Here is a 144179-nt window from a genome sequence, read left to right as displayed (position 1 = left end):
AGCGTCCCCCAGCACTCACCTGGAGGGAGCAGCTGAACAAGAGGAGGAGGTGGTTCAGCCCTACTGCTTTTTCCATTCTTCAGCCTTTTAGCTGAGCTGTTCTCAAAAAAGTACCAATTACTGCCACTTGTAGCAATGGCCTTGATGATGGGGAGAGCTGTCAGCTGGGAAGTGGACTGACACAACCAGTTCATTTCACATAGGTCAGCAAACAGCCATCAGATTAAAATGATTTTTGTTCGCTATCGACCTGGGCTCGATTGGAACCAGTGACCCGGAGATGAAAGGCTCAGAAAGAAGGGTTTCTATTTTGTGTATGGTCACACATCACTTCTGTCTCCACCTCACTCATTTTCTTGTCCAAAACTCTTTCTTTTCTTTTTCTTTTCTCCACCCCAAAAATTATAAATCCATCCTCTACTCTTTTAATTGCAATGCACCATATGGGGGTCTGTTGAGGTTTTGTTAAGGCTTCAGTAATCTATTAGTCATTCTCTCCTTTGTGTTACAAAAGATCTATCCTTCAAGAGGCATGTATTGATTTCAGCATTTCTACAGCTTGTTTGAGTTTGGAGGGCACTTTGTGAAGTAAAGCAGAGCCTGGTTTGAAATCAACAATGATAGCAAAATAGCATTAGCAGTATCAGGAACGATCTTACAGGGAATTCAACATGCAAACTATACAAGGAAAAGTTAAATGAATGGGAAAGGAGACACACTGGTAGCCCAGATCTGCTTCTTTTGGGGGAGTAAAGTAATGTTCTCTTGGGTCTGAAATTTCTCTATCCATTTTTAAAACATGGGCAACTCTGTAATTCTGTCTTATCATACACTTCTGTCTTATTTTTGTTCCCTAGCCTCTCCCTACACCATATAAATTGTCTCTAGCCTTTTCTTGTACATTAGAAAAAAGAACACGAACTGGGAAGTGAATATGCTTAATAATTTTTTTAGTGCTAATATATTGTTCCAGACCTTCTCCATTTATCCTTTGTTTGAGAGAGCTTCCTTGTCCTCTATGCTTATGTTTAAGTCCCACTGTAATAACAGGACTCTCAACATTCTCCTGAATGAGGATCTTTGTTGCTTATGTATTTCACACAATGCTCACAAACCTTAAGTTTCTTTTTAGTACATGGATAGTGGTTTTTTTTTTTCCTATAACAGGGACAAAACAGAGATATAAATGGGACTTGAGTAAAATTTTAGAGCTTATAAAAATGATACCAATAAACATGTGTGACTCTGTAATGGCTCTCCTTACCATGATCATGACATTAACACCCATTTTTTAAGTATGGCAAAGAATATCTACATAAAAGTGCTACATTCTTTCTTCTCCTAAATGAATAGTGCAAATATGGTAGCCCACTACTTAAATCAATGTAATTTTCAGGCATTCAGAACAAGGCATTTTCCTAGGACCATATTCCCCTGTAAAAATCATTATCTGTGAAAAACTATTCATTTTGATTAAACCTGTAATCCGTTCCCTAAAACACTGGTTATTATCATCCTTGCTACAGTTAAGCAGTATCATCATCATCCTCACCACCATCATTATCATATGAATCGCTGGTAATAACTGATTTTGTTGGGATAATTGCTTCTTTGTCGTGTCTGCTGTTGCATTTCCAGCACATGGGTGATGGTTGAAGACCAAGAATGGGCACTAGTTAATTCCTCCAGACACTTGCATTTAACCCACAGAAGTCTGCAAGCACCAGCCCTTACTCTGAACCTTTCACCACTGACAAGCTGGCGCTGGCTAGCACTGGTCTTTGGGTCTTCAGAGGGAGAATTCTTGCTCTTTTTTGAGAGTGAGTCCTTGTCATTCAGGCGGTAATACTGAAAACACGGACCCCAGAAAAATAGTCCTGGAATGCATCTTTGGAGGTCATCAAGTCCATAGCACTGCACCAAGACAGGATCAGCTCCACCTATGTGATACATCTCACTTCTTGAGTGATATTTTCTCATTGCTTCTTTAAGACCTTCAGTGACACAGATCCTGAAATCTTTCCCAATGACCCAGTCAGGTGCTTCACTGTCATGACTGTTGGAAAGTTTTCCTAATGTCTGAATGAGCTCCTGGCTTGTGGATAAGTAGAGCAGGTTATTATCTTCTTCTTTATTGGCAGCTTTTCAGGTATTTGAAGACTCTTATCCTGGTGTCCCTCAGATTTTTCCGAATGTGGCCATCCCAAGTTGTTCAGCCTTCTCTCATCTTCTTTGGGCTTCCTCCAGTTTCCACGCATCTTGCTTCAACAATAGTCAAATTTGCACAGAGCACCAATGGTGAGATAAGTACAGGACTGTCATACACTGACAATACCTGCTGTAAAGTCAATATGTATTTATAACATATAAGATATATTACAATATTACATATATTTATGAAAATAGGTAGAATATATTCTTATGTTTATATAAGCCAAATTAAAAGAGCAGTGACATAATTCATTAAGAGCATACAACAACTGCAATCTGGCACAGTTCCAGCAAGGGGCTGGCACCTATGGCTTTACCAATTGTTTTTCTTAGGAAGAACACTATTCCGTCCTTGGAAAACTGCTAGGCTAAATCATGTTGCCTCTTTCCCTGGAGAACTCACTTCCAGCATTGGAAGATTTTGTCCCCGGTTTTTATCTAACTAGTATGAATTATAGAAACAGGACTGTTTCTTATGAATTGTACAGTAATATTTTTTGCTGAGAGGTCTCAGGCAATGGACTTTTGAGTGTTTTTTGCCCATCTCTCATGAACACAAAGTATACGAAATACATTATTTTATGGTGTGATGGCTGTGTGATACTCTGCTTGTTCAGTGAGATAGGTGGACCCATGACAGCTCCAGGCTGGACGCTGTAGCTAGAGGGATGCTGAGCCTTTGCTAAGTCCTGCTGAGAGATGCAGGAGAAACCACCTTGGATGCATGCAGCACTAACAGAGCAGCATGGCTGCCAGAACAAAGTTTCTTTGGTTTTGACTAGGGTGGAAAGAGTTTGTGCTTGCCTGGAGTGTGGGCAGAGTGAGCTTGTGTCAGCCTACAATGCTTTTTGCAGCCAAACCCTAAGACAGTGATGCAGAGTCTAGGTATTTCTTTAATATGTTCTGATTCATTTAAAAAACTCTGGCCCCTGGAGCTTTTCTGAAATACCAGTTGTTTCCCAGCCTGAGCACAGCACACCATCGGCTATCCAAGGAGCTGGTTGATGGAACAATCTTCTTTTTAGAGTGCATTCAGTTAAAAGTTAGATGTTTAAGGAACCTCGTGACTGACACAAGTCTCTGATCCAGAAAGCCTGATAGCTCCCACACTGAGAAAATCTCCAGACTCTGTATCACTTCTTCTCCAACCAGTAGCTGGTTTGCAAGACCACAAAATCTGGTACTGTTCAACAGAGTACTGATGCCTAAATAGAATGGGTCCACAAATAGGACCCTGTAATGCTACAGAAATACGAACAACAGCAGAAGAGGCAATACACAACACAACTAATGATGGAGTAGTTAAAGTTTGGAAAAGTGTTTATTGCTAGATGTTGTGCAATTCTCTGACAATGTTACACATATCAACAAAGTCTCTTTATTACTGTGTTTAGTTCCTTTGCTGGCTTATTTTTAGGCACAGTTTCTGTCTACAAGATATTTCTGGGTAAACCAGGGATTGCATGGTATGTGGACCAAAGCAAATTGTGTGAATGCTGGTAAATGGAAATTGCAGAGTTTTGTTCAGCTGTCTTGATTATCTGCTGCTAAAGGAAGTTCACTGTCTCTGGCTGCAGTATTAGGAATAGAAAATTACGCAATAATGAGAAAAATAATAATATAGCAGCAATAATACCACTTTTGCTCTTTCCTCATTGATTTGCAGGCATAGTTGGCTCCAGCCCTTTGTATAATACTATGTTGGGTTGCAGTTATTTGCTATAAGAGGCGTTAGTGCCGGACAATGTGGTGACTCTTCTTAAAATCTAATAGTTTCCCCTCTAAGGGCAGTAGTTTTATTTAAAATTTGGCAACGACTGCGTCTACAGCATCTTGGCTCCTATATCACCTAATCCGTACTTTGGCATTGTTTCCATGAAGCTCAGACTCAGGGACTTGGCACCAGAACCCAACATGTTTCTCCTCTCACTTTCTCCCACTGCTCTCCACCAGCTAAACTGGAACAAGAAATAATGACATCCTACATGTTCCAAGTGAGGGGGGGAAAAAGTGGCCTATGGTAGGACTGACAGGCCTTCTGCTGTGTAGAGACGAATTCTCACTGAGGCAAATATTTGGCTTGCAAGTAAATATTGAAATCCTGTTTAAAAAACTCATGACTTTAAGGTATATGGGTGAAAATCAGAAATATTTATTCTGTTTTCTTTTTGTTGTTGTTGTGTTCTGACTTGTGTGTAGGGGAGAATATTTCTCCCAGGAACACTGTTTCTTCAGTGTGGAGTAAAAAGCACTTTTACCTAATAGGTGACTCAAGATGCCTGGATTTCTCTCTCTGTTTAAGAAATAGCTAACACCACGTGCACTCTGATGATTGTTTCACACAGAACTATCCAGGGAAGCCAAGCCTACCTGTAGATTTACTTGGGGGTGAGAAGAAGGAGCAGCAGTACCCTAAACCAGCTGTAGGCTCTCTCTCCCTCACACCTTTGTGCATTCAAGGGGTTCTCAATGCCCATCAGCCCAAGCAGAATGGTGCCTCTGGCCAGCTGTCAGGCCATTGCTCACATGCGGTATGACTACAGCATACTGAGACAGTCCTGCTGGTGACTGCACACCTACCATGTGCCACACACATCTTTATTTCTGCCTGGGATTTCTTGAACTGGTTTTGATGCCTCCTCTGCATGCTCTTGCCAATGTGATGTAGTCATGAGAATGCAGTGGTGAGGACTGCAGCTTTGGACTGGGGCTGCATCAGCAGTTACCGACATGTTGGTATATAACTCCTTTCCTTCTTGGAAAGAGGACAGCTTTGCACAGGCTAACAAAGGGTTTGTTTGTGATTTCTTAGCTTTCCTTTAGGGAGTCTATAACAGTGTTTATACGCTAAAAATGCAGTACATTTTTGTATATTCTCTGGGTAGAACTGATATTTTACAGTAACTGTACACTTATTATAGGACAACAAAGCATTGGCAAAATATTGAAAGCAGCAGTCAGAAATAAGAAAGTGTACTGAAAAAGATAAAATTGAGAACAAAGGATATAATAAGGGATGAAATGCAGAGAATTATAAGGGAAAGCCAAAGTTGGGTAAATCCTTATCTGGAGTAGCTGAAGACAATGAACAAGAATTTTTTAACTACAGTAGGAAAAAAAGAAATCTTGATGATGGGATATAAATATTACCAGATGGAGACTACAAAAAAAGATTCCCTGGATGTAGAAAAATAAGTATTCTACAGCTATTTTTTTTTCCATTTCTTGGTGTACTTCTGTTTTATGAAGATTATAGAAGCTCCTTTCAGACACTTGGGTAACTGGAAGGAAAGCAAGACAACATCTTTCAGTGATAATAATTTATAAACCATCAGGGCTCAGTAACTTCAACCCAGAAGTTCAGAAACCGTTGGCTGAGGAAATCTTCAGCTTGTTGACATTAATTTTCAATTCATCTCAGAGTACTGAGGCTATTCCACCTGTACAGAGTGCAAATGGCCTGCTAAAATTCAAAGAGGGCAAGTAGGATGACCCAAGTAATGGTGGCCCAATTAGCCTACTATTTATTTGGGAGGAAATAATGCTTAGACTGATATAGATTTTAATGAAGAATTAGAAGATGGAAATATCTTTGGATTAATAACACCAAAGGAAGCTGATCTGGTCAAATAGCTGCCAATTCCTTCTTCAATGAGATTCAAAAAGTTCAACTTTTAAAGGTAACTACAGAGATACAATATATTCCACACAACATTCATGCTATGGAACATTAATTAAGACTACAGTTCTTTAAAATATCACTAGATCATGTGACAAATATATAGATATTGGCCTGTGTTGAAGAGAAGTTGTCCTTGAGTAACTACCTTTCAATGAGGTTGTTCCTATTGTGCTTGACAGCAGCCAGATGCAAGTCTCATCCTGCTCATCTTGGAGTAAAAACAAAAGCCCTGCTAAATATACATTTAAATACAAAGATTAGTGGAATGGTTGAGGACACAGAAGTCATACGGAACAATATGATCGTGTGTCAGACAAACATGATGTGTTTAAAACTGCAAAATGGTGCACACTGCGGAGAAAAGAAGGTGAACCACTCCTTGAGAAAGTGGAGTTGCCTCCTGGAATATAGTTATTTTAAAGAGGGTTGGCACTCACAGTGGACAAGCTGCCTGAGCATGACTATGGCAAAGGAGTCAAAGCAGTCCTTGGGTGCCTGTGCAGGATTAGCAAGTGAGAGTAGGCAATCCCCACTTAACAGCAAAGGAAGGCCAAGAAAGTGGCTGCCAGTGAACACTCTAAGGAATTCAACCAGTTTATATTGTCCAAAAAATGACATAAAGACACAAAGACTGCAAAGAAATCCACATACTTTCACAAAACAAAAATACCAGTTTAGGAAGGCTCTTTTACTCCAGTAGAGCCAAATCAGGCAAAAACGAACATTGAAGCCAGGTCCACTCAAATGAGAAACGAGGCATATGTTTTTGAAGAGTGAAAGTCATTAAAATACTGACACAAACCTCTATAGGAGGTAGCAGTTTCTCATTTTTTGTTTCACCTTGTTAGGACAGGATGGGTGATCTGTTTTAATCAAGTACAGGTAATTAGGCTCAATAAGGGAATAACTGGGAAAAATGTGATGGCATATGGTATGCAGAAAGTCAGAGCAGATGATCTAACACCATCCCTGTGGTCTTTGACTCTGTGAGATTATGAAATCTGTCTGATCAAATTTAGTGCTAGCGAAGTGCTGACCTCCAAATCCAGGCTTGGCCCAGGAGAGTCTTTAATGTCTTTGGACCCAGGCAGATCAGCCTCCTGTTACTGCAGGCTTCACAAGCGTATCCTGGAAATTCTTTGAACTCATTGAACATTGAACTTGGACAAGTTTACAGTATCAACAAATTGTGAGCGGGACAGCGGGGAAGCTGAAGAAGCTGGTAGGCAGCAGGAGGTGTTTGCCACTCAGCAGTTACTGTATGCAGAGACAGTGGTAGGGCCAAATCTATAAATCAGCAAAATCCATAAAAGGAGTGTTACTGATTTAAGCTGGCTTAGGATGAGGCAGAACCAGGGTCATGATGTTTCCACTTATTTATATAGGAACAATTCAAATCCAGAGGAAGTAATACAGTGTTTAATATAAATACTATAAGCATGCTGCACAGGAAAGTTGATGGTGCATTCGTTCTCACTCAGTGGCTATTACATCTGAAAGTTCCTCTCTGAGATGTCAGGCTCTTCAATATCTAGTATATCATAAACTCACAGGTTGCAAAGTCAGCTTTGCTGTTACCTGTGAAACAGTTCCCAGTCTCTAACTAGTAAAAAGGTGGGGGAAAAAAATAGAGAAAAACTAAAGAATATTTAGCATCTGACCTAGGTGGCACAAACCGTCAAGCCCAGACTGACACTCACGCACTTATCCGACTCCCCTTGATGCCAAAGAGCAAATTGCCCTATGGCCAGGGCTGGCAACAGGACTGTTACTTCTTCCATCCTCCTGACACTCCCGCATGCAATCTAGTGTTAAGTCAAGTTGCCCTTGCCAGGACTTGCAAGCAGTGCTGTTTTCTCCTCCATTTTTCATCCCACGAATATATTAAAACTAATCAAAGCCATGTCCTTTACCAGGCACTATGTGTCTGCGCAGAAAAAAAAAAGAATGAGTTAAAGGTAGGGCATTGGACACTATGTTGAATTTCCTGTCTTTTGTGGTCAGCCTGTCTTACAACACCCAGACATTATTTCCAGGCTGTAGCGGAGACTGATATAGATTTGTATTTATTAATGATTTTAGTGTATGTGAGGGCTAGTCACTTTTGTGTGCAGGTTTTTTTTTTTTCCATGTTCTGTTGTTCTTGCTGCCGCAAACACTTGTGCCTGGAGAAAAAAAGAATTAAAATGGGGGAGAAAAATAGATCGGCCTCTATCAATTGGCCTGTTCAGCAAAGAAGGAATAGATTTTACTCTAATCTGTACCATTAGCATAACAAGAGAAATGCTGGAGCAGTTGTTAATAACAGCAAAGAGGTTGTTTAAGTCAAGCATGTGTTTCAGCTCCACGGGCTGATTAATCTTGTCACCATTTTTTTTTTTTTTGTTCAGAAAACTTTTCACTGGAGGCAGAGGGGAAGGGAGGGGGAGGAAAAAAAAGCCAAAAAAAAGAGGCAGCAGAATAGCCACGTCCCCGCCTTCAAACCTGTCTCTGTGTCTACCCTTACTTCTGCCTGGATTAGTCGACATAAAGCTGTTTTCTACAGCCAGGCCCTCAATGGCAAGTTAAATTCAGACAGATTGTGAGGAGTGGAGAACATGGGCCTGAGAAAAGGGACCCGGCTCCCACCCTGACCCCGCTTTGTTCCCCCGCCGTGGTCACCTGCCACCCCGCACAAAGGCCCGCGCCGCCGCCGCGCCGCCCTGACCCGGCCTGGCCCCATTGGCTGCCGCCCCGCTGTTGCCGGGGAAGGAAGGCCGGGGAAGGCCGGGAAGAGGCTGGGGAAGGCTGGGGAAGGCCAGAGGAGGCTGGAGGGGGCCAGGAAGGGCAGGGAAGGCTGGGGGATCGGATCCCAGCAAACCCAGCCACCCAGCCGGCCCAGCCGGGCACTGGTGCAGGGTGGCTGGGCGGAGGCCGCGAGCTGGTGCCTTGCGGGCAATGGGGAGGAGGTCGCTTGTGGCCGTGAGGCCTGTGGCAAGCGCGCTGCTGCCGAGGTCGGGTGGCCCATCTTCCCTGGCGTGTGATCTCCTCCTCCAGTAACCTCTTCCCGATCTAAGTACAGGCCTCTCCTGCCTCTACTTTGCTTTATTTTATTCTCTGTTTCACACAGTGGGAGCTGTAGCTGCTTGGCTAAATTAAAAAAATAAAACCAGTGAGAGCAGCCTCCGCCTCATGCTGGCTATCAAAACCTACCTGCACACAGCAGAAGTTTTTTTCTACTCTGCAAATGGATCTGCTGACAATAATGCTGGAGGGAGGAGAAGAGACAACAGATCCTAGCCTAAATACCCTACTCGCCCATAATAACAGAATTTTGTCCATACTTGTTCCTGCTGCTGAAACAAACAGGGAAAAAATATTGCTGCCTCCTTGCAGTATTTCCTGATTCAGGAAAACATTTATACACGTGCTTGTCTGTAAACGTGCCAGTGCTGCTTTTCATTCAGGGAAGCGACTGGCAGTCCTGAAGTTAGCTCTGGTTTATAAGGCTGGCGAGGCCTGGGACCTGTGTTGGCATCAGAGGGACCGGGTGCCCCCACCGCCTCTCGCAGGAGTGGCTCACTGCCTTCAGCCAGACCACGAGCAGAGAGGAGTCAAAACGAAGAGTAACAGAGTCCTTATGATTGGCCTGAAAGAGGAAAAAAATCCAGTGAGGCTTGTTGAAGTGATGTTATGTCATTAATGTGCAAATCTCTTTCTGCCAAAAGCAATGGATGTGTGCCTCCTTACATCACACCTGGGGTTTGCTTATTTTACTGAAGATCTCAGGAAGGTCATAGTGCCCTTCACAGTAGGTCTCACCTTGGTTCACCTTGTTACAGGAAATAATAAACACACAGCTCCTCCTGCAAAAAAGCTGTCAGTAAATGATCCTGTATCCTACTGGAAACAGCAAAGGATATGGTGGTGCCCCAGGGAACTACAGACTAGAAACGGTGGTTGGTTCATGGCAGTTGAGCTTCCAGAGCCAACCTGGGAAGAATGTGTAGCTTGAAATCTGTTATTCAGAACATTTGTATATTGTGATCCTGCTTAATGATTCTGTCACGAGTCGTGTTATCTGGCTGCTAGGATAATTTTATTGCTTTCCATCAATGGAGAGTAAGTGTTTTATAAAAAAGTGGTTCACACATAGTTTGTACCTATGGATTCCTTCTCATGCATACACTCTCTTCCTTCTTTTTTTTAAATAAATGATTAATTTCTCTACGCAAATCCACCTGTGCAGATTTTGCAGCAGTTGTGGAGACCAGATGCTGTAAGTACAGAGGTCCAGCTCCAGGTACTCTGTTTGCTTCCCCAAGGTCATCCTGTCTTAGCAATAGAAAAACTGTGAGTGAGTCACCCAGCCATGGTTTTCCTTCTGTTATCTGTTGCCTCTGGAAAAAGGATTTCAGAGTGCAAAGAGGAACTCAATCTTGGATTCAGCAGTGTATTTTTAATGGTCTTAACCAACAGCAGCTCAGCAGATCTGTTATCTAACATCACACCTGGCTTAGCCTGTAAAGTGCCCTATTCCTCCTAGCCTTCTACGTGCACAGAGAGAATGTAAAATAGTTTTAAATCAGACTTCCTCATTTAAATTTATAACAACACTGAAAATGGACTTTAAATAACTAGCAAGAGTGTGAAGGCAAGACAAGCTGGTGCCAAAGACAGTAATACATCTGTACAGTACTTGTTCTTTATGTTCCCTCCGTGCTGGTACTACAGTCAGCATTATTAGAGCAGGTAGAGTAAAAACACCATTGAAATAACATGAGTCCCCACTTAAAATAGGAATTGCAGAGATACAAAATAACACAATTTCCCCCTTCCTCAGAAACCCTCTCCCCTGGAAAATGTAATGTAGGTCATGCAAGATGTAATACAAATGAGGCTAACAGGGGTACAGTAACCAAATGTAGTCTTGTAAATGCTGCCCTGATATTTGTTTCGTCACCGTATGCTGTATAGCATGGCCTGACAGTTCCTCAGGACTGGGCAGAAGGAGAGATGAGGATTGGGGTGGGGGACTTACTTCTAAAAAACTTCTTCACAAGTTCCATGGTTGTTCTTCCCCTCTTGTCTCTCCAATATTTTGGTCTGTTCTAAGAGGGATTCAAAAAATCAGCTAATTATAATTGTTTCCAGAGTCAGCCACTTTGCTTTAACTCTTACAAAACAGTGAAAGTATCTCTGAGGGGATTTAGGTATGAATCCATTCATAATAAGTAGCCTGAAATCAATGAAAAGGTAAAAGAAAGAGGAAAAAAAGGAAATAAAAGATGTATGAATGCATTTGGGGACATAAAAACTCGCTCACATCCTATATATTTTAGGGAGAGATATTTGCAATTCTTATACAGATATAGAAATTACCATAAATACAGCTGTAAGTGATAACTATATTATTCTGAAGTCCACATTGTTACAAATGGTCTGGAGGGACACATACACGTGAGAGATGTGATGTCTATTTTGATTGCATCGATTATCTCAGTGAAGATTTATGTGAACAGAATTTACTTAAAAATCCAGGTCCTTAAGAACCTTGCCATCTTTTAAGTGGGTTTTGGTCAGAAGGTACATAAGGGCAATAACTTTACAGAACTGTAGACATGCTTTTACTAGTAACATCTGTTGTGCTTTCTTTCTCCTTGCCCCATAGTGGGCTATTCTGAGTTGACACCAAGGATATTGTCGTGAGTTAAAAGTGGCTCTCTGGAGACCGAACCGTTCTGTGCTTACAGTCCCTTACTCTAAAAGTTCCCAGGAGAAGCACTTGACACACTAACTGTTTGACAGAAGGACAAGGCAAGATGACAGCTTGGGACGCCTATGTCCATCAGAAGTCTCAGTCTGTATCCCACTAGCAGAGGGTATTTAAAGATCAGACACATAAATAATAGCATTCACACACATTTGCTTACAATGCTTAATAGCCGTATCAGGAATCAGGAGAAAAAACAATGTGTCCTTTATAGTATTTTTAAAGGAGTTAAAACTGCTAGTTAGGACATTTTTTGCTTTTTCTTTTTTCATTTGTTTGTTTTTAATCTTCAGGTTTACTTAACACCAAATTGTTATTATTTTAAAAACAAAAAAACACCCAACAACAACAACAGCAAAAAATCTGTTTCGCTTTCCCATCCATTGCAAGTCCTGAAAGTTTTCCTTCCAAAAATGGTCCAGCCTGTTTCTTTTTATTTTAATGGTTTGATGCATAGGAAAAGGGTTAACTGCATAACTCAATCACACAATATCTTAGATTACAGATAGCCTGCAAGAAAAGGTTTTGCAGCGTGGTAATAACTACCACTGCATCGTGGGAACAGGCTGCGGCAGACAATGATGGAATTGACAATGGTGCATACAAAGGCCACCTTTGGGAGAAACCATATCTCACAGCATGCTGGGAAAAGTGAGGAATAGTAGCAGATGCTGTCAGGACTATAAGCAACAGATGCCTCCTGGCCAGCGTTCAGCCAGTACAACCAGATCACACCATTCATAAGCAGGGAACATTTTTTTTTTTCCCTCTCTTTGTAGGAGGGAGGTAGCAAATACAAATATTGCAGAGGAATTAAAAACAGCAGATGGTGGCAGCAGGATTTGATGAGATCAGGGTCAGGTACGGGTATACATTTGGTAGTGGCATTAATCATCCTTTCCCTTTGGGAACTGAAAGTTCAGGCCACTAACACAGCATTAAATTGACCACCTTCAGGTTATGTTTTCCTTACCCAGTCACCCTCAATACCCCCTTGTCATCCTCCCCCCACTTCAACAGCATGGCCGCATAGCTCTCCCGCGCAAGGCTCTGGTAGATTTAAGAGAGTTTAAAAGAACATATGTTCAATATTTGGTTAATTCAATTTGTGCTTAAATCATTAATAAGCCAGCCAATCCCGAACAGGAAACGGGAAAAGCCTCCTACTAAACCCGCTGCATTCTCTCTCTCTCTCTTGTGCCAAGCTGGTTGTTTTCACCTACAAATGCTTTCTGTTTATTATCAGCTCGAATATATTTGGTCACCTTTCATCTCCCATCTATTGCTTGAGACAGTCAGCTTATAGCTCCTGTCGTAAGAGCTCCAAAGGAAATGAGGAGGTAAATAATACAGCTCCCTTGGAAAAACAAAGTTGGAAGTGTAAATGAGCTTTCTTGCATGTGTTGCTCAGTGCGCTGGGTTCAATATAGTCAGATCATTAAAGGAATGTAAATGAACAGTTTGTTTCAGAAAGTGACATACATGCCTTCTCAGAAGCTTGCTTCAGATTTTAGTTTTATTTTAAGAGTGGTTTGAACTCGTTACAGGTCTCTGTGTGAAGACTTGTCAAATCTCTGAGATAATTTTTCAAAAACAAAATTTATTTTCTCCCAGTCATTGCTCTATTACTGGATTGTTGAGTAAACAGGATGATGATGAAGGTGTAATCATTCTCCTCCTAGAGTTGTGGGCTTATTTGGCAATTAGGAGAACACAGTCCAGTAATTAGATGATCTGCATTCTAGCATTGTCTGTGATGCTGGTTTCCTCACCTTAGGTAGGTGATATTTTTTCCATTCCTCGGTTTTCTCTGTTATGAAATAGAGATTTTCATTATACCTGCATCAAAGGAGAAGTGTGGATGCTTAAACAAATTATTCTTCATTTGCCCCGTGAGTTTGTGGAGTCTGAAAAACATGCCCAGTAGGCATGTTGTGTCAGATGCCAAAGCTTGACAGTTTGGCGGTTGTAATCTGAAACTTTGACACGTAAAATGTAGGTTCTGAAATTCAAGGTGCAGGAGAGGTGAGAGCTGACTTCCCTTTATTGAATTTCTTTTTTGAAACTCTGGTCCCAGGCTTGTGCGGAGTGTTCTGGGAAGACACCCAGTATTGCCCCAGCACCCTGACTTTCCAGGCCAGTGGACCTTCCTGGCCACCTAAAGCACTGACTGTCTAGAGACATAACAGGGAACCTGGCAACCAGTTGTGGGTCAAATCAAGTCCTCCAATCAAACAACCAGATTTTACTTTATATGATTTTGCAGATATTTGCTACACAGATGATAGACTTCTACATCCTCATTAGAGGTTTTTCTTTTAATCCTTACTCTAAAATTCATCCTAATTATCAGTGAGTTAGGATTTGGAGCATATTGTATCCATATGCTGGGGATAAACTGGAGATTAGGGATTTAATTTATTAATCTGCCTGTTGCATAAATACGCTGGGATGAGCAAGAATCAAGAAGACGTTCTGTGTGCAGCAGGGGAAGAAAATATTTCCAGTCTCCTCTGCATAAGTTTTCCTTCTCCCAGATTGCTATCTTCAGCATCATCAGATTAATTCGCCTCAGTGTCTATGGCTTGATCTTTCTCCTACTAAAGCCAGGTGACTCATCACTACTGAAATGGTAAGAAGACTGGGCTTTCATTATTCAGTACGGTCTCCTGTTGTAATTATTTAACAGAAATGGGGGAAATTTCTGTCTTCAACAGGAGATTGAACTGGAGATAGATGTTACTTCCTACTTACTTTTGCACACAGAGTACATGAAAAAGGAATTCTCTCCATTGAAAGGCAGCGGGTGTAAAATGAATGAAAGAGCATGATTCCTTCTGCTAAGTTGTTTCACAGAGCTCTGAGCCAGATGGGACAACTAGATAATTTAGTTCGACCTCTTTATCAGAACTGGTTACATTTTTCCCAGTTACCCCTCTCTCAAGCCTGGTTGAATGCATGCTTGCCTAAAGCACAGCTTGTTCTCGGCTGGTGCACATGTGATTATCTAATGAAACTCGGCTTTGGGACATTAGTAATTAAAATAAAGAAAAAGCAGTAGACAACTGTATGGATAGAAATATTAACTGCATGAATGCTGTTCAATCTTCGATGATGAATGACAAGGCTCTTCTGGACATTAATGTTCAAGGTACCTACAGTTAGAAAACTGAGAACTTTATGAGGCATTTTATTATTCTTTTGAAGGCTTTGGCATTGCCCACTGTATTTACTATATTGGCAAAGTTATGACATATGACAAATATTTACTCTGTTACTGCTGTGATATCCTACTCGACTGAGAAGGTATGGCAGACCTCTACTTGATCTTGTTGGAAAAAATGTTTGTATCAAGATCTGGGCAAGCACTCAATTTACAACCACCAGCAGCTAAATGCCTACAGAGTAGCATAATCAAAGAGAGTGCTTTTACTAGATATGGTTCCTCTGATTGAAAAGAATCAAGCAACCATATTGGCTCTGGCTTCTTTGAAGTCTTGAAAAGCACATGATTTTGTTGTATAAAGTGCCAGATTGAAGGTGATTTTTTGTGGAGTCCAAACCAGACCTTTATTTTCCAGAGGTCTGGCTAACAAACTAAACTGGCCCCTGAACCAGACACTACAGAGACCTCTAAATATGAATTTGAATAATGATGTTTTGGAATCCATGTTTAGTTATGGAGCCAGATATTCAGAAATGGGAAAAAAATATCCCTGAAATGGAGTAATCCTGAACTTTGAGGTACTGAAAACTTACAAACAGGATTATAGATTTGTTTTCCTGAAATACCTTTGATTGTAATAAAGTGACACACTTAAATATGTTGACTGAATGATCCTATTCCATGCAACCTTTTGATAGTAAGACAGACAGTTATGTATTAAGTACAAGCTACCTGATCCTTAAAAAGACATGGGTATCTAGAGTTAGCTCCTCAAAGATCTGGCCTGACTTTAAGAATCCTGACCTTCCTTTTAACTTACATGGGGGCTACCAAAATCTTTTTAGTGCTTCTGCAGATCAGACCTTTGATTGAAATTCCAACAGCTGGCTGGAGCTCTGACCTCCCACACCTGCCTTGAGGGATCAGCAAGATCCATTCATTTAATTTCCAAATTGTAAAGAAAAAGGCTTATTTGAGAATGTATTTTTTTTATTAATAGGCAATTGTGTGTGGTGAATGCAGTTCTCTTTCATTGATCTTGCGATAAAGTCTGAAATCCCTGTGATCACTGGTGAGAGCAAAAATTAAAAAATGGATCTTTTGAAGCCTAATCAAACTCCTATATTTGTTGTCCTGCTAGATTTGGGATAAATCTTTCCACCCAATAGGAAGTTATTTTGTTTTAACTTTCTGTTTCAAGGAGCCAATCATCAAACTTCCCCCAGTGCCCGCAAGTTCAGCTGTCATTAGTCCTTTCTTCTGAGATGACTAATTTCCATCACTTCATGTCATCCATGAATGGGAAAGTAATCAGCACCATTTAGAGAGAAAAACCACTTGAGCTGCAGGATCCTTTTCTCTCTGTCGGCTGATTGTGATTTCATATCTTTTATGTAAAGCAGACTTTCAGAGCTGTTACCTATTTAAGGAATTTTTCAATTAACATTTTTTTTCTTCAAGAGTGACCAGGGCCTTTCGATTCCACCACAAAGGATTGGCTTACTTTTCATATAACACTGTGCTCAGCTCAGTTCCTTCATCCTGAAGGTCTTTTATTTGGCAGTGATAATTTAGTTTAAACCCTCACCAATCAATAGCTGATCAATGCACAGCAGGAGAGGTTTTCTATTGAAAACCCATTACACTTCAAGAGACTAAAAATTTCTCATTTGAACAAAAAGTGCTCCAACCTTATTCAAAACCCGTCTAATTGGCTCTTGGTTAAAAACAAAAATAAGTCTGAAAGGGAAGAAAGTTCTGTATGAACATTAAGGAGAGACTGAGGTTAAGGGCTGGTCCTGAAAGGTAATGAGAACCTTTAGTTTTCAAAGAGCTCAGTCTTTCAGGACGTGCCAAGGTTGGGCTCTAACGTTAAAGTGCATTTTATGAAGAAGGTCATATTTATTTGTAAATGTTTGCGTTACGGTTGATTTTCCTTGAGTGTGAAGTATATTATTTCCAAAAAATAAATCCTTCAAAATGCATAGTTTTGCTGCCTTCACAAGATGGTGTAAAATCAAATCCTAAACAGCATGCGTAAACCATTATTTACCCATATGGTCGTTGGTTGTTCTCCTAACCACAGGATATCATGATCACGGCGTGTAAATATTGTAAAGCTGGCCTCAGCACTGATCGTGATATAGAGGCTCGTGCTTTTCTGCAGAATGATTCTCAGCTTTCACATGCGCTGTGAGCCTAATCTGATGCAGCTGATGTCATGGGGAGCTTTGTCATTGATTTCTGCGTCATTGCTTCTCTGTCCAGACAGGATTGCAGGACCACAGTGATATGGTCGCATGACCACTTCTAGGGCTGCTCCGTGAAACGCCTGTTGCAAACTCCTGTTTTGGCAGGTGCTGGATGGGTCCTGGTCTGACTTCCTGCAGCTTTGTCTCCATCTCACTTCTGGTCCTTCTTCTGCTTCTCTCCTCTGTCTCAAGCAGATGAGGTGAGAGAGAGCCATCTCCCCCACAGCTGTATGGGCTCTTGGTGAAGAAAATAGCTGTATCCAAGCAGTAGTGGCTGCCTGGTGGCCTCAGAAGCAGCAGAAGCACCACGAGTGCATCTGTGCAGGTACAGCCCCAAGGAAGTCTTCTACTGAGTGCCACCTCTCTGAGCCATACAAGGGATTCCTTATTTTCCTGTCCCCCCAAGCCATGAGCCTGTCCCTCCTTACCTCCCTGGGGAAGAAGTGACAATCGCAGGCTTCTCTGAAAGGGGGAAAATTGTACCTGTCTATGTGACCTGCAGGGAAAAGAGAACACTTTGACCACTCATCCTTAACCCTGCTGAGCAGCAGATGCTCAGGCTCTTGGTTTGCTTTGTACAACCAGATTGACCCAGAGCCCCCCTGAGTGCTGGTAACCTCTTTGGCCACTCCTGGTGCAGGTCTCCTGATGGGTCAGTGAAAAGAGCTCTCCTCTCAGCTTCCTACCTGCCCACCACCACCCATCCTACCTGCTAGCGCTTTGCCTGGCCTTTGCCCTGCTACCTCTGTTGCCAGAGGTGAAATCCAGCCCCGTGCAGAGGGTACAGCCTGGTGGTCCCTGTGCCACTTAATTCCTCCTTAGTCCCCATGTACAGGGGTGGCACTCCATTAGCCTCACAGGTCTTTGTCCTGGCCTTCTACACCAAGTTGTCTTGATTTTTCTGTCCCATACCACTTAGACATCAGCAGATGAAACAGCTTCCTGGGTGCCTGTGATTTAATAAGTGAGAGAATACACACAGTGACACAGACACCTGGTTAATGACTCATCTCCCTCACAGCACCTCAACTTCCTAATCCGTGGTTGTTTCAAACAGCAGAGAAAGAAAGCATGGCCACATTGGAGCTGGTACGTGGCGTTTGCATGAAGGTGGAGTTGAAAAAGTTACCCTTAGAAAACCATTGTTCTAATTCTTATTCTAGATGGTTTTATTTTCAAAGCTTTTTGATGGTTTGAACTACAGTATGCTTTGTCCCAACCAGGACATTTTTACACAGAAGACATTAAAAAAATAAATCTTCATGAGTGTTACCAATTTCACTTTGGCTAATAAAATATAAGATAAAGGGAGCTAAGGCACTCTGCAGCATTAAAAATACTCCAGGAAGGTGAAAACATTTAGGCTGCTTTTATTTCAGTTCATTTCAATTAGCTTCTGCTCTCTGAAGGTTTTCTGTAGTTTTTGCAGTAGACATTTTCTCTGTCTACTGAAGATCGCCTACCAAGATCACCTGTGTCGCAATCCCTCAATGTTTTAGTGAGGGGGCTACCCCTGCAAAGGGACTCTAAACTTAAATGAACCTTTAAATGGGAGTGGATGCAATGACCAGAACATTTCCTGTAGGTTTTTTTTTTTCTCACTGAAATCTGTGTAGGTGGTTCTTTTTTAAAGAAATGAGCACAGAATGAATTGTTAGAGTAAAAATGCGATGTGGTGTGTCTTCACCGGAGAAACCCCAGCTCCCCTGTATGGTACAGCACACAGCTGTGCTCCACGGACGCAAGCAGGTTTCTGGCTGTCCTATTTCCCCTCCTCAGCATTGTTTGGGGTTTTTTGTCAGACCCCCTTCCTCTAAAGCCGCTTCCCCTGGGACAGGGGCTCTTGGCTGCCTTTGAGAGGTGACTGGTCCTGCTGCCAGCCCCAGCTCTGCAGCCCCACAGCATCTTCCCACACAGCCCCGTGCCTGCTGCCCACAGTCAGCACTGCTGCTGGAGGGAAGTTATGGCAGGAATGGCTACTTGAATGTAACAGAAAGTGACCCAAACTCCAAAAAGACAGAAAAAGCAACTTCTTATTCATTAAGGATGTGCTTCTCTGCCGCTTCACTAAGGGGAAGTTATACAAGTAATTGCGTGGCCGTAAATGGGTGGCTTGGGTGAGAAGGAATGACTTACATGGGAGGATTTGCAGGGACCAAACCTCAGTTCTAATCCCGGTTGTACTGGGATCCAGTCCACGATGATACTATGCCAGTACTTAATTTGGTTTGAATTTAATTAACAATGGACATCAAATATTTCTGCTGCTCTAAATTCAAATGAATTTTGTGAACACAAACAGAGCTACCCTCTCCAATATTGTCAATAAGTAATTTTTCTGAAATGATTTCTTAGGGACTTCTTTGCCCCTCTGCACTCGTTTTAGTGAGGATCAGTCCTGTTCCCAGTGGCAGAAGTTTACCTGTTGCTGATGTGACAGGTGAGGCCCTGTAGATCCCATTATGGAAAGGCTCTTCTAATCCACGTCCTCTGAAGCTACCGATAAGCCCTAGCTGTGATACCCACATCAGACTCACCACCCAGACCTGAACCTCCTTAGTGCTGCGGTGCAGTTCAGACTGTCCCCCCAGTTTGGCCTGATCCAGAGATGGACTTAGGCTCCTCAGTGTGGAGTTAATACCCCAGCTTTCATACCAGAAACTTCTTCTTGAGAAGCAGCCCTTAAACGTCATCAGGCAGACAGCAAGTAAAACAAGGAAACATGGGAAATCTCAGAAGGGATCCTGTTTTCAGACTTCCAGATCCGCCTGCAGATCCTCTTGGAGGATATGGATCAGAATAACAGTGGTATAATAATAACAGCAGCAAAATAATTCGGGTATGATGCCTACTTTTCAGTAACATAGTCAGGAAATCGCACTGTAACGCTGGCTCTTGAGCAGCTTTTGCGGGAAGTGAGGCTTCCCAGGCTGTCGTTTTAGTACTCTTGCTCTTCCATGCCACTTCCCTGCGCATTAGCCAAGATTTATTTTGTAGGTAGATGTTTTGCTTTCTTTTACAGAAGAATTGAGTGCCCTCATTTCTTCCTTACAGTTTTCTGATTTAGCAGCAGTCTGGTAAAGCCACTGACACTTCCAGGAATGTAGTCTTCCATATTAATCTAAAATGGTGATTATCAACTTTGTACTTGGTTTTCTATACACTGAAAAAATTGCCAAGGGATTAATCTAAGCATCTCCAATGACCGTTGAAAAATAGGTAAACAAGCATAAGGAAGAGCATTTATTTTGACAAGACAAAGTTTTGGCACCTTTACCCATGCTCCCTGATCCCTAACACCAGGCACTGGCTTCAGCAGGCTCCTGGGACAAGGTAGTATTCAAGAGGGTGAACTCAAAGCCGTCTTACTTTAGCCCTGAGTAGTTAAAATCCAAAAAGGTGCATTGTGCTAGTAGTCCGTTCATAACCCCTGCCTCTCTAATGATAGCCATTTCTCCTTATTGAACCCTTTCTACTCCTTTTCTTCTCTGTTCTTCTCTCCTCCTTTTAAGGCTCCTTTGAGCGAGTGCTGTGTCTCTTGTTTTCCTTTTCCTTTGCCTGCTTCCTCCCTCTTATTTGTTTAAACCATTCCCTTGTTCATCTGCTCTCATTTTCTTTCTGCCTCTAACCCCCCCGTTCAGTGTTATTCTCTGTTGTTTTTTGCTGTGTGGGTGTGAGCACATTCTCCTGCCTTATCAGCTCTCTGGCCCTTTCTCTACAACATCTGAGTGGATGCTGGAATGATCTTTAGCCAGAATCTCCCTAGGGGTCTCAGTCCCAGGCTCCAGAGCTTCTGAAATGAGATGGAAAAAGAGAGACACCCTGGCAGCAGCTTGTCCCTAATGGCCAGATGGCCAGCACTCACATTAATACAATATCAGGCATTGCTGTAGTTCTGCCTTGGAAACTGCTTGCCTGTGCTGGCATCTTCTCACACTCCTCTGACAGCCATGCCAGTCCCAGCACCCTCTTGGGAAAAGAAATGGAAATGACCACATAAATACTTTGAATTCAAGTCACCGTGCAGCAAGAATCATCTAATATTTTCATGTGTGAATGTTTATGTTATCCCCTCCCCCTGCACACTCCCCCCTCCGTCCCCCTCCACTTCCATTATACATTGTCCTTTCCTGTATGTTTTGCTGATATTGAATTCAGCTCCCTTGCAGCCTGGGACTGATGTTTTTGAATTTACCCTAGCTTTCATGTGTACATCCTTTCACACTGTGCTTTGTCGGGTGGGAGACCAGAAAGCAATTGCACATGTCAGGACTGGAAGCAGCCAACTATCTACAAAGGAACAATCAGTTGTTAATGTTTGGCTATGGTTAGATGGAGGAACAAGCAGGCAGTGCCTTTTTTTTCCCTTTTTTTTCCGTGACCTTGTAATACCGTGGGGCTTTGCTTTGTGTCATGCCATTCCCAGAAAAATACGGATGTGAACCAGAACATTTTGTGGCCGATGGCAGGATCAGAGGAGGCAGAGGTGGAAAAAAGCTGTCGAGTGCATCTTGTGCTCACAACCCCTCTTCCTTCTCTCACCAGGAGTGAATAATGCAGCCTACCTCCGTTGCCAGAGCTGCCCGCCTTGGTCTAGCTTCCCCAAAATTGTGCTGACCACGGTGCAGCGTGAGCAAGGGCTGCCTGCAGGGTTCTTCTTCCTGGTCTCCAACAGGGTATGATGCGGTTCAGCTTTGGCTGTTGTGAGCTCAGACTTGGCCTGCTGTCGAGAAAGACCTGTTTGGTGTCACTTGAATGTTCAAGCTGCAGTTGCTCACCTGCCTGTCTGCGTGCAGCGAGCTCCAGCCCGGGTGCCAAAGGAGAGGAGTCACCTGCCTGCGCAGGAACATTGTCCCCTCCTGTGCATCCCAGAACTTCCCGCGCTCACATGTCGGGACGGGTGGGCAGCCCGAGCATGTAGGAGCACCTAAAATCTCAGTGCCACATCAAAACATAAGCCACTGAGCAGAAAGGTGAAATGCGAGGCACATTTTTGTCCTTTCAGAGGGACTGTGCAGAGAGTCCCTCACTCCTGTTGGTAAGGGATGTTCTTGCCCCGGTCCTGCTGGGACGGCTCAGGTGGATATTCCCTTGCTGGTGGGAATAGGGGCACCACCCAGTGCTGTGCATGCAGCTTTGCTTGCTTTTTAACCTCTGCTTGTTGCTTGCTTCTCTGTCTCCCTTACAGCTTTCTAATCTTTCCTGGTTTTCTTTTACTTAGAGTGGAAAGGGGAGGGAGACTTAATCCTGTACTGCTTCCTTTTTTTTCGGTAGGCTAACCCCTGCTTGTTTAGGATCTGACCCTGTTGCTATTGAAGTAAATCCCAAAACTCCCATCAAGTTCATTGAAAACAAGAGTAGGCTCTTAAACCATTACTACTATTAATTATGCTACGATGATGCTAATTGCTACTGCTATGACTACTGTGTCTACTGCAACTATTACAAGTATTGTTGGTACTGCTGTTACAATGAATACTATGATTTATTATCTATTTCTTTTTTCTTTGGACCACTTTGTAGAGGCTGGGAGCAACATATGCATCTTAAAGGATTTCCAATTTCTGTCTGAAAAGACAGAAATTATTTTGGTGGGAACCTTTAGCCAGGAAATTGCCTCTTACGCTGAAAGAAGCAACAGCATTTAGTTGAGTTTACATCGAGGAAGTGAACAATGGCTGGAGTTAAAAAAGAAGGAGACTGAAACAAATAGAGCTTGGCAGATCTGGCTCAGCTTTGTCGGAGCCATTTACGAGGCTCTCAAGCAGCTTGGACGCTGCAGGTCTAACCAGACAGTGCTACCTTTAGACTTGGGGAGACATAATGAGAGGGGAGAACAGGTGGCCCGGCCCTTTATGCACAGAGGGTTGGTAAATATTTGTCGGCAAACAGGGTTGGCATTAGTGCACAAGTCTGGGTGGGGGTTCATTAAACACAGTTTCTGCTTCAGATCATTAATTCACTTTAATTATGTGTCCACTGGTCAGCGCGGGTTGGGGGGACGTGGCGAGATGAATGGGATGCCGGGAGGTGAGGGGCGCATGCGGGGATGCCCCGTGCGCGGCTGCCGGAAGGGCACCCTCCACGCACCCAGCCCACGTGCCCCCTCTCCTCCCTCTTCCTCTCACCCGAGCAGTAACGAATTTTGCACAGGACATTTCCTCTGGGATTAAATAATGCCTGGCTGGGGTTAATAGCACTTGGCTGTGCTTCATGTCAGCAGCTCCACCTAGCTGGTCATTAATCCGTGGCCTCAGGGGAAGTCCTGTACTTCAATTATCGTTGGATTTATGAGATTAGATCTAGTCTGTACCACTCAACAGTTAATTTCCTCGTTTGAATGTTTAAAGTTGCGTGAGTGATGGGGAAAAATTTTATGCTCTTAATATAAAAATTTCTCATCTCCTTTATGTAAACTGTGTCATGGGCCTTTCTTTGATTGGGGCAGCACTCCTGAAAAGACAGCAGGTACTGAGGGAATCAGTAAGTGCAGGAAGGTTAAGGTCTGTGTTAGAAACAGAAATTGCACTAACCATGGCTGTCACGTTAGAGTTAGTGCAATGGGCTGACAGTGAATTCCACTTAAACACCAATCAATATTAATGGCAATGGAGAGAGCAGTTTCTGGCCCGAGCGGTGTGTGAAGTAGTTCTCATGAGCATATTTATTAGGACATAAGTATGCAGTGTGGGATCCTCTTCTTCTCATCTAATCTGGTTATATTGTCCAAGACAGCAAAATATATAGATAATAAAAGCATGTGCTGATATATCACTAACTTGAACAGCTAATATACAACTTAATTTTCCTCTGTGGTGGGAGGTAATCTTGATTCATGTGTTATCATTTCTACCTCTGGTTTGCTGAGTTTGAATGTCTTCATTTCATGTTTTTTTCCAGGTATAAGACAGGTGTGTCTTAATCCGTAATGCTAACGTATGTACACCCTTGCATATGCGTATCCTGAAACCACTTGACTCTTTCTTCTCTCCACGCTGGCTTTTCCCTTCGCATTTTATGCCTGACGATTAAAAGCGGCATAGCTGCCCACTTTTCCTTCCTCCCTGCTACCGCGCGCTGACGAGGTTGCTGCTGCTCCCCTTTCCGACCCTGGATGTCGGTGGGCAGGGGTAGGAGATGCTCCCCGGGCTGGGGTGCCATGCACCACTGACCCCTGATTTTCCCGAGAAAGAGGAGGGAAGCTCACTGATTTCCTTCAACTTCTGATGTCTTTTCAGGCAAAAGTGAAGTAGCTATGGGTGTTTTGTGAGAAGGAATACAATATAGGCCTAATGTTTTTTCAAAAGCCTAACTAAAGACAGAGATATCCCCATTGCAAATCATAACTAGCGACTTCTGTCCAAAGACTGGATCATGTTAAGCCTAAATCCACAGCGGGGTAGGGTTGAGAAATTGAGACTGGCACATGGCTTTAAAAGTGGAGGCTGCAGTGCAGGGCTCCCTTTGGTGTTGCCTCTCCTTCTAGCCCTCAAAGCCTTCATCCCTCGCAGGGTGGTGGCCTCCTCTGGGAGGAGCAATGGAGGTATTGCCTCTCTTCTCAGCCGTTCCCAGCCTCTTCCCCAGGGCACTCCTTCCCTGGATGGGCTGGGACATGGGATCGAGTCCTGTGGGACAGGGGAAGGGACCGAGCTGGGTTTCCCACTTTCTAGGGGGGTGTCTCAGCCCAAGTACACCACATCAGAAGGCCAGCGGGGCTGCTGACACTTGTCCTCTGGTTGTGTTTAAAGGGTAAAAGGGTCCTGTTCAGTCCTTGGACGTAAAGAATCGAGGCATTAGCCTTCAGAAGGGGAGTCAGGGCGGTAGGTAAGCAAGTGTTTTGTACAGTCCGCAGTAGGGTGGTCAGAGATTTAAGACACACTTGTGTTTCCCCAGTTTTCCACTAGCTGCTCTATAAGGCTGCCATGGCATAAAATGTTTTTGATACCAGTGGGCAAAGAGCGTGCAAAGTGCCTGGAGCGCAGTGAGGTTCTGCGCTCCCTCCTTCTTTGTGTGGGTGATGCCAAGAGTCCCAGGGCAGCGGAAATCTCACCGGGGCCGAGATCAAAGAAGGAGAAATGAATGGGCAGGAGGACTGGCCACCTATCCTTTTATCAATATTAAAAACGTCGGTTGAAAAATAGCAGCAGGTAACCCACAGGCATCGTGGGGTCTCAGCAATGATGATATCAAGCCCAGTCTCCCATCTCTGATGCTGCTGCTGTTAGGGACTTGGATTCATTAGAGGAAGGTTTATTAGAGCCCTCAAAATAGTTACAAAATAAGTAATTCAGGCAATGTCAGTCATTGTCTGAATTACACCGAAAGCACACAAGTCTGTATCTGACGTATATGTATACGTAAAATGATTCTGTCTGCTGTAACCAGATGTCCCCATTATCCATGTAAAGGATAGAGGACATCGTGAATTTTTCATGCAGAGTGATTTCCATTTAAGTGCTCATCTGGATAACATTGATCTGTAGTCCCCTGGTCATGCGATTATTCTTTCATAGACACAAACAGTTTTGATTCTTCCAAGGGGAAATACATTTTTTTTTTTTCCTCCGCACTGGCATAATGAATAGGACTCAGAAATAAAAAGAAAGGTTGAATGGAGCAGGAAGCCTGCGTGTGACCTAACAAAGAGAAGAGTTTTATAGAAGCTTTCTAAAAAATGCAAAACATTGACCAGAAGTATCCTTTAGGAAAATGATACATTTGATTATTATGGCCGTAACAATGAGCTTTAGTTACAGGAGTGGTAAATTGAGTATCTCACTGGGGACAAGGCTGCAGATTAGACTTCAACTTGGAAATGATATACATTCAAGTAAGCTGAATTTGATCCCAGCCTGACTGTGTAATGGGGGGAGGGGGGCAGGGAGAGCAAGAGGAAAAAGAGAGAGAGAGATTATAGGGTGTGTGGACCATATAATGCCTGTGTCTGAATCTGATCCACTTGAGGAACCAGCAGAATGATATGGTGGGGGCCCACCTTGTCCCTTTCATCTTAAAAATCAGAGAAAGGAACTGTTTGCATCAAAATTTGTCCTCTATTAGAGGTTTATTTTGTCATAATCCCCCTCAAAGCCGGGCAAGGATGAGCAAACATCTACCTACATGTAATTCACCTGCATACCCAAACACATGGCAAACCTCAGGAGAGCTGCTAATGTGTGCAGAAAGGTGACAGGACGTGGTGAGGGAGAAGTTCTTTACTGTCTTGCTTGGAAGAGGGGTTGAGGAGAGCAAAAAACCACCAGTCATCTTCCCCCAGGCCATTTTTTCTGGGTAGAGATGACAAATACCCATTTCAGCTTATGACTGTGGCCCATATCCTGTGCGATGAGATGCTGCTGAGCAAGGAAGAACAGCATCTGTGAGAAGCGTCCCGCGCCCTGAGCCTCTCTCGGATGTTAGTCACTGTTCCCGGCACCAGTTCCCCTGTGTCCGAGCACTTTCCCGAGCACACGCCGCAAGGCTCTGCCTGCTCTCTTGCCACAGCAGAGCCAACGCCGGGAGGTGGAGGGCTCTGCAGTAAGATTTAAGCCTGTAGCACCCACCCACAGAGAGAAGGGCGCAGTGTGTTTAGTCTCTCACTCTTTTGCACAAACATTCCCTGAAATCAGCGGGTTTGCTCACTTCCACAAATTTTTCACTTTTGCTGAGGATGTTGTTCCAACAAGCCCCTGGGTACCAGGTAGCGAGAGGGCCGAGGCAGTAAGACGTCCCTCTCTCTTCCCCCACCCCCTTTCTTTTTTTTTGGAAGCCACCAAATTTTACACAATCTGTTCAACTCATCTCCAGAGGTAAAAGACAGAAACAGTTGCCTGTTATGTGGGGCTCAGTGATCAGCGGTATCAATGCAGTCCCTTCATTTGCCTCCTGGCTCCGGCTTCCTGATCGGTATGGCCGTTGGCGCAGACAATGCCAGCAGAGCAGATGCAGAACTACAAACCACTGAAGGATGAAAGAGAAAGAGAAAAGTCTGTTTATTGCAGCCAGCTCTAAAGGGGGGCCGGGGGGGGCGGGGGGGGGAAATGACCCAAACTCCATCCAATTAAATTTTCTAATTAAACTGAGGACACACGCATTCTCTCCCTCTCGCGTTCCCTTTCTGCACACACGCGCACGCTCACGCACGCGCGCACCCCGGTGCTTTCGGAGCAGGGGTCCTGCCGTGGCGCTCATCCTCCCGGTTCCTAGCGGGGCACGTTGTAACAAAGAGCGAGGAGCCTGGTCAGGCTGCAGAAATGATAATGACATTTTTTTTAACGGAGAGACTTCGCCGCTCCAGCAACAGCACTTAAGGGAAGAACAACTGATAGAAAACTAGAAGAAGCAGTAAGGAAAAGAAGAAACCGTGGGAAATAGGCCAACCCCCCCCCCGCTTTATTTGCAGGATTGTAAAATTAAACAAACTCTCTGGAAGACTTAAACACTCCCTGTGCTGATGCAGTGTTTTGTTACTTCTCCAGTGCTGACTAGAAATGTGTGTGGAGAAATACTGATGTGACTAGCTGGAAGTCCTTGGGCATGCCGCTGGCCCTCGCTGCTCGCCACTTTGGCCCTGCCATTGGGAGGGGATGGCTGGGGTGACACACTGCTGGAGCCAGCCTCTGCTTACACCAGCAGAGTCTGCAGCACAACTTTGGTAAATGAGGCTTGGAGATGGCTAGGTCTTGCTAGAGCATTGAGGAACCCCCATTCCCCCTGAGCATCTCCTTCGAAACAGAAAAATAGTTGGGTGTGCTCCTTAAGGGAAATGCACAAGGTCAGACAACTTAGAAAAAAGGGAGCTGTAACGATATACTTGGCAGTAAATACATCCAAGCTAAGCATGAGTCCCTCTGGTAGTTCAGCTGTGCTTTGAAACTGGCAAAAATTGTCTTGAATTGAGACTTAAAAAAATATCATAGCCAAAACACACTATATGATCTCAGACATCATTTGCCAGCCTGAACAACAAGCATCTGTCGATGAGCGTCTTGCAACTTATCACCATAAACATGCGGCATGCTGCTCAGAACAGAGACTTGAATTTTACAGGGTGATACTGAAACACCAAGTATAAATGATAATCCAAATTAAAGTATGTCCAGCATGCTGAGAATAACAGAGGGCAGGGCAAGGACACTGCAAACAGCTCACGGTAACACCCAAAGCTACAATTAAGGTAATCCCCTGGTCACCTCCACCTCTTTCCTGCGGGAGGTCCCAGGGGCTTCAAGTTGACCTATCCCTGCGGTTGAGCCAGGAGGCACCAAGGGTGGTGTCTGCAGCAGGGGGCTGAAACCTGGTGGGATGTTTTCACCACAGCTGGTGTTGCTGGTGCAGTGGAAAGGATGATCTAATGTTTACAGAAGGTTTGGGCTGGGATGAAGGTTAACTGGCAGGAGTTCACACAAGATGAAACAGAAGGAATGATAGGTTACAGACAACAGCCAGAGGTCTTGGATACAATTATATCACTCCCACCAATTACGGTGTATAAGAAGTTATTATTTATGAATCAGGCTAAAAAGGTGTCACTGGGTACCAGGCTGCCTCTTGAATTCCCATGTAGCCTCTGTGCTGAAGAGCCCACTTGGGCTTGGTGATGGTGCTTGTGTGTTCACCCAGGACTTTGTCACCTTCAGGTGAGACAAGCTGGGCTGGGGTTTGGGCACCTCGATCTCTCTGATGGAAAGGCTGGTCCAGGGTGGTGAGCTCCTGTCTCCGTGATTTGCTTTCCTGCCTCAGCTCTCCTTTCTCACAGGCTCTGCGCAGGTCTCCGGGGTTCAGTATTGGCACAGCCTAGTAAAACACTGAGCCCAGTCTGAGCACGTTTTTTCTGGGTAGCTGACCCAAGTGAGTTAATGTGGTTTTGCGGACTTTTGGTTTTGTTCTAACGAACAGAGCGCTCGAGGTAAACAGTTCTCAGTTTAGTATTTTCTAAATCAAAATAGATAAAACCACAAGCTTTCAGGTTGCGGTCAGCTCTGTGTACAGGATTGACACAACAAAAAAGTAGAACTGAGGAATCACCATCAGCAAGCCCTCATTTATATGACTGCACATAGGTGACCAGAAGTGAAACTGATATAAACTCAGCATCCACTCAGCGTATGAGGACTGAAGGCACGTTAGAGCTCTCTCGTGTCAGACACGTCAGTTTGTTGGGAGAATTGTCCTACCTCTCAGGACATAGTCCTGCAAAGGCTGCTGAGATCCTACCTTTTCAGTAAGTCACCACACACTTTTGCAGGCCAAGACAATGTTCTGCCATATTAATCTGTGAGAGAGTGACTTAGATTAGAAAAGTAGTTTTTGCTGACTGCCACCAGTGTAAAGAGGCAGATCAGAGGAGAAACTAACAGTTGACCCAGTTTTCAAACCAGGGCCAACCTTAGGTGCCAAATCACTGTGTCTGAACATTCAAATGAGGACACTGGTCCCTAGGTACCTCTTTTACTAATCTAAAAGACACTTGAGGAATGTGCTGCAGGGTCAGGGTGCTGAGCTTCATTGTCGAGATTTGAAAATGGGGCATTTCATCCCAGGAAGAAGGAAGAGGAAGAAAGAGCAGAAGAAGAAAGGAGCTCTGGTTGCTATCCACTCCAGCCTTGGAGCATCACTCGCAGCAGCCAGGCAGTCTCTCCTGGGCAGAGCCTGAAGCAGAGAGCCGGGGCTCACATTTTGTGGGGGGAAAGGCCTGGGAGCTGGGGACAGGGCTGGGTAAAAGGGGTAGCAGGAGGGATCAGGCTGGGCTTGGGTGGTATGACAACCTGCCCACGGAGGAAGCAGAGCCAGAGTTGTTTGGGTTTAATAGAAGAATTGTTTAAGAGCTCTCTTGGCATTTGAATGGGCTGTGGCTTAATTCCCACCAAGCCATCTCCAGCACCCCTTTGGTCCTTAAAATCTGCTGCTCATATTCCTGACTCAGCTGACCAGTCCCAAGCAAACACGATCTGTGGCACTGACATCTATGTAGACACACTGTGCCTGCACCACAGTTAGACAAGGGAGCTATTTTCTGAAACGGATGATGTTTTTCTTTAAATTTCTAAATATAAATGACTTCTTTCTACTTAAGGTGACGAAATGCCTCTTGTTAGCTGAGTTGATCCATGGTCTACATGGTCCCGTAGACAGCCTCTGGCCTTCCTTTTTTTCTGCATTCTTTCCGACAAATAGGAAAATACATACTTACTTTGTTTAATTTAGCTATTTTCTGGTTCCCACTGACAGTGGGACCCCTGGATGCTTCTCTTCAGTGCTGCACTTCATGACAGCTGTATCCATAGAAAGGAACTCGTGTTCCTCATCAAGGAAGGGCACTTGTTGCTCTCACCTTTCTAAGGAGTTTGAAGTTATTTATATTTGAGGTGTTACCTGTAAGGTACCTAAGGGGTGAGACATGACTAGTTCCATATGATATGAATAGTACCACATAGATCAGTAGACAGAAAGATATACAGAAGGATAACCTATAACCAGATTACAAAAAATACCTGGCACCCCCTATTCTCAGAAAAATAATTTCGTTTTGTGAAAAGGAGCAATGGTTTGATATTGCAAGATAATTACCTTCCTTAGGAGTAGAAGTTATACAGCATGTAGTAGGGTTTGATCCTGTGCAAGTTTTTCTTGACTTGATCCTAACCTTTTTGCTGCCATGACGTTAAAGCTGTATTTGTTATACTTGACCAGATCAAAAGTAGTAACACACATGTGCTTTTTGTGAAAAAACTAGTACCATCAATTTTCAGAGGAAGACAAATACCTCGTGATGTGCCTCACTATATTTCAGGTCAATGCGAAAAGAAATTTCACTTTCAAAGCAGAACTTTTACATCAGATTTCTCTGTGGAAAGTGGAAGGTGCTGATATGTTCCTCACTCCTGCTTCCTCCTTTGCCAAGAGGTACACCGGACAGATGAGGTCTGGCTCTGGGCTCTGCTCTGCTGTTTTTAATTCAGAGTGGGAGAGATCCAAGTACTGCACACCAGAAAATATTTCTTTTACATATTTCCAGCACAAAATGCATAATAAAGCCAACTGCCCAGCCCCAAACCACTCAGCAAACATGCAAACACCTCCCGCTGCTGAGCCCCACAGAAGACCCAAACGTGCGGGTACATCCACAGGCAGCAGCATCCCAGGAGGAGGCATGAGGGGGGACACCCCTGCCTGGCAGCATGACCCAGGTCGGGACACCAGCACTGACCCAGCGCTGATCAGTGCTGGCGAGGGCCATGATTACCTTACGCTGGAAAGGTGGACTTGCCTTCCAACTCCTGGCACCAAGCTGTCTTGGCACCAGCTGTGAGGATGGGTGACGGATGTGGTGGGGATGACAGGCTCCCTCTCTGGAAGAGGTCAGAGTGGTCTCCTTATGGCTCACGTCTCTAAGACTGGCTCCATAGGATGCCAAGTTTTCATCACACTGATGTGACTTTCTCTATAGCAAAAGCAGAGCAAAAATACAGGGTGGTGATCCTTCTGCCAGGTGGAAACTTTAGGTGATGGGATATAAACCCACATGCAGACAGACTGCATCTTCATGTCCTCTGACACTTTCCTAAATTCAGTCAAGGACTCAAGTACTGAAAATCTGCCTTCTAGGCTCTAGCTTTGTTGGGTGCAGGATGGAGAGAGTATGTTGGACTATTTACAATTTTTTTTGTAACTTTTAAAACCCTCAAGCTCCATTAGATGGGATCTTCAAAGGTTCTAAAAGGAAATGAGGTGTTGACTTTCCACCTTCAGCTCCTTTGAAAGCTCCCACCTGGATTCATTTAAATGTAATAATGGGTAAAACAATTAATTAGAAAGGTGTCTTTTTTCAGTGAGGTCAAGAGCGGCACAGGAGGGCAGTCTGAAATTCTGGACAGGGAAGAAGAGCCCAGCAGAAAGTAAACCTATTGGAGCATTTGAGAGGGACAGTGTCTTCAGGAAATAAATCAGACATTTCCAGGTGATACTTAGCCATGTAATACCTTTCTTGCGTCTTAGAAAATTCCTAGCAAACCTTCTGCCCTGCTGCCTAGAGCGAATCTAAAACTAAGCTGATCGAAAGATAATGCTGTTTAGCTTTTTGGATTAATTTTTTTCCAACTGAAATGTCTGTGCTTGCCTTCTATTGGTCTTCTGAGAAGTCTGCTCCTGGTGGGATGCTGAAGGGAGCTGTAGACACCTGCATGCTCACTCTTTTGGAGTGGAGCGCAGTTCAGTAAGATGCAGACCAGACAGGTCTGGAGAAGGAATCTGGCTGAGCCTCTGCTTGGGTTCTTTGATGTCTAATAATGACTGAGAGACTCCAGACAGCAGGGTTGCTCTCTATCAGACCTTAAGAGGGACTGTTTTCTCACAAAGTCTTTCACGAAGCTTGTGAGAAGGTGATGTACAAAATATCTCTATCCCTCTGCCAAAATTCGTTGAAGTTGTCATATGGACTCAAAGGTTGTTAAACAAAAAGTTGACATAAAAACACAAACAGACAATAGTTGAACAAAAAGGTAACTTCAGGTATAAAACCTGCAGTGCAGGATTACGTTTGCTTTTCCTGTAGCGGTTAATACTGTACTTTTGCTTCACAATACCCTTCCTGTGACTAGATACCTTTTCTGCATGACACATTAGCTGCAGAGATGACATCCAAGAAGGTATTTGAAGAAGCAGAGCATGGAGACAAGAAAGGTGAAAAATCTTTTTGCAGAAGGAGTTGCTCTCACATCTGTGTCTGTGTCCCCCACCACGGTGGAGATTACAAGTAAACAGGAGCCATTCATTTGCTAACCAAATTTTGATCTGTCTCTGGATCCCAGTCGGCAACTCGGCCCCACCAAGCCCCCGAAACACTGTTTGCATTGTTTACCGTACGTGGTACCAGGGAAAAGCTGGTGTTACTGTTATTTAGCACCAGTACTCTCCAGGCTGCCAAAATCCTTGTGCCAAAAAGAAAGGTCATTTGAACCCCAGTGTCTGACAAAACAAGCTCAAACTGTCTACTGTGGGAACATGCTTTCTCTTGGGCTGATCCCATTCTGCAGCCAGAATGGGTAACGGCAAGCTCTTTGCCTCCTGCTGTTTTTGGAGGTGAGTCCTAAAATCCCAATGAATCATTTTTTTTGTTTTGTGACGCCTTTTATTTTTTAATAGACGCTCTGCCTTTTGTTAATGACAAAGGAATGGCTCCTTCTGTCTCTCTGACTAGCTGTTGCAGCCGCAGGCGGCGTGTGTCTCGTGGCTGATGGAGTGGTGGTGGTGTGTGCACCAGGGCTGTGCTGGCCCAGCCTGGTGAGCAGAAGATGCTGATTTTGAACGGCTCTCTTTTTCTCCAAATGTCTGCATCAGTTTTATATAGCCTGCATTGCTGGTGAGACATTTATGTGCCGCACTGTGGGAGTCACAGCCCACAGAAGTCTGACCCCAACTAGCTGCATGGTTCTCCATCTAAGTCTCTGTGGCTGGGTTAAAATGATTGATCATGGGGAATAAAGGTTAGGCTCCTAAATCCATATTTTTCAGGTGCTGAGCGCTTACATCTCCCATTACTTGGAGCAGACACTGGGGCTATTCAGTGGCGCTGGGAAATCAAAGCCTTTCTTAGGTAGGTCAGGTTGGATGGGGCAACCTGATCTAGTTGAAACTGTCCCTGCTCATTGCAAGGGGGTTGGACTAGGTGACCTTAAAATGTCCCTTTCAACCCAAAGATTCTGTGATTAGGTAACCACAGGATCACTTAGCGGTGGGCAGGAAGATGAGGAACTTGCTTTATTTCTGCCGGTGGTCTCAGGGAACAAGCTGTATTTTGGAGAAGGAAGGGAGCCCTCTCTTGCAAGCACATCCGTGTATAGCAGCCTGTTCCTGAATGACTGTAAAGCTGGTACATGCAGGTGGCACAGCGTCTTGCAGAGTTTGCCATTTCCTGCAGGACCAGGCTTGGCCTGGCTGAGGGAGGCACTGTCCAGAGATCTGGCAAGGCCGAGGGGCTGCGGAGTCTCTCCTGCAAGGCATCCATGGCCGACCCACGCCCAGCCCAAGCGCATTCGGCAGCCAGAGGCAGGTCGGGTGAGTGGCACCCATAGAACCCTCTGTCTCCAAGGAGACAAGAAATTCAGATGAGGTAGTATGTGAAGACACTCCTGATGGGAACTGTGCTTCTGGGGAGTAATTTTGGGCAATTCCCAAGGCTGGGAATTATTTCCCAGTGAGTGGCAAAGATCTGTTTTTGAGGCAGTGCTCCCAAATGCCAAAGTTTAGGAAGGTTTTCACTCTGCTGGATGCAAACTCCCTCCTTTCCAAGCACAGGTGGCTGGGAAGCACCTCACATCACCCAGCAAGCCTTAAAGTATCACGTTGCTCCTTTGGTGTGAACAAGGAATCCACAATTAGGGCTTCAGTGATGACACTCTCTGTTTACTAATGTGCATTTTAATGGTTTCTGAACTAGTGTCTGTTTATCTCTGTCGTGCAACGTCTAAGTCGTAAAAGATGCAATAATCCTAATAAGAGAATAAGGGTATTGACCTAGTGGTCTAAACACAAGTTTGTTTTATCTCTGTACTCTGGGGCTGTAGATATAAATCTAGGCAAAACTGATACTGCCTTCCACCACTCTGAAACTGATGAAGCAAACAGTTTGCTATGCAGAAGTGGCTTGTGCATGCAGTCCATGATGTTTCTTATAAAAATAGGGGTTTGCTTGGAAGGACTCTGAATAAATTTCCTTTTCTTCGAAACAAGCTCATCTGCTGCATTCACTTTGACTTCAGCTCCTTAGCTTTCTTGATACGCAATGTGCAATGTGGTGCATGAATTTTCAAGTCTCACAGGATGTCTGTGCTGTATAAATGTAAATACATTTCAGAACAGCACTGCAGTTCTTTCAAAGATATGAACAGCACCTGCTATTTCCATGTCTGTATTGGCCTTATTGGGACATACAGTGACACCTTCACATACCTGCATTAACCTTCGTGTGAAAACTGAAACCCATGTTGCCAGCCATGATGACCGAATTCTTCTGATCCCTGACTCTGGGGTGGATCAACGTTATTTACCTTGTTCTTGCAGCTTGGGCAGGGTTAGCAATATTCAGGATTAGGTCAATATTCAAGTCAGAAATCTTCATCAAAGTCAAGGATAAACTACAGATGTCCTCAGCTTCCTGCTCGAGGATTAACGAGGAAAGCCAAGGGCCTTCTTCAGTAAGCCAGTTCTGTAAGTGCCAGCCCAGCACTATCAACCAACCACCAAAGCATTGGTGCTGTAGCAGCTTATTTGCAATATAACACAGCTGAGTATGGGCACACTGTTTCGTGACCTCAAGGGGAGTTCTGCATGTAGATGAAGAGTAGTGAATGGTGCCTTGCTTTGATATGGAACAAAACAGTAAATTGTTCCGGTGTAAGTAGCAACAGATCTATACTGTGATGGATCCTCACATGGGATGCGTTCTTGAAGAACAGCTGAACATCAGCTAAGAGGAAGCTCCCATCGTGGAATGTAGGAAACAGCTTTCACAGGTGAGTGCAGTGACCAGAGATGTCAAAGGAAAAAACAAGACAGGAGAAAATCTTGTTCTGAGTGCCTGGCTGCTCTCTGTACCTGTCCTTGTAAAACAAAGGTGCTCACAGTGCACAAGGGCAGAGAATAAATGAACAAACAAGATGGTGCCCTGCATTTCAAGAGTCTCTTTGCAAATACCTCTGATCTGCTGAGGGAAATATTAGGTATACTCCAGCTTTGCCTTCCCTTCCAGGAGGAATGCAATAACACTAGCAAGGAAATGTATCTGCAGCTCACAAACAGCCGAGCATACCCAAGGCTGTCAGCACAAAGACTTCTGCGGCAAAGCCTAGTTTGCAGCCATCGGTGCCTGTTCATAATTGCCAAACCCTGGTGCAGCGCTTTCCCTGCCTGTTGGGAGTGTGCGTGTTGTGTTCAGATTTGGCCTAGAGCCCAGAGCAGTCTGGGTTTTGTTTTCCTTTTGCATGAACATGGAGAAGATTTTCCAGTAGGATGGGTGGCTTAGTAGATAATGCACTGGCCTTTCAGAGTTGGGAATGTGGTCTGGGTTCAGCCTGAGGTCTCAAGCAAAATGATATTACCGGTCTAGGCAATTCAGGGTCTTTTTTGTACGATTGTTTGTATGCTGTAAAATTGTCTCTGATTTGACCCACACAGGTTTACTGTATTTGGAGCACAATGCTAGCAAGGGCATGGTGTTATATCAGCCCTAGCTCCCTCCAGTGAACATGATGGTCCTGCCACTGGCCTGCCATTCCCAGTTCTGGTGGAACAAAGAGATGCCTATTATGTCTGCCGAACAGTCATAGTTTATTGGCTTAAATATTTCCCCAGTTAGGTGGGCCTCACTCTGCTCCCGTGGGCTTGCTGGGTTTTGCTGTTAGCTACAGTAGGAATAAGACTGTATCCCACTATTTCACCAGGAGACAACATGAGCTGTGGATCCCAGGGCAGTCTGAGCAGCATCCTCAGGGCTCAAGGCTGTAAGTTTGCCCTGAACTCAGCGTGGCCAGTTTTTTTAAATTTAAATTTTAATTTAAAATTTTAAATTTAAATTCCAGGGTTTTAAGTAGATGATGAGACTGCAGGATCCCCACGCAGTGGGCCTCAGGGATTGCCCACAGTGGTGATGGCTCCTGAATCCCACGTGAGGGAAAGGCTCCCTGCCCTCGCGTGCACTATTGATCAGCAAGGTGAGTATCTGCTGCAAGCGTTCGCAGAGCGCTGGCTCCAGGAGAAGTATGAAGTACGAAGAAGTACGAGAAGACTGAAGAAGCGTGCTTCTTCCAGCCAGCATAGCCTTCCTCGAGGTACGCGGGAGGACTCACCCAAGGGGAGGACAGCTGTGAACGGCTGATTGTTGGCACGTAGGACTATTTCAGTACTGTGCTCCATTGCTGTGAATGGCAACACTTCAGCTTCTCAGAAAAGCTTTCTAAAGCTTGCGGCAGCGCCCGTTATGGCAGGGAGCATTGCTAAAGCAGACCAAAGGCATGGACGTGACAGATGGTTTAATCTGCTCACAAGACATAGGTAATGTCTTATCTGTGCTACTGTGTTAAGTCCTCGTCTGCTGGGTTCAAGGATAACCCCTCTGCAGTGGAGTCCCTCCAGTTTGGTAGTTATTGTGGTGTGGCTGGGTGGCAGGGACCACCGGTGAAGTAGTCCCTTTCACCTGGACGGTCACAAACCAGAGCTTTATGGGGGAACAGATGGAGGATTCAGGCTGCCCTCCAAGAAGGGCATTCACCAAGAACAATGGTGTCCACAAACCAAAAATCTCCCAGGTTCATTGGAGTTTGTGAGAGCAAGCCCCACCGGGCTTGCCAAAAACATGAGGGTATCTCCTGCCCTGCGCCCCGAGGACGAGATTGCAGATGTGCGGGGACTGGGATGGCAGTTGGTTCTGCCTCTCCCCAGGGGCAGCCCTCACATGTTCCCGTCTCTTTTTTATCCCTCTCCTGGAGGTTTTTCAGGATAGGATAGTCCTTTTCTTCCATCTCAGGGCTTTCCTACTTATTTGCAATCATTTCCCCATGAGTTTTTAACCCAGCAAACTGCTGTTATGGGCTGCAATTGCTTGACGTTGATCTGGTGCCATCAGGCAACACACTAGCTGCGGGCTGCTCCTCCCTTTCCAAAACCATCATGGCATTTGGATCTGCACCATGTCTCTCTGCCCCTCAGGCCCCTAGACCTGACAAAATCTCACTTATGTTGTTCGGTGAAGTTTGTCCTGACTGAATATTTGTTAATCCTCCAGAAAAACAGCACTTTATTCGGACAGCGATACCCACTAGGTAGCTGATGGGCTCAGGCCTCTGCCCATTCCCCCTGATCGTTCTTTGCTTCCCTGCCTCTCTGTCAGTATCCCCCTGTCGTTCCTAATCTAAGTGAAAATCCTGCTAGGCAGGGGCCATCCTTACTTACTGCCTTTGTACAACAGGTAGCCTGTTGGCTTTGTGGTCCTCTATTTGGAACAGGGTCAGCAATAATCACAGAATCACAGAATCACTAGGTTGGAAAGGACCTTCAAGATCATCAAGTCCAACCATTAATCCAGTGCCACCATGTCCCCTAAACCATGTCCTGAAGCGCCACATTCACATGTTTTTTAAACACTTCCAGAGATGGCGACTCCATCACCTCCCTGGGCAGCCTGTTCCAATGCCTGACCACCCTCTCAGTGAAGAAATTTTTCCTAATATCCAGTCTAAACCTCCCCTGGTGCAACTTGAGGCCATTTCCCCTCGTCCTATCGCTGGTTACTTGGGAGAAGAGACCAACACCCTCGTTGCCACAACCCCCTCTCAGGTAGTTGTAGAGAGCGATGAGGTCTCCCCTCAGCCTCCTCTTCTCCAGACTAAACAACCCCAGTTCCCTCAGCCGCTCCTCATAAGGCTTGTGCTCCAATAATAGTATTTTCCATATGCCATTCTTTTTCCAATAAATTGCTAACAACTTGCATGTAATATATTGTGGTGGGTTGACCTTGGCTAGACACCAGGTGCCCACCAAAGCTGCTCTATCACTCCCCCTCCTCAGCTGGACAAGGGAGAGAAAATGTAATGAGAAACTCGTGGGTCGAGATAAGGACAGGGAGAGATCAGTCAGCAATTGCCATCATGGGCAAAACAGATTCAACTTGGGGAAATTAGTTTAATTTATTACCAATCAAAATCAGAGCAGGATAATGAGAAATAAAAACAAATCTTAAACCAACTTAAACTCAACTTTGCTCCCAATTTCTCTACCACCTCCCCCCCGAGCAGCACAGGCGGACGGGGAATGGGGGTTGTAGTCAGTTCATCACACATTGTCTCTGCCAGGAGCTTGCTCCAGCACAGGCTTCCCATGGGGTCACAGTCTCCTTTGGGCATCCACCTGCTCTAGTGTGGGGCCCTCCCTGGGCTGCAGGTGGAGATCTGCTCCAGCGTGGAGTTCCCTGGGCTGCAGGGGCACAGCCGGCCTCACCATGGTCTTCACCACAGTCTGCAGGGGAACCTCTGCTCTGGCGCCTGGAGCCCCTCCTGCCCCTCCTGCTGCTCTGACCTGGGTGTCTGCAGGGCTGTTTTCACATATTCTCACTCCTCTCTCCCACTGCCAATGCTGTGTGCCATTTTTTCCCCCCTTCTTAAATACATTATCTCAGAGGCGCTGCCATCATCCCTGATGGGCTCGGCCTTGGCCAGCAGTGGGTCCATCTTGGAGCCAGCTGGTGCTGGCTCTGTCAGACACAGGGGAAGCTTCTAGCAACTTGTCACAGAAGCCACCTCTGCAGCCCCCCCACTACCAAAACCTTGCCATGCAAACCCAATACATACATGCACAAAGGTCTCATCTGGGTGAGCTCCCTTCAATTTAGGCTTTCAGGAGTAGGAGCCATTCAAACAAAAATGCCCTTATAAAGTATGAGTGCCTTTCTGTGCCCAACGGGTAAAGTGAAGACCGAGCAGCGCCGTATAAGCATTGACAAGTGCAGTCCTGCAAACAGTGATGTTCCTGTGTACTGCTCTTTTACTTCATTTCCTTTCCGTGGTCAGGACTAGTGTCACTCGGTGAAGTGCTGACACAGTGCTCCCAACAACCACGGCTTTGCTGAGTCAGGAGGAGAAGCAGAAAGAGACCGTGAGGCAGGATACCCTCTTAAGTCTGTCAGGTTTGTTAGGTTGTTGGGTTCATATAACACCTGGGTTGGCACTTTGACCCCACACTCTACCCTTCTGTTGGTATTTGGACTCTGTTAGATGTCCTTTGTGTGCAAAACTCCAGAGCTCTGGGTTCTTCAACTTTTTCGTCTAAGCTTGGCTTCCTCTTTCATTGTTTGGGTTTGTTAACTGGCTGCTGTCGTCCTTCTCAAGTCCCAATAACCATTTTTCATCCCCCTTGTTTTTTTTCCACAGGAAAGCCAGGAAGAGAGGCATTTTCAGCAAGGCCTCCCTCCTCGCCGGGTTTCGTGCACAGACTTTAATCATTGCCTTGCCTGGAAAAGGGAAAGAGCTTTTCTTAGAATGTCCTACCGCGGCATGCAAAGACTTCCCCCCTTCTCCCTTCCTACTCATTAAAGCACAATTGTTGACTGCTCTGGGGTCCCTGTGGGTAAAGCTTGTTTGTAATGTCAATTACCTTGAGTTTATGAGTTAAGAGCCGTTGCCGGTCCTCTGGAAAAAGGAATCCTTCATTTAGCTGTCACTGGCGTACAGTGCAGTTCACTCGGCCAAGAGGAAATGGGGATTAAAGGCCTGATCCTGCTCCCGCCGGAGGTGGTGGCATGGCTCCTGGTGAGAACAATGGGAGCAGACCCCTTCCTCAGAGGAGAGGGTGGTCCTGGCTAGGGTGCTCCCCTGCTCCCCCTCTCCCCAAGTGAATGATGATAATTACTGCAGGAGCGACTGTTTGGTGCACTTCCTCTAATTGTTCCCAAGCTCTTATTTTGCTTGGTGCTCAGAAAGGGTCATTTGTTTAGCTGGATAGCAAAGCTTGTCTAGAATGACTTAATGCATTCCTGAAACACTTGAAAAGATGGGTGATCACCTCAGGGTGAGGCAGAGAGAGTGGCTGAACGGAGGCTATTTGCATGTTTTGGCCCATCTTGGTTGAAGTGATAGGATGGTTGACAATGTTAGTGGCACAGGGCCACATTTCTGATGAGGTTTAAAGAAGCTGTGATCTCATAGCCAGCCAGAAACCTATACTGGGATATCCTGAGACAGCGTTCATGAGCTCTTTTTGTGGAATTAGGTGGTTCACCCTGCCACTAACCAGGCTTTTTTTTTTCTTTGACACCTTGGACAATGGGATCCAGCAAAGCCCTCGGCTCTGGTTGCTGCAGCAGGATCCCTTGGGCTCTCTGAAGAGCAAGCACCTGACTTGTGGCACAACCCACTGGCTGGGCTGGTTCCCCGTGGCCCTGGGGGCGTATGTTTGGTGCAATATTGCTCTGTTAGGGGAGTGACAGACTGATAGAACATGAAAGAGGGAGGTCCTGTTAGAACCCAAAGCTAATGAAGGCCCAGTTATGGCACTTTTCACCCCAGGTGTCTTCCTTGTCACTGGTTTGTGCAGCTCTAATGGGAAGGGAAAAACCCCATTTGTTTCAGTTTTTGAATACCTAGCTGTCTTTATCACACCAATATATGTTGGTATAACCAAGTAGATTTTCAGCCTGGTGCGCAAAGCCTTGCTTGCAAATGCTTCCTCTGTTGCTGGTAAGGCACTGGGTGTTTCTGTTTGTTCTTCCATCATGGGATGTTTTTGGAAACATCCTCAATAACAGCTGAGATTTAATTGCTGAGAAACTCAGCAGCTCCACACTACCTCACAAGTTCAAGTAACAACAGCTGGAAAGTGCAGAGATTTTTTCTGTAGCAGAAGATATTCTCACCCCAGGAGACCGTACCTGTTAATAATGACCCTCTTTTGCATTTCTTTTCACTTTCCATCTGAAGGCCTTAAGTTGCTGAGCAGGCATGAAACAAACCTCCGAACACCTCCAGTGAGGAATGCTGGAGTTACTGTTTTTCTCTTTAGAGAATGGATGTCAAGGTGCAGAAAGAAAAGCGAATGCTTGATGTTGTGCCATGGAGCTGTGACTGCAGTAAGCCCTGATGGTAGGTGAAACCGAAAAGGACTTCCATGTCTGAGTCTTCTAGGTGTTTTGTGTTGGAAATGCGGAACAATCTCCTTCCAGCTTAAATGGTCTTTTCCAGCTCCCTTTTCCTCAGATAGCAGCACGTTTCTGTTGAACTCTTGGCAGAGTGACGGGCTTTATTTGAGCTTTGAATTGCCATGAATATTCCTCGCTTGCAGGAAGTCACTGATGATGCACAGGCTGTATTACAGCCTTAATCAAAACGGAGCATTTTCAAGATCTTCTTGAGAAATTCAGAAACGTCACGACATCAGCTGTTCTTTTGTAATCAGTCAAGAGTGCCTCTTGAGGACTCAGTTCCTATGGAGCCCCAAAGTTCAATGGCCTTAGGTTTATGATTTCATTGTAAGGGTCACCTATTACATCATTAAAGATCCTGCAAAGAGTGCTTTCCTTTGAGACAGGGAATACCTCATTACTCACACACAGCTCTTAGGTTTCTCTGGTTTCAGGCAGCAAAACTTCCAGTGAAAGTCTTCACACTGAAAATGTCTTTCAGTGACATCAGCTTAATAACCCAACCCAAGATTTGGTTCCCACCCCAAAGATCTGCTCTGTTGAAGAAACTTCCTGAGCCTTCTGAATTTCAGCAAGAAAATGTTAAAGGATCGAGGGAGTTTTCACCCACCACTCTTTGTTTTCACCCGATCGTGCACGTCTCCCATATGTAGTGCTCTTGCATATGAGCAAGTAGCAGCGGCACAGCAAATCACCAAGTGTCAGCTGAGCCATGGCAACCTCGGTAGCTGTTTGCCGTGGTCTTGGTCTGCCCTAGATGTGAGGTAATGCTATTTAGCTGAAAACTTGATGAAAGAAGCTTAAACTGAAACAGATTAAAACCCCAGACATGGACAGTTACAGAGGTTTGGCTGAGATATAGTAACTCCTTAAGCCCCGTACACAGACTGTGTGTCTGAAACCTTGAGTTGCTTGCTCACAAAACTGGATCTGCTCACTGCATGCGGGTTGCGATGCACAGCCAGAGCTTTCTGAAAGACACTGACCCCAGTGAGTCCAGCCTGCTGCCTGCTTCCTCCTGCGCTCCCAGGCAGATCGTGAGTTTTCTGGATGCGACTGAAAGGCTTAATTGTTCTGATCTTACCGAACTTGTTGATGATGTGGTGAGGTGTGTTTATGTCAATATAGGCTGATTGGGCACATTCTCATTTCCAGTGATCCTTGCTAGCAACTTAGCTATGTAATTTTGCCAGTAACAGCATGGTGAAAGCAATACAGGCAGGGCAGAAAATCTGTGCTGCTCACTGAAAAGAAAATAAGACCAGGCTGTAGTTATTTTGTATACCAGTTGCTCCAGAGTGAAACAATACCAGATATTTTTATCTTAGCAGGTCTTATTTTGATGAGGAGCCATGGGGTCTAGAGATCAGAGGGCAAGAACGGGTGTCACAAAGGATCTCGCCGTGCTGTAATCCCTTCTGAGCCATGGGCTTGCAGGGTGACCTTGGGTGTGACACTTGATCAGTTGGCTCAACCTTAGGCAAGAGGCAGCCAGACTGTCCCCTGCCAGCCCAAATGTCACAGTGTCCAGCTTTTTAAGTGATGCTTCCCTCTCCCCAGCAGAAGTATCTGTTGATAAGTTATTATGCAATGATCAGTACCTGGTTCCTGGTGCATTCCTAATTAGTAATCAACATCATTATGAGTGCTATGAATTTTAAAGATTTGCCAGAGGAAAGTTCATTGTTAATAACAGCGGGCTGGTGTATTAAATGGATGTGGATTTTGGGTGCTTCATTGCCAGATTCTGCAGTTTTGTCTTGGGACTTGCTCTCTTGATGTTTACTGTTTCCCCACAGTGATACAGCTGAGAAAATGCTTAATCATGGCTTGTCAAGGTCTATAAGGTAAGATTATTCTGAAGTACAATCTCTTTTTTTTTTTTTTTTAAGACAACATCAGCATTTTTATACTAGGAAAAGCAAGTGTGGTTACTTAGAGGCTGGTAGCCCAGCCCAAAGAGGGAGGAAGCAATGTGGTGCCTACGCAGAGGCACCCAGTGCACTTCTCCACACCCACGTGGCATCCAGCTCCCACTACTGAATGGTGCAGCTCTCCCTTAGATGTTCTGGACAACCAAAGACATCCAAAATGGCACTGGACACCTATATGTTGTACTTAATCTAGTGACCTGATTTTAAGAGGTGCGGAAAAATCACAGCTGATGAAGCTGGCGTAGAAGACACCTTTTGTTACATTGGTTGTTTGGCTTTATTAGGCTTGTTCACTAGTTGCAGTGAAGAACAGCTGCAGACAGTGGGTCAGTGGAAACCCTCTCATGCAAATGGGAGGATTGCTGAAGCTACCAATAATGGCTGAGCATCCTTTGGAGGAAGAGATAACTCTAGATGCTGGCTGGCACTGTGGTCAGGGGGACCCTCCTTCCTGCCCGATGAAATGCACACGTGTGACAAGAGCTAGGAGGAACTTGTGGTAGTAGGTCATGTTGCTTATCAGAGTAGGTTGCCTGGTCTCAAAGCTTGCCACGAATAGATGAACAATAGTTAAAGTGAACTGCCCTTATCTATACCAACCCGTTGGCGATAGCTAGAATTTGGTTGCCTAATTTAACTCCTCATGATTGTGGCAAGCAGGATGAGATTTCATCTTAAAAGTCATCTCTTTGTATCACTTCCATTTTTTATCTCCTTGCCCTTTTGTGATATCTGGACTGTCTTTTTTCAGTAGAGCTTTTGGCAAAACCAATCAACTTTTCTGTAGCTCTGTTTGTCAGTTTTCAGAAACCTCTGAAATATTATCTTATAACCCTAGATAGTGATCTTCTCTCTCTTCCCTTCCCCTTCCCCCCAATAATTTTGTACTTCTTATAATTTCTAATCTTAAGGCTGGTAAAGATGTTCTTAGAATAAAAAACATACAAAAGTCTGTCAGGATGGACTGATCTGAATTGACTCACAAACTCTAGGAATTGGCTTGTGATTGAAAGAATGAGTCAAAGTGCTCTTTTTGTACTAAAAAAAATCTGAAGAGTGTGTGCTAAGAGACTGGAATAGTATTTTCATGCTGGTAACATTTTAGCTGTGTGGCTGGTAATAAAGGAGGATGCTGCCTGCATGCTGTGTCTGCAAGGGAGTAAATTGTGTCTCTCTCATCTGTCTCCCAAAACATCACCCCTGCTGCATGGAAGGACGGCGTGCATGTTTGTGTGATGTGTGGTGGTGCCCTGTTGTGGTTGTGAGGTCTTAGCATCACCCATTGAGGCAGGCAGGGCTCTGGGCAGGGGAAAACATAGCACAAGGCAGTTCAGGCACTTAAAATGCTAGTTTATGTGGTCTTCCGTGCTCAAATATGTTTAAAATAATTGTTAGATGCAGTTGGGGAAGGAGAGGGAAGTGGAGAGTTTGGCCACAGAAACTTTCATTATCTCTTTGGCAGCAGAAAGCAAATTATCGAACACTGAACGCAACAGGCCCTGCTGAACCTGGGGGTCAGGTCCTTCAACCTGATGGGTCCGTCAGGGTGAGATGAGGCTACTGGGCCAGCCTTAACCCCCAGCAGACCCCGGCTGTGTTGTGCAGTAGTTCTGGTTTTCATTGCGGGTCTGAGCTCTCACCTCATCTCCTCTCTACACTTCTGTTGTTCTTGCTCACCTTTATCTCGTGGAGATCAAGACGTACTTGAACTTTAGAAATTAAAACGGAAATTTGAACAGGAAACATGGCAGATTGACATGTTCCTCATTATCATGGCTACATTTGTTAGACATATGTTTTAAAAATCAAAACACTGCAGTATTCAAAGCACTGGGGGTGGGGGCAAGGAGGGAGACCCATCCATGCCCCACCCAGGGCGTTCAGTCTTGAGGATGATTCATCTGTAAATGAAACTACAGAGCCAACTATAGACGATGCTGAAAGTGCTTAGTTACTATTCAGAGATTTCCTGGCTGAAAACCCAGCTCCCCTTCAAACATGGTGTGAGCTTACTGTCCAGGGAAAACACCAAGGACCAAATAATGTCCTCTAGGAGAAAACCAACCCACAAAAGACAGGCTGGCTACACCTATCAGTTTTGGATGTGGAGCACTGTATGATGGTGGCAATCTGATAGCCTGTAGTTTAAGGTGGTCCCTTGCTGGGCTCTCAGGTATCAGGAAATCAAAGCTGAACTGCCTTTGCCCATTAACTCTTCCTCTGAACGTGTTTATTTCTGTACCTATGCAGTGTATACTTACAATGTGATTTGGGAAATGAAGCCTCTCTTGCATAGTAAAAATACTCACACCGCAATCACTCTGGTATAACTACGGGGTAATATTATGTTGCCATAATTATGCAATCATCTGCTCTGTTTAAAAAAACCTTAGCATTTTCAGTAATGGGGCCAGCCAACACTGGCTTCAGGTGTGGTTTTCCTGTGATCAAAGTCTATCTGTTGGGAAGATGGTGGAAGCAACTAATCCATTTCTCAGGTTTTCAGTTTCTTATTTTATCTTTCTAGACTGCATTTTATACAGAGTTCTTTTTTATAGGCAGCCTTTCAGGAAGGTTTCCAAAGGTAACAACTGGAGTAATCTAAAATAAGGACTATATTGCAATTTCAAAATATATCCATAAATAGATGTGGTGAGAAGGGAAAAGGGAAATGCCCGGGGTGGCTGTCTCTGTACTGGCTTTTTCTCAGCTCAACATTATTGAGAAGATTGTCACCCAGTGAAACTCAGTGCAGATTTCTTCTTTATTTCAAGTGTGATATCCTGGCTAAAAGCTGAAGGTATTGCCCTAGAAAAGAGAAGTATTTATTTCTTCTTATGATACCTTCCAGTAAAGTGATGATATGCAAATTCCACTGGAATTTTCTATGTATCCTCCAAAGACTGACATCCTAGCCAGCTCTTCCTGGACGAGTTGTCAGCTCAGAAAGAAAACTGAGCCTATAATGTGTCAGTCTGATCCCCACTGAGAGGACAGGCTCCGAAGGGAAAGCAAAGATTTAAAAAGGAAAGGGTATTAATATGCCAGCAGGTCATATGATACGTAGCATAATTTCTGGGGTCTAGGGTTGATTTCCTTGGCTACGCATGTGAGACTGACAAGTCCACTTGGTGACACAAAATGCAAAGTTTTGGTTATAATAAATGATCTTGCCTTTCTTTCCTGTGTCTGTGCCTGACTTTTGTGCTTGCTTTTCCGTGCTTTATTTTACAACACTGAAAGCAGCAAATCCCACATGTAGACTCTGATCACAACTAGCAGACCGCTGTGAAAGAAACACGTAAAAATGCTGATCTCGTGCACCAGGGTAAATCTAGAGCATTTCCGTGCCAGCTCCAAGGTAGAGGTTTAAACTGGTAGCTTGCTTGAATTTTTTTTATGTTCTCTGTGGCTTTTGCTTCCCATGTTTGCGAAAAGGGACACCAGGACTAAGGAGTTAGGCTTGATCTCTCTTAAATTAAAATCACTACGCAGTATGAGAAGGGAGAGGTGATTCCGGTGAGCACCTTGGGAGTTCTAGCTGTGCTAGCTTAGTAGTTGCTGTAACAGACTTCGTGTCCCCTTTTGTTTGCCTTGCCTGTTTCTCCAGTGTGGTTTGTGGAAGAGCAGCATGCAGGAGGACATTGCTGTCACAAGCATCAGCAAGAGACGTGCAGCAGCATGCAGTATTAAAAGGAGGGGGGTGCATTTTCATGGGTTTCAACCAATATGCATACAAAACCCGCACCTTTACTGAGGTTAGACAGGTCCTTGGGCCCTGGAGAATAAATGAAATGGCTGCACTAGTTCATGTCCATCTCCTGGGGGATGCACCCATGGATGTACGCTCTCCAGAGCTAACACAAAGAACAACTTAGATTTTTCTTTTCTATCGTGGTCATAGCTTTTCTGCTCCTGGCGTAAGACTTAGCTTGTAGGTCACCAAATTGCCAACTTACAGTAGCCTCAAAACTGTGGAATGTTGTTGTAAAAATGCAAACATGAAAAATGAGAGGACATCTAATGCCAGCCTTTTGGTGGAGACTAGATTTAGGCTTAAGACAGCTGGTGCCGGAGCATTTGCCTGTTAATGTTCCTAGGCTCTGGAATGCCTTGTAAGAGGATATCAGAGCAGCAGAATCAATTAGTGGTCTTAGAAGTAACATTTAGACTTCTGGGTGACATGATAATTTTTTACTTGGAAGAGTGCATTTTATGAGCTGAACTGTTAGTTGGAGAGGTGCAATGTCATTGTTACAGGGAAGAGGATAAACCATAGGAAAAATCCCCCCCAAAACCAATAAAATTCTTCAGGTGTTGATTTGCTTTTATCCTGTATTTTACCACCTGGGAGCAGAGAATAAGAAAGCAGGCGGCTTCCGTGTGGCAGGCACAGATTCATACCTGCCTGACCATGCACAGATGAGTTATGACTGGGAGTTCACTCTCGGCTGGTCTTTAACCCAGACTACGTGCCGGTGCAAGGGAGTCGGGGCACATAAGAATTTCCCTCAGACATCTAGTAGGACGATGCCACCTTTTATCCAAACACATACAAATATGCAGGACTCTTTGCCTGATTAGTTGTTCGCTACAGCAGACGACGGGTGGTGATGGGCAGAGCCCATCTCCCCTCTGAGCTGCGTCAGCGGCCGCGGCAGAGCAGCGGTGAGCGCCTGCTCCCCTGCAAGCCGGAGGAGGGACTGAGCAGGATGGGGGTCCCGGGGGGATTTCTGCTCAAAGCCACGATGCTGTCTTCTAAGACTTAAGGGGCTGTATTGCCATGCCCTCCTTCAGCAGGCACTGCCTCGCCTCGGCGCGAGAAGCCCCGACTTCTCCCTTGTGCTGTCAGTCTTGACCCCAGGGAAGGAGAAGACAGGCGGGGAGAAGAGCCACCGTCTCTCCTTGCCCTCAGCTCGCAGGGCGATGAATTCAGGGGTGCCTTTCACAGAACCACGACACAGACATGGAACACCCTCTGCCCACCAGGGTTACATACAAGTGGGTGATCTAAACATTTCATATCCTGCCGACAGCACCAGCGCCCTAAGCCTCATCCCAGAACTGAGCCCTGCAGAAACACAATGTCGATTCAAGCAAATGCAGCCTCTGGTGGTTTTGTCTTGACGCAGGAAGAGTAAAACCTCAGTTCTCTGCCTGTCAGTGACTTCCTGACCGGTGTGATGGCACTGACTGTGTATGTGTTGAGGGTCCGTACTGGCAATGGAAACAACTCAGACGAGCAATGAAATTGTTCCAGATGGCAGCTACTGAACCCGGTTTATAGAGTAATAATTTACAGGACCACAACGTGCTATGCACAGGGAGAATGAAGCAGGAGTGTCCGGTCTTAGTCTGCTCTTCATAGTTTGTAACAAACACCAGTTTTCGGTGGTGTCATTAAATTCTACACCAGGCACCACAGCTGGATCTGGACAGAGGTTGTGCCAAACGCTGCAGCTTCCACACTGTACAAGGGCTGTAGAAAGAAGGGGAGGGGAAGGGTCGCTGCAATGGCAGCGCTTGTTTTCCAGTGTCCTGCCGGGTGAAAGCCGTGCTAGTGGGGCAAAAGCTTGCTGCTTCTGCCTGCGCAGCCAGCGCACTTTCATCAGCACTCTGTGCAAGGCAAAACACCTTTGGAGACTTTACAGGAAAGGATAAAGGGCACAAATAGAAAGCGAGATTGTACGCTGCCTGGTTTTATCAAAGGCGAATCGTGCCAGAAGAACCTGATATCTTATCAAAGAAAGCTAATTGGTTTTCCTGGTAAAGGAAACACGGCTAATCTATCTGGCTATCAGCAAAGTATTTGATATGATGCCACATGGGAAACTATTTGTTCAGTGGGGGATGATGGGGTTAGGTAGAAGAACAGCGAGTGTGCGGGGACTTGGCTAAGGAAGGGATGAATGCAGGTGGTGGTGGAGTGGGACTGATCAAGGGACTGATGAAAGGGACTGGTTGTGCAGTTGCTCAAGGAGTAAGCTTGGGACTAATTCTGCTTAATATTTTCAGTAATGTCCTCTTCATGAAAGGTAAGAGCGTGCGGATGAAATTTGCAGATGACAGTAAGTTTGGGAGCATAATTACTATGCAAGAAGTTTGGGGTACGATACAGGAAGCACAGACTGACCTTGAGGACAAGACTAATACAAATGGGATGAAATTCAATATTACAGAGTGCAAGGTCATGCACTTAGGGACTAATAACATGAATTCCCACTATAAGCTGGAGGCTTATCAGCTTGAAACAAGCGTAGAAGAGAAAGAGCTGGGCATATTAGTTTATTGGGGGTAACTAAGAAGCAGAGATATCATGCCACCATGAAAAAGACAAATGCGAGCGTAGGGTGTATGAGTCATTGCCTTCCCAAGAGGCAGGGAAGTATCAATGCCACCGGAGAGGGGCGAGATCTCCCCTGGAGCGCTGCTGTCTGCCGTGGTTGAGGAAGACGAAGCCCTGCCGGCGCAGGTGCGGAGCCAGGCTATTAGGAGCATCAGGGGAGCCCGTTGTATCAGCTCTGGCCTCCATTGCGAGTGGCGGCTGAGAAGGGACACGGTGGCTTTCTTTAAATACAGCAGTGGGTAAACACAAAGGAGAGGAAAGCATGAATTCAGATCAAGGTAATGCTGGCACATGAACAAATACAAATTGCCCGTGGCTGCGCTGAGGCTTGGAGGGTTTCTGGTGGCTTTTGGGCAGGGGGTGCGGCAGAAAGGCATTCACTTGGTCTGTGGGAGGGACTGTATAACATGGCAATGGTGGCAGCAGGGGCCTGGGGTTGATGTCCCCGCAAGTCCCTCCAGCCTGTGTTGCTGGCTGGCACCCGAGGCTCAATGGGGCTCAGTGCAATGGTAAATGCTTTTCATGCCCCAGGGCTTCCCGATGCCAGTCTGCCCTCTCCCCGGGAACCCATGTGCGCCGGCTCGCCCGACGTCAGTGCCCAGCCCCTGGCTGGGATTCCCCTTTGACTGATGGGAATCAGGAAAAACTTCATTGCGATGTGTTAGCATGATGGCAGCAGAAGTGAGATGGGATCCAGCCTGGGCTGCACGGAGGCACCACTTTCCCAGGCCAGTTGAGGCCATTTTGGGCAGCTGCGCTGACCTTCTGCTGGGACACAGGGCTTCTTCGGCCAGCCATGGTTTGCCCTTTTTTTGTGCCGGGAGAGCTGTCAGCCTCCATTTTAATTGTTCTCGCACAACAACATCCTCTGCAAATCAGAAACTACAGTTCAGAGTTTTTTGTCCATTTCTTTCAAATGAATGTGGCTTTATTTTTTCTTTTCCCCCTTTTTACCTTCTCTCTCCTCCCTTCCCTTATTGTTTCTTTTCTTTTTCCCCCCAACGCTGGTTGACATTTACCAGAACCCAGTGTGATTTAGTGACCTTGGGCATACTGTGCACTTTAATTTGTCAATTTGGGAAATTAATTTGTGGAAGAATGAGTCGAAGTCAGAGGTCAGGCAGTTGGAGCGCAGACCTGCTGACAGGTTGACTGTCGGTGGGGGGCTAACGAGAGCACACCACCAAGCGAACGGAACAAAAGCAGACAGATTACACTGCCCGCTCGCTGGCTGGAGTCAATAACATCGGGCCGTTGTGCCTCCGTTACTGCCACGATTTTGCCTCATGCTGCTCGGGCAGCCGTTCAGGAACAACCAGAGTGGCCTTCTGGGAGGAAGGTATCGGTCACTGGGTGCGAGGGTGCTTCACGCTGTGGATGGAAGGCTTGTCGTGGCAGCTCTGCCAGCCTGACCCCAGCATGGAGGGAGCCACCGGTGGGGTTGCACCCGGGTGTTTGCAGCCCCGAGTGTCCGCGGCCACGTGGAGTCCAGGTGAATTTCAGCATCTCCTCTGGGTGTCGACGGCCGAGACCGGGGAGGTGGGATTTGCCTTCTGCAGGCAGTGTCTGCCTGACTCTGCCTGCAGCCTTTGAGGGTGGCTGCAGATCCGGAGAGCTTGCTGGGCAGCAAGCAACAAATGTGAAGGCTGCTGCTTTTGCTGCCTTTCTACTCCAAAATCCCTTTCCCGCTCAGCTGGCAGGGTGTGTATCAGTTAGGCAGATTCCTGTGGGTGCTTGCCGTTCGTTCACCTGCATGCCGCAGGAGCAGAGGTCTGACCGCAAACAGGACCTGAATATGCTGGAGAGAGATTGTATCTGTGCCCCGAGGCAGCCGAACTGCTGCATCACGCTCAGGCTGCCCTGAAGCCCCGGTGGCAAAATGACTGAGCTTTAGAGGATGACGAATGCTTTAAAGTGCCAGCAAATTCTCGGATTCAGCCTTTGAAGCAATGCAGGAGTTAGGCAAGAGGCACGACTAGGTCGTGTCAAAGGCGAGACCATGTCCACAAGGCTGCTGGGGAAGGGACGCAGCAGGACACGCTTGTTAGCTGCGTACGTTGAGGCAGAGGCTCCAGCAGCTCTGGGGTAAAGGCAGCTTCTGGGCCTGAGTGCAAAAGCTCAGGTCCTTGTGTTCGGTTCTTTTTTTTGGGGGGGGGGGGGATAGCAAAGGCTGGAAGGACCAGACTCGGCATGCACAGCCCACGGGGCAGGGGGAAGAAACTGCTTGTTTTGCTCTGGCAATAACAGCTGGCTCCGCACACACGAAGAGAGGGCAGGCTTGGAAAGGTGCTTCTTTCTGTAAAGTATCTGGCTAAAACGTGAGGCACTGACAGCTGTTTGGGGAAGGGAGCACAGAGGGCTATGAAAGGAACCTCTTTTCCCCTGCAATAGATAAAGGAAAGGAAGAAAACCTCCCTGGGGCAGCAGCCTGGCTGGTCAGGAAGGTCTCCACAGCTGCGTGTGTGCTTTGAGGTTTTCACTTGGAGCAGGGCATGGCTCCCAGAGTCTCATATTTTGGGGACTGAGCATTGTTTCTAGCTATGACACCACAGGTCTTCAGCTGATCCGGGTCATTTCATGAACGTAAGGTTGACTCTGAGGAAGATCTCAGGCAGACGATGCCACGGGGAGTGCAGATGAAGACAGCCCTGGATCTCCTAACTCCTCTGGTACCACTCTGGCATGGAGTCCCCTTTGTCATTTGTCTGACTTTAGCTGTCATCGCTGATGTGGTCACTCACGTTGTCCCGTGGGCACTTCAATCTCCCCCATTTGGAAGGACTACAGGGTGCCTTGTATTTCCATGTTTCCCTCAATGCCATCAGATCCGACTGCTTTCAGCCACACACTTGCCGCATCCCCGCCGGCTGCTGTGACTCTGCATTGTGGTCCTCGCCTTCGATATCCTTCCTCATGGGCTTCTTACATTTTGCTGGCGCTGGAGAAGACGTCACTCTCGCAGCTTTCACTAAGCTTCCGACGTTTGTAGGTGATTTTGGTGTCATTAGACAGCACCAGGGACACAATGGTAGGGAGAAAGGGAGGCCAGGCAGACGGGGGGAGCAGAAGAAGACCAGGAGGGTGACTTTCAGAGGCTGGCAGGAAGCTGAGACCTTGCAGATCCCAATCCCTGAAAATCGTCTTGATCTTTGTAGCTTGCAACATTTCCCCTCTCTTGGTAACACCTGGCTCCCATGCTCCCCTTTTCCTTCACAGGTTAGGGTGTTCCCAATATATCTTGCTCCCAAGAAGCCTTGTCCATCCCTTTGCAGTATGTAGTGAGAAATTCCTACATATTTTTTGTTGCCAAACTGCAGCAAAGGTTGAGCATCTCAGCAACTTACAAATTGTTTCTCTTTCGTTTCTCAGACTTGACAAGAGCGTCCTGAGTGTTGGCATGCCACTCACCCGGGAAGCGCAGCACGTAACTTCCAAGAAATCCTGGCAGCTGGAGTGGCAGCGGTTCAGGCTTCAGGCATTTAAAGAGTCATGGTCCCCACGTTTGCTCTCCGCTCCATATACAGCCTCGGAGCCCGAAACCACGGCTGCCCAGGGAGGGCTGTGCCATAGGAGGGGTGTGTGAAGGGTCTCAGCCCCTCTGGCTGCCTGCACAGCTCTCCACATACAGGAGACAAGCCACAGCCCCGCAGCCGCCCGTGGGCACCCAGTGCTCCCAGGTCCGCTCTGTCCTTTGCACCCCAGGGAATCGGGCTTGCGGAGCAAATGGTGACGGTCGCTCTGTGCAAATGTATGTTTTCCTCTGGTAGGAAAACTCTTAGCAGAGCTTTGCCGACTTTGAACTGCCCTTATGCAGGGGGTGATTTCTTCATCCCCATCAGGCTGCGCCAGCAAAGCCTGTTCCCCCACACCTGGCTGGCGGGGAGGTCACCTCGTTAGGGTTTGGGCTCAGACATCAGATGCAGCGTTGGCATGGGCTGAGAAGGGTCATAGAATCATAGAATCATTAAGGTTGGAAAGGATCTCCAAGATAATCAAGTCCAACCATCATCCCAACACCACCTTGCCCACTAAACCATGCCCGAAATGCCACGTCCACATGTTTTTTTAACACCTCCAGTGATGGTGACTCCACCACCTCCCTGGGCAGCCTGTTCCAGTGCTTGACCACTCTTTCAGTAAAGAAATTTTTCCTAATATCCAAACTAAACCTCCCCTGGAGCAACTTGAGGCTGTTTCCTCTTGCCCTATTGCCAGTTACTTGGGAGAAGAGACCATCACCCACCTCACCACAACACCCTTTCAGGTAGTTGTAGAGACCCATGAGGTCTCCCCTCAGCCTCCTCTTCTCCAGACTGAACAACCCCAGTTCCCTCAGCCGCTCCTTACCATCATTCAGCTCACCTTGTTCTGCTCTATTAAATTAGTTCTGAACAAAAAGACTAAGGACAATTTTATTTAGTACATTTATCTTTCATTTTTTATCCAGTAGATTTGAGCTCACCTCTAATGTGGATGTACTAACCTGAGCAGACTGTCTTGTTACCATTTATCACTGCTGTGTTAACCTGGGCTTCCCAAGTGACCGTAAGGATAGACGAGCAAATAACAGATACTTTGGTTTGCTGGTAATGCTGGGAAATAGAAACATCTGTGCTTTGGGTCTACTGTTCAGAATTTCTGACATGTCTAAATATAGACTATGTCTTGTTTTGAGACTGCAGAAACCATTTGTTTTGATTCTGGCCCTTTAGATAAAAACAAAGGAAATCTGGAGGGAGAGCAAGCTTGGTTTGCTGAATGGAGGTAACAAAACCCGTGTGCTTTGTAGGTCAGCAGCAAGGACACTCAAAGTGAATTTGGGAGCCATGGGCTCGAAGCCGCTGGCTGCTCAATTTGCAGTAGGACTGCAAATCCTGTAGGGATTGTAGGGACTGATGGCTCAGGTGCTCTCCCGGTGGACAGGGATGGGGCAGGGGTGCAATCAAAACTGCTCTGCTCTCCAAACTTCCAGTGTGGCGGGCATTGCCCCCTCAGGCTGCACCACCTCCCTTGGGAGCCTGGATCAGAGCATGACTCTTACTCCTTCCTCCCTCCCCAGCCAGCCTCTTTCCTCTCCTTTGGTGAGAAAAGCTGGATTTTCCTGGTCAACACAGCTTCAAAAATTGAAATATTTCATTTGGAAATGAGGCAGGCAGATCCTGTTGTCCATTTCCCAGTTTCATGCACTAATTTTTTTGGCTGACTCCTGAACTGGTTTTGCCACATTTGTCGGCAAATAATGGGTTCACAGTTAACGTTTTTTGTGACCAACGCTAGTCTGGCTGCCAGTCGTCCCCCCTTGGAGACCGCACCTGCAGGTTCATCGGGGCCCCTCCAGGAGCTCCTGTTTCCCTGGTCCATGTCACATGTGGTCTCGCTCCAGCTTGCTGCATCTTGCTGCTGGGTGCTTGGTCCCCTCTCGGTTATTCTGCCTGACTTCCCCCAGCCTCGTATTTTAGCTGTTAGCACCATGTTAAACTCCCAAGTGCGTCCAAGTCCAAACCCCACAGCAGATGTGAGATGCTTTGCCCTAGCACAGCTGGGCTCTGGGGGAAACCACCTGCAAACCCCAGGGGAGAAGAAGGTGACGAGGTGTCATCTGTTTGGGGATGAATGTGATCTTCTCTGCAAAGCAAACTTGTGTCTCAGGTTTTGGACACATTCCTGCTTTCTGCTGCTCTGGTAAAATACCAATGTGGATATTGACCTGGGTAAATAAAAACAGAAGTTGCCCTTTTAAATTCAGACCCCATTATGAGGCAGCAACTCAAGTTACACATCCCTCACAAACTAGGGCTTGGTGTATTTTTGAATTCAAGCCTTAAGTTCAGGGAGAACACTACTGGGACAGGGATGGAGCCTCTTTTCTGCTAGCACAGGATTACTGTCTTTGGGTATATTTCTGGCCTGTACATGGCCTTATGCTACACACCCCTCATCTTGGTTCAAAATGGATCCCCTGTGACGGTGGCCCATCAGACTGTCTCTTGGCCTGTAAATCAGCCTTTTGAATGCAGCAGTTGCGGCCATAAGCTCCTCCGTTCCCTAAATAGCTGCCCATCCATCTATCCCCCTTCAGTGTCTCTCTGCGGATCCAGATAGAGTTGCAGAGCCTGGCTATTTCTCCCTCCCCACCTGCAGCCTTCCCCTGCAAACCCGATAGCCCCTCTAGCAACCAGCACTGGAATTCCTGCAGTGTCTTACTTGCCATGGGGTTTGCAAGCCTGGCTTTGGGCTACTGCTCAGTCCAAGTTGGACTTGCAGGAGATTTTGGTGGAAATTTCTGTATTTCTGTGACTGCTCCATTGGTCTGCAGTATGTCGCCAGACTCGTCTGTAGAGTCTGATGCTACAACTAAAGTCCTATGTGTTATTTTAAAATAAATCAGATGTATCTTGTTGTCTCTGGCCATTTATCTCCTGGTGCTGGAGTGTCACATCTGTCCTTTCCTTCACCTGGATGTGCTGAGTCCTGCCTCTTTAGGTGAATACGCTGGACTTGAGCTGTGGCGCAGGGCAGCCATGTCGCTAAACAACGTCTTGATGAAGTGTTGCCATTCAATGATGGAACTTGATCTTCTCTAAAGCCAGGCCGCTGTCATAAGTGAACAGCATACAAAACGCATCCAGTGAGTTTGGGAATTTACTGACATCACTAGGAATACTTGGAAATCCTTGTTGCCTACTTTTGGGAATGTCACCCAAGGAACGAATAAGCACCCCTTCATTTTAGGGAGACTATGGAAACTGCTGGGGCCAGAGCAGAGAAGGACTCTTGGATGAGGCAAAGTGGGAGTTGACTAATCACCTGTGGATCAGTTGCTGGAGGGACTTAGCGTGGAGGAGGTTCCTCTGGGCTCCACCATGCCCATCTCGGTGCTGGCTCCTTCCTTCCACAGCCACATAAGTAGTCACACACAAGCAGAAAGATTAAGAATGGATTCACAAAACCATCACTAGAGACACTTAAAATATCTTTTGAGCAACCTTTTCACTTCTAGCAGCCTAGCCATTGCTGCTGAAGCTTGACTGGGACCTTCCTGGAGTGAAGACATCACGAACCTCATTCTCTCCCCACAGAACCTGACAAGGGAGACACGAGGGGACAGTGAGATGACAACTGAACAAGCAGGTAAGGAAAAGCCACTGAGAGAAAAGCTTTCAGGGTGGCGAGGTGTCCTCTGCAGCGCTGTGTCTGCGACAGTGGAAAGCACACTGGATACATGCGAAACAAAAGGAGCATTTGACTGACTCGTTAGAAAGCGAGGTGAAGTCCATGGTCCGATGGACAAAGGAGCCCTGTGCTCATCGAGTGTGAAACAATCCTTTCTCCCATCCGTTTTCCTTCCTAACGAGTGAAAGTTTCCTGTATTCCCTCCTTGACAGCCATCAGTCCTGGCCCTGACTCATTCATTACACCTGTGTAAGGGCTCGGACCAACATTAACCCCTTCCTTGCTGGAAACCAAGCATCTCCTGTGGATGCTGGTCTCCTCAGTCTCAGCCTTTCCCCACCTTAGCTCCCATCCCTGCCAGCTGGCCATGCTCATCTGATCTGTGTGACGGCAGAGCCGCACAGTGAGCAAGGCAAGTGGTATGTGACCCTTGCGGAGGGTGAGGATGGAGAGGGCAGCTTTTCTGGATAGGAGCTGTTTCCTAAATGCCAGGGCCGCCCTGTGCTTTCTCCTCCGGGTTAAAAAAGCATACGGAAGAGGTATGTTTGAAAGCAGCCACCTCCAGGTGTCTGCTTGCTTGGACTCCTGGCAGGGCAATGAGGAAGGTCATGGCTCTGCAGAAGCTCTGGGTAGGTACTAGCTATGGGGCACAGGTGCTGGCAGGAGGGTCAAGGCACATTGAGGTGCCCAGAGATAGGAAATTCAGCATGTCCATGAATAGCACTGCCCATCCCAGTGTTTTTTTCTCCATCTCATGGTCCTTAGTTCCCAGTTTTACTAAATCCTGGTCTCCTTTCTACATTGGGGGCTTTGCTCTAATTCCTAGTTTGCCTTTCTGGTCCTTGCCCTGCCAGCCCATGGTCTTATTTTCCACCATGGCTCCTGTCCTCATTGACCACTCTGTGTCCTCATCCACCGCCCTGGTTCTCCTCGGTATGACTCTCTTCCCCTTTGCGTTCAGATCGGGGGAGCGCTGCTGCTGTAGGAGCTGAGGCTTTCTGCGATGCACAGAAATGCAGACAAGCTCCTTGGCACCAGGCTGCTGCACGCCCTCCGCAAGGAAAAGCGTGCTGAAGTGCTCCAGCAAGTCTGCGCTCAGAGGTTCAAACACCGATTCGAAATCTGGGGGAAGAGGGGAATTTTCACAGGGACATCACAAGAGAGACTGTCTAAATCTCTGCCCCGTTCTTGCTCCATAGCACAGTGCTACTAGCTCTGCTCACTCAGCTTGTCTTACGTCAGGGAACAACTCATTTTTCCCTCTTGTTTCATTCACGGAAATATCTAAGCTATTTGGGAAATGTTTTTCACGATGTGCATAGTGGTGAATAATTCACTCTGAGGCAAAAGTCTATTCTTAAAAGAATCTCTGCAGGAGGGAAGTCTGACAAATCTGTAGGCAACTGAAATAAAAAAATCTCTTATGATGGTAAGCATTGGGCAGCCTCAATATCATCTCTCCTTGCAATCTAATAGTATGGCCCTACAGTCCTTTCGCAAATCATCTGCAGGTATGCAATTTTTCCTCATTTAAGGGCTATTAATATTAAATACAGCAACCATACATTATTTATACTGTTTTATTCATGTATTAATTTTAAATCAATTCTTAAAATGTGCAGTGCCAGGGATGGAAATGAATTACTTAGGGCAAGAAAAAAGGGCAGATCAAGAAGGAAATTAACCAGAGATATTAAGGCTGAGAAAGACTTATCATGAAAGATTTCCTAATGACTTGAAAGACTTCCTTATATTGGAAGCTTCTAGACTGGAACAGCATTTGGTAGGAAGAGCCAGCATCCAGGTCATTCTGAGCTAGGGAGAAGAGTCCTCAAATATACATAGCATGGGGGTCAGTGAGGCAAAGGACAAACCCCGTGCAAGTGAGGAAAGGATTGCAGCAAGCACATTTTTCTGCTACAAAGACATTAATTCAGAGGATCTCTGCTGTACCTGCCATATGTAGCAGGGCTCAGGCCAGGACGTAAGCAAGACCAGAAGCTGGCCTCTGCAGCTGAAGCCTATCTTGACTTGACATTTCTTTTCATTTTTTTTTTAAATGCTTTCTGTGCTGTGACACACGCGTATGATGCTTTTTATTTGCAATTGTATGCTGTTTCCAGGCCTGGTAGATGGCTGGAGCCAAACCCCCAGGTCCTACTGTTGCTCCTTAAGGGAGTATGCAAGGCATGTGGCAGGGGCACAACAGGCTTGATGAGAAGGGTCTGAGTTCACACAGATGTGTAGGAATGGGATTCATCTCACTTGGCTTTAGCTGTCAAAACCTCTATGCAAAACACGTAGGCTCCATCTGTAATACAGGAAGAGACACCCCCACAGAAGTGTTGGTCTCTGTTGACTAGACAGCTAAGGTGACTTGAGATGAATCTCACTTGGGTATTTAAGTAGCTGAACCTCCACCTGAAAATTGCCGTGGAAATGCTGACAAGTATTGTAAGTACAAAAGACACCACAAATGTGCCATAAAGAGGTGAAAGACATAAATATTTTTTCCATAATTCAAAACGCTTCACTGTACCCCCTCCTCTTTATTTCTTGTCATCTCATTTTACCATAATGGCACTTTGAGCCTCTCAGGCAATGTAAAGAGGGTTTAAAAATGGTAGAGCCCCTTTCAGTGCTAAAATCATTAGCAGATTGAAGCAAAGTGCTCCCTTATATCTGTGAGTAAATTATTTATTATGTATGTTGGAGAGATGGATGGCTATGGAGATTCCTGGGGAAAGCCATGCTGCGACAGAGATTAAATGGAGCTCTTGAGAGTCTCTCTCCCTGGGTGAGATCTGTCTCAGGTCTCAGTGGTTTCACTGTTCTCAGTACAATTTACACCAAAGATAAGTTTAGTCCTTTAGTCCCAGATCTCAGGGGAAGCCCCGGCTTCTTAAAATGCACAGAGGACCTGGATGAGAACATTGTACCTTGAAGCAGTGGCATGATGAATATGTGTATTATTCATAACAGTGGAGTCAGTGGATAAATACACTAGCAGAAACACTACACATCAGTAACCAGTCCATCTCATTAGCTTTTCTTTTCACTGGATCTCTAATCACTCACCCATGGACTAAGCTGGATTATAAAACAAGATATATCCCTGTGATGAACAAGCAAAAGGCACAACTAGGTGACAAAATAGCAGAAAGAAAACAAGAGTGTAACACTTTTGCATTGTGAAATAGCAGCTCGCTTGTTTTTTTTCCCTCCTGGGTTAGTTGTGCATGGAGGAAGTACGCTAGGAAACAGTTCTCTGCATACACCCTCCACCTTCTTCCAGCAAGAAAAATATCATCCACAGCAACAGAAATATACAATGACACAAAAAAAATCTCAGTTGGTTTAGAGAAAGATAAACTACAAAACAGAGTGTGGTTTTTTTTTTTCTTCAGTACGCTACAGAAGTTGTAAAACATGACAAAAGTGTTCTTAGAGGAAGAGGCTGTGTATTTGAAGACATAAACCATTATAATTGTAATTTAGCTGCTAGCTGGCTGAAACTGATATATAATCATAGCCCGCTCATGGTCATTAATTTTTTTTTTTTACTTTCTTATTTTTGCGTGCTTCAATCTTTTACCTAATAACTAAGCAATCACTTGCTCAAGGCAATGCTGCATTCATAAAATATCCATTACCCAGCCCACATTTGGTACTGCCTGCATTAAATGAAAAAGGCAGTGCCTTAAGGGAATTTATTTCTATCATAAATATAAAGAATAAACATGTTTCCTTTCATTTCACTCCAGATTTCCTTCAATTTTGTTATTTAGAATATGATTGTGAGACAGCATGCGGGAATATGTGAAACGTGACACAGCAAATATGACTTGTCTTCCTGAGGCACTCTGGGCTAGCCAAGGAGTTGCCCAAGTTTATAGCTAGTTGATGGGCACAGCTTTGGAGGATTTAGCTAAACCACCCAAAGCCTATTTGTCAGTATCAGTTTGGTCTATAAATTAGAAGAGAAGCCACCCGTTCTGAGGACAGGAGCCCAGTGCCTCCTGGTTCAGCCCAAGTACGACGTTTGTGAAATTTTACTATTTCTTGTTTGCTGGAGCCAGAAGGTGCATGAGAAGACATGAGAATCAAATGAAGCAAAACATGAGTACTTCTTGACACGTTTTCTTCTCTCTCATCCAGAAAGATCAGTTTCAGCTTAGCAGATATTCAGGTCAATTCTTACTTTGTTTAAACTGGCTAGCTTTCCTATGCCCTCAATATCTACTCAGTGCTACTAATCTGCAAACAAGATACAATGCACTGATTCAAACACATGCTAATTTTAGGGCATCATTCCGCTCTTGATGTGAGCAGGGAGCTCCTATTGATCTCTGTAGGGGTTGGTAATGCTCGCTGAGAGCAGATAGGGCACTAGCTTTCCTCCCATGTATATCTGTGATAAAGGCTAAAAACTCAACATTAAGAAGTCCTCCCCTGCGGCCAAATTCCCAGATGGTGTAAACCAGTAGAGCTTTAATGTCTTTAGTGGGGCTTTGTTGATTTATACCAGATGATGATCTGGATACTACTTTTCCCACATTTCACTTGCAGGTCACTCGATGGAAAGAAAGTCTGGAGCTGAACCGCTCGGCGGGCGCCCGCAATCCCCCACCATCCACCCGGCGTGCAAGGCTCCCTCTCCTGGGAGCTTAGAAGAGCCTCAGCAGATGTAAGCAGCTGGAGAATCACTGCCTCCAGAGAAGTGGCTTGTAATATTGACTGGAGGATGATATATCGGTGGAGTGGGCTGGGTGGTGTTGTAAGCAGTGGGCAGGATGGGTGAGGTGGTCCACCAGGCTCCTGGTATAGCTCTGAGCTCTTTTCCAGCAGGGCTGATGAGGCAAGGAGGGAAAAAGCATCATGGAAAGGATCTGCGGTCCTCCCATCCAGGTGGGAGGTATGGGCAAGTAGATTTGCAAGCCTTCCTCAAGAGGTTCTCCCAGTTGTCCTCGGCGAGAGGTACCTGCCAGTACCTGGTGCAGACATCTGGCCGTAGAGGCATGTAGGGTAGAGTAATACAGTTCTTTGGGGAGAGGCAGCCTGGGCAACAGCAGCAGTCAGAAAATTTCAGGTCAGTAAGTTTGGCACTCTGCAAATGCAATCAGACTTCTTTTGGAGACTGTGTGCCTGCTAGCTGCGCATCTCTGTTTTGCAGGCTGCTCTGGTTGGCAGAGGTAGCCTTTAGATATTAAATCCATATTTGGCTATTTGATCCAACAAGCAGTAAAAAATTAAAATATGTACTTGAAGCTTCTGAACAACGGCTAGCAGGAGACATTAAATTTACAAACAGTTTGTGAAGGTTATTCTGTTTGTCACCACTGAAAACCTTGTTTAAGAAACAACTGTTGGGAAAAGATAAAGAATGAAAAACCATCAGTCAAGAGGAGAGTGACCTTGTTCCAGGATGAAGTCGAAACAATGCCCTGGGGAGTTACGTAGGCATTGTTTCAGGACTTAGTACATCAGTGTTTGCAGGTAAAATTAATTGAGATACAATGTGAGCCAAGCATGCCTGAGCTTGCTAATCGGATAAGGATATTGCAATCATATGACATCAGTAAGAAACCAGTGAACATATGCCACGTCATGTGCATGGCAAGGTAGAAGGAACGCTCCAAACTGCCGGGCTGGCATGGAGATTCCCAGGATGTCAGAAAATCCTGATCTCCCTGGTGCAGAAGTGCACGGGTGGGACCAGATGATGAGACGAAATGCTACCAAACAGCTATTCCCACAGAGAGGCTGCTTCTAAGCTGCCCGTGACCAGAAACCCTGCTCCTGCAGGACTGCAGCTACAGGCATCTCTGGTTGCTTTTGCTACAGTCCGTATTTTTGTCTGTTCTCGTTATTCAGAGGAAGCACTGAAGAAACACGCCCTGTATCGCTACATCCACGCAGCCGAAGGCTTATGCCCAGCAGGTTGCCAATGGACTGCGAAGCCCCAGCCCCACTAGGAGAGCTTGGTCCTGTCTGGCCGGGTGCAAGAATGAAGTATCGCTTTGCCCTCTGGCTGTACTTTTGTGGTGGAGTGCTTGATGCTTACTGGGAAGGAAATTTCGTCACTGTTGTTGTGGTTTACTGACACCTTTGTAGTGGCTCTCAGGAGAGCAGCTGAGGCCTGAGAGGAGATAGCAAAGGACCAATGTCTTCCTCTTTGACCACCTCCCCTGAGGAGTGGGAAGTGGAGACATGTCCCCTCGGTGCCTGCCTTGGCCAGGGAGCTCTGCAGCCTGCAGGCTTTGCCGCTCTGTTACCCCTCAAATTGCAAACGCACTCTCAAGCGCTTGTCAGGCTGTGATGCCCTTTCCCGCTGCTGCTCCAGCGATTTGTGACGCTTTTGGCTGAGGCAAGCGACACCACAGGCGCGTGCCGCTGTGCGAGCGCTTTACGGGGCCTAGTTATGGCCTATACCCACAGCCCGCCTGTTCGTTGCGGCAGAGCGCTACGCGGCGGGACGCTGCCCCGCTGCCAAGGCTGGCTCTTTCTGCCCCGGGGGAAACGCGCGTTCCTCACTCCTGCCAATTCCACGTGTTGCAGGAGGCCGGTGCCGCGCGGGCACCTTCCTCTTCACCTGACCTCAGCCGAGGTGTGCGGCGGTAGGGGGGCCGCCGAAGAGGGAAGGCCGGCGTGGCTCTCTGGGGGAGCCGAGAAGCACACGAGTGCGGCTGCCAGCAGCTGTCGGAAGCCTCAGAAGTGCACTCTATTGCTTTATTATTTCTTCTTTGCTAATTATTTCCTAAGATGGAAGGGGGGGCAGTAGGGAACGCAGGGGAGCGCGAGGGCAGCAGCAGAGCGTGCTTGCTGGCGAGGCGCAGCACGGGCGCTTGAACTGGCTCTAGCACACGCGGAGCAGCAGGAGGTCTGCGAGATGGAGCCGGACTGTTTCTGCTCCGACAAAAGAAGCCAGCATCGGCATAAATGTGTTTTTACTGAGCCTGTTCAAAGCGCTCTGCGAAGCGGCAGGCGCAGAAAAGGCTGCATGCGTGTGCTGGAAAATGCACGGGAGGAGGACTGCGCAGGTTGTAACAGAGAAGTACCCACAAGCTGAGAAGAGCTGAAGTGGAGGGGGCCTGTAACCGACAAAATTCGGCCCCTGCCGCATGTGTACCCTGCATGAATGATGTGCTCAGCAGTGGGCTTGCTCACTGCCCTGGTGCCACTGAAAGGGCTGGTCTGCCCCCTCACCCCCCCGCCCCAAGGGACACTGGTCTCCTTGCCAGAGGCGTGTGGGGAGGGAAGGAGGAGAGTAGAGGGAAGCAGCCGCTGCTTTTGGTGGGATGTTTGTGTCTGTTCCTAGCATCAGTGAAGGATTTAACTGGAAAAGCTACTTTTTTGCCATCCGTTCTTGAAGCCAGCCAAGATGGCCTCCATCGCTCTCCTGCCCCTAACTGGAGCCGTGCCCCAGCTGTGGGGGCACATTGATGGTGGCTGCTGGCTGCTGTGCGAGCATGTGTGGGAGCAGCTATTCGCTGCAGCCCTACGCTCTTCGCCTGCTTGCTTTCTCGTAAGAAGCCTGTGGTAGCCTGACATAATTATTAGTGTTTCTTATTTTTCACTCGCTCTTGGAAAAACTGCTCCAAGGAGCTGTTGATTACCCGTAATTGATTGCTCACGCTCTGACGGAGGATGGGTTGCAGCATGAATGTCAGCGGTAGCTTGGAGGCAGTCTGGGGAGATGCCACCTTATTACTGTGGGGAATGCTCTCCCAAAGACAACAGGCACATGAAAAATGAAGTAGGAATAAAACAACTTGGATAAAATCAGAAAGAACACCCTTGCATCTGCCCAACCCTAACCTGAGAGCAAAACAAACCTATATTGAACTCTTTCTGAGGTCTGAAAGAAGGTAATTTTTGTTGCTCTCATGGTTGTATTCCTCGGAAGAAAAGGCTAATGTAGCTGAGTAAACATGTGAAAATTGGTCTGTGATATTTCCGACCCAACACTGGAGACTAAGGGGTGTGAAAGTCCCTGAGTCATGTGTGCTTTTGAATACCGTACTGATCCTCCTCAACTCCAGCAGTAAGGGGACCAGTTTCTGCTTAATGAAGAATGTTATCTCACCCAACACCAAAGCGGTAGCTATCCCCACCTGAAATAGCATCCCTTCCTGACAGAGGTTTCAGCTTCAACTGCTCGCTGGAGCACCTCCAGCAACTCCAGTGGTGTTACAGTGGAGATCATCCCCTCGTTCTTCCTGCAGCATAGGTTGACTCTTCACCTTACCTGGTCCTCCTACTTCTCCATAAAAACTGCTTCAGGTTCAACATCCCCAAGTCTGCTTATCCATTGGCACCTCATTTTCAGTGGAGCACAACCAGAAGGATATTGAAAGTGTTGAGAAGGGACTTCTTCAGCTGGCAACTCTCACTATCCTCAGACCTCAAAGTGGTAACTGGACCCTTGAAACCATCTCTTGAATGGTGATTCACCAGGTTTCAGATGTGTGTGGCTCTTCCCTGCACACAAAAACTGCCCTTAAAATCACAGTGGTGGAGTAAGTATGCAATCAAACCTTTGAGGGAAGTTTATTTCAGAAGAGCCCTTTTGGAATCAGTGGCTATTTGTTTATTCCTGGCATGGAGCTCCCAAATATTTCTGGATACTACTACATTTAAGAAAGAGAGTGTAGCACTGATGGATTCAAGGCAACAGCAAGGGCAATGGCAAAGGCTTGTTCCTAAAATGACTTCAGGACTACCCAAAGATGTGTCCCTCTTTGTTGAAGCTCCACCGATGGGGTCGGCTGCAAAGCCTGAACACTTTGCAATTCAAACACACACAACTAGAGTTTCTCTGGTCTGTCTAACAGAAAATACAGGGTGTGTGTTGTGAATAACACACCTTCTCTCCAGGGTGTTTTTTCCCCCTTCTTATATAAGCTGGGACCAACCTCCAGGGTTGCAAGGAAAACACTGCGTGTTGTATTAAGGTGCTACATGATCTTGGCAGTGTTTTTATGAACTCATATTCCTTCAGGTGTAGGAAGGCTGGGAGAGCATGTTTAGACTGGTAGCTCTCAAGTGCAGGAAAAACCTAGCAGAAACACTAGGAAGAGTCTCATTGTTTTATTTTTAATTAAAAAAAAAATATATTATTTACTTATTTTACCTCAAAAGGAATGACAGGCAAGAATTTCTGTGAAGAGCTGCGCTGCTTGCCTTGCCTTGCTGGCATGTTTGTATATGTTTGTGTCTGCATTTGTGCGAGCCTTGTGCAGTCTAAATTGTCTGACTCTTCTCCATATTTATCAAGATCCTGTTTATGAGGAGGGTACCGGTATTTGAGACTTTTCATCTCAAGGAAGCAGTTTGCTGTCTGGTACTAAAATAACCACTGCAGGAATCAGGCTGTATTTTTAGGTTACAGGATGAATCAGGGACTGGCCTTACGCATTCTTACAGCTTCTAAGCTTCCTATTGCACCACAAAGCCCTGCTAAGGTGCTGGGACAGAACACATTTAAAGCTAAACACCACACGAAGTGCTGCAAGGAGGCTGAGTGTCTGCTCTGTACTAACAGCCTTTTGTTTCCTTGTAGAGCAGCTGCCATCACCAAGAATTAACGCAGTATTTGGCAGAGCTCACTGGCTGGCTGTACGTACTTTTTGCAATCTAGCAAGTTTTTGCAAAGACCGCCATGCTCTGGGGGCCAGGTAGAGGACCCTGTCCTGGTCAGTCACACGAATATTTTTCTGTGTCCTGCTGACATCATACTGACATCAGCTTGCTGATGTAAAAGCCCTGCATCCTGCCCCAGGTGAAGAAGAAGAAGGAAAAAGCTGCCACAAATACCATGATATTCAAACTCAGGTAAACTGGGTTTCAGAGTGACATTCAGAAGAAAAGTCAAGTCCAGCCTAGGTGCTTTTCAGTACTGCCAGGACCTCCTGAATGGGACCAGGCTGGGGCTGAAGCAAGACCAGCTGGTCTAGTAGTCCTTGGGCTCTTCCACTTCTAGGACTGTCTGCAGTGAGAAAAGCAGAAGGAGATAAGAGTGAAAGGAAATCTGGCAAAAGAGCTTGCTCTCTGCAGTTTCTGGAGGCCTGGCTCTTCTTCCAGATAAGAGCTAGATATGTGTTCAAGCAGGTGAGAAGTTCTTGCTGGCTGAAAGCAGCTATGGAAGAGCCTCTGGCTTGACCAACAGCATATACCTACTCACAAAATCATTACAGCAGTGATTTAGTGCCTAAACTGTTCTGGAAATCCAGAGAGGTTAAGCACAGAATGCTGCTTTGCTGAACTGAGCCTAGAGGTAGGGAGGAAAAGAAACAAACTAATAAGCAATAGCAGGAGCAGACCTGGGGGTCTCCTGAAGCAGCATCAGCACCTTGCTCCACCAGGAGCTCCTCAAGGCAACTGCCTGTTATAGACTAGAAAAGTGCTTATGGTGGTGGGCCCTTAGAGTCCATGCTATCTTCCAGTGTGGGTCATACGTTGAAACAAGTAGATGAAGCTGCTGTCATGGCTGTCTGTTCCTGGACCATGACTTGACACAATTTTTTTACAGAAGGGTTCAGAAGCCTGTTTAGCCTGTCAATCTGCTGCTGTGTCAACAAGAGAAAGTTAAGCAATTTCTCTTTTGAGTGATTCAGCATTCATTTCCCAGCAAGAAAGGGAAAGCCTGAAATTCCTATATGTTTGTTATGTGAAGTGTTGGGTTGGATGGGCAGGTTTTTCCTATTCAACTGTTTATAAGATATCAAGGACTGTTCTTTAGCATTTGTTAACCTAATTGTCTCACTGAGTATGTAAGTCATACATCAAAGACAGCTACTTCTGCTGTACACATGTGGTACTGCTAATTTCTCTCTAACGCTAGGAAATCTTTGGAAAAAACTACTTAGTAATTAGATGAGGAGACAATTACCTCCCCCTGCTTTCCATGTACTACTTCTTGCAAACTTTTCCTAGGAAAACATGAAAGGAAGAACATACCTTTCTACAGCACCATTTAATAAGGCTTTTAATTGAACATCATCCGGACAGCAGTGAAGCACAGGAGTTCAGTCAAGACATTTTATTTGTAAAGGGTTCACATGTGGTAACATCAAATGTCCCAGTTATTTAGTCACAGCAAGTTTTAGATGTGGTGCCACCGGGTTCCAGGGACTGCATGGGACTGGGTGGACTTGTAAGAAGAATACTTTGTCCTGGTTATATCCCTTTAGTAAAATACAAAGAAGTAAAATGACTTTGACCAGGTATTCTTCAGTATTAAGCGCTCTCAAGCATGCAGCCTTTTTCAAAACACGACAACACTTTGAAAAGCAGCTTTTCCAAGGCAACATTGCAGGCTCCCGCCCTGTTTGTCTCTTAATAATTTCCATATAAAGCATGTGCAGTTTACAAGAAAAGAACCCAGGCAGCCTGTTTTTTTTCTATCTGCCAGCCTTGCAAAAGTAACCCAAACTTTCTCCTTTCCCGGTACTGTCACCAGCAATAAAGGCTCTGCAGGCCACATGGCTACTCGGTATTAATAAATCAAGCAGTGCCGGGGAACAACGCCAGGCCCTGGCACTTGCATGTCTCCGCTGTTAATTGTTTGAACGGTCCCTGGCATGGCCCAGCCCAGTGCCAGCGAACGCTCTCTCAAACAATTCCTGGCACGGCGCTGGAGCCAGCGCCGGTTCCCAGGAGGTGGGTTGGATGTGGCCCTGCTGTTCTGGAGACGAGGAGAGTTCAATAGCATGGAGGTAGGCTTTTCTGTGCCAGTTGGCCTTGGGACCACCGCACAGTCCTGGACACATTTAGCTTATTAGTACAGATGTAGCCATTATGTCTTCAGGAACACCCCTGCAATTCTGAGGCTCATTTAAAAAAAAAAAAAAAAAGAAAACCACACACACAACAAAAACCCACATGTGATTTAACGTCCATAGTATTTTACCCTTGTTAAAACTGACTGCAGGCAGAAAAGCATGTATGCAAACATGGCAACTCTATACAACGCATCTCCCCGTGGGTCTTCTGAGTTACATCTCTTTGCTTTGTTCATTAAAATGAATGTTTATTACACTTTGGTCCTGTTAACAATGCATAGACATTACATCATATCCTAAGTCACTATGAAAGGATTCCACTGTTTAAAGACTTAAAGCGGTACATACACTTGTCGGGGTAAAAAAGAAGGGATATTAATTATAAAAAACCCTCTACACTTGCGTAGGAAGTTTCACCCAAGAATCTTGAAGAACTTCTCAAAGGAAGATAAATATCAGCTGTATTTACAGAGATGCTGGGAATGGACATGCAGATCGCCTGAGTGACTTGGCTAGGGAATTGGTAACACATCAGAAGTCAACAGCAAGGCTCAAGGCTTCCCCCGGCCTCTCTGCTCATGGCCTCACAGCGATGTGACAGCTCTTGCAGAAGCAGCTAAGAATGGATGAACCTGTTGGAATAAAACAAGAACAAAACTTTTGCCTTGCACTTAAGCAGAACAGAAACTTTTTAGAGACTTAAAAACCATTATTAAACTTTTTTCTTTTTATAAAATTTTCTCACGCTTCTGCACTTCCTGATTTAGGGTTGGACAGGAACCAGAAAATAAATACTGAAATACCATGAGAAAGGTTATTCTTGTGGTATTTTCACCCAGACTGAAAGTGTGGCGTGCTCATGAGAAAGCATGCCCTAGAAAAATTTCCACAGCAGAGGTTCACATCAACTCAAGCAAGTACCAGACTGTCTGTGAACTTCTGACTCCCTGTAGGTTTCTACATGCTTTTCTATTTAAGAGAAAAAGAGAAAATGATCTCAGCATCATCAGTGCTGGATCTGGGCTAATCTCCTGGGAGGGTGCAATGCTTCTGGGCAGGTGCAACGCAGGAGGAGTGCTCTCGGTCGCGTGGTACAGCTGTAAACCCCACCGACCTCCCCTGCCTGCTCCCCGTCCATTCCTGTGGGGCAGAGCGTGGGTGCTTGGTGGTGTTTTTAGCTCAGCCTTCCTCACGGCGCCTGGAAAGGGCCATGTTCAGAGCATTGCCAAAAGAGCCAGCCATGTGGGGAAGAGACTTTGGGAGGACAAAGGGCCCTGGGAATCTGGCATCATTTTTAATATACTTGGTACCGGGCCTTGTAAAATGTTTACATAGCAGAATAATACAGGTGCAACTGCTATACTTGCCTCTGACTATTACTACCCTCTCATGCTGTGTTTATTAGTTGGAGCTTTTCATAATCTCGTAACATTGATTTCACTCTGCTTGCACTGAAATTACTACCTTGAATTTGTCTAGTGCTGATTCCACTAAAGGTCCCACTTCAGATGCTTAAAAACCCCCAGCACCCCAAAACTAAAAACCCCACGTGTGACTGGCTGATGTTCTGTGAACACATTTATCTTTTTTTTCCCCCAGAAATACTTGGAGAGGGGACTGGCGTGGCTGCGTGCCCACCCGGGTGTGTCAGTGCAGCAGGAGACTGGGGGGTACATGCGCAGGGTGGCTCGCCATGGGGCTGCAGACGCGTGCCGGTGCTCCTGCTCCCACCAACAGCGGGACCTTTCCCTTAGCCTTCCTGTGTGCCCCAGGACAGGTGGGCTTCATGCTGCCAAAACTAATCACGTTGCAAAACATGAACACCAAGCACCAGAGCTCACCGCCTTTGCTCCTGGGTTTCTGCTGCCTTTACTGTCAAAAGAGGCTGTTACTGTGCTTAGGAGCTTGACAGACACCTAATCCCCAGGAAGCCTGACCTCTGCAGTGGAGCTTTGTCCCTGAGATGTAAACCAGGGGAAAACAGTGTTTGAGCATGTTCTTTAAATTCCCTCCACTAGTCCGTGTCCAGAAATGGGCACTCCTGGATGGGTAGGTGCACATGACTGAGAGGGTTCATTCTGGGTGGATGAATCTTTTTACGGACAAGAGTTGTCTCTACAGAAGCTCTGCAAGGAGACTACCTGGTGGGCTCAGGTTAGATTTCTGTTTCTTACATAGCTAAAATGTGACTTGAGAGGGACATTTGTGTTCCTCAGATGAGGCTGAGGGGGAATATGATGGGAGGCAGGGATAAAACAGCCTGCTGAGTCCACATCCATCCCCTAAGCCAGAGAAACGGACCCGGGGAGGAATCTGAACTCTGTGGCAAAGCCAACATCAGCTAAGGACAAAGAAGAGAGAAGTTCACGGGGAAGTGAGACAGTAACAAAGAAGTAAGCCTGCTTACTTAAGAGTAAAGTAATGTTTACCTTTTAAGAAAGGCTTACTTAAGCCTTCTACTTAAAAGTAAGCATTATTTAGTCTGGGAACGTTGAGTGTCAGAGGTTTTATCAACGCTGGATTAATAAATGCACCCACTAGCGTCTCCCAGTGACTAGGGTCCTCCTCTGTGCCTCTCTCGCCCTGGTGCTAGTGTTTATTTAATCCAATTAGGCTGTCCCATGACAAATTCTTTGCCAGCCTGGCAGAGGTGTCTGCGAGGCCAGGAGCCGACCCTCCCTACTCCTGGAGGGCAGCGCCTTGATCCCCATGCCCTCCCAGCACAGGAAATGGAGCTGCTCCTGACATAAGCTACTGCTCAGCAGGGAAACATGGCCTCTTAACATTAATTATCGTGCACCAGACTGTTCTTAAATAAAACATCCGCTGGCAGGAGCAGCCCTTTTAAATCAATGGAAAGGGTTTCTGAAGACAAGGTTTGTAGCTTAGCCTGAATATCCAAGCAAAGGAGAAATGTGGGGCAAGAGTCTTCCTTGCTCTTCTGACTGTCCTTCAGTTCAGCTGTGTGGGTGAAACAGGTCTGGCTTCCTGGGCAAAGCAGGAGAGGGAATTGGCAATGACGGGCATAACGCTGGCAGAGCTTAGCTGGAGTGCAGGCAGGAATACCCTCACCTCTGGCTGGAATAGCTCAGCTATGCCAGGTGATGTTAGCCAGCCAGGCAGTCCGTGTAAAGTAAATGTCCATCTTGGGGGAAGAGGCTCAGAAGAGGCAGCAGAAGTCATCAGCATGCTAAAATGCCTCCAGGGCTGATATGGATTGGAGAACTAATGTACTTGTGCCTTGAAGATCCCAAATGTCATCCTCCGCAGCCTGAGCAAAGTACGCAGCCCCCAAAGATTCATTCCCAACATTTATCCCCTTCTCCCCCGCCCCCTTTGAGCCGCAGCCTCCCACCACAGCTCCGTGGGGAGGGCCAGGTCCTTGGCCAGCTTGAACTGGTGTTGATCGATCTGCCACACTGATTCAGACCCCGGTCAAAGCTGCTTCAGTGTGCAGGCAGGCACACAGCTCCAAGGTGCGGCAGCTCTGCCATCTGTCTCCCTTCTCCCTGGAAAAATAGAAATAAACCACAGCTCTTCTTTGCTCCCTTGTTTCACGGCCAGATCTCATCAGTGGCTCTCTGGGGGCAATGAAGGAGTCGGCAGAAAAGATGCTTCAATTTCCTGAAAGGTCAGATAACTGGGGACCCCCTTCTTCTCTAATGGACTGCAAGCCATGCTGTAGGAGCAGTGGGCTTTAAACTCTCCATAACTTTGCAGCTCAAGGGATTAGAAATTATGTCTATTTACTTTCAAGTCATGGAAAGCAGCTCCTTTAAAAGAACCGCTGAGGTCCTGGGAACCTGGAAAGGAGTTTCCAGGCGTGCGGTAACCGTCCCTGCAGAGCCCGTCAAGGCCAGCACAGCTCAGGGCTGCATGGGGTTGATGAAATGGGATGGGGGAGAGCTTCCAAAGGAAGAAGGAGGAGGGGAAGAGAAAACGGGCATTTTAGATCACTGAGACCTGGCCTGCTATTAAAACTGTTCTTGCCCTGGGTTGACAATTTCCATGACTGTTTTGTCCCAGAGCTCAAAGGAAGCCTTATGCTGCTTTCCCTTGCTGATGGAAAACAGGAATGAATATTTAACTGGCAATGATGACAAATGAAGATTTCGCATTAGAGAGGGGTCCCTGGGAGAATCCCACCCTCATGGACGTGACTCGCCTCCTAGCCCTGCTCTGCTACTCTCTCAGTGCATCGCCATCAGAGGAGGGGATACGACAAAGTCTAAGCAACCTTACATGCCTGGAAAGGCAGGGTTTTTCACTCTTGAGCAAGCCCATGAATGCAAAGGCACCTGGTTGTTTGCGCACCTGAATAGCTGACCAGCAAGGAGCTTCATCTCCTCTTCACCGCACTATAAATTCTGGTGCCACCGTGGTAGGCAGGGAGGGGTGTATGGGAAAAGGCTGGGCTGGCAGAGGCAAAATTAGGGAGTGGGAGCAGGAATGTCGCTGCTTTCACTTTAGATATCTTAATTGAGGAAATACCAGACTCAATTCACTGACACATCCTCAAGAGGGAGGACGTCAGTGAGTGGAAAATATTTGAGAAAATGCAGTTTGACTTCCTGGAGGATAAAAAAGAAAGCAAGTTTGATTATTTGATCGATCAGTCGATCGATCCATCAGTCTATCTCTCCTGAAATAACAACTTACAACTCATTGTTTCGAAATACAAAACGATACCAAAGAAGTTACGGCACTTGTACGAAGGAGTTTATATTTTGAAATAGATGCGTGCCACATATACTTTTGCTTTCTATTACCTTTATACAGAACTAGCAATTTTAATAGCTCTATATTAGTAAAGTGAAGTAGAGCTGGACTTTTCTCTACACCTCACACATGTATCCAGACAGCCCATAGGTATGCAAACACGTTATATATGTGAAAGTGATATTGATAAGATAAATTGCATTTACGATGCACCTTTGACCACCTCAGCTGCACTTTGCCTGCTAATCCATTCCTAATGGGACTGCTTCTAGCAATCAGAAAGTCTGATCATTTTCAAACAGCAACCATTATTTTTTGCAAATCAACCTGTCAGAATAGATGCTTCTGTCCTTCTTTCCATGTATAGCACTTTATCATTCTGAATTGTAGGATGCATGAAAATCACTCTTGGGTTATTCATAGGCTCAGGGTCTGCAGCCTCTGAAACCTTTAAGTAATAGGACCATTCCTATTTCAATATTTAGGTCAAGGGAACTTTTAAACTACATTGTCAGGTGTTCTGCACATGTTATGAAATTAACAGAAAAATAATCATGTGAGGATGCCTTGGAAAGTTTGCTTTTATTTGAAATGAACATATTGTAGTCATTTTTTATTTCCTCCTGTTTATGAAGCTAGACAACTTAGATACCACAAATGCAATTTTCTAGAGCTCAGGAAGAGCCATTAAAGTCTTTTAAAATTATATAAAAATAACTTTGTGAATAAAATATAGTTTGAAAAGTTGTTTTCTCAAAACCATCTCATGCTGCTTTGTCTGTATACAACTATCATCATGGGTCTGCAAATGAACTAAGTTCTCATTTTGCCTATGTTCATCATTAGAAAATCACCCCAGCTAAGAAACTGCTTTTTTTATCCTTCCCATATGTGGTCATTTCATTCTGTCTCTGAATACTTGAGAAATGAAGACTTGTGGCCTTCATTAAAATTTAAGGAATGTCCTACATAGATTTAGAGGAAACTGGTTTGGAAAAAGTTCAAACGTGGTTGTTTGGAGTGCAGATTTCAGCACGGGTCAGAGGTGAGTTTTGATTAGCCACCATAGCACTAAACTGTGGTTGACTCCATCATTTTCCTTGGTCTCATGTCCTGGGAGCCCCCTTTAGGACAGCAGCTGCTTTCTGGATTGTCCTCACCGTTGGCTGGTGTTGGCTTGTTCACCAGGAGAAACTACCAGAGCACTTAAGGTTCGAAAACGGCACTTTGCGGTGAGCTGTAAGAGCACCGTATCCGAAACATATTTCCTCTACTTGCAGCTGAGCATCTTGCACACAAATTAGAAGGTGGATTAATTTATCAGCAGTTGTGATTAATGATGCCAGTAATATGAGCCCTAAGTATTCATAAATCATGGCTCAACCTCCCTCTCTCCCACCCCGGCTGGTGCAGCTGCCTTAAAAATCATAATGTGCAATAACAAAACATTAAAGCATTGGGATTCCTCTTACTTGTTTCTGGTTCTTGAGCGTTACAGGCTGTACTTGATTCACTGGAATAGCTATTTCACTGAGATACATGGAGAGTTTGAGCTCTGTCCTCCGCCACAAAGGCTAAATGCCTCTTTCTTCCCTGCCTGAATTCAGCTAATATTCCTTAATCCTACCAGTCCAGGTGCTCTGGATTCCAGAAAAGTACCAAATATTGCTGGCGTTGTGGGACAAAAGAAAAAAAAAAGGAATAAAAGAATAATTGGCAACTTTGCAGCCCCCAAATTAAGAGAAAGCAAGAGAAGAAACTGAATACAGTAGGAAAAAACAGGAGGAAATAAGCAGAAAAATGTTGCACTGAATAACATTTTCCTTTTTAGTTTAAATGGGATTTTGTTTTTAGTGTCTTCTAAGGAGTACTTCTGGGTATAATTGTCTCCAATAGCTCTACCAGTGATGTTGTGTTTTTACCGTAATTTGTTAGTCAAGCATGAACCAGGATCTCTGTGGGTTCCCATTCCCAGCCTTTTTGAAGGCTAAATAGTTCCATTCTCTGCCCTCATCTGCTGCCACGGGAGAAGAAAAGAAAAAATGTAGGAAATTTGGATCCATCTAAGCCTGGCTTGGAAATCTTGCCTTGGGTGATGAAGCCGGACTGTGTCATTCCAGCTGACATTTGCATTTAGCATAGTTAGAGTTAAATGCCAATATCTGGCATTTGTACACTGCAATTAGCAGTATCATTTGTTCTCATCTGAACAGTCTGAAGGGTTTTTTTTTTTTTTGTGAATGACTTGTTGGAATGCATTTCTACTACAAATTTTAAAGAAAAAAAATCTATTTTTATAATGAAAATGCTTTTTAAAAATGTTGTTCTTCTGAGAGCTGTAAGCCATAGTGCACAGAAGACAGATGCTTCTACCAATGCTGTGAAGTTCCCGAAGGGCAACTCTGCTCGCCTATTTTTTCCAAAAGCTTGCAGTGTAGTCAGTAACTTCAGGTTCTTGCTTAGGCACTTGTAAATAAGAGCCAAAGTCTTGGTCTTGCTCTGAGCACAGTGTGGGCAGCCTTGGGAAGTCAGGGAGATCTGGGTAGATGCCGTCTGCCTACCTGGAGCTCGCTGCAGGATCCAGTCCAAATTTGTCTTGGAGTCACCAGCCTTGTTCTTGCTCATGTCGTTCGGCTACTCAGAGCTGGACCTAGGGCAGAAATAAAGCATTGTGCGCCGTGTTGCTTTGGTTCCCACCTTGAAGCCTCTGCTGTTGAGCCCCACGCAAAAGCCAAGTGCTGAAAAATCACCGGACCGCAGACAGAAAGTGATTCCTGAGGTTGTTTCAGCTGAGCAGGCTGGGGCAGCTTCAGCAAGTCCGCTCTGCATGGTTTTTCTGCTCTTTGCATTTTGGGGTCTTGAGCATTGTACCGGTTCTTGAGAGCTTTGTATCTGTGAAATGGTTTGAGTCCTCCGGAGGGTGGATGGAGGCCAAGGCGCAGTGGGTATTTTTGGAGGTGCAGAACATACGCTGGTGGCCTGTAGAAAGAGTTGCCTCTCAAGACGCTGGGAGCATCTGCACACGAGGAACGACGGCGGCCAGGACCGACATGAAATAGCCACGGGAGGACTTTGAAAAAGCTTTGAGTGGGAGACGCGGAGGGCTGTTAACACTCGGGGCCAGATCCTGACCCTACCACTGGGTGGGTGCGCAGCCCAGCCGGAGCTGCGTCGCCTGGCGGGGCCCCGTACCAAGGGACGACAGTCGCGCCCAGCAGAGAGGCCGGCGAGGTTTCGAGGCTGCTGGCTGCAGGGCGGGCACCGGTTGATGCGCAGCTTCGAAGGGGGTACAGGGGTGTGTGGCGGGGCACAGGGAGGCAGAAGGGTCCTGCCTGCCCCGGCAGCAGCTCGGGTGGGTTTGGGACACAAGCTCTGAACATGGGGTGGCCTGGTGCTGAGCTGGCCTGGGGCCATGTGGGGAGCAGGTCCACCCCTGGCATGTCCCGACAGCCCAGCGGTAGGGACTGGTCATCCACGCATCCCTCTGCCGGCCTCCAAGAGGAGCAGGGGAGGCTTAGCCTGTCCTCGGGGACCTGAACCCCCTGGACCCTGCCCACCCATACACCCCGCAGCCCCCCGTGAGCACGCCTGGTGGGACAGACCCCCAGGACGCTGTTAGGGCCCAGACCGCTGTGTTCACCACCGACTGCACCTCTAATCACCTGGCCCTCGCTGAAACACGCGGTCCCTCCCCCTCACTCCCTCTCCCCTCTGCTCACACACCTCGAGCTGGGGGAGCCATGGCCGGCACCCCCCGACGTACCTCCCCAACAAGCATTTCTCTGCCTCCCCTCCGCTCACGCCCACCCCAGCTTCTCGCACACACGTTCCCTTGCGTAAGAAACACAAACCTAAAATGCAATACATGAATTAAGTTAATTATCCAATTAATTGTAGCTACAACACATCTGCTATTGTTTCATGGGCTCTTCTCAAGATTTAAAACACATTTAAGGAAAAAAAAAAAGGCAAAACAAAATACAAAAAAAGATCTCTCTGCCAGGGCGAATCCTCAGCATGCTATGAACAAATAAGACGTAAATTGGGGCTGGGGAGAATGGACTGAAGACAATAACAAGAGCAAGAAAGAATAATGACAAGGCGAAATCCCAAAGAATTACACTCCCACTTTGAGCCAGGGGCAGCTCTCTTGTTGCTGTTGCTGTGCAGGGCTCTTTAATAGAAGCTGAGAGCAAGTTAGCTGATCTCCTGAAACTTGAATTATTGTAAAAACATCAGAAAAGCCATCAAACCCTGTCTCTTCGTGGTGTTTGTGATCAGAGGTGGTCGGGATGTAGGGGGGTGGAGTGAGAGGAATTAAATCTATGACTAAACATTTTTCACGGCAACAAAAGGACGGCGATTAAGAGATAAATTAATGCTCTGGCAAAGCTTCCTGTTTTGAAGGATGCAGCAGCGGGTAATGAATGGCTGTGTTTGGAGCGAGCCTGAAGAGCCTCTCGCAGAGCTCTCTGCTCAGGCCAAACTGCAATAAACTGGCCCTCCTCGTTTCCAGCTCCTGCAGGAAACGGACTTAAAAAATCTTTGGCAACCTCTGCGCCCCTTTTTCCCCAGGGTTGCTGTCGATCGTTTGATCTCTCCCTCTCTCCCCCTCTCCCCCGCTCCTAACCTTTTCCCATTCCCCTTCCCTTGGAGTCTGAAGTCTATTTTCAGTGCTCTGCTGTTGAAAGGCTTTGAAAGTTTTGTTTTCAGCAAAATATTTCCTTGAGAGCTCCCGCCCTGTTCCCTGCTCCTGCGGGCTTGCAGGTTACGTTTAACCCCCCCGGGTGAGTCACGGGGCTCCTCCGCAGCCTGGTCCAGACCGCAAGTGACAATAAATGCCCCGGCTTATTTCCAGGAGAAACCCTGAGAGATGGCTGCGCCTTCAGGCTTGCACGGGGCAGCAGTGACGTCTTTGGGTCAGTACCAGGAGCGTGGCCAAGCCGCCTCCATCGCAGGGGCAAGGACAGGGTGGCGGGGGAAGAAGGGATAGGAGCCGGCATGTCTGACTGGGGTGGAGGAGTGGTTTGTACCAAGGGTAGAGCCGGCTTCCCTCTGGGCAGGTCCCCCCTTTTCGTCCCGGCTTCGGTGTGTGCGGCAATGCCACTGGGAGACGCTTGGAGAGGAGAAGGGCTGGCCAGGACACGGCTTTGGTTACCCCTCGTGCTGAAACTTTGTTGGGGTGAGCAGCACCGCTTGCCACCGCAAAACTCGAAGGTCCTGCTTGTCCCTGTGTCCCGGGGGGACATTGTCCACCGCAGCGTGAACAACTGGGCACGAGAGCTTGGGACCCACGTGGCCGTGGCTGTGTTGGTGCACTGCTGCAGCAGCGGGAAAGGGCTGGCCGGCCGGTACCGCTGCCCCCCCGACAGCTCAGGAACACAAAACAATTTCCTTGGGCTCAGTGCCCGTTTCCTCCCCGAATAAGCTGTGAACAAGGGCTTCCTTGCTGCCACGGCGTCCCACCCATATCCTCCCGAGCCCACCCTTCCAACCTTACTCACAGCACAAACTCCTCAGGGAAACGCTGAACCAGAAGTTCAGCTGGGGAAGGCTCAGCCGGGCTTGCTTGGCCATGGCTGGAGCAGAGGAGGAACAGTAACCACCCTGCAAAGCAAAGCAGAGCTTCGGGTGGGCAAGAAGACAGATCTCACCTTGACATCGCTGTTTCTTGAATGGCAAATTCTACCATGCTGCCGGGGAGGGTCCTGGATGCCTGGTGTGCATGGACTGAGGGGGTCCTTAGCTTAGTGAAAGAGCTGCTCAAGCTTTAATTCTCTCCAGTGGAGCTTGGCTTTCCAGTGCAATCATCTCTATGTTTTTTTGCACCAAACTAGCTAGTGATTGAAGGCCCTTTTTTGTTTGAAGCCCACAGAGGAAGCGGGTGTTGCCCTTGCATGTTGGGTGTAATGCATTGTGTCGTGCAACAGGTTTTGCTGTCACTCCCCGTGGCCGCTGCAGCTGAGAGCTTCTGTAGGGTTTCATCAGACACGGGCGAGGGCTGAGCCCCGGTGCTCGCTCTGCGGTCTCCGCTCTGCTCTGCAGCACAGCGTAGCTGATCAGCAAACCGATTTAACCTGCCGCTTGAGGATTTGTTCAGGCGCAGAAGAGGCACCCACATCCATGCAGCCTCTGGAGCTGTGGGTCTCGCAGGGACCCGGCTACTCCACTGGCAACAAAGAGATGTGCAGATGTTCCTCTCTCCAGGCTGTGGAGAGGGGGGAAGAAGAGGCAGGGGAATTTGGGCAAACACAGGCTGACGTTGTCCTGAGGCTGCAGAGCTTGGAGGCAGGGCTGCCAGCCTGCCAGCTCCTTTCTGAAGCCACCTGGATGCCTGGCTGGGCTTAGGTATCTCCTACCTAAGTTTCATGAGCAAGGACTGTAGAAAGGGGCCTGAACCCAGAGCCCCGAATTCCCCCAGCGAGCCGAGTGCCAGCAGGGGGGAGCTGAACTACCCCTTCCCTCCCACCCTGCGATGGGGCACCCTTTGCTTGCGGCTGGCAAGTGCGGTGGAAGTGAGGAACTTAGAGGAAATGGCTAATTTTTTTCTCCCTCCTTTCTTTGTTTTTTCAGCTGTGGTAAGCTGGGCACCCCTTTCCTCTTCTGAAAGGTGTCGCAGAAGCTACATTCAACCTTCAAAACCATCCCTCATAAGCACCGCCGTCCTGATGACAGAGTGTGGTGGGGGCTTGTTTGCACGGCCCCGCAGGAAGGGGTGTGGGGGTACCCCACCGATGCCCCTGCACCAGCATGCCAGCCAGGAACGGGCCAGCTGCCGCGCGGTCAGGCTATGCCCAGGGCGACTTGTTCGGCATTAAGAGAGAAGAAATGTTGCCCCCTCCACCCCCGCACCTGGCTGCAGAATTGGGACATAAGGCAAAAAATACGTTCACCCCTTCAGAGACCAGAAACATTTCAAGAGCTTTGTGTTTTCAGTTCAAAGCACAGATAAAGGGAGGTGGGTATTTTAGGTAGTAAATGGTAATGATTAGAGTTTTAATTCTTAAGTAGTCATTTTGTCATGAAAGACTGAATTTGTATGCTTCAGAAAAATAGTCTTTTCCTCTCAGTTGATGATAGGTTTCCTTTAATTGCCATAATTGTTCATCTTTTTATGAATGCATAACAGACAATGACATGTGATTACATCTCCGCCCAGGGCTTCCTTTCCGAAGATTGTAGAGATACATAGAAATCACTCTCTGCTCTCTGAAAGGCTGTTAATTCCTGTCCAAGGCTACTGTATATACACATCATTCAGCATATGCATGTATGCAGAATTCCATGACCTATAGGTGATTATATACATGGTTATGAAAGTGACACATTTCGATTCAATCGCGCTGGTGCTGAAGTCTGTTATCTCGGAGAATATCGTGTGCTATGCCACAAGTTACAGTCAAAGACTAACAGTTTTGGAGAAACTTTGTAATTGTCAAAAAAATTAAACTTAGTCTTCTTATAAAGGAGCTGGTAAGAACTAATTTAATAATTCAGCTTGAAAATTCTTTTTAGTAATTTGGGTAGAGTTGTTTTTTCTTGAAAGGTAACAAAGCAAGAAATATAGTGGGGGCAGAAGGATTTAATTTGAGGAACATTGTCTGGAGAGGATATAAAGGACACCTTTTATATCCTCTCAGCACAATGTTCTTCTCATTAATGGATTAAATTTCCTATGAACTGTTACTGCAACTTATTTTTGTAACTGTTACTGTAAGGCTATTACAGCTGACAGTGTTGCAGTGATGAATCATTTTGTTGTCTCAAAAGAAAAAAAGAGTGAAAGAAGGAGAGAAACATCTTCTCATCAGAATGTTAAAAAAATAAATTAAAATTTAATTTCAAATTGATGAAGCTGTACCGCAGCTTTGCGTTATATACAGCAGCTCTGTTCTTCCCCTTTGGTGGACATTTCGAGCTCTCCTCCCCACTAATGGCAGATTAATAGATGGACAAGGGAGGCAGGGTGGGAAAAAATATCCTACTTAATTGCCTTCCCCACCTCTAAGTCACAGTATTACATACACAGAGTCCCACATCCAAGTAGGTGATGCTCTTCACCATGACAGATTTGCCAGCGCTTTCCTGGGAATTTTGTATTTGTTTTATCTAGCAAATGAGGTGTGCAATATTGAATGACACTTAACCTCCATGTATTCTGTCTGGGGAGAAACGTGGAGCTCTCCTGCGAGGAGGCAGACTTTCAGCTGGTGTCAAACCTAGTAGCTTGCTTGACTTCTTGGTGTGGTAGGAAGTTACTTCAGGTGAGGGGTAGCTCTTAAGCCCTCACCCTGTTTAAGCTAAAAACTTTCTGGCTTGATGTTAAAAAATAAAAGTGAAGGTGAAAAAAAAAAGACCTCAGGGCTCAAGTCTGTTTTTTTCTTTTTTTTCCTCCTGTATGCATCACATTCTTTTAACACACACAAAAAAGAAAATTTATTGTTAACTGTTCTGCTTTCTGTAATAGTACAGGAACAAATTCTAGTCTTCACTCAGCATGGCACCAGAGTGTGGAACATGCTGCAAGGAAGAACATTATGGGTCACTCAACCATTTTTTCTTTCCACTGAGGTTTCTGCCTCAACACAAGCTCAAGGTAAAGCTGCTGCCTGCAGTTGCTCTGAGCAGCGTCAGCGGGACACACTCCTCACCGGTCTGGAAACTGGTTAGAGCCACAGCCTGAATACAGCCATGTCTTGTTACACATTTTTGTAGGTGAGGAAAGCTAGTACAGAATCCTTGACACCAGCATAGCATGAAATGCTGGAGGAATTTTTAACTGGAGATTCTCCTGCCCATGCATGCTGCAGAGGCCAGCAGGCAGGGATTTCCTGAGCTGCACAGTGGGGCAACGGGGCACCTCGGCAGCAGTGCTTGGCTGCTGGGGAGAGCACGCAGGTGGGACACATTGCTGAAAATAAAATACACATCATTTTTGTTAGGTTATAATAAAGGTGCATACTGAGGTACAGATACTCAGGTGTCCTGGTTCTGCATGTGTCCTAGTTCTGCAGCTGTTTCCCTCAGTCAGCCATGGGGTAGAAAGTGAATGAGAGGGTGCCAGAGCAAAAGAGGATCCACCACTTGTCCCACTTCAGTCCACTTGTGTCTCATGGGTCCCTGCCAGTCTGTGTTTTTATTGCATCTTAGAGGAGCAGGGATGTGTTTGCGGTCATCTAAGGAGATGCTGCTGAACCAGTAGCCGTTTGTGAAGACCTTTGGCACAGTCAAGTGACAGCGGGCACTGCTCCACCACACTGCTGGCAGCTTTTGGGAGGCAAGAAAGCAGCCCAGGCCAAAAAGGACCAGTGGTGGGTCTGTAATTCTGCCCCTCCCCAAGCATAACAATGCCATGTTGTCAATATGTGATCATTCAACATCAACAGGCTCCCTTCTCTCTGCCCTTCATCTTCCCCAGTATTGTACAGCAAATGCCAGAATGTACAACTCCAATTTGAGATTAAATGCCACCCTCATTGCGGATGAGAAAAATCAAATTTTTCATTGGAAATATCCAGAGAAAACTAGACTTGCTTGTTTTCTGTGCTCGCAAATGTTTTAGCAACCAATCTTTATTTCTGCTTTAGATTCATTATGAATTGTCCAACAAAAAGTAAAGGTTTACTTTTTGTTTACAGCAACCCTCCATCCTATTCATTTGTTCAGGTCTTTAGACCTGAAAAGACCAGAAAGATTCAAGTTTGCTCTGTGTGTATCAGAGGGTTGCTAATAAGCTCTTCTTAAAGTCAAGGGCAGGTTAGCTTGGCATAAGTAACTTCTTATCTGAGATATACCACCTGTGATCGGCTCAGAGTGTGGATAAGACAAGACACTTTCTTGAGGGTGTCTGCTTATCCCTGTTCTATGGGAGAGCTAAATAGGGCTCACTGTCTTAAAAAATACAAAGAATACTTCAGCCCCACACTTTTGCATACTTTTTCCATACTTTTCATACTATTGTTGGGTGGTAAAGTCTTTTATTTAGGTGAAAGAACTGGATTCAATACATTTATGACTACTGAAGGGTTCAAAGTCACCAGTACAATCTGGTGGAAGTCAGTGGATTTTTATTTAATTAAGGGAACTTCTTGGCATGAGTTTCTGAGTGAATGTAACCATCAATGTTTTATGATGAATTTAGTGCTCTTTGAGAAAACTACTTGTCCTGAGAGTCTTTCTCCCTTCACCCTAGCTGAGATTCCCAAGCAAGTTGTGGGGGTCTACCTGGAATCTGGCTCCCGGCTAGGCTTGGACAGAAACAAGCCCAGAGACCGTTCAGATGGGGTGGTTTTGCTGTGTGTGAACAGAAGACTGGGCTGTGAGGACTGTGTACAAAGCAATGTCATGTCAAACCAAAAAGTGCCTCAAGAGCTGGGTGTCAGATTAATAGGATGGCTTTGGAGGCTAGTTTTGGAGGTCAGCATCTTAAGTCAGCCCAAGGCCTGTTTTACGTACCAACATGTCATCTATCCTTGGAGCCTGAATATGTTTGGGCATTTGGCCCCTTAGAGCTCCTCAGTAACAACAATATGCTATTTTTGGCCTGTGACTGGCCAGCCCATCCATATGGCAACATTTCTGCTTCCTGAATGGATGCCAAAGCTTGGTACATGTATAAATGATGACTAAACCAGGACAATCTCTCTGGGGCATGGCATAAGTCAAACAGCCCACGGCCAAAACAGGAGCAAACTGGTAAGGCAGGATAGAGATATGATGAGGGACTGACAGAAAATGTGAGGTAATTGCCCAGAAAACTAAGGGATAGGAGTGAGAAGGGGAATTAGAAATGGCTAAGAAGAAAAAGCTTGTGCCCAAACCTTTGCTTACTTCCAGAACTGAATGTCACAAAGAAGTTTTTAAAGCTCTGAAAACATGGGTGTGAGTAGTTCGTTTTCTTTGTTCCTGTTTTTTGCCAAGAGGAAACTCATTGAGTCTGATCCACTCCTCCTTGGCATACCCTTGAGTCATTACTCAAGAACAACCCTAATGAAATAATTGGGATCATACTAGTGAAAAATTAATTTGAGATAAGACTCAGACTCTTTGCCTTTTAATAGCCTGAGCAAACACACTGGCCTTCACGAACTGCAGAAGGGCTGGGGAGCCCGCCCTTGTGAGATTTACAGGTTAGTTCTGTGGAGACATCTGGACCTTTCCAGGATGCTTATTTGTATCAGACAAGGACCTACACCAAATCCTTAGTATGGAAACATGTGTGTTTGACTTTAAAGTCAGTCAGATGAAGTACTGGTGTTAGTCTATGTCTAGAAGCATGCACAGTTGTGAATGTCACGTTTGACACCTAGTGATGGAGACAGTTGGAGAGATCATAGGATCTCTACGTTGTAGCTCCTTTAAAGTCCATGTGCAAGGGGGGAGAATTCTGGAGGGACAGACTGGAATAATTGTAAATATTTTGCTTTTAAAAAATTAAGGTTTTCTTTTCCAAATGGAGACAGATGGTGGGTACATAAGAGTTGTACAGTGACAGCAGCATTTTCTTGGAGCGTTCTCAGTTGAATTGCACAAGTACCCCTGTTCACGCCAGGAGCATCAGTACTGCAACTGTGTCCCAGAGCTCACTGGGACCCACAGAGAAGGATTCTTTGAAATCCTTGCAGCTTCATCTCATGAGAACTGTAATGAGCCACTGGGTGCTGCTGGGTAATCTGCACATCAGTGTGCAAAATCCCCAAAGGTTTCTGAACAGAGCGCTCACTGGTGGCATGTCAGAATTGCTCGGTTAGCCAGATGTGACTTCATTGCACAAATTGCAGAGTTTTCAAATATTTCACTGTTTAATTAACTAGATGCTCACTTAATTAAGTAGATGTAAAAATATCTGTGATCAATTACCTATCTATCTGTCTAACCTGCTATCAAAACTCTTCTACAAGCTAAATCTCTACCGCAAATGCCACTCGGCTAAATATTTATGCAGAGATCAGGAGGGGGAGAGTCCAGGTGGTTTCCTGTGGGGCTCTTCTCTTGCCTTCCCGTGTTGTTCTTGCCGTCAGTGATATTCCTCTCATAGAAAAAGGTAAATTATGATTTTAAATTATTGTTTCTGATAACATTTTTGTTGTTGTTTGTGGAATGGGAAGGGAGGGGGAAAGCTGGAACAGTGGCATGGAGAGAAGGGCTGGAGCTCTGCATGATTTATAACAAGGAAGCTATTTTCCCGAGGAAGGACAAGGGATTGGAGCTGAAGGACAGCCAAGGAGATCTTTGGAGGACATCTGTGTTGCTGTGAGCCTGCGGTTCCTTCAGTGTCTTTCAACGTAAGTTCTTTGCACTCCGCAACAGCCAACTGGTGAAGCCAGTGTGGATGCACATGGCTTTAGTTGTAAAAGTTTAGTCTGCATATGCTTACTCACCTGAGCTGAGACTCTGGACCCTGAAACATAAATCCTATAATTTGCATTTATAAATGGGAACACTGCAGCTAAAGCATGTGCTCAACAGCAGTGACCAAGTCAGTGGCAAAGTGACATAAGACCATGAACCTCCTGTCTATTGGAGTCAGATACTTTTCTCTAGGCCATGTTATCTCTTGTAATGCAAGCAGACTGGATTAATTAGGGCTATGTTTTCTCTATTGTGACTTCAGTGAGATTATAAGAAGGATGAATTTGTCCCTGAGGACAAGCCCAATTCATAAATGTAATGCCCTTGCCTGTTTCATTGTGTCATGAGTCTAGAGCTGGCTCAGGGTTTCTCAGCAGTGCAGGCAAAACCCAATTCTGCTGCTTCAAAAATGAGGGCAAACTGGCCTGAAAATTATGCATTTAGTTTGTGATTACGGCAAAGGGTACTTCCAAGGAGGTGAGAGGGAGGAGATCTAGGGTGCAACAGTGAAGATTTTTGGCTATTTGGGGATGCTTCGCAGACTTGATTTGGGAAAAACAAAGACATGGGGAAATTAAAGGCCTGGGAGGAGCCATGGGATGCTTGGGATAGCTGGAGGAGGAGGAGGGCTGAGAGGGGACAGTGAAAGATCTGGAGGAGGTGGTCATGGGAGGCATTCAGCAACTGTTAGAGGAAGGCTTTCCCCCTTCCCCTAGCCTGCCACCCTACTGATTCCTCCTTCCTCCTCAGTTCTACCTCTGCCTGTGTGTAAGGAGGGCTCTAAATGCCCCGGCTGGAGGTCACAGACATGTCATTCTGCAAGCAGCAGAGCTAATGAAGCTGGTGGCTTCCTGGGTCATTAACAGAGGCTTGCATTGGATTCTCTGGTGCCTAATAAGATGTAAGTGCTGATCTGTTTTTCCCTATGTGGACATTCATAATATCTCTTTCCCAGGAGGATCTCTACTGCCTAATAAGGGAATGTTCATGTTCACATTGCAGCCTTCACCTCCATGGGGGCACTAATTGGGTCTTTCTCCTCTAACCAGCTTGCCAATTTTCATAAAACATATTGGAATTTAATACCTTGGAGACCTCTTACTATCTGTCAAATTTCTTTGAAATTGGTCAACAGGTTCAAAAGTTACTGGTGAGGGAGATGGACAGCTGAGTGCAAATACACAAAGAAGTAAGCAGAAACACACACACACATAAGAGTGATCAGGCATGTACCACCTCCGTGGAAAAACAAACTGAAACTAATGGATAGGCTCTCTGGCCAATGCTGGTGTTCTCTGCTGTGTGATGATTGCAACCATAATACACCAAAACATCAGCAGTATCAGCCTACATCCTTCTGCCATTCTGAGAAGTGTGATCTTTTCCTTGCAGCAAAACCAAATACCATTGTGCCCTGCCTGTCTGACTTAGTGTTTTTTCTAAGTACTCAGTTTCAGATTTTGTGGGTGCCATCCTTCTCTGTGCAAAATTACTGATGGTGGTGTGCGATGACACGTCCTGAGCAGAAGTATGGTCTTCAGGGTCCAACCAATCCTATTTGTACCTGGCAAGGTGATGATGTGAGACATTACACCCACACGCTTTCCACAGTCCATCTTGGCACCCGAGGGACTGTAGTCCCAGCACAGGTTACTCCTCCTTGGTCCCCTCATGAGTATGTTGTACCTCACAAGCTGGGATGAAGTGGGATCATGTACCAGCCACTCTCCCTCACCAGCAGGATTCATGTAGCTGTGGGAGTAAATATGCAATTACTCAGCAGGGGATGTAATAGCAGGCATGCTCCTGCAAGCTGAGATGTTTATGGAGATTTCTCAGTATCCCTGCCCTTTCCTGCATAGTGGTGATACCAAAGAGTAGGGCTGGGCAGGTAATTGGACTTTTTGTTTGTCTTCCCACATGTCCTCTCTGCAACGAGGATGTCCCATCTGATAGAGAATAGCTGGAGGTGACTTTCCCACATGGAGCAGTCCCACTCTGCACAGCACGTCCAAACGCTCCCCAGAAATGGGGCAAAGACGAAGGACTTCCAGCTCAGAAGTGATGACATGTACTCAGAGATGAGTATTTACATCCTAGTACTGAGCAGGTATTCAGAGCAAGCAAGCAGAGTCAGCTGGGGGCTGAGAACACCTTTCCCCTTGAACCTGCTACAACCTGGCAGTGTGTGCACTCTCCTAGCAGGAAAAAGATGTAGATTTGGAGTCTTTCAGACGATGGAGGGATCCACACTAACATTACCCACATTTGATTGAGTACTCAAACTTCACTGGGTAAAAAGGCGTAATACCTACCTCTTTTTTTTCCCCCTGAGTCTTCTCTGCCCTGTCTTCCTCTTCTTTCTCTTCAGTTTTTGTCAATTCAATACTGAGCAGCAACCGCAACAGCAAAGTTTCTCCCTTAAACCACTGACTCTTGAGCTGGGGCAGGCTAGGCTCATAACTGGTCGGAGCTGTGCTTGTATTGCAGTGGGTTATTTGGCTGTTCCTAATCTTGTCCCAAGAGCCAGTTGCTTCTGTATGGGCCTGACTTCAAGGATGTGCCAGTCAACAAGGTTTCAGGCTGGGTTTCCAATGAAACATGCACTTTAGTGGGTGCAGCTCTGACATCCTTAAGCAGCATTTTTCAGGCATTCCTTTCACAGAGATTTCTGGGCTGCAGCCTGGTGTTATAATTATGACACAATCCTTATACATTTTTATCCCAGCTAGTGGCACTGGGGATATTTTAATGAATCATATAAATGTTTTATCCTTGTTAGAATCCTGCTAAGCTCTTTGCCTTAATAATTATCTTGTGGGTTAGCTCAGTCAGTACAAAACTATAAGACAAGAAAAACATCCGTGAATCTATGCTGGAGTCAAATAACTCAGCAGTGCATTTGAATTCAATGGGAAGTGGAAGTTTAGGATCAGCCAGTTCAGATTAGCAGGCCAATGAACCCTCCCCAGTGGCCACGATGCTACGCAATTCTTGATGCTGCTCTACTCATGCTTTTGGCAGAGATTATGAATCAGAAGCATTTTTGACAGCACAGCACAGATTCTGCATGCACAGCACAGAAAGCCAAAGTGAGCAAGGTGACAGCACAAAAATGAGTTTGTTTTCCAGACCCCTCCAGCTTCACTCAAAGCTTCTGAGTCACTCTTGAAAACTCGCTGGAGAAAAATGAGAAGCACACAAAACTCAGCTGCAGGATAACTGGGTATGTTAATCCTAAAAAGTATCCTGTGTTTATCAGACAGGAACCTAAGATTTGGCTCCTTGAGGGCAATGTTTATACCTTATTCAGAGTGAGACCAGTGTGCTGCTGTCACTGATTTTGGTGAGAGATATGAAAACACCTCTTATGAGAGGCCTTTGGATTCAAAGGAACAACTGGGCTGCAAGATGGGCTGTTGAATGATTCAGAGGGGGGTGGGTATGCTGAGAGATGAACTGTCCTCCCCAGCCTGCTCTCAGCAGTCTGAGCTTCCTTTCAGGGGCCAGTCAGTTGTGTGGTGGGGACAGTCTTCCACAGTTGCACACAGGTGAGCTGTTGCTCTCACTGCAGTGGAAAATATAAGTATTTCCAAAGTCAGGAGAGGTGTTCGCTGCACAAGTGAATGGTGCTGGGATTTTACTTCTGCTGTAGGTTGAACCCAGCAGGAGTGCTTGCTTGACCCACTGCTGCTCTTGTTTATGGTCTTGGGATGACTTCAGATGGTAATAGGGTAGGGGGAAGGGGTCTGACCCTTAGGGTCTGATCCTGCCTCACTGCAGGCAGGGTGAGCTGAGTGCACAGGAGTTACACTGAACTTTGCAGCACAGACCCATGTTTGGTACCTACTGAGTATCTGAAGCCCTGAGCATCACAGCCTTGTGGATAGTGCAGGCTGGTAGTTGGAGGGCTAGACTTCATATGAAATCCAGGCAAACTGATGTCCCAGCTTCATTTATTAAAAAATTTCCCTTCCTGTTTTCTGTGTATTGGTGGTCCCTGATGTCAGTGAGAGACTGTGGTGTTTCCATCACACGAAACATGCAGGAAAACCCCACTCATGAACAGGTAGATCTAAGCCAATTTTTTTCAAGCCCTAGGCTGGGACTCTGATGAGCAATACACAGCTCTGTCAATATTCCATCCTGAGCAAGGTTGTTCTCACCGCTCTGAGCAGTTTATCTGCCTATAAAATGGTGATGCTGCTGATCTCCTATATAAAACCATTTTGAGAGATAGATATATATATAGAGATATATATATATTTGATATATAAAGGTGCAATATAAGAGCTGCCAAGAATTGCCCCCAGATGCCTGGATAAAGCATAGTGCTGCTGTTGGCATGGGTTTCATATGATTAAAAGCAAGTTTGCAAAAGTCTGTGTAATAAACAGCTCCCATGTTGGCAAACTTGTGAAGTTTTGCTTTCTGGGGATACCTTGGCAAAGAAGGGCCTCCAGGGAGCACCAAGAGATGCACTACCACCTCTGCTAAATTGAGAAATACCATGGTCATGGAGCTTAGTCCTATTCTTCAGCTGGGCTTCCATTTCACAACTGTGGGCAGATAAGTCAGTCCACAGAAACTGTATGTTGGAGGATTATTTATGTTCTACTGGACACAAAGTAAGGGATAAATGTTCCTCACTGGAATTAGGGGCAGGAATGAGACTCTGCAGTGATCTATGTAGCTACAAAACCGGCCTTATCTGAAGTGTCTCCATGGTTTGAAGAGAAAATTACAACAAAGGCAACTTGCAGCTTGGAGCTGCACATCTGGACTAGAGACTGGTTACAATTTAAAGATTTGCTTCTGAAACATCTCAGCATATTACAAGGCGTTACATTCAATATCAGTGTATTATGGTCTGTGAGGTTAAGCAAAGCCACTTGCAAAAGAAAATAGGATCCAGTCTGAAAGCTGATTTATGCAGGCTTGGACTTCATCCTATAGATTTTGCCCTTGGGAAACTCATACTTTAGTCAGGGTGTTTCCACACTGCAGAGACCTGCAGGATTGGACACTTGTATTGCTCAGATATGCCAAAGCCATGAAGCTAAGCTTACTTGCATATGGCATCATCACTTGCATCAGCAGAGGATGGAGTTCGTGTTCTATCCAGTGACTCTTCAGGTTTTTAGTTTTCTCACTTCCTTGTGGGAAGGACTTAGCATCAAAGACCATGTTAAATCTAGTTTTATCAGTAGAGCTCAGGCTGTTGCTGTAAGGTGGACACCTTAAAACCTTATCTCTAAACTTAACAAGGGGAACCCCATAGTCAAGGGACTTCACAAAGCATCCTGCAGGTCTAGCCTTCCAAGGGAGGTAACTTCCAGAGAACAGGCCCTCCAGTGAGGCTGTCCTGCCTTCTGGACAGGCAATGCCAAATTCTTTGCTAATGAGCTGTGCTCATTTATACCAGCTGCAAACCTAGCACGCCAGTGCAAATTTCCTGTTTTGGTGAAAATATTGCTTGTGAGCCTTGTTGCATTTATAGTGCCCATATCCCTTCATCTAGAGCCCGATCTTGATTAGGCCTCGGAGACTTTGGATTTCCCTCCAGCCTCCAGAGCAACTCTGTTGAATTCGAGTACTTATCCTGAAAACTTCACTTCATTGCAATATAAAACCAGACGGAGAGTAAAGTTGCATCCCTGGAGAGTAGTGAGGATATGGGGCCTGACTCGACTGTGTTTTTCCAGCAATTCCTGGCTCAGTGGCAGTAGGCTGAATCCTCTCTTGATGTACATCCACGTGGCTTCACAGAAGGACACTTTTTTTCTCCAGCCATTTTTGATATAAGCTGTGTACTGATGGGCGGCAGAGGGGCGTCTGACGCCTGCACGTACAATGTGACGTGGAAGACCCCGCAGCTGAGCGGCTGCGAGAAGGAGCCTCCTGTTATCTATTGTGCGTGGAGCCTACCCTGTAGGTCCGTATCGGCAGACACATATGGAGGGAGCGCTTTTCATCTGCTCCTCGCTGACTGCCGAGGGCTGCTCCCGCGCGGCCGCGGAGAGCCGGGGGGCCCACGCTGTACAGTTGTGGTTGCGAATTCCTGGGTGGGGAGGGGAGCTGCGGGGCTGCACGGGGGAGGCTCGGCTGGGGCCGGGGCGGGATCTTTTCAATGGCAGCACAGAGGAGCTGGGGATCAGTTAATTAAAACACTTGCAGATGGTTTAGGTTATGGGACACATGTGTGCGCCTGGCCGCATGACGCTCATCCGAGCCCATTAGCAGCCCGGGAGAGGGACGCAGACCTCGCGCGGGCGCAGGGCACTGGCCGGGCTGCTTGCGGGTGACGGCAAGGTGAGGAGGGTCCTGGGGCTGCATGGTGGGCACTGGGGTCGCCCAGGACCCTTCAAGGTGGGCACCAGCCAGGGGCCTGTCCACCGTCTCTGCTGCAGAAAGGGGACAACCTGCGGCTGCAGACTGAGCCTCGAGAGCTGCTGAAGGGCAGTGCCCGCAGGGCCCAGCCCTGCTTGGGGCAGGCTGCCTGGGAAGGGCAGCAGGCACGTTACCCGTGTGCCCTCTTTTCAGGGTGGGCTCACTCCACCGTGAGCCCACGGGCCACCGGGAGCCGTAGGAGTGCTGCTGGGCGCGCGGTGCCCCGGGCATTTGGCCTGCGCCACGCGGTGAGGAGTGGTGCACGGCCACTGGTTTCGTTTGTGCTCTGCTCTCATTTTGCATTGGGAAACTGGGGAGAAGGACTGCCTTTTGGTGCTACAAGCACAGTCCAGCAAGGAGTTTCTTAAAATAGCTTTTTTTTTGTTTGTTTTTGAAACTACAAAGAGATATTTTAAGAAAGTTAGAACAATACAGCATGCAATTTATCCGGTCATTGAGCTCTGTGCAAGCCGCACAAATATGTTTGAAATATTAATAATTCAGTGAAATTATGTCATTGGCTCTAAGATTAACAGAGAAACAGAAGTATGACAGGAACAACTATTTAAAAAACAAATGACTAAAGACAAGAAAAAGAAAACCTGACCGGTTCCACCCTGTCAGATTAACAAGTGAATAGTAAACCTTGATTTCTGGCTAACATTTGCTGGGACATGACTTTGCAGGTGCGTAGGAGCCTGGGCAGGTTAATGGCCAGGGAGCACTGGCTCTCGGCTACCTCGGTGCTGGTCCATGGCGTTACATGGCTCTGGGTCGGAGGTGGCCCAGCTCTCTCCCACCACGCTGTGGGGTGTGTGTGTGGCTCATCGCAGCACCTGGCTTGGGTCCCCAAGCACTGCTGTGTGTCTGTGCAACTTGCAGTTTGCTTGAGATAGTTACACTTTTCATTTCAAAGAGATTGCCTGTATTGTTAGACGTTTGGAAATTCGCTCTGAACGCACAACTCTGGATTTCATTTGCAAAGCCAAATACCTTAAATGCTCTAAAGGACTTTACCTGCAGTCATGCTGAAGATCTGTGTCAGAGTAGGGAACTGAAGCAAACTCTACTCCCAAATCCACGGTGCCGGTGTAAATTCTGGGTCAAATACGATTGTCTCTCAGCCACCGCTTGTCCAGTAAATGGTGGTTAGAATTGCCTGAGCCTTTATAACTTGGAAGGTGCCTTCTTTCCTCTGGGTGAAAAAATTACATTTTCTGCTGAAATTTGTTCATGTTCATCCTTGGGAATGAAATTATTTCAGTGCCAGAAATATCTAATTCTAAAAAAACTGCCTGGAGTAACAGACAAACCAATCAGTATCAGTGAAGGGGAAAAAACTCTTTAAAACAAAAATAAAAAACAATACTGGAAAATAGTAATTGGAAGCCAAGACTGAAATAGGATTTTTTCCATCAAAAATTAGAAGTTTGCTGAAATGAAGATGTTTTTGTGAAAAAATAACCTTTTTCCTAAGAGGCTAAATGTTATTAACAGAAGCTCATATAACACAGAGGACGTGATAGAGATGTGCATTAATTATTTAAATTAACTCTGAAGGATGCAGTGCAAACTAATCAATGTCTCTTTACCTTGGTCTGTAGAGTGAGAACTAAGTGATGGCAAATTCGGTGTAACTGTCCTCAAAGGAGGTAACTGAAGTGCTGAAAGACATTGTGTGCAGTTTGCAAACTCTGTGAGAGTTTGGAGCCTCGGTCACGACTTTGCAGTGTCGCAGACATCGGGGCTGGCTTCACAGGCGCTGGGACCTGTGAGACACGGCTGAGTAGCCGAGGTACAGCACCCCGTAGCACCGTGTCTGCCGTGCTTTGAAGCCCCGACTGGCAGTGCTGCCTTGGGGATTGCCGTGCTGCCCTCCTTTGCAAGGAGCAGCCATGCTCCAAGAGTCTCCACCTTGCAGTGACGTACAGGGTCTGCTGGGCACATCTCTGTGGCATTTTGTGGGCTGAGTTGTTGGGGTGTGAAACAGCCCTCACCAAACTGGTGTGACTGCGTTAAGGAGCTGCAGAGCCTGCCTTAGACACCTGGGCCGGCTAACCCGGTTTAAGCCCAAGATAATACAGGCATGCAGTTTTGGATCATCCTGTGGCACCCTGGCACAAGCTATCTGTGCTTACAAAAAGCAATGCTGAGGACCCTTAAATCCCACTGGAAAACAGGATGTCGTCTCCTAAGGCATTGAAGAAATGTCCCTGTGGCTGCTGTCAGCAGCAGTGGCAGTGACACTGGGTGCGTGGCACTGTTGTTTCACTGGGTGCTGGTGTCTCTTCCAGCAGTGGGAAAGGAAGGGCCAGAGGAGGGAACTGCAATTATTAATCTGGCACTGATGTGGAGGAAACATCCTCGCTCCTGTTAGCAGCTCTCATTTTTTCTCCCTTTTTCATTCTAAAAATGTCCGAAGTGAGATCAGTAAAGGATATTGATCTGAGGAGCCAACAAAACAACAGCAACAAGAACTAAGCCAAAAAAACTCCCCACAAAGTCAGCTCACGAGGAAATCATGTGGGTCTGTGAGTTCGTTTTGGCTGGAATTCCCAGTCATACAGATTTTGCACTGTCACAGGATACTTCTGTTCAGAAGGTACTTCTGTAATTCAGCTATTTTTCTCACCATCTTAGGTTAGGAGTGGGACACAGAGAGGAGAAGTACATGTGTTATTCTGCTCTGCTAAGCCAAAACTAAGCACAGATGTACTGTGGCCAAGATTGTTTAGCTGAATTGACTGTTTGCCATAGCTGCTTTCAGAAAACACATAAAAACTTTGGCCTCTGTCACATGAAACAATTTGCTAGAGGCGAGCCCTCTGTCTCGCCAGAATCAGTGTTGCTTCACATGAGCAGAAGCGTACGGTAGTGCGGCTCCTTGCAGGGCTAGACATTGAGGTGGTGTCTACAGCAGGGTGCAAGCTTACTTAGTTGATTAGGCATTTGCATTGATTTTAAAATGTATGCAGGATAGTCTCCTGGTCCTATTAAAATATTTGTGTTCTGGTTTTTTTTTGCATGTTGAAACACAGAGTGATCAAATGCCACAATACCTGTCCACCCATGGTGGCCCTGAGAGAAACATGGGCTTTTGAGAATCTGGCCATTTTGTTTTCATGTAGAGAGCTGACAAGCTTGCTTGCAGGACTGACTGAGCTGACCATGGTCAGGAGATGATATCTGGGATTGATACTGAAAGGCCCAGCTCCAGAGGGAAAGGGTACAGTGAAAATCCCATCTCGAATCCAGAAAGTTTGTACATACAACACCACATCCAGCTCTGCCAGTCTCAGTCAAGGAGGCATGTAAAAAGATTTTCAGAAGTCCTATTTGTAACAATTTTATAAAAGAAATAAACTTGTGATTTTGGGGGCAGCTACCTCCAGAATTCAGAGTTGCTGGGCTCAGCATCAGCATCCTAGAGCTAGAGCTTGGACCTAGTTGTCTTCCCTCCCAGTCCATGCTTGCACGCAGGCACCAGATGAGCTCAGCCAGGCATTTTGAGGAGAGTTTGGGATGGCAGAACAAGTCTGCTATCCTCCTATGGCTCCACAGCTTGAATTTCATTGTAGACCATGACCACTACCAAAGAATGCTGTCATCTACCACTGCCCTGTCACAGGGCAGACCCACATGTATATCAAGAGTGGGGCACCCGGACTGAGGAGGCAGAGTCTCTGGATATGATACTATGATATAACTGTCATCCCTTCACATGCCATTAAGGGTTGTGTGCCATAACCAGGCCTGTTGGACACTGGTATGACTTTGACCGAACAGCGATGTGGCAAAATAAAAGCATTTTCAGTTACTTTTTATTGACATCAGCTGGTTTCAAAAAGGAGGTTGGACAGGTTTCGTAAGAGAAGTCTGCTCAGTCCAAATACCGATGACAGCGTTTGCATACTCCCTGCCTTTCCAGCCTGAAACAAGGAAAACATACTAGGCTGCCACAGGGGCAAGTTAGGGGATTTATGATTTTGTGGGTTCCTCTCTGAAAAGTCACTTTTTAGATCAAGAAATCTGAAGAAAAACAAGCCTCTGCAAGACGATGAGAAACTTTGCTTCTGCTAGGGAGGAACTAAGGGGAATTGGCTGCAATTTACCTCATCAAGTAGTGTCATGCGGGAATTGTTGGGTACCAGAGAGCTTATTACCACTATAGCCTCTTGCCTGAAGCATCTCACCACCCTGTTGTGGGGATATCTAGGTGCTTTCTGGAGTTGGTGGGCTGGCAGGAAGCACCAAAACATGCAAATTTTAGCTTTCAGGCAAAATTGAAGGAAGGGACTTTTGTGGGTTCTTTCTGTTTTCCAGTGACCCTTGTTTTAATGCAGTCTGGCTCACTTTGCCAAGACGAACACGATGTGTTGGCTCTGCTACTGACCATGGTGTTGGCTGAGGGTCAGGGAGTTTGCAGGACGTTTGCAGGAAGAAAAGTACCTGTCATGAGGCAACTGGGCAGATCTCAGACACTTAAGACCCGGGTCAGGAATGGGTTCTACAATGAGACATTTTTACATGCACCAATAAATCAAAAAGCATCTCTTTTACGATGATGCAGGAGGGGTAAAAACCTTTCCATGCTGAACTTAAAAGCAAAGTGCACAGAAATCAGTAAATCTAGGATTTCAATCTTTACCATTCTGTTGGATTTTGGAAAAGACTCTGGGTGGTTTTTAGGGACTTTTGTTTTATCTCCCTTTATTTTTCCTGTATTATCATCCTGAATTATCATCCAATGTTACTGAAAAAAGAGGGGTATGAGGCAGTGAACTGGGTGTGTGGGAAGTGGGTGTCTCTGGCCTGATGAGCTGTGAACCCTGGCACTCATGGTCCCTGGGGACAGGTCTCAACCCTCTCCATCAGCAGCAGTAGTGGCCCTGTGGTGGAGGCTCAGAAACTGGACTGTCACAACGGAGAGGGAGAAAAAGAGGCTCCCCAGGCTGACAACACAGCCTATAGGTCTTTCTGTGTCTCCACAAGAGGTCCTGGATTTTGCCTTTGTTTACCCCTGCTGCTGTGCCGATGGATAGGGGCTGCGTTGGAGAAGACACCATGTGGGCTGGGGGCCATGGCAGCTTTGCTGGCAGAGGGCTGGAGCAGCGAGGAGGCTGGTGGTCCCCTCTGCCCATGGAGCCAGGAGAGGGGCCCGGAGCCAGAGCTGCCCTGGGAGGGAAGAGCTGCAGCATCCAAGCTGCCCTGCTGTGGCTGGGCATCGGTACCAGTTTTCCTGGAAGCATGCGGTCCTCTGCAAACTTTGGAGCCGTTTCCTCTCGTCTGTGCTCTGAGATGGCTTTGAATCCAGGATTTAATTTGGACTTTTTTTTTGGACGGAGTACAGAGGGTGAGGGGATTGTTGTCTCACCTTCCCCTGCTATGTATTTTTGCACTGTGGACACTTTCCACCATTGCCAAGAACAAAAAGCTTTTGCAGAAAACTGTGCAAATCAGGTGAAGCCATTTGTTTATAGTTCAAAGTGAGGCATTAAAAACAATGGACTGAGTAAAGCATGAAAGTAGATCAATCCCAACCCCTTTTTAACTTCCTCTCCTTCAAGATCACTTTGAACCTACAGTAATTATGATTCTTTCTGCTAGCTTAAATCACCCTTGCCCTCATTAGGGCTGTGCAGAGTGACTATTTTCCATTTCATGAGTTGCCACGTGTAAAAGCTGCTGTGTTTGCAAGTATTCAGGCATACCTGGCTGCACTACACAAGTCATAAGTGATAACAGTCATAATTAATATCCATTATACACCTTCCGTGTACACTGACATCACTGATAACATCAAGTGCAATTTATGTGGTGCTATGAACAGCAAGCTTCAGTCTCTTCTGAGGCGTTCTAGACATGGGCTAGTTGGTCCTGTGGGGAAACGGGTCCCTTTCAGGCACTCGCCCCGAATATTTCGAGGTTGGCACAAATGACCTGAAGTCATATCAAAAGTATACCATTTCTGTGGGCTTAGGGTGCAAAAAAAGGGAGTGGGTTCTTAAGCAGCCAAGACTTTTTAGGCAGTTTTAGACTTTAATTATCTCTTTAAAATTTAATGTTACATTTTTGGGGCACACTTATTGTTCCAACATGTTTCTCTGAAAGCTATGACCCTGTTTGCAGCTGTCAGTCACTTTTCATACACTGAGACACCCTTTTTCATGTATGAAGAAGATACTCTATTTCTACAGTGAAATGTTAGAAAAAGAAACCCTCCTACCTAGATGCACTTGCATTAACGCGTCTTTTTTCAGGGCATGATCTCAAAAGTTTCCTGGTGACCTCTGTCAGGGAAGTGGAGCCTATTTCTTCCTCGTGCCTTTAAAACAGAGGTCTTTGGAGACCTCTAAATGTCATAGCTGATGTTAAGGCAACAGTCTGCCTTTACGGCAGAGAAAGAGAAAGAAGCAGTATTCTTTAAATATCTTAATTGCCTCTCCTGATACCAATGGTGTTACACCAGGAGTAATTTGGCCTCTTGATTACCTCAGAAAGAGTCCGAGCATCGTTGCGAGATGGTAGTAAAAAACCCAGGCGTGTGGAGAGCATCCCTGAAAGGTCTAAACGGCTGCCCAGTGGTGTAAACTTTTGTACCCCTTTCATGCCCGTGGAGGTTAATCTCTCCATGTCCCCCTCTTTTCATATGCATGAAGAAGAGGAGATTTAGGGGTTGGCGGGCGGTGGGGCGGGCGCGGGGGGCCAGCGGTGGCGCGCGGCCGGGGGCAGCTGCGGGGCTGCCGGCGGGAAGGGGCCGGCAGCGCGGCCGGGGACGGGCCCACTGAGCGGAAAGAACAAACTCTCCGGACCCGTCTGACACGCGGGTCAGGGGGTCATCCCGAGCTGGTGGAGGCGGCGCAGCAGATTGGAGGCTCGCGATGCCCCTCCGACATCATTTAGACAAACAAGCAGATGGCAGGTGTCAGCGGTGACAAAGAGCCATCTGTGCAGCGGGGACCATCCCCTCCATTCTCTCACAGGCTACTTCATTAAACCCTCACTTCAGAGTGACTGCGCCGTAGCCTTTAACCAACGGGGCCCCCGGTAGCACGGGGTGGGTTCCCCCCCCCCTTTTTTTTTTTATTATTATTTAAAGGCTGCTCGCATTCTGCTCTCGGTTACCTACGAGCAGCTTGTTTGTGCACCTTATTGCCTCTGAAGGGTCAGGGGAGGAGGAAAATAAACCCAGAAACACCCAACAAAACCCTCCTGCCCAAAGTTTGCATGGAGCCGAACCTGCGACTGTAAACATGGCGGGAGAAATTAAAAATACCCATGGGGACTGCTGGCTATCTAGTCTGAGGGACCACAGGGAAGCTGTGGGGGTGTCCAGGGGGTTTGGGCATTGTAGGGCGTGGCAGAGAGGGGCTGTGTGGGGCAAGCTGGGCACCGTGCAGGGTGATGGTGTTCTCAGGCCTGGCCTTCCTGCCTCTCCTCTCCTCTGGAAGCTGAGGCAGCGCCTCTGCTCCTCCAAAAATCTTGGGGCTCCTCCCAAAATGCCCTGTGGGGTGCAACCTTCCTCACCCCAGAGGATGAACGCAGCTGCTTGGCCGTGGAGCGGGACCCCAGAGCGGGCCTTGGCGGGGGGATTGGGATGGCCGTCAAAGATAAAGAGAGGTGCAAAGCCGCTCGCGGTGGGGCTGCCGGAGATGGCACTGGCGGGGAGGGGGACGCCTGCACGGCCCCGCTCTGCAAGCCTCTGGTGGCAGCAGGCCCGAGCAGAGGTGACATCTTTCTCACCGGGCCCAGGGTGGGAAGGAAGGGGCAGGGGGGCCGGGTGTGCCCGGTGGTTTGTTTATTTATGTATTTATTTGCCTGGTTGGGCTGCGGTGGGGGAGCTGGGAACTTTCTAGGCCAGCGCACCTCTGCGGCCAGTCGTGCTACTTGAGCCTCCCCTGCAGATCCCAGCGGAGAACGGCACCAGCGTCGCCTCCACCGAGGCCCGGTTATCCCGGGGAGCCTCAGGGGAGCTCTGCGAGGGTCGCCTAGGTGACTCCTGGCCCCTTCCTGCAAACAGCAAACCGAGAAAGAAGAATCCCCCCACAAGCGGCAGCAAAAACAGGCTGAGACACCTCTTCTCCGTGTCCCCCCACCTCGGAGCGTGTGCAGGCACCATAAAGCAATGCTCATAAGTAACTCATTAGAGGATGAGTTTTTCTGTGTGATGGATTTTGGGGTTGGTTCAAACAAAGAAAAAGCTATTCCCAAGCTCCTGCCAAGTTCCTGATCAGACTTGAACTGAACTTTTTAGGGGTGCTGGAACAGGTTTTTTTTGTTTGTTTGTTTGTTTGTTTGCTTGTTTAAATGGGTCTCTGCACTTTCTGGTTTCAGCTAGGGAAGCGGAGATGGGAGCACTGAAAAGCTAAATCAAAAGCTGTCCTTGCATCACCACTGATTTCTGCAGTACCAGGTAGGACTGGAAACAGCCTGGAAAAGAGCATTGCGCAAGAGCTGTCAGACTGAGGATGTTCAGATATATTTAGAGCTACAACACTTGGTCAGCTGAGCTGGTTGAAACCAATGCTTTTCCTTTGCCAGGTAGCAGCACTCACCTGGGTAGTTACCCTGTTCCCAATGACAACACAAGTCATATCATTTCTTCTTCTAAGGCCTACTTCTAAGGCCTACAATCACGGCTTGTGATTTTTGTGGACATGCCCTTACTCCTTCGTATGAAACTGTCCCAAACAGCGGTCTAAGGAGCGTGGGCCTGGTCCTTCCCCAAACCCTTCTGGATGTCAAGGCATGAAAAGTGAGAAGAGATAGAAAAGCCTCCTTTTTCAGCAGCAGCTACATCTGGCTTTCAGACTGGCAACATCAGATCCTTTATTAGTTTATAAACATTGGAGTCCTCCGGGGAGTTGTCCAGATCCACTTACAGCCTCTGAATGACAGAGGCGACGCTTGGAGTAAGGCAGCATCCGTGAAGGAAGTTTGGCTTCCCTCTTAATAGAAAAAGGCTCCTGGGACTGCTGCAAAAGGCTGACCAGTTACACGCAGGAAACCCTTTAGTGCCAATAGTCACTCCCCTCAGTGGAGGGGAAACGGCTGTTTGGCTAAGAAGGGAAAGGGGATAACATTTTCCATCCCATTAGCATGTTTACTTAGGGCAATTCCCAGTCAAATCGTCTCGCTTAGGCTAACTCGAGAATAAAATCTTGGTGACGTACCATCCACCTTACAGGCCTGGCTGGGCTTCAAGTAGCTTCATCACTAAAGGTCCACTCCCCAGTTAGATAATTCTCTGCAAAATAGCTGTATTTGCCAAGAGCTTCCTGTTTCTCCTGATAATAAGGTGAAAATTCCTTATTCCTGACAGCTCATAAAACAACCTAAAAACAAACCTAATGAATTCCCACCCAATAAATGGAAGGGAAGCAGCAGACAACCTGCCAGTGTATTTTCAGCCAGCCTCTAGGAGGAATTTGGAGATGGGAGTGCCAGCTGTGTGTGTGAGCCCACACTCACATGCATGTGAATGAAATACAGTTTAATCTCTTAATTGGTAGGTTCCAATGGAAACATTGAGATATTTTTAATACAAACAGGTTTTACCAGTAAGCGGCAATAATTGCCATCTGCTTATCACAATTCTTGGCTTTTAACTGTTTAATTTCTGCTGGCTGCAGTCCTTCCATCATTAAAAGATGTGGTATTCCTACAGAACATTATGGTATGTTAATCTGATTTACATGGCTACAGAGACAATCATGAAGCCTCGACAAAGAAGTCAGTATTTGAATGATGGCATTTCCTTCTGGAGGTGGGATGTTTTCCCCAATAGCATATTCCCACCCCATGGGTTTCATCAGCTTGACTAAGCTACAGTACATGAAGAAGAAACGTCATCAGGCAAAGGCTCAAGTAGGGTGCTGCGGTCCAGCTTCTCTCCCCTGGAGGGATGAGTTTGAGGAGAGGCATTTAGGCAGCCCAATACCGACCAGGGTATAACAGCCTGAACATGTTGTCAATACAGCTCTGACATCACTTTTAAGGAGGATCTATCTTGTCTGATCGATGCAAAAAGGGTCAGGGTTGCAGCTCAGTATCCTCCTTGTCTTCTTTGAACAAATTAGTATCCATAGACACAATCAGGCGCTCAAATATTCACAGCTGTGGTTCAAATGAAGTCTCCTAATGAAATGCAAATTCAATAAGACAGTTACATGATCAGCATCAGCTCATTAAGGCCTGCCGAGCCTGTGTCTGTTCTTTGTTAGATCAGCATAAAGCTCCCCCCTCCCCAACTTTGGTGGAGTTACCCTGGGCTGAAAAAGCTGCTGGGCTCCAGGCAAGGTTTGGCCCAGCCAGCCGGGGGAAGGAGATGCGCTGTGCCATGCCGCCAGATCAGTGGCGCTAGGCTGATGAGTATCAGCTGAGGGTCAGGCTTGCAGGCTCTGAAGGAGGGGAGAGGGGTTGGGTTTGCTCTCCTCCATCCCTCCATGAAATTGGTAGGAGGCCCACCAAAGCTACAAGCTGACACTGATACAAATAAATACCCCAAACCTCAAGCCAAGGCAAGACCAAAATCAGGCTCACACTTGTGATTTTCCCTGGAGAGGCTCTCAACTTGTATTTGAAGGTTCTTGAAGTCACTGCTCTTTCCTTGGTCATGGGAGGCAGTCGAAAGGGTGTCAGGCAGCTGGCTTGCTACTTTCCTGACCCCATTTCACAATGTCTGCACTTCTGTGAAAGGGTTGCCCCAGACAAAGCACAAGGGATGCACAGCCCTCACATCCAAGTACTGGGTGTTTTTTCTTTCTTTTTTCTCTTTTTTTCCTAGCCTGGCGAATGTGGCGATGTTTGACAGGTCTGACCTGCTCAGCCGTAATGAGCCATTGGGAGAAAAGGGACAAATGCAGTTACCACTCGCCACAAGTCTTGCTGCTGGGAGATGAACTTTGCTACTCTGCCTTGGCTTTAACAAATGCCTCTGTGTATCTCAGTGCAAATGTGTTTCCTTTTCATTTTCAAATAGGGACGAATCCAGTATGTTGGATTAGAAATTTCTCATTGCTGACAAAAGTGGAGGGGGAAGAAAAGCCATGTAAAGTTCAAGAGGAGGGCAGAGGGAAGAATGAAAACAAAATGAATGAGCAAGAGCCAGTTTCTGCTTTTTTTGTAAGTAGGATTTTCCAATAATTTGTATTTTAATATTTTTTATGGAGTTTTTTTTGCAGGGGCAAGCCCAGCACAAGGAAATTGGTGTTTTGTACTAAAGTTATTTATACATTGTATCTGTGTGTTCAATGCCAGTTGTCATAATAAACAGAGGTGTAAAAATGCAAGCAGAATTATTAAAAAACAAAAAGAGCCCCTTTAAAAGCCAGAATTTAGGTGTGTAGGTTCTGCTACTTGTCTTTCAGTGTTTTACATCTGTGTATTAGAAATTAATTTGGGTTACATTTATCACACATAGGAATAACTGAGCAGTTGCTTAGGGGCATAGCAAATCCTGGAAAACAAAATACATACAATAAATGCAATTTTATCCATACAGTGTGTTCAGGGCAGATTTACTGTAGCAGGTTGTAGCCTCTCCTCTCTTTCTATTAGCACCTTGTGCTGTGGCTGTTGTGATCTGGGTCATGGGAGGAGGGAACTGGTTTTTGAAGAAGAAAATGAGAGAGAAGAGGAAACTGCCCTTTGAAAAAAATACATATCCAAGTCAGAAGAAGTCCTTAGGAGAGCAGCAGGACTGATAAGAGGGCAAACAAATACAACCTATGAGAACAGCTTGAAGGAAATGAAATTAGTTTTGAAAAGCCAAGTCTGAAGGGAGATTCTAATAGCAGCCCTCAGATATGTAAGGTTAATAGAGGAGAGATATTGATTTACTGTGCATTGAGAGATGTAGGTTAGGAAAAGCTTGGTAACTATAGGTATGAGGAACAATGGTTTAGGGCAGCGGTGGGCCCCCTCTCACTGGGGATTCAAAGGGTTGAGTGGGCTGATACTTGTTGGACTTGGGCTCTTCACTCACCCTCAGAGGGGAGAGAAGCCAGTTTGTCTCTTGGAGCTCCTTTGCCAAGCCACGACCCAAATGGCTTGGGGAGAACAGAACATAGGGAGGCAGTCGGTAGGGACAGGCAAGATGAGGTGGAACATTTTGCAGTTGGGACTGTGCAAGCATGTGATGCAAAGTAACTCCCAGTATGAATGTGAGGACAGAATATTAATTTCAAGTCAGAGTTTAAGACAATTGTTCTGTTTTTCAGGGTCTGCTTGGCTAATTCCTCTTAGCCTGTCTGCTTGTTCTTACCCTCCTATCTTTGACCCACGTGTCCCCCCCCGGACAGTTGCTAAAGTCATCTAGTCTGGGAACAATATAGTGTGGCTGTGGTAACCAACCTCCCCAGCAGTTGCAGCAAACAAACAGTTTGTACATGCTCAGACTATAGTTTCCAGTCACGTATTGACCAGAATGTGCTTGGAGCGGTGACTGAATGTCTTGGTAACAGACACAATCATAAAAGCCAAAGAATCCTCACAAACAATTTGTGAGTAGGAATAGAAGTAAAACGTGTTGACTATATGGCTTGCTAAAAATATCCGTCCCGGCTCTAGCTGTCATCACGTCTCTCCTCTAATCCTGCAAGTAGCATGTGAAGGGTTATCCTAATGCCCCTGCACTGATTCCTCACTCCAAGTGCACAGAGCTGTGCGCCTGAGGAGCCACGAGCAGATTGCCAAGCAAAGCCAAATTTGCTCCCCAGGCTTTATACAATCAGCTGCTGCTCCCGCCGTTTTGTCATCAAGTCAGCCGCAGCCTTCCCCATATTACCAAGGAACATGCTGGAGCGACCCAAAGTGTCACGCTTTCAATGGAGGCTTTCACTAGTTACCAGCGGTTATGTTATACCACATTAGAGGTGCCCTGGGTGCCAAGCTCCCACTGAAGAATAACTTAGGAAATCATAAATATACCACCCCAAAAAGGTATTAGTGAGGCAGTAACATTTGTTGTGCTTTGTCATGACACCAAATTCCTATGTCCGAGCTATGCAGTGTGTGTATTAGAAACAAAAATCTCCTGTTTGTCAAAGGAAGCAACACCAAAAAATGATGTGTATGTTTTCAAGTGCTTTACTGCTAACAGGCCATTCATCTGAAACATGTTGTTGACTACATCTGGGGAGGCAACATGTGACTTTGGGACCAGGTTTTCCTGAAATAACTGTTTTCCTAGCATCGTATTTCCCTTATTATGAAATCTTTTCAAAATGAAATATGTCTTCTTAATACTATTTATATCTATTTGGCAAATGGATTCAAGGAACTCTTGTATGAATCTGGCAGGCAGATCTGACAGCTTTATTGCAAAGGTGGTTGGAAAGGTATCTGTTGTATAGGGAGTCTGGTCTTCCTTAACGGCATCAGAAGTAAGCCTGAACAAGACCTTCAGTAAGGTTCACTGGAGCTGCACACCTGCAAGATCTGGAAAATGAAAGACAGTGGGTGCAGAGTGCTTTTTCTGTAGCTGCAGCAGGTTTTCCATCCAAAGAGATAAAGAGTTGGAAGGCACATCTTTAACGGTGGGATGCAGATAAATGAAAGCACAATTGAAATATAGCTTATTGCAGAACTAGTGCTCCCTCATCCATCCTTCTCTTCATATCTCCTCCCTCCCTCCTTCTCTCCCTCCCTTCTTCCCTCCTTTCCTTCTTCCCTCCCTTCCTTCTCCCCTCCTCCTTCCTCCCCTCCTTCCTTCCTTCCCTCCTTCCTTCCCCCCTCCCTCCCTCCCTCCTTTCTGTGTGCCAGAGTAGACACTGAAATCCCCTCTTTCCTCTGAAGAGGCCACCTTAGGAAACACAGGAATTGGAATGCTGCACCTACCTCCGCTCAGATTCGGGCAGCGGGGAGAGCCCCACCTGGTCCCCAAGGCAAAGGAGTGATTGATGCATCCATCCTTAATGGTGCTCCTGGTTTGTGGAGTACTCCACTGTCAAGTTATTTCACCCTGAGTGACCACTTACGTATCTGCTTCTACGTGCACAGGTCTGTCAATGTCTGCATCTCCAGAGCCATTCTGCACCCCAGCGGTGTTTTCTCTTGTGGCAAATGTTTTCCACGTATTGGAGACACTGCTAGCATCAACAACCGCCCACCTTTTGGAAAGTGCAACAGACAGCAGAAGAAAAACTGAAGTAAATGTTCCCTGAATAGTAGAGGGAGAAAACCCTGCCTTGGCATTTCAACAAAATAGCCTGTATTTCATACCACAAAATTTTTAAGGTTCCAGTGGGAAATAAATGGGAAATGAGTATCCAGATGTTCTAGGCATCTCTAGAAGGCTCAGCTGACATAGAGCTCTTGGGAACTAATGGGGGACAATCCTATTAAACCTGTTAAAATAAATATTCATTTAATAGCTCGTGTTAAAAATGTTCCACTTTTGACAGCTTTCCTTTTTTTTTTTTTTTTTTTAATGTTGCTGCTGATGCTACAACTGGTCGTTCAGGGTTATTATAACAAACTTCACTGCTGGTTAGTTGTTTCACGGAAAGGAACGCTGTATTTGTCAGAGGTGCACATTTAGCTCCTGAGAGGATGACACTGTCAGTGCCAAAATCCTCCTGAACTCAGATTTGTTCAACTCATTGTGACTGGAGAGGCAAGGTGAGAGTTGAACTCTTGGACATAGTCCTGGTAGCTTTGTTGCAGAGATCTGTCTCCCTTGTGGTCTTAGGCAGAGAGAAGCAGAAACATGGCTGAAATTCCCCTGCACTGCGGTGGTCCTTTCCCTGCAGTCCCCAGTGACTTTCTATATTTCAGTTGTCTGAAGCCATAGCCAGGAAAAACGAGTTATTCAAATCGTTGCGGCCTCAGGGGTGGCAATCATAGCAACATCTGAAAGATACAAAATCTACCTAGCGTTTTAGATAAAGGATGAAACCGGAGGTAGGATCCAACCTCAGGTGGGACAGAAAGGAGAAAGAGGGGGGTGAGACAGAGGGAAGGGATTTGAACACAAAAGGAAAGGAAGGGAGGAAAATGAGGTACAGGGGAACCGAAGGAAAGGAAGCAAAGAAAATGGGAGATAAAAAGGGAAAGAGAAGCATTATAGAGAAGTTTCATAGAAAGAGAGAAGGAAGGGTACTCTCTCTTACTAAATAATTAATTTACACATTTTAACGGTACCATTTCCCCTCTAATGCTTGTCCTAATACCCTGAGCTGAACGGTCTTGGGATTTAAAGGGCCTTATCTCGGCACTGACCTACCAAGGCCCTCTCCCCCCATCCTGCCACAGAGCTGGCAGCCCATGTGTGCTGAGGGACGATCTGCAGCCCACCTTCCCCATGCAGAGCAAGGGCCTGGGACCAGCCCCCGTGCTGTGCCAGAGCTCAGCACGCCTGCCTTTGGATGAAGTCTTGTGCTGCACGCTCCGGTGCCCGCTGGCGGGAAGGGATGCGGCACTGCTGGTTAGCTGTCAGGGGTGTGCATAGGCACGGGGAGGGGAGAGGGACTGTGGGAGGTGGGCGCCTCCATCACAGGACTGATGGGAAGGAGGGAGGATTTTGGGCTGTGCCTGTCCTGATCTCTGGTGCCAACTGCCGGCTCACTTTGCAAGGGCACAGTGTTTGTGCAGCTTGCCACCTCTCACCCTGTGCTGCCCTGTCAGTGCAGCCCTGTCCCAGCCGGTGAGAGGCACATGGAACCCTGTATCCATGGGCATCACCTGCCACGTGATGAGTGGCTCCAAAGCAGCCATCCACAGGGAGAAATGCTCTTCTCAGGGCCCTGGACTGACAGCTCCACTGTCCAGGGACTGGAGTCTGCACTGTCTGTGCATGGCTGTTCCTCTATGCAGGGAGGTAGAGGAGCTCAGATAGAGAAGTGGTCTTGAGGTCTTAAAAAGAAACCTAAAATGAGTTTAGGAACCCAGGGAAATAAGGCCTGCGTGAAAGGGATGTGTCCAGAAGGGCCATGCAGCCAATCTTTGCTGTCATCTGGTTTCCCAGGACACAGAGATGACAAAGGAGGAGCTGACACCGCATTTACTTTTCTGAGTTCTGTCCCATGTTCTTGTTTTTATTGCTCTGCCTTTGTGTGCAGCCTCCACTGGCACTGGGATCCCCCTCACTCCCTGCCCCAGGGGGAGAGAGGGGCATGTTTTCTTTAAACTTTCTGTCTCCTCTGTGACAGTTTCCATTAGTGGTTTGACACCCCTGTGCTTCTTCCATGAGGGCCTTGCCTTTACCCTGTCTTTAATCATGTTGTCATATGATAATAGGATCAAAAGGAAGAACACTGAGTCTTGCCCTTCTGGAGTGCTTTATGCTCACCCTAATAAACAGCTTGTGCTTGGGATTGTGCTGCAGCTGGTCTGCCCTCAGCCCCATCCTTTCTGCACCATACTCACGCTGAACTCTAACCACGGGGCTGTCTGGCCTCGGCAGCCGTCCCCAGCCCTAGAGCCCTCGGCTGTAAAGGGCAGTCTGTGCTACTGTGGTGGAAGGTGAGTAAAACTGTTACGGAGCAGACAGCACACTGAAAAACATGATGGTTTTTGCCCATATTTCCACCTCTAGAAAAATCCACGTTCAGCAGAACTTAATGAAAATGTTCAGAGTGTGCATATGTGTGTATGTATCCATGGGGAAAAGGGAGTTTGCACTCAGTGCCACTTATCACGAGACCTCCTAGAAGACTTGGCAAAGTCCTGAAGAAATGGGAGTTGTTACCTGGCTGATTTTGTGCTGTGCAAGACCTTTGCAGAAAACAGGCTTCCTCAGAAGTCACACTCCTGAGCCTGTGCAATGACCGCTGCAACTGCAGGAGTGGGTTTTCCCACCCCTTCTGTGGTGTGAGTCAGTGAATGGAAGGATTGATCATTGTGCTGCTTCTACATACATTACAGCAGCCTTGAGAGAGCTCAGTCAAGTCCAGGACCTTACTGAAGTGTTTTCTGCACATAGTCAGAGACGAGACCTGCCTAAAAGACCTTGCAGTCCAGTTGGAAAAACAATCAGTACTCATGCTATAACATTAAATATGAACAAGTGGGCGCCGATGGTGTTTGTCATTCATTCCCACATCATTCATTACACACTTATTTCCATTCATGTGTAAAGTTCAATCTGTATCTTCTGACCTGCAGTCCAATGCCTTGCCCACAGTGGTGGTCTCTCTCTCAGTCCTTGGAAAAAAAGTCCAGGTTTGGTTAAAAAGTGTCTAATGCAGAAACTCCACCTCAGTTAACACCGCTGTAATTGCACAGGTTCATACTGAAGCTGCTGGATACAAGATTAGGTCTAAGAGCTTGTTATTATCACTCTGGCTTTTCCCATTGCAAATACGTGTAACAGCTGCTAAAACATGTAAATCATCTGAGTTATCACCTCCCTTCTGGTAAAATGACTAGTTTACATAGCTAAATGACTCCTTAGTCCTCCACATTAAAACATGTTTCCCAAATTCTAACTACTCACAGTTTTTGTGAAGCCTTTTCAGTTTGTCTGTCTCTCTGAAATAAGGACATCAGATGTGGACACAGTGCCAGATTTGTAGCACTTTCATTCTCATTCTCTTACATGTCTAAAAGCCTCCATTGCTGTTCTTTCCCCAGTCCTGCAATGGGAACAGGCATTCAGTTGGTTATGGACCTCACTATTCAAGTATTTTATGGAGTCACTTCTCTGGATTGAGGGTCCCATCTTTAAAATGGGACCTTTAAATATTGTCTTTGTTTCTTCCCGATACCCTCAACTGTGATAGACTTAGTCTACTTCCTTAATAATTTTCTGCCATTTCTAGCCTTTAATTTATATGTAGCTTGTTTACATACACATCTATATCTGTATCTGCTTTGACATCCCTTCTAAAACATTGTAATTTTTGAAGCAGTAGAGCCTTTACAACCTTCTCTGTTGACTGCAGCTTCTGGAGCCAATATCCTCAAGCGGTTCCTGATTATTTTTAACAATTTTCTTTTTCAATTCTTCCTCCAAGCCAGCTGGGCTCATAACCATTGTCAATGTTGAGAAATGTTCCCTTTAAAGTATCAAGTATCTATATTATTGTTTTAGACTTCATGTTGTTTGCATAAAACACGGGTAACTAAATCCCTGTTGCTTGTGTTTAAACAATCTCTCCCATTCCCAGTTCTCCTCTATCTGTCAAGAGGAGCTCCAGAAGAGTATTTCCCAATGTTAAATGTTCTGAGTTAGAAAATTGCCCCTAAAAATGCTGGTTTAGAATCGCTGTACTGAGAACTTTGCTCTGTTGCATTCAGGTTGTCCTATATGTTCATACGTTACAGATAGGGACTTACAAAGCTGATTTTCCTGTCCCCTATACAAACTGACGATCTGTCAGATATCAGCAGATTTCTGTCACCAAATAGGTCCCCTTGTGCTTTATCTCTTATCGTTTAAGATTATTGGCTCACTGCTGTGGAGAATGACAGGATGCTTATTTTCCCATTTCCTTTTGTCTATTCTGGTATTTCTAAAGAAGTTATAATACTTGATATTAACATTTCAAACATATGAGTCTTCCCATAAATTTTCAATATTACCAACTAGGCTTATACCTAGAAAGGATCAGTTTCAACTTGCCTTCTTGCCGCCACTCCTGTCATTAAAGTGTGGACAATCTTTAAAGCACCCATGTACTCTAAAGCATGTATTTCTGCAAGGTTTTCATTCCCATTCTGCACCCTCAGGAGACACTTGGATAGGGGCCAGCATGTGAGAAATTCCCCATGTATAACCTCCCAGCCTTTGGAGATTTATCCATCATGGCATTTACCATGAGTGACACAGCAATGGTCTCCTATACCCACAGCAGAACTAGTGATCTATGTACTGATTTCCAAGCTGCTTTCATGTGACGAGCCCTTGGCGGCATACAGGGCTGTTGCTCAGCCTGCCTTTATGTATGTAGGCTTTGCGTGGTCCCTTGATAACATCAAGCTGCCTTTCAACGCTGAAGACAGGGTCATTTAGAATCATCCAGATAATAGGAATAATGTCTGGTGTGAGCCAGAGTGATTAGAGTTGGCAGCAGCTCACTGGTAAAGAAAGTAAAAGAATACTACAGATAGTCTTTGCTGAAATAAAACCAAGGGGATTAGAGTGAACAAAAAACCTTGTTTTGGTTTGAGACTATGTTATCTGCTAGGAGCATTCATTATCAACATGTTCTAAAATAAATAAATGGTTCTTCACTAACAAGACATTGGGTAGAGATAAAGCATGTGTGGCACTCTATCAAATCCACAGGCAAATAGCTGAGTTCCCTGCTCCATTTTTTACTGCTCTTTGTTTGCTCCTTTCACTGCCTGGAAAGCCTGTTTCTCCAGGGATACAACCTGCACTTGCAGTCACTTCAGTACAGAAGATCATGGTGCCACTATCTTTCCTACGTCTTTTTCCTTCCCTCTGTGTTGTTTTTTCTTTTTCTTTTTTAAATTTTTATTTGAACATGTAAAAGGAAACTCATCCTCCTAAATCAATGGCTGTCTTGGAAAGAGCTGAAACAGAAGGAATATCACTCAAAGTCCCCTGAGCCCCTGTGAGCTGCAGTCTGGCTGTCAGCATCCTGGCAGATTTATGAGGATGGCCATGACCGGCTTGAAAGGGCAGAGGCGGGGAGAAGAAGAGATCCCAACCCATTAGTAATTCCCTGCAGGAAAGTGGCAGAGCTGATGACATGCATGGAGGACACATTGCAGGAGATGGGCTGGGGGAGACATTCCCATGCAAGAGCGATTTCAGGTCACTTCTGTCTCTGAGATTGGTTTCCACTAATGATCTATTTCTAGGCCTTCCATCCTTTAGCCTGTGATCTCTTTTGTCACAATTTGGGCCGGATCCTGTACTTTTCGTTCCTCTAAGAAGAAAAGAAACCCATGGAGTTCAGTAGGTTTTGCTGACATGAGGGCTGCTGGTCGTAGATGAGTGAAGAGCAGGGCCCAGAACCAAAAAGAATGCCCAGAGCCTGCAGCAGGATCAGGGGTATCACAGCGGATCATTGAACCACCTTGTGATGCCACAGATGTCACCTTCACCACAGCAGGCAGCCTGGCCTCAGAAAGAAATGCAAGAAGAAGGGCAAATGACCTAGGATAGAAAACACAAATGTCAGCCTTTCCAAGGCATTGAACGTTTTGTTGCATTGTTTTCAAAAGAATGATTTGTTCTCCTTTGTTTTCTTCTTTTTTTAAAATTTTCTTTTATTTTTATTCTTATTCTTCCCCCTCTCCCCTGTTCTTGAGAATCCTGGTTAGAACCAGAGATAAGAAGCATAATGTTTCCAAGGTAGGTTTGTATCTGAGGTTTTTCAGTATTTACTTGGATATCTAATAGGATGACAATAACGAGGACTGTTCCTGCTGAAAATACAGATAGAATTGGCTAGAATTGCCTGAATATATTGTCAGACTGTCTGTGTAACACCCACACTTGGAGCTGTTGTTTACATGAGTAGTTGCCTTAACTACAAGGAGATGGAGATGTTTGGAAGTAACATGATCATAAGGAGAAACAAGAAGAAATAAAAATGGACACAAGCCAGGGAAGATGAATGCAGGAAACTGCAAAGGAGGAGAAGGACCTCAATATGTTTATTGTATAAATAGCCAAAACTAGAAGAAAAATTACTTTTGTGGGATACTGAGGCCCATTTTGCAGACCTGTGATAATTATAACAGTTTATGAAATAGAAGCCCCTTATTTCAAATGAGTCTCTGAACTTTGATTCAGAATTTTGATCAACACTGGACCACATTGTTTCTTTTTCACGTAATTTTCTTTTGCTGTTAAACTCAGTGTTTCTGCCTTGGTTATGTGACTCATTTCAATGATCCTAACTGAAATGCTTATCTGCTGTTATCTATCAGGAGAGAACAGCAGTAGGTTAACCATCACCTCTAATAATCATGGGTTGAAAGAGCATAGGTGTAATATTAGTAGACTCAAATGGTAAGAAACCCAGGTAGAAGAGCCTGTAACGAAGTTGGTCACGAGTAGAGAGGTCTTTGGAGGGTTTTCCTTTTCCTTCCACCTGGAGAGGGTAGAGGTGTTTCAGTAGCCAACTAGACTACAGTTCTCACTGACGGTAGTGATGTGGTGAGGTGAAGCCCCCATTGCTTGCTGCTGTGAGAGGTTTTGTCACAATTTGGGCCAGATCCTGTGCTTTTTGTTCCTCTAAGAAGAAAAGAAACCCATGAAAAGAAAATCACAGCTTGCTGCTGTACAAACACAGAACAAAAAGGGCATCCCTGCAGAAATAGTTCTATTAAAGCAAACAGAGATCCTCCTGCTCTGAAGCAGTAGGTGCTTCAGAGAGGTGTCAGCTTCAAAAATGCTGGGTTGTCTCCAAGTGTCCCAAAGGAATATGAGCCCCTATGTGAGGGCAAGCCCCTATGTAAGGTACTCCTGGGTACCTCTGGGCTGCACAGACACCCCTCCCTAACCCCTGCATTAATGCTGTTCAGATAGTTGAGCCTCTCTTAACGTGTCCTCAGACATCACCACTTTGTTACAAGGTTTGAACTTCTGGAGGATCTGCCTTGTGGCTGCAATGAGAAGAGAAAGACGGACTTTGGGGCCAAATTCTGCATCTGTTTTCACTGGGGGAAATCAGGGTTATTCAGTTGGCTTTAGTGGAATTGCTTGGGGTTTGTACTTAGTGTTTTTAAGTGGAGCAGGCCCTTTGTGATGTGGAGAGGACTAGTTATTATAACTATCTATCTGCTTCAGTACAATTGTCATTAGCACACTTCTGGCTCCAAAGGGAAGCGCAGGACTGCGTATGAATAGGACCCTGATGGGTTCACAGATTCTGCTAGTCATGATTTCACTCTGATTTCTTCTTTATAACACAATGGCAGAAGCCCCAGGTGAGTTGCACTAGTGGATGTTGTAATGCCAGGTGCTGTGCCTGAGGACGTTGCGGATCCACCGCAGCTAACTTTAAAACAGCAACCTTGCCAGGACAGTTTAGCCATGCCACAGAGATGTAAAACACCCATGAAATCAAATCAGCATGTATTTCTTGCAAATAAGTATGGATAGTGAAAGGAAGTGAGAGATTGGCCAAAGGGAGGGCAGGGAGGAGCGAGGAAGCCCTGAAGTCTGTTGAGAAGTAACGTGGTGTGGTAGGACCTTCATCAAGGCTGAAGGATGGACACTTGCTATTGTTTTCTCACGGGAGCTCCTACAAAACCTGCCACTGCTATGTCTTCTCCCTGTGCTTTTGTCTTGTCCATTTAGTCTGTACATTTTCCAGGCTGAGAGGACTAAGACAATCGCCTCATGAGCTCTGGATGAAGGTTGGTGCAAGGGGCCAGCTCTGCTGGGATGGGATGCCACTGCCTCCGCACTGCGGGAGCCTTCCCTGCCTTGGCCATGGACATGCAGGACCACCACCGGCAGTGGTGAGGGATGGTGCTGCTGGGATGAGTCTCTCCTCTACTTCCAAAGCTGGCAGAAAACTTAAAAAATATACCAGGCATTTTTCCATCCAATTAATGAATAGTGGCAGCAGAAATATCCTGTCAGCCCTGCTCCCTTGCATACCTCCTGTCTGGAAAGAGAAAACCAGCTGGGTCCTCAGAGGCCATGGCTTCCCTGTGCAATTGAGATGCAGTTGCCAGGCTGTGAGGTCTGAGAAGTGCTGCGTGCTTTTTTTAAGCCTGCAGGCAGTTCTGTTGACGGATGCTGCCCGAATGCTTTTCAGGAATGCTGACATATTTTCATGTTATCACTTTTCATGCAAACTTTTCCCCAAGAGCCTGCTTCTCGTTGCTCGGCGTCACATTGGGGAGAAGGAAAGAGAGGAGAGCTGTCAAGGCACATCAGTAGTTGTCGTGTTTGTACTGGAAGGTATATGCATAATGAAGGATAATATTTTCTGGCTGCAGAAGGTTGCAATATCCCAGTGTGAGAAGCCTGTGAGTGTATCTGGTATGGCTGTGACAAGAGGGGATTTGTCTTGAGATACAGAGCCTTTTTGCATCTGGTCCCTTGTGCAAATCAGGACAAGTTTGGCAGGGACTGAAAGTCCATATCATCTGGTGACCCAAGTGAATAGTTCCAGATGGACTGGGGCCCTCATCACAGTTGGTGCCCTTATTGACTGGAGGGCCAAAGCTGAATGAAAGGAGAGATTCACCATGGAGAAGGTCTGAGTACCTTGCTTCACTCGTGCCTTGTGAATGGAAAATTTTAATTCCTCAGCTTTATTGATGTGCCACATTGCACAAACAATGGGCACTTCGACACTAAAAAGAAAGACAATAATATTTATGTGAGAGTGAACTTATTCCTGCCCTTCCTACCCTGGCAGTCCTGGTCCAGCCCTGCCACTTTGCAGGGCTGTGAGACTGCTGGGGACATCTGTCCTCACAGGTAACACCTATAGCCCTTCTCCACGCACCTAACCTGCAAGAAAGAAAACCTGCACGAAAGAAAACCTGCACCTAAAACCTGCCTAACTCTCCCGAGGAAGGCAAAGCTTGTGCCTGGAGATCCCTGGCATCTGTGTCTCACCTTGGGTCAAAGGCCAGAAGAGAGACATTTTCCCTTTGGGAGGCTTGTCAGGGCACTGAGCTGGAAGTGAAACTTGGAAATGTCTGTCAGCATATCCAGAATTTACCTAGCAAGACACAAAGCAGCAGCCCTCCACAATAGCCTGGCGTGCCTGAGTAGGGAATGTGTTTTTTTTCCTCGGTCTTATCAAAGCTCTTTGTTAACAGGTAAAAACCTGTCCCAAGCACTGGGCTCTTGTTGAACAATTCACCTCAGTTTAGAAAGGAAGGCTTGGGGAACTCCCAGCCCTTGGCAGTCCCTACAGAATGTCCTAAAGGTCTGAGCCTTTCCTCTAGGATCTCCCCTCCCCTTTCCTGACCTGAGAAGACCAGTGGTGCTGGGAGAAAAAACGGAGTGGAAAGCTTCTGAAGTCAGACATCCCAAGCACCGCAAAGTACTCTCGCAAGGCCTTGTTATAATCATTGCTTGCTTCCCCCATATGGCTGACCGTCCAAAAGGTTTAAGGAGTAACTGATCTGATAGTCTCTATGTGCCACTGATTTGTTAAGCTGAAGGATTTTTTTTTTTTTTAAAACCTATTAACAATAGCGTTTGAGGAAGGAATGCAGATTAACCAGGTCTAATTGTATATCATTTGCATGAAGAATGAATTAAAAAGCAGCTTTGCAACACATTGACTCAGGATGTTATTGAGCCATTGAAGTCTTATGGTTGTAAGGGTTGGAGCTATTTAATTAGTGGGGGTGGGGTGTGTGGCTGGAGAGAAAATAGCAGAAAAGAGGTGTTTTAATCAACGAAGCAGAGAAATCACAACTGTTAGAAGATGTGAGATTATTCCTTTCAGGCAAACAACCCAACCAAATAAATCAAGGCTCAACTGTATGAGAACTTTGCTGAATGCAAACCTGGCATTTGAATTAAGTGAGACAGTCATTTGGGGGGGTTCAATGCCGGTGCTTTCCCAGGACCAGAGACATGGAACGCTACTCGGGGACTACCTTCAACCAGTGGCTCCAGCCAGAATTTTTTTTTTTTTTTTTTTTTTTAATTTGTGTTCCCAGTTCATGCAGCCCAGCCTGCACCCCGGAAGCTCCCGCTGTCTCCCCCGGGCCTCTGGCTGACCCCGCAGCCAGGGGCGAGGGTGCGGGGCCGCCTGCCCGCGGCAGCTCTGTGGCTCAGCAGCGCAAACCTGCCGCGGGGGCTGCGGGGCAGCAGCGTCGGGGCTCGGCGCCGGGCGCGGGCGGTTGCTCGCAGCTGCAGGGTGGCAAAAACAGTGACGGACGCATTTGAGTAAATGGGGTGGGATCTCCTAACGCTGTCCTTACCTGGCCTCTGGGGGTGACTAAGGCACGCGATGTCGCCTCTCTGGACTGTTGCAGTTTCAGCTGCAGAAGGGCAGTAGGCAGAGCAGAGAGGGACACTGCACGTCTCCTGGCAGGACTCAAATCTGGAACGTTTTTGCTGCATAAATAGCTCTGCTGTTCACCCCAGTTCTGCCTGATCACTAGTAAATAGTGCCGGCTTTGGCATTGCCTGCCTCACGGGGGGAGATCTGAGGCCAGGTAACAGCTATGGTGACAGGATCGTCCATTTTCTCTTCCTCCAACAGACGGCTCAGACACCATCGAAATCCCTCCTTGATGTCTGTGGTTCGATTTCTGTTCCTGGCATATGCTGGGTAACAGGTGCCTCATCTCAGTACTTTATTTCCCAAGGTAATATATGTTAATAATAATAATAATAATAGTAACATGGTTGAGTGTAGGATTTTTAAAGTCACAAGATCTTAGTTGCAGGGAAAGTAACTGAATTTGAATCCTGGGGAAAAACAGGCCATTAAAAATGATGGATTATTTATTCCCCTGACATATGCTTAAGATACATGAAAAATTAATTGTGTACCCACATACTAAAACAGAACTAAATTTCTTGAGTACATTCTTGAACCTGGCATCTTGCTTTGCTTTTGGAAGGTCAGATGATTTTTTTTTAAAAGTAGTCCTCATCTAAAACCTATTTAGAAGGCTGTGCTTCGACATGCCAAACTGTCTTGTAGTATTTAACTAGAAGAGGTAATTTGCTGGCAGACAACAAGGTATGTCAGTCCAAGCCGTCGAATATGATACACTGAAACTGAAGGAGACACATGATAACTGGACCGCGTGCGTATTGTGGGTGGGCTGCAAACCTTTATTATAGTGCCACTATTCAAAGGGATCAGAACATTTGAAATTGTACTGAAAGAGCAGGGTTGGATTGAGGGCTGTTCTGCCCGAGGACAATAAGACACAATTAGTCAAATTCCATGAAAGTGACACTTGTGTAAATACTACTGGCAACTATTGTAGATGAATTACTTTTTTATTCACTGCAATACTAATTGTGTAAGTTTAAACTACACCATCATCAGCTAATCTGCAATTCAGCTACCATACAAAACACAATATTTAAGGCAATAGGAAAGTGACACAGGGTGAAAGCTTCCTAGAGAAACTTGTAGGTCTACGAACATAGACCATGGACCAAGCCGTTTTGGCAATTCTAAAGTTATGTTGAATAACATTAGTACTAAAACCTACCTTCAAGGAACAGTTCCTCTCTCTTTGCTTCAGACCATGAGCTGTGAACCAGACGATGTTTCCTTAACTGGCAATGTCAGCGGAGAGAAGCTGCATGAATGTGGCTGATTTGTAGCATGGCCTTTACTGCTGACAAGGGACGGATTTGAAACCATTTAACCTACAGTATTTCATGTAGCCCTACAGGTTGAAATCAAGCTGGGAGGGAAAAGCTTAGATGGAAGGACAGTACTTTTCGTTTCTGAATCAGACAACTCTCTTAAATCTTACAGCATTTTTCGACCGTGCACAGCAGTAGCTGATTCTCAGTCTTACCTTTGTTTATAGCTTACGTCCAGCTGGCTTGCACTGGTACAGCTACCAGCCTGCCTCTGTCGCTCTTGGAAAGGAGGTTTTGGGTTTGCTATCATGAAGTCAGGGAGCTATGTGGAAGCAGGACTGGAAGGACCCCGAGAAGTTGTGGGTTCCCGCTCTGGGTACGGTCTAAGGGAAAGTTGAACTGGGCAGGTGGTGATGTCTGTTGTTTGAAAAGGATGCCAGTGCAGGAGATTAAAAACCTGAGTAGCCTGGTATACACTTATCATTCAAAAGTTTCTCTAAATATTAAATCTGAGTCCAAGTTGCAAATTGAGCCAGCTTCTTCTTGTCCCATCTCACTGGAGCAGGAGAAGAACAGATCACTGCTGTAAACAACCTTCTGCATATCAGAAGGTGGTGATTTGGACAAAACAGACTCAATTATTTTGATCCTCAGTAAGCTGTGTTTGCTAAACCTTTTACCTCGCCACTTCGCCGTTCCTCTGGATTCCCTTCACTTTCCTCTGCCTTCTGCAAAGCGCTGTTCCTCCAGCTGCGGGCTCCGCTGTGCCAGGTGGTAGGTGACACATCATACACTCTCTCGTGTACGTGATGCCCCCCAAAGTGAGACCCATCCTTCTCGCGGTACCACCTTCCTCTCAACTCACGCTTGGCTTGTGGGCTGCCCGCTGCCCCCAGCCCTCCTCCCCAGCGCTGCCGCCGGGCGCATTGCGGCTCCCCTTCCCCCTCAGGGATTCCCCTCCTTGGCTTTGGCCTTCGTGATGTTCAGTCGATGGAGCTAGCTCCCTCCTCTCATTTCTTTTCTTTTCTTTGCAATTCTAATTTTAATCCTGCGACACGTTGGAGATCCTCTCAGACCTGTGGTTATCGAAATTTTTAAAGTGTATTCCATATGTCACCATCGAAGGAATTAACGGCATCCCACAACAGCCCCCTGAATAGTAGCTTGCTTTTCTCCCTTGGTGTTCCCTTCTAATTTGACAAGAACTGTTGATAATAATTTTTCCGAGCAGTGAAGCAGCCAGGGAAGTCAGGCTCTCAACTCTGGAGAGCAGCAGTCTTTCCAGCTGCTCACAGCTATGCGAGTATAAACAGCTGGGCCAGCAGGACAGGCAGACGTTTATGATAAATACCTGCCTCTCTCCCTACATCCTAGTGAGGTGTGCACGCAATGCAGAGTAGAGGATCCTGTTCCTCTCTTACGGTAAACTAAACGTAAAATAAGAAATATAAATATTAGAGTCTCACCCTGATATTTAAAAAAAGAGTAAATTCGTTTGACGTGTGACCCTAAATTAGAGGCTTACATCTAAATTATGTAATATCTGAAGAAAACCAAATTCAGAGCAGAAATAAATGGTGAATTTTCGTGCCAGTCAGTATTTGCCTGCATCCTGAACAAAGAAATTTAAATGCTGATTTGTCTAAAATCTGAATGAAGCTTCAGCTATGCAGTTACTAAGGACACCTCCACAGAGTATTATTTTCATATTTACGTTAAATGTCCTCCACATTAAATGCACACACTAACACAGACATGCACACAACTATGTGTGTAAGCTTCATCTTTTCTCTTGGGATAATCTGCTAAGAACGCTATGGAATCTGTTACATCCTCTTTAATATTTGTTGTTGGTTTTGAACCATTTTTCTGTTTGTTTGCTTATATCCTGCCTTGTAAAAAAACTTCCGTTATTTCTTAAATTTAGCCTTCCCTGTTAAAGTGTATATTTTGCTAGCAGGTTGTCACTACACTATCCTTCCTGCCAGCAAAATATACACCTCGCTGTGATGCTTAGCAAACAGAAGAGCATCTAAATTGAGACATGGGCGTCTGAAAATAAACAAACTAAGGAATTTTCAACAGATTTTTCTTTCCAAAGAATACTGAAAATGTGTCTCACCTTCAATACTCAAAGAAATTTTTTTACTTGTTAGCTGCTGTTAACAAATGCTCCTTTCACTTGGGCGTGACACAAATAGAGAAATGAGGCTGAAGCATGCAGTTAATTAAAGGCAAAGTGAAATGCTGAGAAATGGTTCAAGCAAGCCCGAGAGGCTCCTGTGCAGGACAGGATCTTAATGCTTGGGTCACGCTTTGTACACACCAATTGAGTCTGCATCAGCTATAACAAAAAATCCATACACCTATGTTATTTTTCATGTAGAGCTTATAACAGCAATAACGACCTTGGTACAGGACATTTTCTGGGGATTAATGACAAAGTGGGGTTAATGGTCCTTGACTGCACCTTGAGCCATCAACTCCTCTCAAATGGTTATTAATCCCGAGGGGTAAAACAGCACCTCCATAGTGAATCTTAGACACTATTTTAATCAATACACGTTTATGCACACTGACAGCTGAATGTGTCAGTCATAAATTCTGCTATTACCGTGTAAATAATTTTAAATATTAAGGAGCAATGTCCTGATAGATATTATTCTGTCCACCTAAAGGCCCTGTGGTCTCCATTACATTTGATTCCCACTTCTTTAAGACACGTTTCTAAGACACTTTTCTTTTTCTCTCCCACGTACACAGAAGAAACGATGCCATGAAACCTTGTCTGCAGGGGTTATTCAAAGTCTGGTCACCAATGCTGAGCTACAGACTTGCACAGGGGTTGCCATTCTGTCTTTCCTTTCCTTCCCTTCCCTGCTGTATACATGTGTTGCAATGTATTTGATTTGGTATGTACAACCTTTCTTTCTGAGATCTCTGTAATATTCAGGTGTCAGTACTGTGCGTCTCTGAAGCAGAGCTGCAGAGCGCACGTATTTTGTCTGTAATGGCTTCTGCCTATCACTGCATTAATTTTTATATGGCACCACCTCAAGATTTTAAACTAATAATGGCTAAGGGTTTTGTTTTTTCTGACGTAGGAAAATGAAGACCATTGTTTGCTTTCTTTTCTGGAAAGATATGGCAAAATCTTTGCAGGTTCTGAACAGAGGTGCTGCACCAAGAGGTCACTGGCAGCAGAGCAGAGGGAATGAGACTGGGCACTGAATTTTAGACTCTGTTTTATTGTACGTGTGATAGCAGTGATGGTAAGCCAAGGGTCACTAGACTGGGAGCGGACCTCAGCAGAGCACTTCAGCTCACACTGCCTTACCCGTGCTTTGGCTCAGCCCAAGCCCGCAAGTGTCCGTAGCTCTGGAGAGGTGGTGCTGGATCGCTCCTTACCAACAGCGAGCCGACAGGCAGCCAGCGCATACCTCCTCCTGCCTCCAAAACTAAAGTGCCGCGGAAGTAATCGGTGCCACGGAGGAGTCCAGAGCTGTGTTCAGAGGAAGTATGAGCCCAATTTTCTAAAACCTGTGAGGGTCCTCAGCATGGGCTCCCCTTTCACAAGAATGAGCTACCCCAGGACAAGAATGTAAGATACATGACTCGGATGTGTGAAAGCTATTTGTGCTCACATCTGCAGCAACCACCGGGCAATTTCTCCTCTCGCTGACCATTTGAGACCAAACTCTCACCTGATTTCAATCAGGAGCTAAGATTTTCACAAGTGGAAATTTGGTCCACAGCCTCTGATTTTCATGTTATGCAATTTTATGACTTTGAATTCCAATAAAACATGTCTCTTTGCTCCAAACTGCTTGTTGTGATAGCGTAAGCAGATTGAGAGAAAAAGCGTTTTGTAGTCCGTTTCAGTAGCAAAAGCATGGCTAGAATATTATCAATAACCTATAGCTCTCTTTGTATTGCCTTTGTATTTGTGCAACAATAAATACTTGAGTTTTGTTGATAAATGCCTTCATTTTCCAGACTCAATTACTGTCATTCAATTAATCAGATTTTCTAGTTAGCACATTACACGGCGAATGCAGCCCCTGCCTCATTACAGACACACAAATGACTGAAAAGAACTTCCTGGTTTGAGATCCATGTGTCAGTATCTGTCAAATTGTCAACTAATTTTAAATTTTAATTAGCTGCAATTTTTTTTTAAGGCTCTCCATGCTTTCACTCCAGACAGAGCTCAGGGTTTCGGCAGCCTTGTGCTGCAGATTCCCTCTGTGCCCCATTTGCTCCAACGCTACCCAGCTTGGTGTAACGGCAGCAGGATCTGCCCCGAAGGTGTGCTCACCTCTGAGCAGCTCACCTGGCTGGGGCCAGCGCAAAGCCCCCGCGACCCTGAGAGCAGACGCAGATCGGCATAGCCGGCGTGTCCTCTCCGGGGGAAAACGGCACGAAAATGCTCTGCCACAGGTGTAAGACCTGCACCCACCCAGCAGCAAATTTTCAAGAGGGACTGTGGGTGCATATCGTTTCCATGGTGTTCACAGGGAACATCTTGTAAAGTTAAAATCTTAATCCTGGCTTTGCTCCAGCAAAGGGTCTCTAACGTGCATTATGTATGTTAGCAAGCTCCCTCACTGTTAATGTGACTGAGTTTTAATAGCACTGTCTTCCATAACGATAGTGAGAGGGAAGTGACAACGGTGACCTTGAGGTAACAATAACCTTGCAAGAACATAATGCCATTTATCACTGCATAGCTCCTTTCATTAGGAGATCTGAAGCTGCTTCACAAAGATAGGCGTTTGCAGCACTGACAGAGTGAAGCCCTAATCCCTTACTGGGACACTATGATCGTATCACAATGTAAATGATTACCACCATACGCTTGCTATATTGGTACATTTTAATGTCTTTTGTTGAGGAAATTATCTAATTAATATTTTTGATAGTTTTCATCTTTAATCCCTGCTATTATCTTTTGCTGATATCTATCCATCTGTTTTCCTAAGCATCTGCATCATCTCTTTCATTATGTGTATAAACAGTCCCCTTTTTAAAGCAGCAAGGTGTTTTGCTTTTTTTAATGTCAAATTAATTTCTGCAAAGAGCCAGGCAAAAGACAGATTCTCATTTGGTGTATAAATAAACTGTTAGATTCTGCCTTCAAGCAGTTTATAAATGAAACCTGTTAGTGGGCAGTGCATATGCAACCCTGTGAACTACTGTGCAGTAGCTCTGTATCAGGGAAAGATAAAATATCGAATTTGCTCTGCCCAGATTGACACCAATTCAACTTACATTGGGCCAAAAATGATTTAATTCATTTCTTTTCTAAGCCCTATTGAGTGCTTACTAAGGTACAAACAAACACTATGGAGACAGCCTTATTGCAAACCCGCGACCTTTAAAAAAACTAGCCTATATTTTATTTCCCTTTGTTTTATGGATACTAGACTCCCATTATTTTACTTATTCAGCCCCATCACACAGATCGCTCACCTGCATCCATCTCTGTGGCAGCAGCAACCTTGACACTCGTGACAGCCAGAGGCCAAGGACTTCCTCGGATTAAATATGTAAGTCCCCGTGGTGAACCCCAGATGAACGCACGTTGCGTGTTGCGTGCGTCAGCCGCGGCGCTGGCAGGCGCTTAGTGCTGGCAGTGGGAGCAGAAGGGGCTCAGCTGCTGTGAGGGTGCGCTCGGTGCCCGGTGGGGTGGGGTGCGGGGAGGGGACATGGTTCTGCGTGCGGTGCCCGGGAGCGAGGCACCCACCTGCCGCAGAGGCCACCCTCGGTTTGCCCCGACTGGATTGTGGTTAGCACCTCGATTCAGGCAGCACCCGAGCCTCAGGCAGAGTGGGGATTAAAAAGGATTTTAACTTTTTATTTTTCCCCTAAGTGGGTGTGGGGTGTTGAAGCGTGCTAATGCAGAGCAGGGGAGCAGGCGGGTCTGTGGCACCCATGCTCCTGTATCGCTTCCCCTTATCGCTTTTAATTTACAGTTCCTGGCCGCACCCGTTCATTCTCGCTCAAGAATTGCTGCTAACACCTTGCCAGTACAGAAGGCCTCCTTCTCAGAAAGGCAAACCTTTTCAGAGACGACTGAAAGGGATCTCAGGGAAACGAGCCGTCCTGATCCCTTCAGCGGCTTTGCACACCCCGCCCGGACGTGCCCTGGGGGCCGGGGAACGCCGAGCGGGGCCGCCGCGGCACGGTCTGCACGCGCCGGGTGCTCCAAGCGTGGTTCGGAGGCCGCTGCAAGGCGCCGCGGCGTCTCCCGCGTGCCTGGCGCGGCCTGGCTCTCCAGCGCTCGCCGCCGGCCGTGCCCAAGCCCTCCCAGGGCGGTGGCGGATGCGCCGCGGGGAGCAAGGGGGGCTGTGTCTCCCTCCCCGCCTCTGTCCGCCGGCTGCACCCTGGCTCATGAACCGTGAACCGAGGGGTTGCTCCAGCCATGGGGACGTCCCGGCTCTTCCCAGGGCTCTCCGCCAGTGTGGCCTGGCATGAGCACCGGAGACCCTCAGCTCGTACACCCGCGCGGCCTCGGCAGACCCCTCTGGAAGGCGGCCCGGGCTGCACCGCAGGTGCCGGCTGCACAGCGCCGTCAGAGAGGGGCTGCCCTTGCCTGGCCCTCGGTCCCCGGCGACCGCTGTCCCGTCTGCGGTTCAATATCCATTGCCAGGTTACCACTGGGCACACTCACAACAAGACGGCGTTTCACAGCTCCAGCCATTTGTCTTTCAGAGAAGGCTGCACATCTGAAACGGGGTGACGGGAGCAGGGCCGAGCGTAACTGAGGGCCGGGGAAGGGTCTCCCTGTTTCAGAGGACGCCCACATAAAAGGGAGCTTTTACAATGCCAGTACAGTAACGTTTGCACGGCCGTGCTTAATCTGGCAGTTATTTACTGCGCTGGGTTAGATAAAAACCTCCATGCAGAAAGGAGTCAAGGCCTGAACTCAATATGTGCCAAAATGCACAGATGGCCCCTTGTCTCAGCCACGCGGGCTTGAGGAGCGTGAGGGAGACCGTCGGCACCCGCAGGACCCCAGAGCCCACGCCTGCTCCGTGCCTGCTCCTCGTGTCCGGTGCCCGCAGCCTCACCCCGATGGGCAACCGGGACGGGGAACAAAACGGTGGCAGAGAGGAGACTGGGAGTTGCCCAGTCCGCAGCTGTGGGACCAGCCCGGGAGCGCTCGGAGGGAGCCGGGGGGTTGAGTGGGAGCAGTAAATCATGGAGCTGGGGAGCGAACTGCAGCAAAACGCGTGTGCATCTCCACCCTGATAACGCAACCTCCCTGAAATGCCCTCTCCGGCGTGGGTCGCACAACCTAGAGCTGGAGGTGGCAAAAGACTTCAGATGACAGGAAAATAGCCGTGGAGGCGGTTGTGCTGGGAGGTGGGGTCCGGAGCTGTTACTGAATTTGAATTCAATTAATCTGCACGTATTTTTAATAGAAGAAATTTCCCTGTGACTTTTTTGAAAGGAGACATTTGAATTTTCAGTTGGAAATAATGTTTTCCTCTAAGAGTTTCCATAACATTCAAGGGGTTATCCCCATTGCCCATCACCTAAAGACAGTTTTGTCTGTTTTCTTTCATTTTCTCAGAAAATGGAAGCTTTTAGTTTTTGTGGAGCATGAAATTTTTAAGCTAGTGGACTGGTGTCTCAATTAGTTAGATGGCTTTTAAAGCCCAGGTGGGGCTGAGGTACAGTTTTGGAAAATGAGTGTTGGTCCTCATAGGGTTGCGGAAAGAGAGATTAATCCTTCTGCTAGAGGGAAAAAGACGACAGTGGAACCTAAAATTAGCAGGAGACTTTAAAACACTCAAAGGGTTTCATATATCTAATTTCATATACACACTTCTCATTTTCACGGGGGCTTATGGAAAACCCCTATCTGAAAAATAAGCAGAGGCACTTGAAGAACAACAGCGGAGAGAGCTTCAGTGTTTCTTGACCAGAAACTGTCATTGCTTCAACTGAGGCATGCTCCAGTCAAGGGCTCTGCTTGCATTGCAGAGAGGCATGGGCAACACCAAAGGTTATTCTCACCCTGGTGTTGGTGGCTTTGGCCCTCACTTGAGCCAACCAACCTGCCTCCGACTCTGATGATCTTCTAGGTGTGTGTGGGCCAAGGAAGCTGAAATTTCTGCAGCTGGGTAGCTGAATTAGTCAGATTAACACCTTTGTTGGAAAGACATGGTGTTGCGAGATTAATTCCTGAAAACCCAAATTTCTGTTCCACAAAGGTTAGGAAATTACATTTCTCTAAGCAACCAAGTCAGGACAGGTTGAGGCAAGAGAACTTAAAGCTGCAAAACAGGTAACGAATGTGAAAGACACAACAATGTTAAAGGTAGAGGATAACCAGCAGGTGGAATTGACCATGAATGTTTGGCTCTTTTCCTTCTCAGCAGGCAGTTGCATACACACACTAACATTTGGCAATCCCAAATGCTGATGCTAAATGACATACCAGATGTTCCTGGCAGCCCACGAACACCCTTCAGCCCTTACTGCCAATGCAGCCGGTGGTTCTCCTTGTGCAGTTGTGCGGGCAATGGTACCTAATCGATACATAGAGAGGTTTCATGGTTTTTTGTCCATAATGAAAACGTTCTTCCCCCCTGATATCCCATCCCCAAAGTGTTATTCACAAACATGTGTGATTGATTGTTCACTTTGCACATCTCACTCCGCATTGTTCACAAGTGAACCTCATGTTTAAACACAGACAATAAGCTCACCACATGGACAACTAAGCTTTGAATAAAATGGAGTTATTCTGCCAATATCTGACATCAGATAATTTCAGTTTGTTTTACCCAGTTTTGTGTCAAAAACATACCAAATGGCCAGCTTTGCATGATGTTTGCAAAACCACCGTTAGCAAGCCCGTGTTTGCCCCAAAGCTTCTGGGGCCTTCAGGATCACACGTACAATGTTTTGAGACAGGAGTTATGCAAGTGTGTAGTATGCAAGAAACTACCAGGAGGGAATGAGGGTCTCCAGGCTGTATTTCCACAACACAATTTCTTCTTATTCATAACAATAATATAAGTCTTCCTGATTCAGCATGTTGTTGCTCAAACACATGGTTTGCTTCTCTTGTTAGATGGAGCAAACCACATACAGTGTCATCTCCAAGCCACAGGAGAATAATATGGCTGTCCTAGATTTGTCTTAGGAATATTACATATTGCCCGAGTACTAAACGTGCAAGGGAGGACTGTATATATAACTGTACATTGCAACATATAGCTATACTGTGGACTTCATGTTGTCTAATTAAAAAAAACATCTGTCAAACTCCATTTAGCCCAAAAGCGGGAAGAAGAAAAGAAAGAAAAAAATGTTCAGTTGATTGTATTTTCAAAGCATTTACCCTTTCAAAACTGAATGTCATGAGCAGGGAATGTTTCCAGCGATCAATACTTGGACGGGAGGAAGCTTTCCAGCACTGCTGAGTGGCTTTCACAGCAGCTGTGATCAAGATGGTTTGGAGGGTTTGTTGTTGTGTTTTTTCATTTTATTTCCTTTCTCTGTAATACTCGTTGATTTAAATATTAATAGAGACCCGATGTTCATCTTGTCTTTGTAATATTTTGCACAGAATTCCCAATAAAATGAACAGTGCATGAGAATGCAGAAGGGGATGCCCTGACTGTTTTTGGTTTCCTTATAATTAACAAAAAAGGTAAGGACAAGAAAGAGTTCGCCTGGCAATGACTCTAGGCTCACTCATATCAAAAGGACTATTTAGCAACTGGCACAGTTTGGAAAAGGGTTTCAGATGGCGGATGAACGGAAGGTGCCTCCTGGGCGCCCGGGAAGGCGGCGCGGGGTCCTGCGGCTCCTGCTGCCGCTCAGCAGGGCCGGGTCCAGCCCGAGGCTCTCAGGTGGCTGAAGCAGCAGCAGGGTCAGCTCAGGCCAAAGCCTGTGAGAACTGCCAGAGGCTGCGGGGGCTGATGGCATGACCTGGCCACCCCAGGCGAGGCCCGGCATCCCTCGGCGGCGGCTGGGGGCGCAGCCACCGCTGCACCGTGCTCTTGGACTGGCCTGGAGGCGCAGCTGACGCGTTTCCCAGCCGAGCTCCAGCGCCTCGGAGGTAGGTACCGTGAGTACGAAATGCGCTCACTGGCAAGTCTTCTGGAAAGATACAGGGTGGCTTCCTGCTAGCTCCTCTTGATCTGATCATACTGCTGTTGTTCTGATGAGATTTCCACACTGATGCTCCATTTATGCTGAATACAAACAGTGGCACATGATGTGTGGTCCAAGGAGATCTGAGCAAGTGAGCACGGAACCAAATCTGGGATGGATTAGGGCCTGTTATGGGATGTACATTGATGTTACATTTGTGTTGCAGCGCTGTAACATTTGAATCATGATGTCGTGATATGCAAGATAAAGGCTGGGGGGCCCCTTTATAGTAAGATCTTTATGGCTCTGGCACCGCACAGTGAAAAGCTGCAGAGATGAGAGGGAGCTGTGAGCGGGAAAGAAAAGCCATTAAATGAAAACCCTTAGACTGGTGTTTAACATGAAAGACTCATCAGATTGTGTCACGTATTTGTAAGGGAATTAGAGATGGGCTTGAGCCACAACTCCCAGTTCCAAATACCTTCACTCAGAGCAATACGGAGCCGGATTTATTGCTTAAACACAGTTCTGCTTGGGGTCTTCCCTCCTTTTCCTCTGTTTTGTCCTTGTGGAAAGCCAGCACTCTCCTAACAGCAGCGAGGGAATTGAGTCTTAGCACAAAGGGCTGCGACTTCCCAGTTGGGGTTGAGCAGAGGTTTGCTGAGGAGCAGATTGTGGCCCTGAGGGCAACCAGAGAACGGCTCCTAGTGCCGCAGTGGGGGCAAACAGGGGTGAATTGAGGTTGTTCATCTCTTTCTGCCGGAGTCCCCAGCCACAGCCCTAGGTTTACGCACTTGCTGATTCCTTCTGTGCCACTGCCTGGATGCAAAAGGGTCACCACCTTGGGTCATCCAGAAGGATGTGGTCTCTACTTGAGCTGTCCTGATGCGAGCTGACAGCAGCTCCCTGTGTGTCACTGGACCTACCTTGATACAAACTAGGTATAAAAAACATCTGGCATCTATGGCCGTAAAAGCCCAAATCCACAAATGTAATCACGTGCCAAAATTCAACAAATTGTGGTTTTGAGTTTGTATTTTAGGAAAAACTATGAACGAGAAAGAGATAGTTGGGAAGTTTACTGTACTGGACTGTAATTATTTTTGCTTTTAATTTCTAACAGCTGTTATTTTCCTTGGGTTTATTCTGCCACTTATTCCCATGGTGAGACTGAAATTTTGTGGGGTTGATATTTTACGACAACTGTGCCGCAGTGACTGTGTCTGCATTGCAGCGCTCTATATTAGCACAGTAGCAGCAACACTGTAGTTATCAGTGATCCCTGCTTGACATGCATTTGTTTTAAAGAAAAAGGGCAAAGTCCAGAAGATTTTCGTGCACCACTGAGTGAACTTCTGATAACAAATTGTTGTGGTTTAACCCCAGCCATCAGCTAAGCCCCACGCAGCCACTCACTCACTCCCCCACAGTGGGATGGGGGAGGGACTCAGAAGAGTAAGAAGGAGAAAACTTGTGGACTGGGATAAAGACAGTTTAATAGGTAAAGCAAAAGCCGCGCACGCAAGCAAAGCAAAACAAGGGATTCATTCACCACTCCCCACGGGCAGGCAGGTGTTCAGCCACCTCCAGGAAAGCAGAGCTCCATCCCGCGTAATGGTTACTTGGGAAGACAAGACGCCATCACTCTGAACATCCCCCCTCCTCTCCTTCTTCCCCCAGCTGTATATGCTGAGCATGATGTCATGTGGTCTGGGGCTTGGTCAGCTGGGGTCAGCTGTCCCGGCTGTGTCCTCTCCCCTTCTTGTGCACTCCCAGCCTGCTCGCTGGGGTGGGGTGAGAAGCAGAAAACACCTTGACTCTGTGTAAGCACTGCTCAGCAGTAACAAAAACACCCTTGAGTTACCAACACTGTTTTCAGCACAAATCCAAAACATATCCCCATACTAGCTACTATGAAGAAAATTAATTCCACCTCAGCCACAACCGGCACACCAATCCAACAGCGCTGTTATTTGTACTTCAGCTGCGTTTACAGACCAAGCCAGGGGTCAGGTCAGAGTGTACTAATCAGGATACAGATATGGAACAAAGACAGCCTTTCCTCTTGGCAGTTTGCACTCTAGAGGCTGCGTCCTGGGTGAACTGGGCTAGCTCTGTAGGCCCATCGATTTCAACAAAGTGTCACTGATTTGCTGTGGATGAAGGTCTGGCTGTTGGGAACCAGATATGTCAGGCAGATAAAGCACACATGCATGAAGTGGCAGATGAGGGTTGGGAGGATGAGGCAGCTGTGCTGCACAGAATGGCACACCAGCCAGCTTGTTGCTTGCCCGGCCGATGCCGAGTAGTGTTAAATGGGTCATTGCTTTTCCTGACTACATGAAATGCTCCTATCTCACATGCAGGACTCATGTCCATGTCTGGAGGACTCTCATCCTGTGGAGACTCAGTTATGGCAACCAGCAGGGATCTTCCAATCCTTCATTGTGCACCCTCAGGGGTTGTCACCTGTGTCAGGTCAAAGTGACTAAGTGCAATGTACATAAAAAGCTGCCAGTCTGAAGTGCTGTTTGAGTTTAGCAATGTTTGCTGCCCCTTCGAACAGGTGTAAATAGCTGTGTAACACACAGGGTAAAGCAGAGCTGGCTTCACATGGGGTGCTTTGATTTCTTTGCTGGATACAGTTCAGTTTCTCTGGCTTCTGATACCCTTCTTTGACAGCGTCCATCAAACTCTGAAGTGGAATCACTACTTTTGAAAACATTCAGAAAAAATACACATCCTTGCTATGGGTAGTGCTCAGCCAACTCCCTGCTAAGGAAGCTGCCTGATTCCTCAGACCAGCCAGCGAGCTGCCCTGCCTGCCTGCTGCCTGTCCTGCCGCCTTGGCAAGTGCTCATCTAACCAGCCCCGTCTCACCCTGTATCTGTGCTGAATGCCTTCACCCTGTGCTCACAAAGACCTCACAGCATTTTATTACTGCTCTCCCACTATCCTCTGTCATTCCATTGCAGCACCTCAATGCTTCCCACTGCATTTCTGTTGCTCTCTGTTGTTATTGCTGTGCAGTTGAGTCAGTGTTTCACTGCACTACTTGATGTTTTTCTCTCTACCTTCCGCTCGCTTTTGTCCTGCTTTCCTCCTCCCCCCATCTTACACAAAATGTTTCCTGATCCATTGCTTCGTGTTCCCTATTGTGCTCCATCCCGTGACTCACTGCACAGGAAAGCTTGGTTGTTTGCTCGGGATGTTCTGGAGGGCATGGGCTGAGGTCTGGCGGGGTGGGAGAGTTTCCCAGGGGTTTTGAGGGACACAAGTTCCATGTTCAATTTCAAACTGTGCCAGCTGATGCTCTTGAAAGCAGTCTATTGCTCCTGCTAGTTGCCTATTCCTGGTCTTCTGCCAGGAGTGGGACCATCCTGCCACACACTCCTCTAGGAAGGGGCATCCAGCATGGCACATCTAACCAAGACAGTGCAGGTTTAGCATTCCCTTTTCAACCTCTTGTCTTTCCTCATCTGTAAAATACCTTCAGATGGGAGTTCCCCCATCCCTGTAGCTATGCGACACTCTGACTGACCGTGGTGGTGGCAGGGAGGAAGGGTGAGCCTCTTGTTTCATTTGCTTGTGGTCAGTTATGATGCTGCTGGTGGTGGTGGTAAGACCTGGTTTCTCCAGTCAGGAGTGGTCTAAGAGAAAAAACTTTGCCCCAGATCCAGCAGCACAGGAATTTGAATGTGGGTTTCTGCAGCTATGACCTATTCCTCCCCTATTCTTGCTCCTGCAGACACTTGGGAAAGACATTGCTCTTGTTCCAGAACAGATGGAAGACAAATATTTGACGTTGTCATGAAACAGTTCACCCTAGCCACTACTGAGCAGGGCCTTGACTGTACCTGGTAAGAGTAGCTTTTATATGTGCTGGGAACAGCAGCCCTGCTGTAGGAAGGGCCCTGAGCAGTGCCCGAGGAACTCAATTCTCTGCTCTCTGCATCCTTCAGGAGAGGGATGGCTGACTTCCCTAAATTCAGCCTATTCTTGTGGCTTCAAGGTTACAGAGTTCCCACACGCCTTGCTATTTCACCCCTGGAGAGGAAGGGGTGCCTTGGGCTGAGCAGGGAGAAAACGAAGGGCTTTAAAAATAAAAAGTTGTGACAGCTCTATTCAGAAGCTTGGTGGGAGGGGAAGCGCGCTTCCACGCATTGCCCAACTTCCTGATTCGGGCAGTTCCTTTTGGCGAGCCCCGGGCGGATGGAAATTCGCAATGATTTGTGTGTCAGCAGCCGGCGGTGCCCTCCCCTCTGTGACCTCTTCCTCCTCCGTGCCGTACGCTGAGCCACAGGGACGACAGGAGCTGGACACCGGGCTGTCCTGGGGCTTTTCCAATTCATAAAAATGCACTGCTGCTGCCTGGATGAAGGAGGGGAGGGAGGTCCAGGAAGGGAAGGGAATCCCCTGGACTCAGCAAGTTCCTAATCGTGCTCCTGTCAGCAGTCCTCTTGCCTTTGGTGGGAGTTAGATTAACCACCTCGTCCACAGCTCGGAGCGGCTCGCTGGGCACGGCAACACCAGACCTGAGATCCTGAATACTCAGAGCAAAACTCAGCCCTCTTGTCCTGGTAGTGAAACCTCCATTATTTGTGCCATGTTGCAGACAGGTCTCCCAGGCAGCCCTGGCCCAGCGTTGCCCAATGCTGCCCAAAGAATAGGAGCTTGTTCCTGCCCCAAGGAGTTTGTGGTAGAAACATCAGAGGTTGTATTTTATGGAGAGGTGAGACTGAAAGGAGCAGAGAGAAAAGTAGTGACCTCCTTGCTGTCACATTTTGAGGTCAACTCTTCTGAGGTTGTCTTAACGTAGGAGGTGCCAGTGAAAAAACCATGTGTGGGAAGGCTATGGGGATAAGGCTGGGGTATGGCTGTAAGAAGTGGAACTGCAAAAGAAACTTACTTTCTTGCTTCAAGTGTGTCAAATTCAACTATCAAAGAAAAAACTGCAGGAGGCACCCCTGCCTCCTCTCTACTCCAAAAAAAAAAAAAAAAAAAGAAAAAAAATAGACATTTGCCTTGTGCAGGAGGAAAAAGTAACCGCCAGTTGGCACAGCAGGCTGAGGGTCCCCCCAGGCTTTCTGCATCTACCAAGCACCACCACAGGTATCTACAAGGTGTCCTACCAACAGCACCCACTGCTGCCTTGAAGGCACCAGTTTTCACAGGTAATGCTTCCTTGTAGTTTGAAGGGTGAATAATCGTCTCTAACTGAAATTAGTGCATGTGCAAGGGTTGGTGCTAAGGCAAGGCTGAAAAGCTGGGAGAATTGAGGAATATTTTTCTGGAAAGAAAGCTGTGCCACATCCCATGGAGAGCCATTGCTATCAGCCTTGGCTAGAGCACGTTGATAGTAGGAGCTCCCATAGATATGTGTGTCTGTTTTAAATGGACCATTCAGACCCAACAACTACCTCAGAAAATGTCCCAGAGCCACCTTAGGAAATATAAATACACCCGTTTTTTAGAAGTAGGAATCAGTGGTGTTCAGAGTAAGGTAATCAGTTTGCTCTCCTGTGGAGCTGTGTTTTGGGGGATGTCCCTCTGACCTGTGCTGTGTCTGTAGCACAGAGAAACCGGAGCCAATACCACAGGGTGCAGGGAACGCTACAGCAGCATCCGTGTGGGATAACCAGCCCCACGGCTCCCAAATGGGCCACAGCCTCCCCATAGCATAGTGTTGCACCGCAGCAGGGCACCATCCCCGGCAGCCGCAGAGTCCAACTGGAACGTGTAAACTCACAAGGGAGGTCTCTCCAGAAGTGGGAATGAACCCAGTAGCTCTGAGGTGGGATCAAACAGCTAAATTTGCTCTCTTGCTGAGTAGAGAAGAACTGAGAGGAGCTGCACATCTTTTTCTGCTGCTTGGGTCGTAGGACTAGGAAAGGAACAAAAAGTTTTCCTGGAGAAGTAAAACTGGATCATCCCAAGCTGCCAATTATACTCTGGAATTTGGTACCATTTGATCCCTGCACTTGACTTAAACATCCACTCTTTGATCATATGAATATTCTTCAGGCAAAGCAATGGTATTCATTTTAGGGGTTTTTTTTGTTTGTTTTAATCAGCCTGTCAGACTGATGTGCAGATTAAATGCAGATGCTTGCATGGTTTTCTGTGCGACTTTTAGAGCAGAAAGACTATTATATTTGCAGCACTTTCTTCTTTTAAGAGAGTCGACCCTCCCAGTCTATTTGAAATCCAAGGGTACGAGGCTCTCTGTGAGCGTGCCTGATGCTCAGAACGGCAGCGATTGCTAAATCGCCGCAGCCGGGCAGAAGCTGGGCACTGACAGACACTATTTCAGTCTCTCCGATGCACTCTGCCAAGCACTTAGCCTCCCCGCCACAGCAGTTCTGGGTCCTGCCTGAGCTGAGACCCACACTCGTGTCCATAAATACACAGCGATGTGTCTGTGCCTGACAAGTGCCCGCAGGAAGCTGTCATCGCCGAGTCTCAGTTCCCAGTGAGTTCTCAGTAGTCCCAGCAAGCGCAGCCACGTTCTGGAGATGAAAGGCTGGTGCACGCTGCACTGCAAATGATGGGCTCTGTGAGCTGTGCTTTCCCAGATGAAGCACACAAATGGGAAGGTAATGTGCCTTGGTGGGCATATTCCAGACTGATCTGCTCTGTGACCCTGCTCTCTTCGTGCCTTGGTTCCTACCACCTTAAGTTACTCCATGTGTGCTGTGATGCTGACTCCTGTGATGCTCTCATACTGCTCACCAGTCCCTTGGCCACCCCAGTGAGTGTGGCTGCATGCAGGATCCCCAGGGATGAGAAGTTTCCTCACTTGACATATTCTGGCCCAAGCTCTGCTCTGGCACCAAGGAGGACCCAAACCTCACTCTTTCGTCACCAGTAAGAGCTGTGTGAGGTGCTTTGGGCTGTACAATGGGGAGTTGCAGCCCTGCTTATCCTGTGGCTGTTGCTACAAGCTGGTTCCCTCTGATGTCTTGCACTGCACCCTGATCTTGCAGGGCTCACAAGGCATTGCTGCTTATCTTGGATCCATGGTTGACCCACTCTGCTTTGCACTGCAATGTAAATCCCCAGACGATAAAGGGTTGGTGTGTCCAAGGAAAACAGAGACAGCAACACTTGCATGCTTTGAGCAGCTACAAATGTACTGTGCCATACAGGAGTTAAGTATCTTCATGAGAAGACCGACTTGGCTTTCCATCGTTGCTTAGAGGCTCCCTCTAGGCCAGTGTCCCCAGGAAGAAGTGGTTCCTCCCTGAGGAACCACTGCAGACGTATGGTCTGTATGCTGGAAGTGATCTCAGTGGTGGTGTGGCAGGGTACTTGCTGCTGCACAGCAGAATTTTCTCCAGACACTTGGCAGTGGTGTTTAATACCCACGCATTTCAACAGCAAGTTAGCTGTCTAGATGGATGGTTACTTAACCTCAAACTAGGGACCCAGACCAATCAGGTACAGAGGATAATGGGTCTCATAAAATGAGAAACAACAATCCTGCTACAGTGGTAGGAAAGTTTGAGTTGTCCCTCTCCTGTCAATAGATGGATCCAAGGTATCGTTTACAACTACAGGAGAGTCCTGCCCACCAGATCTCACTCTTCCCTGGCATCCCCCCCATTCCCAGATCCATTGTGAGGTGAGGAGACACCCCCCTTCTCTTTAATCGCTTCAGCAAGAATACTGTTCATTGTGATGGTGGTAAAGACGGGCTTAGCATGTACATGAAACCATGAGGGAGTCACCATTTCACAGAATTTTAATCCCTACTGTATGACTGAGTATAGGAAAAAAAGGGTCTGGGAGACAGATGCTTTTAAGGAGCAGCATCTGCCTTATAAATCTATAAAAGGCACCCAAATGTCCTTGGAAAATGTTCCCACTGCTCCTTAATCAGAACGTATTCTTCTTTTTGAAGCCATCTGGGACAGGCATGTTGTCCATTCCACCTCAGCCAAAGCAGAATTGTCATCACTTGTGGTTCAGTACGTTCCCTCTTCAGTGGCTTGTTTTGTACGTGGTGATGAAGATGAATTAAAGAGTTAGTAAAAAATTTGTAACAGTTCTGTCCAAATTCTGTAGAAGAATAGATTATGCGCAAGAATAAAAACAAATGTCAAAATACCCTCGAGTTTTAAGTGTGGCTGCTCTATTTATAGGTTAACATGTATTAACACCCTGTTCTACCCTTGCACGAGTTTTATCTTTGTGTCAATGTATTGATTATACTTGAGTTATTTTTTGTTTTACACTATGAGTGGAATTCTTCCATCTTAGATTACTCCACAAGTTTATAAGATGCTGAACTATTATACCCAGAAGTAGGAGTAATGATATCCCTGCATAAACATTCAATTCTATTAATGTAAAAAGTGTAATACTCAGTAACAAGGTCTTTGTGCTTTCTGTTGTGTGGGACAGGCTGGGCTTTGGCCTGGCTCGATAGTGCTCTTAGGCCTTCTTTAAGCTCTGATTTCTTTCCTTCTTCTTCCAAACCTGACTAACAGCAGCCCAAATGCAGCAAGTTTGGGGCATGGTCCCTCCGTAGCAATGCTTGAATGGGAGCAGAAGTGGCTTATGGCTTGCATAGCAGACCTGTGCTGGCTGGGGTTGGCCCTTGCACGGGTCCTTGCAGGAGGTACATTATCTCCTTTATGACCTTTGACCACTTTCAGAGACATGTGAAGAAGACCCTAGTGCATGGGGTCCAATGTCATTAGAATGAGGTCTTAGAATTTTCCAAGACCAGGAAATTTCTACTTAGTTTCATGCCAGGAACTGCTTGCCTTGTAACACAGGGGTCTTCCCAAAGACTGAGGGGACTTTCCAGTTCACAAGCAGTTTTTTCAGTAATTCTAAAATCAATACATCTGAGTGACATGCCTGGATACAGCATGGATGAACACTCAGGTACACATCTCCCATGCATGCCGTAGCCTGCCTGGGTGTCCAACAAGCAAGCCATGGCAGGAAGAGTCCAGGGGAGGATGTTGTCTCATATGGAGTGACTAGAGATGCTCTGTTACAACGCCAGAAGTGGGAGAAAGTCAGCAAGTTAAGTGATTTCACAAAATGGGATATTTTTTCAGAAAAGCAAAATCTGAGAAAACCAAGCACAGTGGGAAGTTCTCATCCAGTTGCACCATCAACCGAAGGGGAAAAACAATAGTGGAGTGATAAAAGTGCTGAAAGAGTATCTTCTAATGCAGTCCTTTCTCCTCACCACAGCCCTGCTGTTCTCTCCATAACACCCATCCAAGCCAATGTCTCACTGGATGCAATCCTTCAAAAACATTTTGAAGATTTCTTCCAGGATATCCCTGCATGCATCCCAAAACCAAATGAGCAGCCACAATCACCATCTCCCTTTCAAAACCAGGAATTGATTCCTTTTGGCAAACAGAAATGAACATAGGTGACGTGGTCTCCCAGGAGCACATACTTCCTTTCACAGAGACCTCATTCTCATGTAACATCAAATTATTACTGTCGTGGAAGAACATCTAGAGGCAAGGGGAAGAGCATGGCAGGTGTCAGGCAGATGTATAAGGAGATAAGTTGTCGATCCTGGAGTATTTATAATTGAAGCAGACAAATAACACACAAAGGGCAGAGGGAAAATGTGAAGCAGGCAGTCTCATACATAAACACATGCAGCTGTAAGAGGCCTGGTCCAAAGACATGCTTCTTATTCCATGAGAGTAATTTGGTGTTTCCTAACCAAGGTAAATGAAAACGTGAAGCTGAACATTTGTGAGCAAGCAAAGATGGGAAAGAATAACCAACTCTATTTGGTACCAGTAGTCTCCTTACAACATTTGGTAATATTTTATATTAATCAGACTTTTTCTTTTCTGTAAATTTACCAGAATCTTGAACTCCAGATTTTTCACTTAAAATATACTAATTTAAAAAAGAAATTTCCCATTAAAAATTTTGCTTTATGATATTTGCCAGCAAGTGTGCTTTTCTGTGAACAGCTCTTGACAAACTGTGTTCTGGTAACAAATGTTTTGTCAAAAGACTACTAAACAGCTCTGTTGTTTCCAAAGTTTTTCTTCTCTGCAAACATTAACTAAATGATGCTGCTTCCATGAGCTGTAATACTTATCCTATGTAACCATCCTCAGAAGAGATTTGATGGAGCAAAAAATTAAGTGTAGATATTGGAGTCTGGTCCAGTGTGGAGCTTGAAAGAACAGACCTGAGCCTTATCAGAAAGAGCAGATTGAAAACCAGTTCCTATCCCAATTCCCGTGTCACCTGCCTTTTCTATGTCTTTCCCCCAAAGCTGGAAGGCGGTTGCCAATGCCATGGGATTTTGCATTTCACATGAAATGGTGGTACTTTCAATGTGAAGAGCTTCTTGTTTTGGAGGTAAAGAGCAGCCACCCATTTGAGAATTGGCCATTTCTTCTCTTGCAGGAAAGACCATCTTTTTCATTAATGATGCCAGATCGGCTAAATGCAGTCACAGATCTGTCTGAGCTATCTGTTTATTGAATTTTCACCAGACTTGTGAGAGGACTCCCATGCCCAAGCTTGCAAAGGCCAGATACTGTGTCTTTGGGACACTGGTACCTTTGTTCTGCCCTAGGAGAGATAGTTGGAGCAAATAGATTTTCTAAGCTTCATCAGACCTACTGCCAAGAGAGGTCTCTATGAATGCTGTGATTTCAAAACTGACTTTTGTCTTTAGCTTGGTGGAATTTTGCCTGCCACACTGAATTCCATCAGCACATAATGTCCCTGCATGATGCAAGAATTTTTTCTAAGACCAGCTATAGCACATCCGTCAGAATTCCTTGCCTGTATTTACTTTTAGAGGAGTATAAGTTTACTACTGTGGCATTGTGCGGTCTGGTCTAAAATTAGTTTATCTCAACCACAGAATTTGTCAAACTGCCTATTACTGGGCTAACTCTCTGAGTACAGATAATCTTGATTCTGTGAGCTTCTTACAGTCTTGGGCTTCATAGGTGTGATGTCAGAGAAGAAAATTTTTCTGTGCTTCCACCATAGCCAACCGTAGCAAATTAATTGTCAGAATAAGAGTCTAATTTCCTTCATTAGTTTACTCACCCTGCTAACTTTTCATCTCATTTATCTAAAATATTTATTTGTCATAGAGCTGCAAAAAACTGAGGGATCTTCAGTCAATGGTTTAGAAGATGACTAATAAAGAAAATATAACCAGTTGTGCTGGTTTTGGCTGGGATAGAGTTAATTTTCTTCATAGTAGCTAGTATGGGGTTACTTTTTGGGTTTGTGCTGAGAACAGTGTTGGTAACACAGGGATGTTTTAGTTACTGCTGAGCAGTGCTTACACAGAGTCAAGGCCTTTTCTGCTTCTCACTCCACCCCACCAGCGAGCAGGCTCGGGTTGCACAAGAAATTGGGAAGGGACACAGCTGGGACAGCTGACCCCAACTGGCCAAAGGGATATTCCACACCATATGATGTCATGCTCAGCGTATACATCTGGGGGAAGAAGAAGGAAGGGGTGGGTGTTCAGAGTGATGGTGTCTTGTCTTCCCAAGTAACCGCTACATGTGGTGCAGCCCTGCTTCCCTGGAGGTGGCTGAACACCTGCCTGCCCGTGGGGAGTGGTGAATGAATCCCTTGTTTTGCTTTGCTTGCGTGCGCGGCTTTTGCTTTACCTATTAAACTGTCTTTATCCTAATCCACAGGTTTTCTCCCTTTACTTTTCTGATTCTCTTCCCCATCCCACCATGGGGGAGTGAGCAGCTGTCTGGGGCTTAGTTGCCAGCTGAGGTTAAACCATGACAAAAGTGTACGTTTACAATAACTGTCGATAGCATAAACGACAAGCTCCTTAGTAACCTTCCTTCAGGCAGTCTGGAATCCAGCCAGAGATGCCAGCGAGACCTGGATGTCGATAAGATGTGTCTCTGAGAGGTGGCCATGGGAAGGCGTGGGTGACCAGTCTAAGCGGCAGCTGGAGCAGGGCTTCACACCCTCCACCAAACCCTACAGCCGTACCCCATGGATGGGAGCCGCTTCCTGACATCCTCCACACTCCCTCCATGCCAGGCTCCAGCCCTGGTGGGTCTCTGGGAGACAGTCTGGGGAAATGGCACTCAAATGAAAATAAATCTACATTGCAAAAACTGCCTGTATTGTAAACTCAAACCAAAAAACATCAGTGTCAAAAAAAAAAAGAAAAAAAAAAGAAAAGAAAGAAAAAAAGATGAGAAACAACCCGTCCTACACAAACGCATTGCTGGATGCAAACAGCTGAATGTTAGTCAACCCTTGACTGACAAAGAGAGACTGCTTGTAAACAAAACGGAGCGAGCTGAGACGGAGCCTTCTAACGAAGGCTATTGAAGTTTGTGCTCCCTGTAACTTGAAAGCCTCAAGCGCTGAAAGAGCCGTCTGTATTAAACCATGGCTGGGATCATGTTCATTAGCTGGTTGGCTGTAAATATAGCCTCCCCCCAACACAAAAGGTAACGCATGTCAGCTCAAACCATCACCAGCAGGTTTGTGTAAATATTTACTGGGCTGTTCAGACTGCTGTAATTTGAGGCTGTTGATGTCTCACAAACAAGTTAGAAAATGAGCTGGCAAGTTCCTGAAAACAGTGTCAAAAGGCAGCTCTGGTATAGTATAGGGAATGTGAGCTTTGTGCTGTTTTCTCTGGGGGCTGCAGGGCTTCCCAACTCCTCCAGCCTTGATAGCTTTTGGCCTCCTTGCAGTCAAAACTCAGATTTAAAGGCTTACAACCTTTTGTGTTATTTTTTCTTTAGACTCTAGGAGAAAGTTTCTTGGGAGTTTCGGATGTTGGGATGAGAATTTTCCTTAAGTCATTTAATTTTTTATTCTTTCTTTCATAAAAATAGACCAGGGCATAAAGCCACATGTAAGAGGGCTGTGGGATCACAGGTGGTCCACCCACCGGAGTGGAACTGCCAGCCCTATCGCATGTGGCTCATGGAGAGACGTTGGGGTAATCTCCCTGAAACTGAACAACCACTGAATTGCTCTTTTGGACTTAGGGTGCCCACAACAGGTACCCAAGTCTATCTAAGAGCGCAGAGTTAACTGCCTGAATGTGGTGTGTGATGTCTTTGCTAATCCCAAGGTCGGGAGAGCAGAAAGCCACAGCCTGTGGCTGCTGCAGCAGGCAGGGGCAGGGCACGGGTTGAAGCTCTGGCTCCGTGGCTGCCCACACACTTCCCACCTGTGCAAGCTACCAGTCTCCCAGGGTGATATCTCACAGAGGCTGTTCCCAGGGGTAGTTTGCATGTGGCCACCCATCCAAAGTGGGAAGTAGGAGAGGGGCCAGAAATTTCAGCCATTCAGCCATGGAGACATGCCTCGGGGCTGGAGGGCAGCCACTGGTCTGTTTTACACTGTGGAGTGGATGTAGCTACAGCAATCATATTTCCCTAGTCTCTTGGGGTGGAAGAAATTCCCTATTCACAAAAAAAGCCAAAGTCAGGAATGATCATCCTTCCTCTACTTTCATGGTGTATGCGATGCCCGGGTGTAATTTTAAAGAGCTGCACAGGGAGAATTATCTGAGTAGTCATTATTGGACACTTCCATTTTTAAAGCATGCTGGTTCCCAAAGTCCTTTTTCTTTGTCCTCCCAGTGAAGACAAGCAGGGAGATTTTAGGGACCAGAGCTGGTCTGCGAGTCCAGGGAACAGTGCACAGAGAAATGCTCCTTGGGAGCAAAGGGTGGGGAAAGTCGGTGCATTCATCCTGTGCTCTGCGCTCATAGCCCCTGCTCAGCCCCGGAGGCGCTCGCTGGGAAAAGCCACGTTTCTCTCTTGCATGGAGACTGCCATTGCCGAAATGGGCTGCAGGCATGTTGACAAGGAAGGGTTTTGCTAGTTGGGATGTGTTGTCCTCACTGCTGGAAATTAGCCTGATCAAAATGAACACTTGGCATCCAAGTGGCCTTTACTGCCTTTAAACCAGCTGGCGATGCGAATCCCTCACTGGCGCAAAACTGTTAAGGCAGGTTTTACAGAAACGCTGCTGCCCTCCTTGCAGCAATGGAGGGGGTCTGGCGCATAGTGGACCCCCATCTCTTCCCTGGGACGTGGCTACCACAGGGCACCCTGCCTCCAGCCAGAAGGGCTGCTGCTGTGCATTGCATTGCCTCCAGGAGCAGGGGAAAAGCGTGGCTGGCTGCGAGCCACTGCAACCCTCCATCCCCAGATGCGCACAGCCCGGTTCAGGGGCCATCAACGTTGTCTCTGGGCATGTGGCAAGAAGCAACCGAGCAACAAAATGACTGCAGCTTCATAGCCAGGTGTATTATTGTTTTATACATCCTCCCCCTGAACTATTATGTGATGACTGCTGCAGGGCCATCATCTCAGCTCTTCAGATGGTGCAAGTCAGTGAGATTTCATTTCCACCAGTGGAGTGCCCCTGACTTACACAATCTCTTGATTTAGTCTAGTAGACTTCACATGACAGACCTCAGGGTCTGATCCCGTGATCTCAGTGTCTTATAACGTGACTCGTGCACTAAAAGTAACCCTCTGTGAAGCCAGCCGTGTAATGCCCAAATTGTGAGTCATTTTCTTTGTTTGGTGACAGGGGACAAGTTTTGCAGCCTCCACACATAATTCAGTATTTCAGGTAATTTCTGTCTGAGGTAGGGCTCTGTCACTCAGCAATCCCAGCTCTGCCAAACGTATAAACAGAAGATGCCCACTCCCAGTCTCCAGTGACAGCTCTCTGCTCCGTGAGGAAGGCACGCAAAACGTACCCTAGACTTTCAGTGCTCACAGTGTGGATTTGGGACTGCAAACATTTTTTTTTTTAAGTAGCAAAAGCAGAGGTCTCAAAGTCCTCCTTATCAAAAATCTTCCTCGTCACAGAGTTAAACGAAGTGGCTAGATCCACCAGTATCTGCTCTCTTGGTTGCTGCAGGAAATGAATAATACAGATACGACCAGGACAAGAAACTAGAATAGTGCTATGAAGGAAGCATAAAACCCCATATGCACTGTATGTGTTGCACCAATCTCCATCAGAGAGCATTTGCATAAAAGGTAAGAACTAGTTTACCATGACAGGTTATATTGTGGGCACTCCTGACAGCAAAGTCTGAACTGGCCTGAAGGCAGAAGGAAATCCCTTTGCTTAAGGGGCTGTTTCGGGTGGGCTGGACAGGAGCATGAATTCTGCTTTGTGGGTCAGCTGTCTCTGTGGGTAAATGCAAAGTGGAGAAGCTTCCTCAGACAGCTCTGCTTTCCAAGACTAGAGAGGTACAAATAGAAGATGTGAAGCAGAGGAGAAGGGGAAAAGAAGTGTCGATGAATTTTTAATAATGAATTCTCCAACTCCGATCACTCCATCACCTGAAATAACAGCACAGAATAACAGGATGATACCATGCTGGCTTATGCAGGCAACATATGTAAAAGATTTCTCTGGAGTGGATCATAATTACAGGCCTTGGA

Source organism: Phaethon aethereus, assembly GCF_964289735.1.
Source record: "Phaethon aethereus genome assembly, chromosome: 3".
Lineage (NCBI taxonomy): Eukaryota > Metazoa > Chordata > Aves > Phaethontiformes > Phaethontidae > Phaethon > Phaethon aethereus.
The sequence above is the reverse complement of the archived record's forward strand: the minus strand, read 5'-3'. Positions refer to the sequence as shown.